General features: G+C 42.4%; 5 protein-coding genes and 2 pseudogenes across 13 annotated transcripts in view; 4 read left to right on the top strand and 3 right to left on the bottom strand.

Annotated features, from left to right (window-relative positions):
* LOC112248424 (zinc finger matrin-type protein 3-like) overlaps positions 1-4,316 on the bottom strand; it is a 14,063-nt gene extending 9,747 nt beyond the window's left edge. For 3 of the 4 annotated variants that reach the window (XM_024417435.2, XM_024417455.2, XM_024417464.2), the window contains exon 1: positions 1,185-4,277. In XM_024417435.2, the coding sequence (XP_024273203.1) occupies positions 1,185-1,697 (513 nt within the window). In that variant the 5' untranslated portion in view covers positions 1,698-4,277. Of the gene's footprint in view, positions 1-1,184 lie in introns of all 4 variants that reach the window. The other variant, XM_024417446.2, reaches the window with a different exon arrangement.
* An 8,358-nt stretch (positions 4,317-12,674) lies between these two features.
* LOC112260319 lies at positions 12,675-26,431 on the top strand (annotated as a pseudogene).
* Positions 26,432-28,244: 1,813 nt separating this feature from the next.
* LOC112248444 (kininogen-1) lies at positions 28,245-31,596 on the bottom strand. Its single transcript, XM_024417472.2, has 7 exons — positions 31,224-31,596; positions 30,953-31,069; positions 30,780-30,855; positions 30,381-30,553; positions 29,649-29,756; positions 29,366-29,464; positions 28,245-29,214 (listed from the first exon to the last, which is right to left on the bottom strand). The coding sequence occupies exons 1-7, from the start codon at positions 31,434-31,436 to the stop codon at positions 28,882-28,884; spliced, it is 1,119 nt and encodes a 372-aa protein (XP_024273240.1). The 5' UTR covers positions 31,437-31,596; the 3' UTR covers positions 28,245-28,881.
* A 5,057-nt stretch (positions 31,597-36,653) lies between these two features.
* On the top strand, positions 36,654-38,919 carry LOC112248481 (lysosome-associated membrane glycoprotein 3-like). The gene is made up of 6 exons (XM_024417547.2): positions 36,654-36,786; positions 37,420-37,604; positions 37,836-37,961; positions 38,225-38,279; positions 38,398-38,571; positions 38,777-38,919. Exons 1-6 carry the CDS (start codon positions 36,741-36,743, stop codon positions 38,917-38,919), a joined length of 729 nt encoding a protein of 242 aa, XP_024273315.1. The 5' UTR covers positions 36,654-36,740.
* A 1,074-nt stretch (positions 38,920-39,993) lies between these two features.
* On the top strand, positions 39,994-59,661 carry LOC112248469 (methylcrotonoyl-CoA carboxylase subunit alpha, mitochondrial). Of its 2 annotated transcripts, none has more exons than XM_024417523.2 (19): positions 39,994-40,128; positions 40,786-40,829; positions 42,562-42,701; positions 42,787-42,882; positions 43,017-43,138; positions 43,256-43,403; positions 43,526-43,647; positions 43,740-43,851; positions 46,756-46,837; positions 47,010-47,137; positions 48,684-48,867; positions 48,974-49,083; positions 49,171-49,387; positions 55,492-55,602; positions 57,506-57,555; positions 57,652-57,789; positions 58,036-58,140; positions 58,470-58,541; positions 58,675-59,661. In XM_024417523.2, the coding sequence occupies exons 1-19, from the start codon at positions 40,076-40,078 to the stop codon at positions 58,789-58,791; spliced, it is 2,151 nt and encodes a 716-aa protein (XP_024273291.1). In that variant the 5' UTR covers positions 39,994-40,075; the 3' UTR covers positions 58,792-59,661. The 2 variants fall into 2 exon arrangements, with proteins under 2 accessions (XP_024273291.1, XP_024273301.1); XM_024417533.2 differs by having other exon boundaries at positions 55,492-55,578.
* A 104-nt stretch (positions 59,662-59,765) lies between these two features.
* LOC112248451 (phospholipid-transporting ATPase IF) lies at positions 59,766-120,087 on the bottom strand. 5 transcript variants are annotated; one of them, XM_024417485.2, is made up of 31 exons: positions 119,818-120,087; positions 100,186-100,302; positions 99,969-100,058; positions 99,505-99,585; positions 99,043-99,150; positions 97,093-97,221; positions 95,661-95,764; positions 89,974-90,021; positions 89,795-89,859; positions 89,583-89,664; positions 89,304-89,454; positions 84,920-85,117; positions 84,660-84,818; positions 84,245-84,423; positions 83,879-83,947; positions 83,699-83,772; positions 83,395-83,498; positions 82,813-82,994; positions 75,286-75,489; positions 73,941-74,094; positions 72,713-72,815; positions 71,997-72,142; positions 71,830-71,889; positions 71,362-71,489; positions 71,081-71,219; positions 70,167-70,232; positions 69,885-69,988; positions 69,423-69,588; positions 67,091-67,221; positions 64,721-64,854; positions 59,766-61,150 (listed from the first exon to the last, which is right to left on the bottom strand). In XM_024417485.2, exons 1-30 carry the CDS (start codon positions 119,845-119,847, stop codon positions 64,752-64,754), a joined length of 3,474 nt encoding a protein of 1,157 aa, XP_024273253.1. In that variant the 5' UTR covers positions 119,848-120,087; the 3' UTR covers positions 59,766-61,150; positions 64,721-64,751. The 5 variants fall into 5 exon arrangements, with proteins under 5 accessions (XP_024273253.1, XP_024273272.1, XP_024273262.1 ...); XM_024417504.2 differs by lacking the exon at positions 67,091-67,221 and adding an exon at positions 68,094-68,179; XM_024417512.2 differs by lacking the exon at positions 59,766-61,150 and adding an exon at positions 68,094-68,179 and having other exon boundaries at positions 64,751-64,854.
* A 6,642-nt stretch (positions 120,088-126,729) lies between these two features.
* The window catches only part of LOC112260327, a 21,883-nt pseudogene continuing 4,433 nt past the window's right edge, over positions 126,730-144,179 (top strand).

The following is a 144,179-nucleotide window of genomic DNA, read 5'->3' on the forward strand; positions in this document are numbered from 1 at the left end:
TGGGTAGTATATTTGGTGACAAAACGGATGGCACTGTGATTGACTGCATCCAATTTGCTGAGTAGGGTGTTGGAGGCTATTTTGGAAATGACATCGCCGAAGTCGAGGATCGGTAGGATGGTCAGTTTTACGAGGGTATGTTTGGCAGCATGAGTGAAGGATACTTTGTTGCGAAATAGGAAGCCAATTCTAGATTTAACTTTCGATTGGAGATGCTTAATGTGAGTCTGGAAGGAGAGTGTACAGTCTAACCAGACACCTAGGTATTTGTAGTTGTCCACATATTCTAAGTCAGAACCGTGCAGAGTAGTGATGCTGGACGGGCGGGCAGGCAGCGATCGGTTGAAGAGTATGCATTTAGTTTTACTTGTATTTAAGAGCAGTTGGAGGCCACGGAAGGAGAGTTGTATGACATTGAAGCTCGTCTGGAGGGTTGTTAACACAGTGTCCAAAGAAGGGCTAGAAGTATACAGAATGGTGTCGTCTACGTGGAGGTGGATCAGAGACTCATCAGCAGCAATACACTAAGTGTACAAAACATTAGGAACACCTTCCTAATATTGAGTTGCACCCCCCTTTGCCCTCAGAACAGACTCAATTTGTCAGGGCATGGACTCTACAGGGTGTTGAAAGCGTTCCACAGGAATGCTGGCCCATGTTGACTCCAATGCTTTCTACAGTTGTGTCAAGTTGGCTGGATGTCTTTTAGGTGGTAGACCATTCTTGAAACACACGGGAAACTGTTGAGCGTGAAAAACCCAGCATTTTTGCAGTTCTTGACACACTCAAACCAGTGCGCCTGGCACCTACTACCATACACCGTTCAAAGGCACTTAAATCTTTTATCTTGCCCATTCACACTTTGAATGGCACACATAGACAATCCATGTCTCAATGGTCTCATCTACACTGATTGAAGTCGATTTGAGTGACATCAATAATGGATCATAACTTTCACCTGGATTCACCTGGTCACTCAATGTCATGGAAAGAGCAGGTGTTCCTAATGCTTTGTACACACAGTGTAGTTGACATCATTGAGAAACATTTTCTGCCATAAAAATATATGTGTTGGGGTAGGCCTACAAGTAAGCTTGTCCCCAGGCCCAATTGCTACCACATGTACCCTAATCTCTGGTGGACGAGATTAGGGTACAAGCTACATGTACAGTAAATCAGCTCACCTGGTAGTGGGCCTGTGCCTGCTGGGCAGAGTTGAGGGTTACGTTGCACAGTTTGCAGTACAGAGGCTTACACAGCTCATCCAAGGTAGCGTCCTGGTCTGTGGCCCCAATCTGAGCCTCTTCCTCCTGGGGCTTGGTGCTGAGGGCCACCTGGGCAGTTGGAGGTGGGACAGGGCAGGGGGGGCCCTGCATCAGCTGGAGGTGAGCGGGTGGTTTGGCAGACAGAGGGCTGTAGAGGGGGAAAAGGAGGGGGTCCGGGGCCACTACCACTGGTGTAGACGGCCTGAGGGTCTGTGGAGGGGGTCCAAGGGTATGTGTAGAAGGCATTGGCTGGAACAACGGCTGTTGCTGGCCAAAAAGGCTCATTGAAGGCGTCAGCATAGACTCTGGTCCTGAGGGCCAATGCAATGATGGCAAAGTATGTATTAGACTAGATTCTACACTTATTATAGCCATGTAATGGCTGTATAACATTGGGAGGAAGCAAGAACTACAGTCATCAACTGTGTTCATTTCTCCCTAGTGAAACTGACACTAACAAATAGAACAATGGTGGGTTTCACAGTCCAGCAGTCATTGTGAAAATTACACTTCCCCTGCAGTCAAGCATGGGCTCTGCTCCTTGCGAAAATAAGTTCCTCAATCATCTCTTGATCCGGTGCTGATTCAAACAGACTATTGCCTGCTTGACTGGATACATTTCAGGCAATCATGTGTGGCCACATCTTTTCTGCATACGGGTTGATGTGGGGGATGGGTCAGTGGCTGTGCTCATGTCTGATGTTTCTGCTGCATCAACTCAGATTGGAGACCCAATAACAGTGTGGGATGTTTTTGATTCCAGCAGCCATGCAGTGACACCAAGTGAATGGCATGCTTGAAATGGAACTATCCGATAACAAACAAAATTATTTTCCCGGCAATACTAGGCCCACTGTGTACATCAATGTTATTCTGATAAATAACATAATGTAATCCAAACACCTGAAAATTCTCAAATATGAGTGTGACATTTTTTTTCTCCAAGAAAATAGCTAACTTTATATACATGTTTTCTGGGTTTTTCAATGAAGTAGAAACCAAACTGCTAATCTGCTTAGCCTTGCGGTCCAGTATACTGTAAACTGCTTTCCTCATGCAGAGTAACAAGGAGACAAACCTGAATCACATGCTCATTGGAGAATATAGCCTAATCCCCAAAATAGTCAGGAACCTACATTGTCATAGCCCAAGGTCAAAGTAAAAGTAATATTTTTGAATCTTGGGTATAAAACACTCCTCCTGCGACGTAACACTGGGATCTCAAGTAAAATGCAAGTCCTGGGATATTAATGAGCATAGTAGTCATTGGCCATGTATCATGAAGGATGGCCTTGGGTCTCTGTGTTGGAGCGATTTACTTAATAAGAAAAGTATTTGTGGGTTTTAAAGGAGAGGGTTCTAATTCTATCATTTGGTATCTGTACAGAAAAAAATAATAACCAAGAACCTTCAAAAGTTGAATAGCCCTTCACAGTGAGAGGTGTTTGTCACATACTTATAGTTATTTCATGCCTTTTATACTGTCACCTCTGCCACATCAATTATGGAGTGAAAAGTGTATGCCTCATGCAGTGGAATCAAGTGCATGACTAGTCTTTGAATGGAGAAAGGTTGAAGGGAACTCATAAGAACTTCATATTTTAATTAGAGAATTACAGTCCTCTTATTCTGACAAGCACTTTGCTACACTCGCATTAATATCTGCTAACCATGTGTATGTCACCAATAAAATTTGATTTGATTTGCGAAATGTTCAATGCCTTGCAAAGTCTCAAGATAGACATGGTTTTAGCATGGAGATGTGTTGAAAGACCCTGAGACCTATGGTATTTTGTTAACACTCAGTCATGCATATAACAGATTAATTGCGGCTTAAACGTACCCATTAGTTAGCCTAGTTAGAGATGGCAACACAGCAGTTAGGCTATTGAGTTAGCAGTCTGAAAGGACTCATTATTGCCAGTTCAAGTGAGCGATAGTTGACACGAAGACTATAGGCTAAGATTGGGGGCCAGTTTGGAGGCTGTCATAAAACAAGACTGAATGATCAAATCTGTCAATACTAATGTTTACCAATAAAGCTATATGAAATCAGGGTATAGTACAAAATGAAGTTGCTTATCAAGCATTTATAACATCTCCAGGGATGTGACCTGCCAGACTCAGCTCTTTCAACCTATTTTAGTGGACAATGCCATTTCATCTGATTACAGCAGACTGAGTAGACCAACTCAATACAATTAGGTCTTGAAAGATGATGTTGCAAAATATGCTATATAAACAGGTTTAATCACTTAAGAGAATATAGAACAAGGTAAACTCAAGTCCAGACCCAAGCTGTTATTCATAATAATCCTTATCAACACCATTATCATCATGTGAATAATGTACACTACACCATGGTGTCTCAATGAGCTTGTGCCATGACAAGAGTAGGCAGATTTCAAGAGTTGGGAACCGAGACTGTCAAAAACATGGTCCTCCCCCTAAACAAGGGGACCATCATGTCATTCTACACCCACCGGTCTGACCATTATTACTTTAGCTGATTTTACATGAAACACCAATCCACCACATCACACCTGCACTGAAAGAGAATGAGGAACAGTGATGGTGCTGTGGATACAGCAAATAAACACATTTTTGTTGACATATATTTTGGGTTGAATTGATCAGCAACCTCTGATTACAGATTTAATTTCAACATGACTGTTGGTCTAATCTCTTCAAATTAATGGGAAGGCTCAACCTCGACAAAAATGTTTTATAGCTGTACACTAAGCTAGTTCAACATACAGTATAATACCAACATGTTTACACCCTCTTAAATCAGCAAATTGCACTGGTTACATTGTAGCTGAGGCTGCATGCATCCATCCATTCGCAGTGTCACGGCTACTGACAGCAATGAATGCGACCCTTTTCCTACCTGGTAACCGGGCGAAATAATGTCTGTTATTCCGATAGTTTAAAGGCACCGAATTTCCGTAATAATCGGCACTTTGATAATAAGAAGCATCTCTATTCTTGACATGTAACGCCATCATTGCATCCTGGCCAACTTCGAACCAGTTTAGACGTGAGAACCGAGCAAGCTACTTTCACCGGGGAAGAGGAGGGGTGTGTTTTCAGAGTTATACACTATTCTTTTTACATTGGCTACGTTTTAGTAAAGCCTTTCATAATAAACCCCAAACATGGTAACCACACATTTAAAACATTTGGTAAAGGCGAGTCTTTGAAAAATATGCTTTATGCGTGTGTTGTTCTCTTGTTGGTACAGTCCATTTACTGCATTCAAGCTATCCGACACTTGGAAATTCATGGTCACCCCAGCGCTAACACACTACATTTACCGATATGATATCACACCGAACACAGTTGATCAGAACTGGAGGATTTTAATGACATTTTGGTGTAAATAAAATACCTTACTGATAACTCTTTATACTCAGTATTAGGGTAGTATAGGACTTGGTCTTGAAAAATCCAGTGGTAACTCTTTATACTCAGTATTAGGGTGGTGTGTGATTTGATCTTGACTAAACCAGGGAAATTATGAACTCGACTTAGTTTAGGGACAGTTCGAGGTGTCATGAAAAATAGGCATCCCCCAACGTGAAAAATATTTTCACATGACCCTCCCCTTGTACTGTAAAATAAATTTGCACCCCTCCTCATAGAATTAACTGAAAATAATGTTTACGACCACAAATATCAATAACAGTAGCGACCCTGTGTTTATAAACGTGGATATTGATTTTGCTACTTAAACATGTTTTTGTGTTTTTGTCGATGCCACGCAGGGCTATGGGCTGGATGGTTATAGAAAAAATTGACAGATACTTCACCGGATGTATAAATGTGAAACATCCGCTTGGCATTTCGACTCACTACAAAATTATGTAGTGAGAGGAAGCCCAGTGGCCAGCAGTTGGAAAGGATGAAAGCAGATGGATTTTGGCAGGCATTCTGCTAATTTTCTCATTGATAAAACATTTGATCTCAATACCGTTTGCTGTTCCCAAAGCTAGAATCTGTTTTGAATAGAGTTGACTAAGTTTTATAGACTTTGCCCTTTACTAAAGTTTTTACAAATCATGTTGTTCAGAAGTGCAAAGGTGAATTGAGTTATTACACACGCGCACTTCACAGTGCAGGCGTTCCCTAACGGAAATATGCAGATGTATTCTAGAACAGGCTAATAGGATCTCGCTAGCTCGCGCTTGGCTCTGCCCACCTCCTTGCTTGTTCTGCCCACTGTGATTTATTTGTTCCCATTGAAAACGACAGGCTATGGACTATCTTTTAGTTATAAAAATCTTTGGTTGAGGGTACTCTCCCTGCCTGTTTCTTTACACTATGCTCACAGCCGGCTGCAGACAATGCTAATCAGATGTTCTACATTTTGATGCCATATTTCTTATTATATAAAATATATGCAACGAATTAATTTTTCCACCAACATGTTTCTGTGCCAATGCACAACGCAACCAATAAACAAAGCATACCTACTTCGGGCACTTCAGTATCATCGTTTGCGTTTTCAACAACACAATAAACTATTGCTCACACTGCTATGCTTTATCTTGGCCAGGTCGCAGTTGCAAATGAGAACTTGTTCTCAACTAGCCTACCTGGTTAAATAAAGGTGAAATAAAAAAAATAAAATGTCAATCTCGACACTCGAGATAATGCAGACCACCCAATGTAGGTTTACCCAATTCGAAGACTTGGTTTGACAATCTCTGAATGTCATTCAACTGTTTGGTGTTTTGTAACAGATGTCTCTTTATATTCATCAAATGGCCAGCTGAACAGTTTGGATTCATTTATTTTATTTGTCAAGTTTAAAAAAAAATACATATATACACACACAGTACATTTTTAAGTGACCGGGATTGCAAAATAAATCAAGGATTTATTTCCATTGTGGTCCCTATTTTTTTACATGAATACATTTACATACTGTAGATACAGACGCATTATAGATTTAAAAAAATGCTCGACCTCCAGATGAGTATGAGGGCAGAATTTAAGTGCAGTACTTACAAGCTTGTTTTGGTTGGTCTGTAGTTTATTCTTTAGATGTTTGGGCTGCTGGTGAACCATGATGTGCAGGCATCATCAAAGTGACACTAGATTAGCAATTTGCCGGTCTTTAGGCTATCTATAGCTAGATTTCCATCCAATTGGCGACAGATTTTCATGTGAATAGTCTAGAATCTGCAACAAAAAAAAAAGTGCATTTTCCCATTATAGTTGTGTTTCTATCAAATTGACTTGTTGCGGATAAAAGTCTAAGCATAAATATGTAGTGCACATGAAAACAACGTGTGCGGCTAAATTCCCATACCAAATAAAAAATACTACTTAATCGATTTCCATCATATTTTCAATTCCAGGCCTACAGATGGTTTTGACACCAAAAAATGTTGATTAGGTATGTGGCACATGCGCTCTAGCCAACAGTTTGCAGATAGAGTGGGGGAATTTGGGGTATTTTGGATACCTAATGAGAGTATTATGGACAAAAGCGCAAGATTATTTTTAGTTGTCAAACTGCAGCCAAACATCGATCATCATGTCACCAGAATAAGAACATCGATATTTATTGAAAGGAGCATCAAGCTCATCACCATGCACTTTCACCACCCTGTGAAGTTCATATCTTATTTCATCTGTAGCCTAAAAAACTGCATGCTTTCCTGTGATGTCATGACATTTTTTATCTGACGTACTTTACTCGCATAAAAAGGTTGGATGGAAACATGGTTAATGTCAAGTCATTTTGAGGATGCTAGAATTATAGGCTATTTTGGACCAACATGCACCCCCCACAGCAACTCGCCCAAGCCTTCCCCTTTTCTCCTTCTCCCAAATCCAGTGAGCTGATGTTCTGAAAGAGCTGCAAAATCTGGACCCCTACAAATCAGCCGGGCTAGACAATCTGGACCCTTTCTTTCCAAAAGGATCTGCCGAAATTGTTGCCACCCCTATTACTAGTCTGTTCAACCTCTCTTTCGTGTCGTCTGAGATTCTCAAAGATTGGAAAGCAGCTGCAGTCATCCCCCTCTTCAAAGGGGGGGACACTCTTGACCCAAACTGCTACAGACCTATATCTATCCTACCCTGCCTTTCTAAGGTCTTCGAAAGCCAAGTCAACAAACAGATTACCGACCATTTTGAATCTCACCATACCTTCTCTGCTATGCAATCTGGTTTCAGAGCTGGTCATGGGTGCACCTCAGCCACGCTCAAGGTCCTAAACGATATCTTAACTGCCATCGATAAGAAACATTACTGTGCAGCCGTATTCATTGATCTGGCCAAGGCTTTCGACTCTGTCAATCACCACATCCTCATCGGCAGACTCGACAGCCTTGGTTTCTCAAATGATTGCCTCGCCTGGTTCACCAACTACTTCTCTGATAGAGTTCAGTGTGTCAAATCGGAGGGTCTGTTGTCCGGACCTCTGGCAGTCTCTATGGGGGTGCCACAGGGTTCAATTCTTGGACCGACTCTCTTCTCTGTATACATCAATGATGTCGCTCTTGCTGCTGGTGAGTCTCTGATCCACCTCTACTCAGACGACACCATTCTGTATACTTCTGGCCCTTCTTTGGACACTGTGTTAACAACCCGCCAGGCAAGCTTCAATGCCATACAACTCTCCTTCCGTGGCCTCCAATTGCTCTTAAATACAAGTAAAACTAAATGCATGCTCTTCAACCGATCGCTGCCTGCACCTGCCCGCCTGTACAACATCACTACTCTGGACGGCTCTGACTTAGAATACGTGGACAACTACAAATACCTAGGTATCTGGTTAGACTGTAAACTCTCCTTCCAGACCCACATCAAACATCTCCAATCCAAAGTTAAATCTAGAATTGGCTTCCTATTTCGCAACAAAGCATCGTTCACTCATTCTGCCAAACATACCCTTGTAATACTGACCATCCTACCAATCCTCAACTTCGGAGATGTCATTTACAAAATAGCCTCCAATACCCTACTCAACAAATTGGATGCAGTCTATCACAGTGCAATCCGTTTTGTCACCAAAGCCCCATATACTACCCACCACTGTGACCTGTACACTCCCGTTGGCTGGCCCTCGCTTCATACTCGTCGCCAAACCCACTGGCTACATGTCATCTACAAGACCCTGGTAGGTAAAGTCCCCCCTTATCTCAGCTTGCTGGTCACCATAGCATCTCCCACCTGTAGCACACGCTCCAGCAGGCATATCTCTCTGGTCACCCCCAAAACCAATTCTTTCTTTGGCCGCCTCTCCTTCCAGTTCTCGCTGCCAATGACTGGAACGAACTACAAAAAACTCTGAAACTGGAAACACTTATCTCCCTCACTAGCGTTAAGCACCAACTGTCAGAGCAGCACACAGATTACTGCACCTGTACATAGCCCACCTATAATTTAGCCCAAACAACTACCTCTTTCCCTACTGTATTTATTTTATTTATTTTGCTCCTTTGCACTCCATTATTTTTATTTCTACTTTGCACATTCTTCCACTGCAAAACTACCATTCCAGTGTTTTACTTGCTATATTGTATTTACTTTGCCACCAAGGCCTTTCTTTGCCTTTACCTCCCTTATCTCACCTCATTTGCTCACATCGTATATAGACTTGTTTATACTGTATTATTGACTGTATGTTTGTTTTACTCCATGTGTAACTCTGTGTCTTTGTATGTGTCGAACTGCTTTGCTTTATCTTGGCCAGGTCGCAATTGTAAATGAGAACTTGTTCTCAATTTGCCTACCTGGTTAAATAAAGGTGAAAAAAAACACAATTAAAAGCATCCCTACAGGATTTTTTTGAAGTAGCCTCATCAGATTAAAACATTGTGACTTGTTGTGTTTATGCCACATATAGGAAGTCCAGGATCCAGTTGCAGAGGGAGGTGTTTAGTCCCAGGGTCCTTAGCTTATTGATGAGCTTTGAGGACCCTATGATGTTGACCGTTGAGCTATAGTCAATGAATAGCATTCTCACGTAGACATCCAATAAGACATAATAAGAAATAGACAGCCAAAAAGTCATAATTATGACTAAACCTCACCCATTTCTAAACTTTCTCTTCCTAAAATTAGATTTGAAACCTAACCGTATGCATAATCCTAACCATAAATTAAGACCAAAAAGCACATTTCTGTAGCCAATTTAGACCTTGTGGCAGAGGAATCTGACTTTGTGGCTGTGCTATGTAGTGGAAACCGCTGAACACCCACTGGAACCCAGCAAGAGAAGGTGGTGAAGCTAGGTAGCGCAAGCTGTTAGCAGATGAGGTCTAATCGCAGTGCCAGTAACAGGCAGCATGCCTTGGTAAATGGTAACATTTAACGCTAATAGCTGGTTAGCAAAATCTTATTAAAATAACTAGCTAGATAGATATCTTTAGATTTCAATGATAAATCACACTATAAACCAGAACAGGAGCCTTAGCTAACTAACACGTAAAGTTGTTGGCTACCGTTAGCAGCCGTTAGTTAATATCAAAACAGATAATGAGTAGAAAAGGTCAGCTTGCAAATATCTTGTGAATGCCAACTATAGTACTTAACGGGATTTTGTTTTCTTAACTTCTGTCAATTATATGATCTAGCTAACTATAGTTAAGTCACAGCTATATTTACTAGATAACTTGACAGTTGTGATAATATTGTATGGCTATTGCAATCCATCTAAAGTTAGCTAGCTATCCAACTAACTAACATTATTAAACACAGCTGTAACCTTATGCTATAACTTGGTGTTATTAGAATAACAGTCGGCTATTTTATCATGAAACTACCAGCAGAGTCGTTAGTGAAATTTGCTACATGATTATGATAGGACTGTTATTTTTCTCCCTCTTGCCTTGGTAAGCCAGCTACACACACCCACTCCTTGCTGCATGATTTTCTTGCTCGAGCTAGCTACCTACATTTGTTGAGGGGTTGTATCACAGAGTTTGATGTGGGCTATTTATTGTGATGATAACGATTCTGCTTCCACCCTCTGTCTTCACACAGTCTGGTATCACAGACTAGACGTAACATAGTGGATCTGGAATCACTGGCCACTTTAATAATGGAACACTAGTCACTTTAATAATGTTTACATAGTGCTTTACTCATCTCATATGTATATACTGTATTCTATTCTACTGTAGTTCGTCAGTGCCACCCCGACGTTGATCGTCCTAATATTTATATATTTCTTATTTCTATAATTTTTCTTTTAGATTTGTGTATTGTTGTGAATTGTTAGATACTACTGCACTGTTGAAGCTAGGAACACAAGCATTTCACTACATCCACAATAATATCAGCTAAATATGTGTATGTGACCAATACATTTGGTTTGATTTGACAAGGACAGCTGGAGCGCACCTGACTGGTAGGACTAGGCATGAATAGTAATTGAGAATGGTTAAAAACATCTATTACATTCCCATTAAAGTGAGATGACAAGATTATTGTTAATATAGCTATTATGTGATCCATTTTAGTCAAAATAGGCAAAAAAATAGTTGCTGCGCCACATTGCAATGTTGACTAATTTTTATAAATTTCGAAGCTATAGCATTAATTATTAAATTGATACGAACATTAAATTATGGCTAATAATACATTTGTTGAAAGTAATGAGCATTACAAACCAGAAACATGAAGATAAGAAAGATTTTGTGCCCTTCTCGCCAGCTGTTATTTCTGTCTCAAGGCTGTGTCACTCCCGCCCCGCCGGGAGGTACAAAAGTAACTTTGCGGTAGTTCTGTTCTTGGTCTATTTAATTTAAACTCATTTACCCTAGAAATGAAATTACAGTTGCTTATGCTAGAGGACAAATATACGTTGTTTGTCATAAAATATGGTGTCTCTATCGATGTCACGTTCGTCATAAGGAGTAGACCAAGATGCAGTGTGGTATGTTTCCATCCTTTTTTTAGGAATAGAAAACTTCAAAGAACAAAAACAACAACACGAACAAACGCAACGTGAAGCTAATATAATGCTCTCAGGCAACTATACATAGACAAGATCCCACAAAGCACAATGGGAAAATGGCTACCTAAATATGATCCCCAATCAGAGACAACGATAAACAGCTGCCTCTGATTGGGAATCATATCAGGCCACCATAGAAATACAATTCCCCTAGATAACCCACCCTAAATCACACCCCGACCCAATCAACATAGAGAATAAACAGCTGTCTATGGTCAGTGCGTGACAATCGATCTCAATGTAATTAGGGGAAAAAACAAAAGTGTTACTTTCGTTCTGGTTCTCCCCAAAATGCTACAGCCCACACTTATTTGTAAAAGAGGAATTGTTGTTCAATATTTTGTTTATCAATAGGTGATTGTGTTTCTGTCTTCTGTCTTGGAATAGGCTCTGAGATGAAATAGTAGGCTATATTATGATGTGCTCTTATCTCACAGCAATACTACAGCCTAGGCTTACCCATACTGTCCAGGCTACAGGTCTATTTACTTTCGAGCATGCTTGGCTATTAAATGAGCGATAGATAAATGGTAGCCTAATATTTGTTGTGTAGCCGGAATAAACCAGTATGTCAGAAAATATGATTGATTTTTAGCTCCATACAATAAGTCAATCAAACATATTAGGCTACATGTTGCTAAGCAATCTTCTTACCAATGGTAAATGTATCCATTTTATCATTAGGCTATTTTTTATTGTTTTTAAAAACATAATTTTTATTATTGTGTGTCAAACACCTCCATTTCCCCCAAAATAACAATATTTGCTTGTAATACAATTCTTAATTCATTTTAAGTTCTGCGTACTCATGGTCTAAGATTTGAGTGGAGATAGGCACACTTTCCTTTCAAGTTCAAATTTGATAAATACCAACAGTTTGTGGGAAAAATGGCAAACGCAAGTTCTAGAGTCTTTTTCGTGTGTGTGCACCTTTAATAATTGAGGCCCCAGTTTTTTTTTTAAGGTAAGAAGCCAAATCTGTTTGATTTGTCAATTACCAAAGTCTTAATCTTTTTTGTTGTTGTCTATATCCTCAGCAATACATGTTTCTGTATTCAAATAAACTAGGATTAGTGTTTCCTTTCTCCACATCCTGTGTTTGAGGAAGCTCCCTCATTTGGCTTGCACCCTGATGACAAGACTGACCTTTCACATTGACCAGACCATAACTGTTTTCCTTGCCGTACAGTAGTTGTCATTGTTAGCTGCATGTTTACTGCCATTAATGGTTTTAGACAGTGATAGCAAAACAAGTTAAAGGTCTTGTAGAGCTTACCTTGTATAGCATAGGGCTACTTGTTGTTGCACTCTCAGGGAAAGGGAAGACTCTGGTATTTGGTGACAAATGTTGTAGGCTCTCGCTGTATGTGGAGGAGTAATAACTTCACTTCTGGAGACAGGTTTCATTTCTGTTTGTCATGTGACTCACAGACTGAGTAGGCTAGATCATCATGGACATTGATGGAAATAAACATGATTCGGCATAGCTGTTATCAAAACATAGGTTAGTTTGTCATTAGGTGTAGTGTTTTCATGCATTAGGGTCTGGTGAGTCGTGGCTAGTTATTCTGCTGCCCAGGAGGGGTGTGGAACTCTACACAGTCACACTACAGCAAGAGGCGGGGCTGGATATAAGCTACTGTATGATGTTTGTTTTTATAATTTGAATGTGCTCTTTTTTTCTTCTTCAGGAGATAAGGAACTATTCTCTATGAACTTTGTCTGAGTGTGGACTGTAGAAATGCCTCCTGGGCCATCTTTTGTCAAATTATATTTGATGCCCCCCCAGGATCTTTGTGGACTGCTTGTTACCAAACGGGATGATCCTGACCCTCGAGTGCCTTCGTGAGCCCACGCTCATCGCCATCAAACACTAACTGTTCAAGGAGGCCAGGAAGTACCCCTTGCATGTCCTACTACATGCCTCTTACATATTTGTCAGTGTTACACAGGATGCAGAGCGAGAGGAATTCTACGATGAAACTAGGAGACTGTGATCTCAGGCTCTTTCAGCCTTTTCTGAAGGTCATGGAACCCATTGGCAACCTAGAGGAGAAAATTCTTAACAGAGAAATTGGTAAGACTTAGGCTACTTACTACCCTGCCTCCTCTTTGTAGAGAGTAAAAATAACTTTTAAACAGGCTTTCGTTTATATTAGATATCTTCTAAAACATCATATCAGTAAGTGAGTTTCTTTTGTTTCCGGATTCGCAATATGTTTACCCTCCCAATGTGGAATCGACACAAGAACTTCCAAAGCACATCCATGGCAAACTGAACAAAGGTAGGCATTGTTGTATCAATTAAAATCAAGCAATATGATTGTAATGTCATGATGCTGCAAGATGCCTAAGGCAGATCTAGTGGGTGTCAAACAACAACCTGTTTTTACTTTGTCAACACATATGCATTAATAAGCAACATTAATAAGCAACAAACAAAATGATCCTTATTCCTTTTCATGATAATCTCTTTCAAGGTTGTTCTTAGCCTGTGTGTGGTAATGATTATTCTCTTTTCTGTTCCTTATTTTATAGGTCAAATCATTGTAGTGATTTGGGTGATCGTCTCTCCCAACAACAACAAGCAGAAATACACCTTGAAGATCAAACATGATTGTGTGCCAGAACAGGTGATAGCCGAGGCCATTCGGAAGAAGGCCAGGAGCATGCTGTTGTCCCCCGAACAACTCAAGATGTGTGTACAGGAGTACCAGGGCAAGTACATGCTCAAAGTGTGCGGCTGTGATGAGTACCTCCTGGATAAATGCTCCAAGAGGTTTGTTTGTTGGGCCCTAATGAGCACTGCATGTAACCAATGCATATACATTGAAGCCTAACATTAGTTCTGACTCAGGTCTATATCTTAAAGGTCCAATGCAGCCATTTTTTAAAATCTCAATATCAAATCATTTTTGAGTAGCAATTAAGTACCTTACTGTGACTGTCTTCAATTAAAATGGTAAAAAAACAACAATTAAAAACAGTTTCTTAGCACAGAGCAATTTCTTAAGTTCTTATTGGTCTATTAACTAATTTACCACCTGGTGATGTCACCAGGCATGCCAAAGCTCCATCCCACCACAACAGGCTGAAACTTCACAATTTCACAGTATTATTCTAACCTCAAAGTGTGGAGAAGAAAAGATAAATATATACACTACCGTTCGAAAGTTTGAGGTCACTTAGAAATGTCCTTATTATTGAAAGAAAAGTACATTTGTTGTCCATTAAAATAACATAAAATTGATCAGAAATAGACATTGTTGTAAATGACTATTGTAGTTGGAAATGGCAGATTTTTAAAGGAATACCTACATAGGCGTACAGAGGCCCATTATCAGCAACCAATGGCACGTAATTAGCTAATCCAAGTTTATCATTTTAAAAGGCTAAATGATCATTATAAAACACTTTTGCAATTATGTTAGCACAGCTGAAAACTGTTGTTTCTGATTAAAGAAGCAATAAAACTGGCCTTCTTTAGACTAGTTGAGTATCTGGGGTATCAGCATTTGTGGGTTCGATTACAGGCTCAAAATGGCCAGAAACAAAGAACTTTCTTCTGAAACTCGTCAGTCTCGATCAACGCTGTGTACTACTCCCTTCACAGGACAGCGCAAACTGGCTTTAACCAGAATAGAAAGAGGAGTAGGAGGCCCTGGTGCACAACTGAGCAAGAGGACAAGTACATTAGCGTCTAGTTTGAGAAACAGACGCCTCAAAAGTCCTCAACTGGCAGCTTCATTAAATAGTACCATCAAAACACCAGTCTCAACGTCAACAGTGAAGAGGCGACTCTAGGATGCTGGCCTTCTAGGCATAGTTCCTCTGTCCAGTGTCTGTGTTCTTTTGCCCATCTTAATCTTTTATTTTTATTGGCCAGTCTGGCTGAGATATGGATTTTTCTTTGCAACTCTGCCTAGAATGGCCAGCATCCCGGAGTCGCCTCTTCATTGTTGACGTGAAGAGGCAAGTCCCTATTTTTTTTGTTGTCTATTCTTCCTGTTGTCCATGAAGATTTATGTGCGAATCGGCGTCTACCATGGAGGGGAGCAGATTTGTGACAACGTGAACACGCAGCGTGTGCCTTGCTCTAATTCCAAGTTTTACACACACACAAAACACGTGGTGTCACAGACAGTGACTCACTCATCAAGATATATATTGTTGCTATTTATCCGATGGTAATGTGTTGATCTGTGATTTTTACACTTATAATTGGTTCAGGGTGATTTACCGTGGCTGTGCTTGTCTCCTAGGTGGAACGAGTGGCTGACATACGACATGTACATTCCAGACATCCCCCGGCTCCCGCCTCTGTCTCTCCATCTGCTCTGTGAAAGGCAGGAAGGGGAAGAAGGAGGCAAGCACTCAGTTTAATCAGACACCCCAGACCTTTAAGAGTATAAATGATACCCACTGGCTAGAACAGTGTTGAATGGTCTTACTTGAATGACCCGAGGTGTCCTCTATGTGCATGTTGAATTACTTATCGACTTGTGGCGTGGAGCGATCATGGCTGTGTAACCTAGGCATGAAGACTGTAACCAACACCTGGGCTGAGTGATATCACCTGAACGTCGGAGAGATGGGTTTTCGTGCCTATGATGAATTAGAGATAAATGTCTCTAAAGGCCATCCTTTGCGAGCAACCTACTTTACACCTCGAAGCCAATTAACTTGAACTAAAACAGTCTGTTTGTTTGCCTCCTATTCTTTTCAATTAAATTCAGTACGACTTTTATTCCACAAGGGGGCAATTAGGATGTTTGTGTTGTTAGTTACAAGTACCCCATATCACATTAACATAAGCCTGTAGGACTGCATTCACTATTCTTTGTGGAAGGATGGCCATTCACAATATGTGTGTTAGTAACCGAAGCCACCCTTTGACCATGATCCTCCCCTCAGGAGCATTGTCCACTGGCATGGGGGAACGTCAACGTCTATGACTGCACTCACACCCTGGTGTCTGGGAAGATGGCTCTGAACATGTGGCCTGTACCCCGCGGCCTGGTGGACCTACCTCAACCCCATCGAAGTCACAGGCTTCAACCCCAACAAGGTAAACATGTTAGTTAGCATGTTAATATGACCACTCTATATTTCTGTGATCTTCAGTTCCTATTACAGTATAATGCCTATATTTCGCACACACAGGAAACACCCTGTCTAGAGCTGGAGTTTGACTACTTCAACTATCCTGTCAAGTTCCCAGACATGACCACTGTGGAGGAGCATGCTAACTGGACAATATCCAGGGAGCTGGGCTTCAACTACTACCAGTCAGGCCAGGTAATAGCATACATGGATATACACTGAGTGTATAAAACATGAGGAACACCTGCTCTTTCCGTGACATAGACTGACCAGGTGAAAGCTATGATCCCTTATTGATGTCACTTGTTAAATCCATTTCAATCAGTGTAGATGAAGGATAGGAGACAGGTTAAATAATGATTTTTAAGCCTTGAGACAATTGATACATGGATTGTGTGTGTGTGCCATTCAGAGGGTGAATGGGCAAGACAATATATTTAAGTGCCTTTGAACGGGGTACGGTAGTAGGTGCCAGGCGCACTGGTTTTAGGGGATCAAGAACTGCAAAGCTGCTGGGTTTTTCACGCTGTAACGGTTTTCTAGTGGTGATGAAGGGTCGGACCAAACTGCAGCGTGTCGATTGCGATCCATGTTTATTTAAACAAACGTAAACACGACTAAACACGAACACTACAAACAATAAACGAAACGAAAACCGAAAAAACAGCCTATACTTGTGTCAACTAACATCAAACAAGGACATCAAGACACTAAGGACAATCACCCACGACAAACTCAAAGAATATGGCTGCCTAAATATGGTTCCCAATCAGAGACAACGATAAGCACCTGCCTCTGATTGAGAACCACTCCAGACAGCCATAGACCTTGCTAGACAACCCACTAAGCTACAATCCCAATACCACCACCAAAACCCCAAGACAAACACACCACAATTACAAAAAAACCCATGCCACACCCTGGCCTGACCAAATACATAAAGATAAACACAAAATACTTTGACCAGGGTGTGACAGAACCCCCCCCCTAAGGTGCGGACTCCCGAACGCACCTCAAAACAATAGGGAGGGTCCGGGTGGGCGTCTGTCCATGGTGGCGGCTCCGGCGCGGGACGTGGACCCCACTCCTTTAATGTCTTAGTCCCCTCTCCCTTCGTCCCTGGATAGTCCACCCTCGCCGCCGACCATGGCCTAGTAGTCCTCACCCAGAACCCCACTGGACTGAGGAGCAGATCGGGACTGAAGGACAGCTCGGGACCGAGGCAGCTCGGGAGTGAGAGAAAGCTCAGGAGTGAGAGAAAGCTCAGGAGTGAGAGGAAGCTCAGGAGTGAGAGGAAGCTCAGGAGTGAGAGGAAGCTCAGGAGTGAGAGGAAGCTCAGGAGTGAGAGGAAGCTCAGGAGTGAGAGGAAGCTCAGGAGTGAGAGGAAGCTCAGGCAGGTAGATAGATCTACCAGCTCCTGGCTGGCTGGTGGTTTCAGCAGATCCTGGCTGACTGGCAGATCCTGGCTGACTGGCAGATCCTGGCTGACTGGCAGATCTGGAAGAGTCTGGTTGACTGGCAGATCTGGAAGAGTCTGGTTGACTGGCAGATCTGGAAGAGTCTGGTTGACTGGCAGATCTGGAAGAGTCTGGTTGACTGGCAGATCTGGAAGAGTCTGGCTGACTGGCAGATCTGGAAGAGTCTGGCTGACTGGCAGATCTGGAAGAGTCTGGCTGACTGGCAGATCTGGCGGCGCTGGGCAGACTGGCGGCGCTGGGCAGACTGGCGGGGCAGACTGGCGCGCTGACAGACTGGCGGCGCTGGGCAGACTGGCGGCGCTGGGCAGACTGGCGGCGCTGGGCAGACTGGCGGCGCTGGGCAGACTGGCGGCGCTGGGCAGACTGGCGGCGCTGGGCAGACTGGCGGCGCTGGGCAGACTGGCGGCGCTGGGCAGACTGGCGGCGCTGGGCAGACTGGCGGCGCTGGGCAGACTGGCGGCGCTGGGCAGACTGGCGGTGCTGGGCAGACTGGCGACGCTGGGCAGACTGATGACGCTGGGCAGACTGACGACGCTGGGCAGATTGGCGGTGCTGGGCAGACTGGCGACGCTGGGCAGACTGACGACGCTGGGCAGACTGACGACGCTGGGCAGATTGGCGGTGCTGGGCAGACTGGCGATGCTGGGCAGACTGGCAATGCTGGGCAGACTGACGGCGCTGGGCAGACTGGCGACGCTGGGCAGACTGGGGGCACTGGCGGCGCTGGGCAGACTGGCGGCACTAGCTGCTCCATATAGGCTGACAGCTCTGGCGGCTTCTTACAGACTGACCGCTCTGGCGGCTCCGTGCTGACTGGCAGCTCCTTGCAGACTGGCAGCTCCTTACAGACTGACAACTCCGTGCAGACTGACAGCTCCGTGCAGACTGACAGCTCCTTGCAGACTGGCAGCTCCATGCAGACCGGCTGCTCTATGCAGACTGACAGCTCTGGCTGCTTCATGCAGACTGACATCTCTGGCTGCTCCATGTAGACTGGCTGCTTCATGCAGACTGACAGCTCGGGCTGCTTCATGTAGACTGACAGCTCTGGCTGCTCCATGCAGACTGACAGCTCTGACTGTTCCATGCAGACTGACAGCTCTGGCTGCTTCATGCAGACTGGCAGCTCTGGCTGCTCCATGTAGACTGGCTGCTTCATGCAGACTGACAGCTCGGGCTGCTTCATGTAGACTGACAGCTCTGGCTGCTCCATGCGGACTGACAGCTCTGGCTGCTCCATGTAGACTGGCTGCTTCATGCAGACTGGCAGCTCGGGCTGCTTCATGTAGACTGACAGCTCTGGCTGCTCCATGCAGACTGACAGCTCTGACTGCTCCATGCAGACTGACAGCTCTGGCTGCTTCATGCAGACTGGCAGCTCTGGCTGCGCTGAACAGGCGGGAGACTCCTGCAGCGCTGTGTCGGAGGAAGGCTCTGGCTGCGCTAAACAGGCGGGAGACTCCGGCAGCGCTGGAGATGAGGAAAGCTCTAACAGCGCTAGATAGGCGGGAGACTCCGGCAGCGCTGTAGAGGAGGAAGACTCTGGCTGCGCTGAACAGCCGGGAGGCTCCGGCAGCGCTGTAGAGGAGAAAGGCTCTGGCTGCGCTAAACAGGCGGGAGACTCCAGCAGCGCAGGAGAGGAGAAAAGCGCTGGCTGCGCTGAACATGCGAGGCACACTGAAGGCCTGGTGCGTGGTGCTGGAACTGGTGGTACTGGATCGAGGACACGCACAGGAAGCCTGGTGCGGGGAGCTGCTACCGGAGGGCTGGGGTGTGGAGGTGGTACTGGATAGACCGGACCGTGCAGGCGCACTGGGGCTCTTGAGCACCGAGCCTGCCCAACCTTACCTGGTTGAATGCTCCCGGTTGCCCTGCCAGTGCGGCGAGGTGGAATAGCCTGCACTGGGCTATGCAGGCGAACCGGAGACACCGAGCGCAAGGCTGGTGCCATGTAAGCCGGCCCAAGGAGACGCACTGGGGACCAGATGCGTAGAGCCGGCTTCATGGCATTTGGCTCGACGCTCAATCTAGCCCGGCCGATACGCAGAGCTGGAATATACCGAACCGGGCTGTGCACCCGCACTGGAGACACCGTGCGCTCCACAGCATAACACGGTGCCTGCCCGGTCTCTCCAGCCCCCGGTAAGCCAGGGAGTTTGCGCAGGTCTCCTACCTGGCATAGCCATACTCCCTGTAAGCCCCCAAGAAATTTTTGGGGCTGACTCTCGGGCTTCCATCCGCTCTGCCGTGCTAGCTCCTCATAATGCCGCCTCTCTGCTTTTGCTGCCTCCAGCTCGGCTTTGGGGGACAATAATCTCCAGGCTGATTCCAGGGTCCTTTACCGTCCAGTACGTCCTCCCATGTCCATTTCTCCAGGTAGTGCAGCCTCTCCCACTGCAGCTGCTGCTCCTGCTGTTGCTGCCTCTGTTGCCTCTGTTGCCTCTGTTCCTGCTGCTCCTTTGGGCGGCTACACTCCCCTGGTTTAGCCCAGGGTCCTCTCCCGTCGAAGATCTCCTCCCATGACCAGAAATCCTTGTTGAGCATCTCCTTTTTCGGCTGCTCCTGCCTGTTGACACGCCGCTTGGTCCGTTGGTGGTGGGTGATTCTGTAACGGTTTTCTAGTGGTGATGAAGGGTCGGACCAAACTGCAGCGTGTCGATTGCGATCCATGTTTATTTAAACAAACGTAAACACGACTAAACACGAACACTACAAACAATAAACGAAACGAAAACCGAAAAAACAGCCTATACTTGTGTCAACTAACATCAAACAAGGACATCAAGACACTAAGGACAATCACCCACGACAAACTCAAAGAATATGGCTGCCTAAATATGGTTCCCAATCAGAGACAACGATAAGCACCTGCCTCTGATTGAGAACCACTCCAGACAGCCATAGACCTTGCTAGACAACCCACTAAGCTACAATCCCAATACCACCACCAAAACCCCAAGACAAACACACCACAATTACAAAAAAACCCATGCCACACCCTGGCCTGACCAAATACATAAAGATAAACACAAAATACTTTGACCAGGGTGTGACACACGCTCAACAGTTTCCCGTGTTTATCAAGAATGCTACCTCACCCAAAGCACATCCAGCCAACTTGACACAACTTTGGGAACCAATGGGGTGAACATGGGCCAGCACCCTGTGGAACGCTTTTGACACCTTGTAGATTCCATTCACCTGAGGAATTGAGGCTGTTCTGAGGGCAGGAAGGAGTGCAACTCAATATTAGGAAGGTGTTCCTAATGTTTTGTACACTCAATGTGCATGGTAGCTGGTCTGATGTGATGTCTGATCCTTTGCAGAGTAAAAGAGTGGCGCGAGACCACACCTTAACAGACAGTGATAGCGAGCAGCTGAGACAGGTTCGCAACCGAGACCCCCTGTTTGAGATCACCGAGCAGGAGCAGGACTTCCTCTGGAAGCACAGCTCCTGTCAGAAGCAGTACTGTCACCACCACAGAACTAGAATCAGTAGTCACCACCACACTTTACCTGGACAGAACCACCTAGTGAGGCCTTGACTAGCATGTCTACTGTCGCTTACTCACCAGGCAATAGTGTATAATTATACCTTTCCCAAGATCCTACTGGCTGTCAAGTGGAACTCAAGAGTTGAAGTAGCACAGGTGACATGTTTGTTTTTAACATTATGGAGCCAACATTTTTTAAAGACACTTCTCTCAAAAATGGAGAATGAAAGAAAATGTATTCTGAAAGTCTTCAGTCACCTTTCTGTGAACTCTTGTGGGAATTGAATCCTCTTCTACTGCAGCACTTATACCAATGTAATAGTGGTGAAGTTACTGTTGTTTTTCTTGCTCATAGATGTATTGCCTTCTGTAGGATTGGCCAGCAATAAACCAGAGCAAGCCATGGAGCTGCTGGATTGTAACTATTCAGACCCAATGACCCGTGACTTTGCAGTTCGGTGCCTTGAGAAGTACTTGACCGATGACAAACTCTCTCAGTACCTCATTCAGTTGGTCCAGGTAGGATTTATTTGGCTTTGGCTTCCAGAGTGACTTTCCTCTCACGTTTCTTTGATTGTTTGGACGGTTGTCAAATATAAAATGTCATAATGACTATAATCTCCATACTCTCTTGTCAGGTTCTTAATATGAGCAGTACCTTGATAACCCACTGGTACGATTTCTGCTGAAAAAGGCCTTCACTAACCAAACGATAGGACTTATTTTTCTGGCACTTAAAGTGAGTTACTAATAGTTACTTTACTGAGTCAATTCCATTACTTTCACAGAGGTGACCAACTGCTAATCGCCCTATAACTCATCCACATTCACTGTCCATTATGTGCCCCAGGTCTGAGATGCACAATAAGACGGTGAGCCAGCGGTTCGGCCTGCTCTTAGAGTCCTGCTTCCACGCCTGTGGCATGTACTTCAAGCACCTATGCAGACAGGTGGAGGCCACGGAGAAACTCATCAACCTCACTAACATCCTCAAACAGGAGAAGGACGAGACTCAGAAAGTAACCCAGCACTCCCTCTCTTTCTAATACACTCAGGCTTATTGTGCAACATGATGATCTGTTAGAGAATCTCTGTGGCTTCAGCTTACTGTTCCGCGTTTCTGTTTCACTTCCGAAACTGACATCAGTGGCTCTGTTTACCTAATGTTGTGAAAACTAGGCTTCACATTTCAAATAGGACATCTATCTTCACAGCTTGCTCTGTGTGGTCCTTGCAGGTGCAGATGAAGTTCCTGGTGGAGCAGATGAGGACGCCAGACTACATGAATGCCTTGCAGAACTTCACCTTTCCCCTCAACCCTGCACACCGGCTGGGAAACATACGGCGGGCATGCCACACTGGCACTCCTGTGCCTTACCCACATTCTGTATATAGACACTATTGAAACTGTAGATGGGGCATTCTGTTTCAATGGCTAAAATGGTCAGCAATCTCTCTTAAATGGCCCTAGTGGGAATATTACATTAATTTGATCTAAGAGAGAGAAGGGAACCTTTCTAGTTCCCCCTCATAACGTTATGCTCATGCATGAAAATGTGAAATGTCATCGGTAAACCGATTGTCAACCGAAGTGCTCAGCCGCTGGGCCCCTCAGTGCAGACGACTTGCACTCTAACACTGTTCATCCAATTGATCAATGAAATTAATGCAGCTGCATGTGTTGCTTGCGCATTGTAAAATGCTCTGACACCCCCAAGCTTGAGAAGTGCAGAATCATGTAATCTGCCAAAAGGCCACTGTGGCTCAACTGGGAAAACCCTGACATCATGTCCGAGATCCTCTTCCAGAACAATGAGATCATATTAAAAAATGGAGATGTTGAGTCCGAGTCAGGTTTCATATTCATTCTGCGTTCTAAAGAAGAGCTTTACCTTGTAATGTTGTACTGGATCAGTTTGGTTAAATGGATGGAATATATTTAAATTCTGACATGGCACACTGAATATGACTTTGTTTGTTTCAGACCTGCGACAGAACATGCTAACACTTCAGATCATCAGAATCATGGAGAACATTTGACAGAACCAGGGTCTAGACCTGAGGATGTTGCCGTACAACTGCATGTCTCTAGGTGACCGTGTGGGGCTGATCAACGTGGTGCGGAGCTCTCACAACATCATTCAGATTGTGTAAATGTGGCCTGAAGGGGGCACTACAGTACAACAGCTCAGAACTACACAAGTGGCTCAAAGACAAGAACAAGGGAGAGATATGAAGAAACTATATGTCGTATGGGCACTTTCCTTCACAATTGTGTTGGTTTGAAAATCATGGCTCAGATTTGACATTGTAACTCTGTATGTAGGTATGACCTGGCCATTGGCTTGTTTACACGATCCTGTGCTGGGTATTGTGTGACCACCTTCATCCTAGGCATCGGTGACAGACACAACAGTAACATAATGGTGAAGGACGATGGGCAGGTAGGACCTGAGTTCTCAAGCTATTGTCATGATTTTTTACAGACTCTCTTGCATACTGTCTGCTTTAACAAATGGACTGATATCAGTATATACTGCTAAATCAACGATTTTCAACATAGACTATATATTTCAATGGCCAAATGTATGCTTGGGCCGGATTTTTTGAGGCTAGAGAATTCAGAGGCAACAAGGGGAATGGTATATACTGATTCTTCTGCATATTCCCTCCTATTCTGTTTCTCAGGTTCTAGGAGATGTGCTATAAGGCCTACTTGGCCATCAGGCAACATGCCAACCTGTTTTCCATGATGTTGGGCTCCGGGATGCCTGAGCTGCAGTTGCCTACATCTGTAAGACCATGGCACTGGACAAGACTGAACAGGAGGCCCTGGACTACATCATGAAGCAGATGAACGACGCCCACCACGGCGGCTGGACCCCCAAGATGGACTGGATCTTCCACACCATCTGCCAGCACGCACTCAACTGAGCCCAGGCAGGGATTCCTTCACCCTGCCGGACACACCTGCCAACTGTGAGTGGCACATCCATACCTCATGAACTGATGGGTGATGCCCGACTGTCTAACCGAGCACTTAACAATCCAGAGCGATATTTTTGTATTTTTTTAACTGTATTTGTTTCCTGCAGCAGCTTAACTAACTCGCCTTCTCTAAAACCGTTGTTTTTTTTACTATTTCTTTAACTAGGCAAGTGAGTTAAGAAGTCATTCTTATTTACAATGGCGGCCTACCCCGGCCAATGCTGGGCCAATTGTGCGGCGCCCTATGTTACTCTCAATCACATCCGGTTGTGATACAGCCTGGAATCGAACCAGGGTCTGTAGTGACGCCTCTAGCACTGAGATGCAGTGCCTTAGACCACTGCGTCACTAGTGTTTTGTCCATACATTTTCTTTGAACCTTTTGTGTACACTTTTCTCTTCTAAGAGACACCTTCCCTCTGTGTTTATTTGTCTTGTTCCTTTCATTTTTGTAAAAGAGAAGAATTTGCCTGTCACCTTTACAGGGTCACGGGGTATAGGTGTCTTCCTGTAACGTAAATGTCTGTTGAATATGCACGGTACATAGGAACTCCCCCCCCCAAAAACAAGGTATGAATTCAGTCACCTCTGGATGTAAAAGTGTTCCATTGAGGCCCAATGGCTCTATTTGGTGGGTATTTCTAGCGCCACAGTTTTTGTATCCATTGTCATACTCCTCTTGCCATCATATTTAGCAGATTGTGCAGATGTTTTTTTTGGGGACACACACACACGCTGTGTGTGTTACTACAGCAGTGCTGGAAGTAATGAATGTGCTGTCAAGAAATCTTGCAGTGTAGAAAGGAAACCTTAATGTAGTTGACGTACAATGAGCAAGGGCTGGATTTCTCCCTCTTGTGTCTTTGAGGTCAATGGTAACACACCTCTGTTGCACAGCGAGACGCCTTCAGTTGAGCTTGGTCATAATGAATGTTGAGAAGTGCATTAAGCTAGACAGTCATAGTCACATCTTGTAACTGATGTTTTGATCATGTCAATGGTGCAGTTGGATTGTGAACTATATGAATGTCACAGTGCTATAGGTTAGAATGGGGCAGTACATTGTGAACATAATACTTTATTTGTAAATGTTGGGAGGTGGATGAAGTCTGATCAGTGAATGTGAGATATTTAATGGCTGTTCTGAGGCAGCTAGTCAGCACTGTTTGTGTGTGTGTGTGGACTAGACTCTTCCGCCCCCTGTTTGCTATTGTGTTCTTAGTGTAAACCTTTCCATAATAGTTTGACTTAGGCGACTCTGAATAGAAGCTGTGGGATACGGTTTTCATTCCATAATGGCACCTCTTTCATATGAAGGACATTCATTTTCAGGTGTAAACTCTGAATTCTCCATAATTCTCCATAATGTTAGCATAACTCTGATATATGCTGGTGAGAAATAAGGTACCATCTGAAGAAGTGGCTGTTTATGGAAGATTTTTCCCCAACTACAACAAATTTCTCAGAAAGTGATCAAGAAAAAAAACACACTTTGCCTTTTGTAACAGTTTTTGTTGATTCTATGAAAGTTTTGTGTCTATTTTTATGTTATGTGAATCGCTCAATGGTTGTATCTGCATTACCATAGAAAGCCTAACACATACGTTTGTTATATTGTGTATGTGGACACCCCTTCAAATGAGTGGATTCTGCTATTTCAGCCACACCCATTGCTGAGGGGTTTATAAAATCGAACACACAGCCATGCAATCTCCCTAGACAAACATTGGCAGTAGAATGGTGACTTTCAGTGACTTTCAAGGTGGCACTGTCATAGGATGCCCTCTTTCCAACAAGTCAGTCAGTTTGTCAAGTTTCTGCCATACTAGAACTGCCCCGGTCAACTGTAAGTGCTATTATTGTGAAGTGGAAATGTCTAGGAGCAACAACGGCTCAGCCACGAAGTGGTAGGCCACAAAAGCTCACAGAACAGGACCGCTGAAGTGCGTCTGTTCTCAGTTGCAACACTCACTACCGAGTTCCAAAATGCTTCTGGAAGAAACGTCAGCACAATAGCTGTTCGTCGGGAGCTTCATGAAATGGGTTTCCATGGCCAAACAGCTGCACAGAAGCCTAAGATCACCATGCTCAATGCCAAGTGTCAGCTGGAGGGGTGTAACGCTTGCTGCCATTGGACTCTGGAGCAGTGGAAATGCTTTCTCTGGAGTGATGAATCACACTTCACCATCTGGCAGTCCGACGGACTAATCTGGGTTTGGCAGAAGAACGCTAGCTGCTCGAATGCATAGTGCCAACTGTAAAGTTTGGTGTAGGAGGAATAGTGGTCTGGGGCTGTTTTTCATGGTTCGGGCTAGGCCCCTTAGTTCTAGTGAAGTTCCAGTGAAGGGTATCTGTACTTTACTTTACTATTTATATTTTGGACAACTTTTACTTTTACTTCACTTACATTCCTAAAGAAAATAATGTACTTTTTACTTCATATATTTTCCCTGACACCCAAAAGTACTCGTTACATTTTGAATGCTTAGCAAGACAGGAAAATGGTCCAATCCACGCTCTTATCAAGAGAACATCCCTGGTCATCCCTACTGCCTCTGATCTGGCAGACTCACTAAACACACATGCTTCATTTGTAAATGATGTCTGAGCATTGGAATGTGCTGCTGGCTTTCTGTAATTAAATATAAAAAAAACAAGAAAATGGCACCATCTGGTTTGCTTAATATAACGAATTAGAAATGTTTTGTACTTTTACTTTTGATACTTAAGTATATTTTAACAATTACATTTACTTTTGATACTTGAGTATATTTAAAACCAAATACTTTTAGACATTTACTCTAGTAGTGTTTTACTAGGTGACTTTTACTTGAGCCATTTTTTATAAAGGTATCTTTACTTTTACTCAAGTATGACATGTGGGTACTTTTTCAACAGACTGTCTTCTAAGCAATTGTATCCCTTTCCATCTACATTTTGTCAGATGCATCCATTTCAAGCTTATAGCAGACCTGCCAACCTGTATCCGTATTGAGTATCGTGTGCACACATTTCGAGGTCAAAGAACATTGGTACGATACCAAGCTTATACTATACCATTTTTGTTGTTGTTTTGAAATAAGCCTGCTGCACTGCTTTTCACTCGTAAAATAGCTGCACCATACACTCGTTCAGGAACAGAAACTGTGTAGCATATTTAGCGGGCGGAACATGGTCTTATCTCTGCAATGGTGTTAGGCGCAAGCACATTGACTAGCAGAGATGTGCTTTTGTGGACGGAAAGAGACTCATGGCAGAGAGAGCTGTTCCGGAAAGAAAGCCGTTTACATTTTCACTGGATTGTCCACGTAAAAACACTTATTAGAATATTCATTACCCCTTAATATAACCTAGAATAATGTGTGGGCACTGAGGGGTCATTGAGACCACGTCAAAATTAATTCAGGATCCAACACTGTTAATTTGACTACTGTTTGCTACATTGATTTATATAATTTAAGACTCGAGGTTTCAGGAAATTGCAGTTACAGGGTTTTCAAAAATGCAAAATGCTCCAACTTCCAGAGGGCTTCACAGATCTCCCCTTCCCTTAGTCCTATGTCTGCACCACCTTGTCAGAAATGTAAATATAATACAGTGAGTATGGTAAACGGTTTGTAAATATTTCCCACTTGCTGAACAGCACCAGGGGAGGCATTGTGATGCTGTTCTTGAAACATCATTTGTAAGAAATAAAAACCACGTTTGTATGTTGAAAACAAAGTTGTCAGGGCCATTTGTATATAGCACGGAGTGTTAGCACAGGGAAATCCATACCGATTGTGAATGTTAAAATAGTTTGGTCATCAAACAAGTCTCTTTACAGAAGGAAATTCAAAGATATGTGTCAACTTATTGAGCTATACATTGGTGTAAAAGGAAATAATCATTTGATGTGTAAATGGTGTAATTGTTATTTAAGAGCAAGGTTCAAGGGTCATCTTTGTTACTCCTCTTTATTTAATACAGTACTTTTATTCTGACAGGTTTATAGACATATTGAATTATATTTTTAATATACTGTATTTTGTCATTAATATCAACAATGCTACTATGATTGTATTTATTACGCAGTCATCTTGCATGAGAGTTGGTTAAAATAATATTATTTTAGTCATTCTGATAAACAGCTGTAAAGAAAGTTTGACGCTATAGGAACAACTAATAATACTTCTAACCAGTGACATCTGCATTATTAAATACAGTATACTTTGTGTTTCAGTTTTTGTTCCTCGGTTAAATACTTGCATTGTATCCAGACTGACTATAATTATTTGAGTGTTATGTGACAGTGTACAAATAAACTTCTCAGTTAAGTACTTGCATTTGTGGATTGTGTGTTGCTTTACAGAACAACAGCACCCAGCACAATTTAATTATTTTAGTTATTTGTTTTTTGTATCAAATGGCTAAACAGTCTAGATGCACTTTGACAAATTTGAAGGAATACTAAAGCAAGATTGAACTGCATTGTCAGAAAGAGTTATTAAAAGCTTGGTAATTTTTCATTTCAAATCAGCAGGTGTGCTTATGATACAAATGCACTATACAGCATGCACTTATTTTTTTCACAGCTAGATTAAATCACCTAAGCCCTCCTCTACCACTGGCAAAGGTGTTGTGCTTTTGTCCTGTGCAGGCCTCTGGGTTGTTGGGGGGACAAACTGCTTCCAGGGCTTGGAGGGGCAGTGGAAGGGGCTCTCAGCAGCAGTGGTGGGGGCCACAGAGGGCAGGGCTGGCTCTGGGTCTGTGTTAGCCATGGTCACAGCAGTCGGGCTGCGCTCCTGAGACTCCTCTGATGACTCCTCTTTGGCTGAAGCAGTAGAAGCTTGGGTTGTTTTAACTTCAGCAAAATTGTTGAAGTTCCTCAAGGGAGACCATCCAGGAGGTCTTCTTCTAAAGACTTCCTGTGAATGGAAAGATTTTTCTTCTCAAAATCCTCCATCATTTAGCACAAATCCCCAAAATGTACAGCTACACATCACTACCCTATTCATTTATCAGATTTTCTGAGCATCATTAATATGCTATGGTAGTACTGTTTGCACAATGTCTCACAAAATTGTCAAGGGGACCCGGTGCACATTCCACATTTGCTTCTGCAGTCTCATGCCTCCAAGGTGCCACATCTACAGTGGAATTGCAGTGAGCGAGTTCCTAGTGAGATAGCATACAAGATGATAGCGATGCCAGGGACAAGCATTCATGATACAACACATGACATTGAATTATTATGAAATGTATTTCATTTACGTACAGAAGTATTACAACACCAGAATCATATATTAGATCAAATACAGTAGGTTATTTAAAAAATACTATGAGCTCTAATGGAGTTTACCACATCAGCATCTGGATGACATTCGTCGTTCAGCTCTTTGTGGTCCGCTTTGGAGCAATTGCTTTTCCTCATATCGAACATCAGTCTATACCGGAATCCAGCAACCACCTGAGAAGAGCGTGTGAATGAAAGTAGATGTTATTGAAATACAATAGTTTGAGCGCCCCCCCCACTCAATGAACTCTGGAATGACACTCCTAATGCAAACAAGTGCATTGCAGTCCAACGGTCACAACCATAAAGATACATTTCGCCACACGCACCACACCTCCCAATGCCAGAACCAAGGTGATGATTTGGTGTGTTTCCATTGGAAGGGATGAGCAAAGATACTTATCTTCTTACAAAATATGATATTTTTTTCTAAATCTCTGTTTCTTTGTGTTGTTTGTCATTGTTGTAAGGCCCAATACCCCCGATCCCAACTGGTTACGCTGTTACCTGATTCACACTATAGGGTGCGAACCGTACAATGCTGGCTCTGATAGTTGCTTTTCACAAGTTCCTTTCCAGCATGGGTTCAGAAGCTATGGTGGATGCGTAACCAGGCCAGCCCTGGCCTAGTTCAGCTCAGCATGATTTGACTTGGTTGGGCCCTATTGTGTGAATCAGGCTTGAATTGAATTAGGTGTTTAGAGTCATGGTGCTTAACTTTCCACCAGGGGGTGTAGTTGGCTAGTCTTTGTAATGTTCAATAACTCCCAGTTAGATTTGCAACTGATTTACATGTACCTGTCTAGTAGCGAAACCAACACTGTTCAGGATGAAGTGGTGGCTGGAGTCAGAATCAGCATTGAACCTGGTGATGGAGTATGTCAAGGGATCCTTCAGGTCCTCACTGTCCACATCAATCTCCCTAGGACACCCCAGACATGTGGACCGTTCAGCAACAACAGGGCCCTCCACTGGAAGTCAGAGAGGGTTGTCAGTATCACAGTTTGTCTCAGCTGCTCAATAGAAAATTATTTTAGCCACATTTTTTCCCAGAATGTTTGGGTGATTCTAGTCACTGTAAATACATATTCTGCAGCATGAGTCATTCTATGGTCATTATATATTGGGCTGTCTAGAAATAGACTTGTCGGTGTTGTATGGCTTGGTCTACTTGGTGTGAAGTGAAAAACTAACCACCTGGGTCACAGAAAACTGCCAGGACCTTTTTATCTGTCTCTGACATGTGGACTGTTGCCTTACAAGGCCTTGGCACCTAATAAACAAAGATAAAGTGGAAAAAAACTTTAATTGCCAAGAGATGTAATCTAATAACAATGCATTCTTCACCTAGCGAAATTATTAAAATGTACCTTGTTCCCGGTGGGGAGGTAGTCACAGTCTCTCCAGACTTTGTCTCCCCCTGCTGGACAGTCAGTGACCCTGCTATTGAATTCCACAAAGTACTGAGTGCATGAGTCATTCTGAGCCTACAAGAGAGGAACGCAATACTGGACTGTGACTCGGTGTAGGAATGTTCGTATTCCATCTTCAACAACAGAATGAACTCAAGATGTATGCAAATAGGACAGGATAAATGACTAAATATACCATTACAATATTCTCAATCACTAAGCCACCTACCTTTGAGGACTCCAGAATCTGGTAGAGTGCTAGTTGATTTCCATAAGGAAGCTTCTCATTATACTTGACTAGGGCCAAGTCCACAGCTGCCTCCACATCTTTGTCATCACAGAACGCCAGGACCTGCTCTGGCTCCAGCTCCTGCCCCTGTCCTGGAGCCCAAAGCTGGAGAGAGAACACCACCAGCACACACAGTCTCACTCCAAGCTTCATAATGAATGTCCCAGGTCCAGAGAGAATCAAATGTAAGACCAGATTTCGTTCCCTACTGGACTCCTACCTCTGAAATGATTGACTGTAGTCTATTCGCCAACACAAACCTATTCAAATAAAATGAGACTGTTCACACACAAAAAAGAAAGCCATCCAGGCAGTTCCAGTGACAGAGGAGTAAATGTTTACTTATCAGCTGTCACCACCATGCCTGCACTCTTTAAAAATCAATACCCTTTTCTGAGTTGTAGAGAGTTTATGGCATGCAAGAAAAATAATGGACATGTTTAACGGGATATTATCTTCCTACAGTCACTTGTTGTGGCACCAGTTTGTTTGACACATCTAAAAAGATCCATACATGACTGATAACGAACTATGTAAGAGTCAAGTGTATGAGTCAACTAGGTTAGATTCACGTGCCTGAGGAGGGTTTATTTTCCTGTCTCCTCTATAATGTAAGGAATTAAACCTATCTTACTGTGCTGTGAATGTGCTGGTCAAATGACACATTATCCCAAGGGAATAACCTGTAGTAGCCACTTCATATTATGCCTATAATGACTATATCAAAACATTTTGGTCTAATGAAAACTAATTGTCTATCCCTAAAGTAAACATAAATATTAGTTTAGTTTTAAGTGGGTGTCATACGGTAATACAATAATAAAGGTCTCTGCTATTTAGATGTAAATGGGGAGGGAATAAGACAACCTCTCTACCACAATAAAGACTTTGGATGGATAAATATCACGCCTAACCAGACACTTTCCAAAAATGATTGTCAGTTTGTCAATGCAGAGTTAAGCCTGACCTGCATTGACACTGCTGCAGTACTGTGTATTTTAGGAGATACTTTGTCCCTCTCTACCTTTGACCCCGATTGCCTCCAATGCCTGCCTACGCACAGTTTGATTTCCCGAGCTCAGCCATTCCCAGAAACCAACTACAACTCTGGTGCAATAATAATACGAATAATAATACAAATGCAATCTTTGATTAACCAATTTAAAACATATTTTCAATTTAGAGGCTAACATCTTTAACTCCTGGCTAATGCAAACAAGTAATTATCATAAAAAAATGTGAATTCAACAGACCAGATGGGCTGGTTCCTTTTTGACCTAGTGGGCCTGTCTATTTTGGGGGGGTTGCACAAAATGATCATTATCTGGCTAATAATGTGGGCCTCAAGGAAAGAAATTCACCGGGTTTTTCTTCAGAAATACCAGAGACGATTTCTGGTACCAGTCCGCTCTGATTCAACATATGACCTTTAAATGAACCAACCTACTTTTAGGCTATGTTTTTAGGTTAAAAAAAAGAAGATTATTTCACCTTTATGTAACCAGGTAGGCTAGTTGAGAACGAGTTCTCATTTACAACTGCGACCTGGCCAAGATAAAGCACAGCCGTTCGACACATACAACAACACAGAGTTACACATGGAATAAACAAACATACAGTGAATAATACAGTAGAAAAAGAAAAATCTATATACAGTGAGTGCAAATGAGGTAAGACAAGGGAGGTAAGGCAATAAATAGGCCATGGAAGGAGAGTTGTATGGCATTGAAGCTCGTCTGGAGGTTAGTTAACAGTGTCCAAAGAAGAGCCAGAAGTATACAGAATGGTGTCGTCTGCGTAGAGGTGGATCAGAGAATCACCAGCAGCGAGAGCGACATCATTGATGTATACAGAGAAGAGAGTCGGCCCGAGAATTGAACCCTGTGGCACACCCATAGAGACTGTAAGAGGTCTGGACAACAGGCCCTCTGATTTAACACACTGAACTCTATCAGAGAAGTAGTTGGTGAACCAGGCGAGGCAATCATTTGAGAAACCAAGGCTGTTGTCACGTTCTGACCTTAGTTCTTTTGTTATGTCTTTGTTTTAGTATGGTCAGGGCGTGAGTTGGGTGGGTTGTCTATGTTTGTTTTTCTATGAGTTGGTATTTCTGTGTTTGGCCTGGTATGGTTCTCAATCGTTGTCCCTGATTGAGAACCATACTTAGGCAGCCTGTTTTCACCCTTGATTTGTGGGTGATTATTTTCTGTGTCTTCCACACGGAACTGTTTCAGTTTTTGTTATTTCATATTGCTGTTTTGTATTTTTCTGTGTTCTATTAAAAGTATCATGAACACTTACCACACTGCACATTGGTCCTCCGATCCTTCCTACTACTCCTCGTCAGAGGAGGAAGAAGACCGTTACAGAATCACCCACCAACCAAGGACCAAGCATCGTGGTAACGGGCAGTGGCAGAAATCTCAAGACTCCTGGACATGGGAGGAGATTCTGGATGGCAAGGGACCCTGGGCACAGGCTGGGGAATATCGCCAGCCTGATAAAGAAGAACTTGGAGGCAGCCAAAGCAGAGCGGCGGCATTTTGAGGAGTTGGCACGGCAGCGCAACATGACCTGAGCCAACTCCCCGTGCTTACCGTGGAAAGAGGTGGACCGGGCAGACCATAGCCCGGTGTGTTACATTGCAGCATCTCGTATCGGCCGGGCTAGAGTGGGCATCGAGCCAGGTCCTCGGGCCGGGGTACGCATGGTGTCCCCGGTTCGCCAGCACAGCCCAGTGCAGTCTATTCCACCTCGCTGCACTGGCCTGGCTACGGGGAGTATCCAGCAAGGTAGGGTTGTGCAGGCTCGGTGCTTGAGACCTCCAGTCCGGTCTATTGCAATTTTTTTTGAAAGGGGCAAGCTTATTTAAGATGGCGAGGAAGGCACTTTTAAAAAATGACCAGGCATCTTCTACTGACAGGTTGAGGTCAATATCCTTCCAGGATACCCGGGCCAGGTCGATTAGGAAGGCCTGCTCGCGGAAGTGTTTTAGGGAGCATTTGAATGTGATGAGGGGTGGTCGTTTGACCGCAGACCCGTTATGGATGCAGGCAATTAGGCAGTGGTCGCTGAGATCTTGGTTGAAAACAGCAGAGGTGTATTTGGAGGGCAGGTTGGTGAGGATGATATATCTATGAGGGTGCCCGTGTTTACAGATTTGGGGTTGTACCTGATGTGTTCATTGATAATTTGTGAGAGAGGGCATCAAGCTTAGATTGTAGGATGGCTGGGGTGTTAAGCATGTCCCAGTTTAGGTCACCTAGCAGCACTAGCTCTGAAGAAATATGGGGGGCAATCAGTTCACATATGGTGTCCAGGGCACAGCTGGGACAGAGGGTGGTCTATAGCAAGCGGCAACGGTGAGAGACTTGTTTCTAGAAAGGCGGAATTTAAAAGTAGAAGCTCGAATTGTTTGGGTACAGATCTGGATGGTAGGCTATCTCTGCAGTAGATTGCAACACTGCCCCCCTTGGCAGTTCTATCTTGTCGGAAAATGTTATAGTTAGGGATGGAAATTTCAGGGTTTCTGGTGGTCTTCCTGAGCCAGGATTCAGACACGGCTAGGACCTCCGGGCTGGCAGAGTGTGCTTGGGCAGTGAATAAAACAAACTTAGGGAGGAGGCTTCTAATGTTAACATACATGAAACCAAGGCTTTTACGGTTACAGAAGTAAGCAAATGATAGCGCCTGGGGAATGGGAGTGGAGCTAGGCACTGCAGGGCCTGGATTAACCTCCACATCACCAGAGGAATAGAGGAGGAGTAGGATAAGGGTACGGCTAAAGGCTAAAAGTACTGGTCGTCTAGTACGTTCAAAACAGAGAGTAAAAGGAGCAGATTTCTGGGCACGGTAGATTTTTTCCAATTTTATTTGTCACATACACATGGTTAGCAGATGTTAATGCGAGTGTAGCGAAATGCTTGTGCTTCTAGTTCCGACAATGCAGTAATAACCAACGAGTAATCTAACCTAACAATTTCACAACAACTACCTTATACACACAAGTGTAAAGGGATGAAGAATATGTACATAAAGATATGAATGAGTGATGGTACAGAACAGCATAGGCAAGATGCAGTAGATGGTATCGAGTGCAGTATATACATATGAGATGAGTAATGTAGGGTATGTAAACATTATATTAAGTGGCATTGTTTAAAGTGATAAATTTTTCACATACATTTTTCCATTATTAAAGTGGCTGGAGTTGAGTCAGTATGTTGGCAGCAGCCACTCAATTTTAGTGGTGGCTGTTTAACAGTCTGATGGCCTTGAGATATAAGCTTTTTTTCGGTCTCTCGGTCCCTGCTTTGATGCACCTGTATTGACCTCGCCTTCTGGATGATATGACGGTGTGAACATGCAGTGGCTCGGGTGGTTGTTGTCCTTGATGATCTTTATGGCCTTCCTGTGACATCGGGTGGTGTAGGTGTCCTGGAGGGCAGGTAGTTTGCCCCCGGTGATGCGTTGTACAGACAAAGGTATGGTAGGATGTGGATACAGTGAGGGTAAACCTGTGCATAGAGTGATGATGAAAGAGATATTCTCCCTAGAAATATCATTTAAACCAGGTGATGTCACCGCATGTGTGGTAGGTGGAACTAAAGTGTTAAATAAGGTGTATTGAGCAGGGCTAGAGGCTCTACAGTGAAATAAGGCAATAAATACTAACCAAAACAGCAATGGACAAGGCATATTGACATTAGCGAGAGGCATGCGTAGCCGAGTAATCATAGGAGTCCAGTGAGTGGCTTCAGGTGGCTTGCGGGCCGGGGCTAGGAATCTAACAGAAGGGCCTTGGAGGGACGTCGCGACGGAATAAAGTATTTTGTGGCCCCCTCGTGCTATTGCATTGGCAGACGGATCAGCAGGGCTCCATGTGGTAAACCAGGCCAATTGGCAGAATAGGTATAGTGGCCAAATTATTTGCCCGGTGGGCCTCTTAAGCAAACAGTCCGATGTGCTCTGGACAGCTCGCAGGCCGCGGCTAGCATGCTAGCGGATGGGATTTCAGGGGACGATGCGACGGCGGAGCCAGTTGATAAAAACCCCATTGGGCGAGTCATGTCGGTGGTCCAGTCGTGATGAGTCGGGAAAGCCAGTTGGCAAAAAGAGGTATTGTAGCCCAAGTAGTGGCTGATGGACCTCTTTGGATAGCTGGGAGATGGGCCTAGTAAAGCTAGCTTCAGGCTAAAGAGTTGAGTAGACACAAAACAGAACATATCTGACCTGCAACAGCACAAGGTGCAGTTAGTTACATCATATACTGTCCATCAGCCATTTAAATAATTTAAAAATTAAACACTCTTTGCCCCTCCCCTTGAATGTGCTCATCACTTGAGCAAAACGTTTTGGTCTTCTGGAGTGGAATTCACCACATCACATCTCACAACCCACATTTGGTGACAAACACCTAACTGAACGCACAAGAAGACAGACAAACTCAGCAACAACATGCATCGTGAAACAATACTTTTTCTACTGGTTGTGATCATAATGGGTGAGTTACATGCACCTTTATCTAATCATGTCTAATAATGTTTCATCTATTCAGTGTTAGTGGTAGTCTGATATAAATTGAAACTAGGCAATGCTGCAATGCAGTTAACCATCTGCAAACAGAATAATATAGGGCATTTGAATCTGATTTTGATTCTGAGATGATAACAGTGGTACTCTATAACAGTGCTCTGTTGAGTGCACTCTTAGAAAAAAAGGTGCTATATAGAACCTAAAAGGGTTATTCAGCTGTCCTTATAGGTTCCAGGTGGAACCCTTTCGGTTTCCATGTAAAAACCCTTTCCATAGAGGGTTCTACATGGAACCCAGAAGGGTTCTACCTGGAAACAAAAAGGGTTCTCCTATTGGGACAGCCGAATAACCTTTTTGGAACCCTTTTTTCTAAGAGTGTAAAACATTGCTCGTAAACTTCACGATATTTTAAAAACATAATCATGACCACTTCAACACATGTAGTAATACCAAACAAGTTGTTAGAATAGCTTATTTAGGTTTATTGTTAAAAAAAAAGTTTAAAAAAAGAAGCATCTGAAACCAAAGGGTGCTTATGAATGGTGTCTTGTGGTTTCTGTAAACTGTTTCACTTTACACTTCACTGCATACCCCTTTACAGGAAACAGCCTCATGACTGCTGCATTGGATCCTAAGCCCACTGAACAGGCCAACCTACCACAGAGGCCTGTCCTTCAGCCCAAAGAGACTGTTCCTGTCACCGGAAACTATGTGCTGAAAGACCCTACAGGCACGTCGTGCATCAAAATCTCCATGGGAGTTGAGTACGTAGTTATTGAGAAGAAGGTAGGGGCAGTCACTTTCTCAGCACTTTTTGTTTAGTACATTTCAGCACTTCTTTGTCAGGGGTGAGATCTCATGTGGGTTGCTACCAAACTGTGAAAAATAGACAACAGTCACAAAAAAATGCTACAGATTAATATTATATAAGTAGCTGTAAATCCTACAACATCACTCGTTTGCTATTGTTTTTGTCCTTTTCCAATCCAATGCTACGTTGATTCTTTTTTTTCCCAGAAACCTTCCTATTTCAACTTAGACCCTACCACCACCAAGACTACTGGTAGATGTGCTGACAAAGAGTCAGTTCTCTCTCTGGCTTTTCTAGGAAAGGGAGGCGATCTGAATCTCACCTTTGAAAAGGTACAAATTCAGAAATGTCCATTTTCTCATGTCTGACACGTATGACCACATTTTATAACTGGAAAACCTTTTTAGCCCCATACCTTTCTGACTCGTACTGAGATAATGGCTGTGAATTCACAGGTTGACTTTTCCATAATGAGCAGAAGCAGAGTCATAGATTATACATGGCTCTGAGTAGAAGCATACTCATTCAAATACATTTGCATGATGATTTGCATGTTTGGCTTTGAATAAACACTTAAGTATTTGTCTACCCACAGGAAGGGAACCTGACCTATGTGTCAAAGATCACAGGTCATTTGGCACCAGGCAAAGGTAAGTAAACCATTATCATCTCACAAAATAGACACATGATGTGAAACAAATGCATATATCTTTTTCTACAGATGTCATTGCCAGAAAAACAAGGCTGATCTTATTCTTCCACAATTAGGAATTGAGAACTATTCTGGGGTAATAGAACATGAGAAGCTGTTCCCAACTGCCGCTGGCCGCAGCCTCAAGTGCTACTCTCAGACCGAGTTTCATCTGTCTGAGAACCTTCGAGTGAAGATTGTGTCTCTTCAGTTCCAAGCTTTCAAACTCACCAATGGGAATTTTGGAGAGGGTAGGTCACTTTATCTGGGGCCTTTCTGTTCACGATTTACAGTAAAATCATAAATAAAATGGTTTTGTAAGGTTATATATGGTTTAATGCTTTGAAATGTAACATTGTAAACGTAATGTTTTGTCCTTTCAGCCCATCAAAAACAATTATTCAAAGTGCTAAGATCCAGATGTTGTTTTCTAATGTCCCCCTTATGGCATTTCAGAGGTTGAGTGCAGGGCTGATTTCATCAAGAAGATCATTCCCATTATTTTTGGTGCCACGGTTGTGGGGCTCTTGCTGATTGCTGTCCTGTCCTTCCTGATAATCCGGGACCACCACAGACAAGCTGGCTATGACAGGATCTGAGAATGCTTCATGCAAAAAACATGAACACTTTTTATAGCCATGTTTTGTATTTCCTAAATGTCCAGCCTCTCTGTCCAGCCTCTCTGTCCAGCCTCTCTGTCCAGCCTCTGTCCAGTTTTTTTATCCATTCCAAGTATACACTATTGTTGTTTTTAAATATGAAATATTTCTGCAAAGAAAATATAAATAACATTATTACTGTAAAAAATATGTGAATGTTGTTAACACTTATAGGAAAGCTCTGTGTACATTTTCAATCACAATCAGCAAATATGGTCTGAATAAAGTGGCTTTATTTTAGCAATTAGAATTTTGATGTTTGGAGATTATATTCTGGTTTGAAGAGTGCATACATTCCCGTGTGGCTTTATCCAGCTGGATTGAAATACATTATCATCAAATGCATGTATAAGCCTTTTTATAAAAACACACTGCCCAAAAACATATAATTCTGTAAGACATTGTTAATTCGGTCTTGAAACTCTCTGTGACCTCTCCTGAGGCTTAGCGCTATTCGTGATCCTTAGTATTTCCCGACCTTAAACACTAACCATAACCATAACCATTTTACATTTCAACTTCAATAGTGTAGGGACACTCAAGGATCCCGCAAAGCACGGCCAGTCCAGAGACCCGGTTGACACTAGATAAAACACGCCACAAACCTCGTCTATTTCTACAATTTATCTTCTTGATTTTTAACCTAACCCTAACCACACTGCTAACATTATGCCTAACCCTTACCTTAAATTAAGACCAAAAAGTAATTGTTGGTTTTCGTACATTTTTACCAAATAGACCGATTTTACTTTGTGGCTGTGGTAACTAACGGAAACGCAGAGACCCCACCTCCGTCTCGACTTTTTCTATTGGTTGATCATCTTACGGGTACCCAAGAGAGACAGTCTTAGCAAATGGAACTTCATTTTTGACATCACTCTGTATTTGTTGTTATTTTCACCAAACTAGAGCATATTTTAGTTTTATAATTTCAAAGAATAGCAGTTCCAACGATAATAATAATAATAATACTTATTATAAAATGCAGTATCGTAACTAGCTAAGGCTTAATTGGTAAATCAAAATAATCGATTTCATAAAGACAAACGCGTATAATTTCCTCATTCGACTGCTACTAGACAGTTAGACAGCAGACATGTTTGCTGTCCTGAAAGTTCAAACCATACAGGGTCTAAGAATATTTCAACAGTAAGTCGATAATCCTTGTCATATGTTATGTTTACTATTACTGCAAGTTATCTATTCAAAATAAATGAACTGCTAAGAAGAAAAGAAAAATGTTTATAGCTTTTTGTCTAGGCAGTTGGCCAGCTGGCTAACTAGCTAGCGAACGTGCATCAGAATATTGTAGTTATCATCTTAGTGTTAAACAAGTAACGTTAATATTATATAGCCAAAACGACTAAGTCACTATCTTGTGTCGTGTATTTCAACATAACTAACGTAGTTAACCTAATTATTTTTTAATATGCACCGATTTTGTGCAAGGTTAAATAAAGGTAACTAACTTAGCATAACAGCTAACAAACCAGCTAGCTAAACAATTTGAATGGTGAAATGTTTTTTTTTCCAAAGCAATGGGCAGTTAAGTTGATGCATATATATCAGCTAGCTAGCTAGTTAGATAATAGTCATTATCTTTGAGCAATGGTCATTATGCATTCGAGTGTTAGCCAGCTGTGAAGGCAGCCACCTGCACTGTGGTACATGGTATACAATTAGCATGTATGCCCTTGAAAGCCATTCATTTATGTAAATGGCTGAAACTACTGTAGGTGCTCTCTTGACATGACCTGTCCAACCAAGGTCTGTGTCCTGCAATGACCTGTGATTGTCTCATCTTAGGAAATGTATATGGACCAAAGGATCAGTACGGTTTGCCTCAGTTGGTAAGTAACATGGGACAATAATATTCACCAAAGTGCTGATTTTAATATGGTCTCTTTTTCAAGTTATTATTCTCCATCGAGATTGAACTGCAGAGGAAGCATTGTAAACTTAGCAAAAAAAAGAAAACGTCCTCTCACTGTCAACTGTTAATTTTCAGCAAACCTAACGTGTAAATATTTGGATGGACATAACAAGATTCAACAACTGACACATAAACTGAACAAGTTCCACAGACATGCGACTAACAGAAATGGAATAAGGGGGGTCAAAAGTAGCAGTCAGTATCTGGTGTGGCCACCAGCTGCATTAAGTACTGCAGTGCATCTCATGGACTGCACCAGATTTGCCAGTCTTTGCTGTGAGATGTTACCCCACTCTTCCAACAAGGCACCTGCAAGTTTCCGGACATTTCTGGGGGGAATGTCCCTAGCCCTCACCCTATGATCCAACAAGTCCCAGACGTGGTCAATGGGATTGAGATCCTGGCTCTTCACTGGCCATGGCAGAACACTGACATTCCTGTCTTGCAGGAAATCACGCACAGAACAAGCAGTATGGCTGGTGGCATTGTCATGCTGCAGGGTCATGTCAGGATGAGCCTGAAGGAAGGGTACCACATGAGGGAGGAGGATGTCTTCCCTGTAACGCACAGCGTTGAGATTACCTGCTATGACAACAAGCTCAGTCCGATGATGCTGTGACACACCACCCCAGACCATGATGGACCATCCACCTCCAAATCGATCCCTCTCCAGAGTACAGGCCTCTGTGTAATGCTCATTCCTTCGACGATAAACGCAAATCCGAGCATCACCCCTGGTGAGACAAAACCGTGACCCGTCAGTGAAAAGCACTTTTTGCCAGTCCTGTCTGGTCCAGCGACTGAGTTTGTGCCCATAGGCGATGTTGTTGCCGGTGATGTCTGGTGAGGACCTCCCTTACAACAGGCCTACGAGCTCTGTCCAGCCTCTCTGTCCAGCCTCTCTGTCCAGCCGCTCTGTCCAGCCGCTCTGTCCAGCCTCTCTGTCCAGCCTCTCTGTCCAGCCTCTCTGTCCAGCCTCTCTGTCCAGCCTCTCTGTCCAGCCTCTCTGTCCAGCCTCTCTGTCCAGCCTCTCTTTGTCTATTGCAGACAGTCTGAGAACTGATGGAGGGATTGTGTGTTCCTGGTGTAACTCGGGCAGTTGTTGTTGCCATCCTGTAACTGTCCCGCAGGTGTGGCATTCGGATGTACCGATCCTGTGCAGGTGTTGTTACACATGGTCTGCCACTGCGAGGACGATCAGTAGTTCGTCCTGTCTCGGGCGTCTCACAGTATGGACATTGCCATTTATTGCCCTGGCCATATCTGTAGTCCTCATGCCTCCTTGCAGCATGCCTAAGGCACGTTGGCGCAGATGGGTAGGGACCCTGGGCATCCTTTGTTTTAGGTGTTTTGTCATTAGAAAGGCCTCTTTAGTGTCCTAAGTTTTCATAACTGTGACCTTAATTGCCTACCGTCTGTAAGCTGTTAGTGTCTTAATGACTGTTCACAGGTGCATGTCCATTAATTGTTTATGGTTCATTGAACAAGCATGGGAAACAGTGTTTAAACCCTTTACAATGAAGATCTGTGAAGTTAATTCGTAAAAATCCAAATATCTTTGAAAGACAGGGTTTCTTTTTTTTGCTGAGTTTAATTTACTAAATTGGTATGTGTTACATCACTCATAGATCAGGTCTCTTTTCCTTTAGGGCAAGGCAGGATAGAGAAAGTACTCATTGCCAACAGAGGAGAGATTGCCTGCCGTGTGATGCGAACAGCAAAGAAGATGGGTGTGCGCTCTGTGGCAGTATACAGTGATGCAGACCGTCATTCCATGCATGTGGCCATGGTATGTCAAGGCTGTCAACTTTGACCCCTCAGTGTTATGTTTGTAGATGCAACTGTATTGATGAGGTTTCTCTCATATTCCTTAGGCAGATGAGGCCTATAACATTGGGCCAGCTGCATCCCAGCAGAGTTACTTGTCAATGGAGAAAGTCTTGGAGGTTGCCAAGAGATCTGGATCACATGTATGTCAAGTGCAGTATTGTATTTGTAGTATTTTTTTTAATTCTAATTTATGACAATCCACTGTTTCTCAAAGTCACCATACCAGCTATCACTGAAGAATAAGTTGATGTTTGTAATTGTGTTTTTGTTATAGGCTGTCCATCCGGGATATGGCTTCCTGTCAGAGAACACAGAGTTTGCTGAGGCGTGCAAACAGGAAGGTATCATTTTCATTGGTCCTCCATCATCTGCCATCAGAGACATGGGTATCAAAAGGTACAGTTAAATGACTCCTCTCTTTTCAAGTCACTTTTCAGTTTTGTTTGTTGTAAGTCTGATTTGAATAAGGGTTATTAAAAAGTTAAATCTTAAATCTACTCTTCTTTTTCCTAGTACATCAAAATACATTATGTCCGCTGCGGGTGTTCCTATCATCGAGGGTTACCACGGAGATGACCAATCAGATGAGAAGCTCCAAGCTGAGGCTGTCAGGATCGGCTACCCAGTGATGATAAAGGCTGTGCGTGGCGGGGGTGGTAAAGTAAGTAAGATATTGTAAATTCGGTTTTGAACCTCTCAATGTCCAAACCAAAATGATTGTTTCATGGAATGATAGTGTGGTTGGTATTTCAAGGCTCCTATGGTTCTGATTGGTTTATCTAGGGAATGCGCATTTCACACACCGCTGAAGATTTCCATGAGCAGCTTGAGTCTGCGAGACGAGAGGCTCGCAAGTCCTTCAACGATGACGTCATGCTAGTGGAGAAATTTGTAGAGGACCCCAGGTATGTAGAAGACGCTGTATATCTATTTGTTTTGGAGATTCAGACAGTACCCTTGTTTAGATGTTGTGTGACCAGATTCCTTCCCTGACCAGACATGTGGAGGTCCAGGTCTTTGGGGACCAGCATGGAAATGCTGTCTACCTGTTTGAGAGGGACTGCAGCGTGCAGAGAAGGCACCAGAAGATCATTGAGGAAGCACCAGGGGTAAGTGCAGGGTACAGGACTCCGCCCAGTACCCTGCCCTGAACTTTAGTCACTGTTACTAGCCGGCTACCACCCGGTACTCTGCCTTGCACCTTAGACTGCTTCGACACTGGTATTTTTTTATAATGTTACATACTGTTTTACCCATTTCATACTGTATTATAGTCTAAGTTAATCCTATATAACTACTGCAGTACACACCTTTTCTATTAATATACTGTCCACAATGTCTATACACACCATCATATATACATATACACTGAGTGTACAAAACATTAGGAACACCTTGCTAATATTACCCTCGGAACAGCCCCAATTTGTCGGGGCATGGATGCTACAAGGTGTTGAAAGCGTTCCACAGTGATTCTGGCCCATGTTGACTCCAATGCTTCCCACAGTTGTGTCAAGTTGGCTGGATGTTCTTTGGGTGGTGGACCATTCTTGATACACACGGGAAACTGATGATCATGAAAACCACACTCAAACTGTCAAACTGGTGCGCCTAGCACCTACAGTACTACCATACCCTTTTCAAAGGCACTTAAATATTTTGTCTTGCCCATTCACACTCTGAACGCACGTATACACAATCCATGTCTCAATTGTCTCAAAAATCCATCTTTAACCTGACACCTCCCCTTCATCTACACTGATTGAAGTGGATTTAACAGGTGAGGGATCATAGCTTTCACCTGGATTCACCTGGCCAGTCTGCCATGGAGAGAGCACTCAGTGTATATTTATATTCCGGACACTGACACTGCTCATTCTAGAGGTCGACCGATTATTTTTCAACGCCGATGCCGATTATTGGAGGACAAAAAAAAGAACTGCTACCGATTTAATCGGCAGATTTTAAACATGTATTTGTAATAACAACAATTACAACAATACTGAATGAACACTTATTTTAACTTAATATAATACATCAATAAAATCAATTTAGCCCCAAATAAATAATGAAACATGTTAAATTTGGTTTAAATAATGCAAAAACAAAGTGTTGGAGAAGAAAGTAAAAGTGCAATGTAAGAAAGCTAACGTTTAAGTTCCTTGCTCAGAACATATGAGAGCTGGTGGTTCCTTTTAACATGAGTCTTCAATATTCCCAGGTAAGAAGTTTTAGGTTGTAGTTATTATTAGGACTATTTCTCTCTATACCATTTGTATTTCATATACCTTTGACTATTGGATGTTCTTATGGGCACTTTAGTATTGCCAGTGTAACAGTATAGTTTCCGTACCTCTCCTCGCTCCTACCTGGGCTCGAATCAGGAACACAACGACAACAGCCACCCTCGAAACAGCATTACCCATGCAGAGCAAGGGGAACAACCACTCCAAGTCTCAGAGCGAGTGACGTTTGAAACGCTATCAGCGCGCACCTCGCTAACTAGCTAGCCATTTCACATCACATCGTTACACTCGTCTATTCTCTGGAGTTGATAGGCTTGAAGTCATAAAACACCAGAGCTGTTGGCCAAACCCACGAAAGTGCTGTTTGAATGAATGCTTATGAGCCTCCTGGTGCCTACCATTGCTCAGTCAGACTGCTCTATCAAATCATAGACTTAATTATAACATAACACACAGAAATGCGAGCCGTAGGTCATTAATATGGTCGAATCCAGAAACTATCATCTCGAAAACAAGATGTTTATTCTTTCAGTGAAATACGGAACCGTTCCGTATTTTATCTAACGGGTGGCATCCCTAAGTCTAAATATTCCTGTTACATTGCACAACCTTCAATGTTATGTCATGATTACGTAACATTCTGGCAAATTAGTTCGCAATGAGCCAGGTGGCCCAAACTGTTGCATATACCTTGACTCTGCGTGCAATGAACACAAGAGAAGGGACACAATTTCACCTGGTTAATATTGCCTGCTAACCTGGATTTCTTTTAGCTAAATATGCAGGTTTAAAAATATATACTTCTGTGTATTGATGTTAAGAAAGGCATTGGTGTTTATGGTTAGGTACACGTTGGAGCAACGACAGTCCTTTTTCACAAATGCGCACTGCATCGATTATATGCAACGCAGGACAAGCTAGATAAACTAGTAATATCATCAACCATGTGTAGTTATAACTAGTGATTAGGATTGATTAAGTTTAATGCTAGCAAGCAACTTACCTTTGCTTCTTACTGCATTCGTGTAACAGGCGGGCTCCTCATGAGGCAGGTGGTTAGAGCGGTGGACTAGTTAACCGTAAGGTTGCAAGATTGAATCCCTGAGCTGACAAGGTAAAAATCTGTCGTTCTGCCCCTGAACAAGGCAGTTAACCCACCGTTCCTAGGCCGTCATTGAAAATAAGAATGTGTTCTTAACTGACATGCCTAGTTAAATAAAGATTAAGTAAAGGTGTAAAAAAACAAAAAATTACCAATTTCTGATTTATGAAAATTAGGGCCAATTTCAAGTTAATCGGCCATTCCGATTAATCGGTCGACCTCTAGCTCATTCTCATATTTATTAATTCCTTTTTGGGATTTGTGTATTGTTAGGTATTACTGCACTGTTGGAGCCAGAATCATAAGCATTTTATTTATTTAACTAGGTTAGTTTGTTTAGAACAAATTCTTCTTTACAATGATGGCCTGCCAAGGAACAGTGGGTTAAATGCCTTGTTACCGTGTCAGCTCGGGATGCGATCTAGCAACCTTTCGGTTACTGGCCCAATGCTCTAACCACTAGGCTAGCTGCATTTCACTAGACCAGCGATAAATATGTATATGCAACCAATAACATTCGATTTTTGCTCCTAGCTCTAAAGTAACATGTCTTGGTTTCCTGTGTAAATGCTGAATAGGAGACTTGACTGCACTGTGGTTTGCACAACCTAGGCCATGCGAGTGTGTAATTATTTTTTGTTTGTGTTTGCACCTGTGCTTTGTAGCCTGGTATAAGCGAGGAGGTGAGGTGGAAACTGGGAGAGGCAGCGGTGAGAGCAGCCAAAGCCGTCAACTATGTGGGAGCAGGTGGGCAGAGAATGGACCTCAAACATTGTTGCTTTGAACACTCACTCACTAGCGGGTTATGAAAACATTATTTGTTGTTGTAATATTTTAAATAGATGCTTTCCCATCCTTTGGACTACCCTGTGCACCGGTGTGACAACCACATTTACAGTATGTCCCTGATTCTATGCAGGCACTGTGGAGTTCATCATGGATGCACAGCACAACTTCTACTTCATGGAGATGAACACACGTCTGCAGGTGGAGCACCCTGTGTCTGAGATGATCACTGGAACTGACCTGGTGGAGTGGCAGCTCAGGGTAAGATGGAAAGAGGGATGCCTTCAGAAAGAGGAGGTTGGGGACATCGATGTGTTTTAATACACTGGGTGTACAAAACATGAATAACACCTGCTCTTTCCATGACACAGACTGACCAGGTGAAAGCCATGATCCCTTATTGATGTCACTTGTTAAATCCACTTCAATCAGTGTTGATGAAGGGGAGGAGACAGGTTAAAGAAGGATTTTTAAGCCTTGAGACAGTTAAAACCCATATCTTGTGTGCCATTCAGAGGGTGAATGGGCAAAACAAAAGACTGAAGTGCCTTTGAATGGGGTATGGTAGTAGGTGACAGGCGCACCGGTGTGAGTTTGTCAAGAACTGCAAAACTGGTTGTTTTTTCACACTCAAAAGTTTCCCATGTGTATCAAGAATGGTCCACCACCCAAAGGACATCCAGCCAACTTGACACAACTGTGGGCAGCATTGGAGTCAACATGGGCCAGCATCCCTGTGGAACGCTTTCAACACCTTGTAGAGCCCATGTCCTGATGAATTGAAGCTGTTCCGAGGGCAAAAGGGGGTGCAACTCAATATTAGGAACACCTTCCTAATTTTTCGTAGACTCAGTGTGTTGAGTGTATTTACGAGCTCCTCTAGAAGACCTCATAATCCCAGAGATTATGGATTTTAATCTGCATAAAGATTAAATGAACAATTTGTTAAAGCTCCACCCTGATGTAGGGCTCCACGATAGACAAATCTTATAGCAATCTTTTTTATTTTCGATTTGTGATCTAGATCAAAACACTTGGGTGAATTGTTGGAATCATAGTAATATAATTATTTACACTGAATGTACAAAACATTAACAACACATGATGTCGCCTGGCCACCACTGTAAGTATTCAGAGGTACAGTAGATAATTAATAACATGGGCTTTCTCTCTGAGGTTACGCAGCACAGCGGTAGTGATAGATAGCCACAAGATTACCACATTAGATTACAGAGCAGTAATGCTATCACACAGCAGTCCTAAAGATAAGCTAACCATCAATGAGATAATTCACCCCAGGCATTACCAAATGTTCATACAATGCAAACTAATATTTTGTCCTCAGAACAGCCTCAATTTGCCGGGGCATGGACTCTACAATGTGTCAAAAGCATTCCACAGGGATACTGGCATAAGTCTTCAAAAATCCTTCTTTAACCTGTCTCCTCCCTTGAAGTGGATTTAACGAGTGACATCAATAAGGGATCATTGCTTTCACCTGGTCAGTCTGTCATGGAAAGAGCAAGTGTTCTAAATGTTTTGCACACAGTGTATATTAAAAATCAAAGTGGAAAGCAGCATCGTTCCTCTTTTGGATCAATCTGTTGACTGCATTTGACCTAACAGAACAGCATGCAAATGTATAGTGAATCTAACCGCGAGGAGGAGGAACTGTGTTGCTTGAGTGACAGGGTGAGGCTTTGTGTGTGTGTGTGTGTGTGTGTGTGTGTGTGGGGGGGTGGGGGGGAACAGCCACAACAGGAGAGAGACGATAAACCGAGTCAATTATAAACTATTTGGCTCTCAGGTGGCTGCAGGCGAGAGGCTGCCCCTCCTGCAGGACGAGATCGAACTGATGGGCCATTCATTTGAGGCCAGGATATACGCTGAGGACCCCAACAATGACTTCCTCCCTGGGGCAGGACCCCTCCTTCATCTGTCTACACCCCCGGCAGACGAATACACACGCATCGAGACGGGCGTCAGGGAAGGTACAGTACACCCAGCTTACCTGTAACTACTTACACCTATTTTACACTAGACTGTCAAACAGAACTCTTAACCACATAGTGATGATGTACCTGTCTGTGTTCTCAGGAGATGAAGTGTCAGCCCACTATGACCCCATGATCGCTAAACTGGTGGTGTGGGGAGAAGACCGATCTGCTGCTCTGAAGAAGCTTAGATACTGTCTACGCCAGTACAACGTAAGAGCATTATACACACACTGGACACATCCCATTTCTGTTTCTGTCAGAGACTTTTGATTGACCTTTGACCACTGATCCCGGCAGATTGTAGGACTCAACACCAACATTGACTTCTTGCTGAGTCTGTCTGGGCATCCAGAGTTTGAGGCGGGGAATGTGACCACCAGCTTCATCCCCCAGCACTATGAGCAGCTGTTCCCTAAACCCATCCCTCCCTCCAGGGCCACACTGTGTCAGGCTGCCCTGGGTCTGCTCCTCAGAGAGAGGGCCAGCACTCAGACCTTCAGAGACAAGTCCAACGGTGAGGAACAACAACAGGCCTGTCTCTACAGGTCACTGAGAACTACACTACATGACCAAAAGTATGTGGACACCTGCTCGTCGAACATCTCATTCCAAAATCATGGCCATTAATATGGAGTTGATCTCCCCCTTTGCTGCTATAACAGCATCCACTCTTCTGTGGATGGCTTCACATTAGATGTTGGAACATTGCTGCGGGGAACTTGCTGCTTTTCTGTCACAAGCATTTGTGAGGTCGGGCACTGATGTTGGGCGAATAGGCCTGGCTCAGAGTCGGCGTTCCAATTCATCACAAAGGTTTTTGATGGGGTTGAGGTCAGGGCTCTCTGCAGGCCAGTCAAGTTCTTCCACACCGATCTTGATAAACCATTTCTGTATGGTCTTCACTTTGTGCACAGGGTCATTGTCATGCTGAAACAGGAAACAGTTGGAAGCACAAAATCGTCTAGAATGTCATTGTATACTGTAGCATTAAGATTTCCCTTCATTGGAACTAAGGTGCCTAGCCCGAGCCATGAAAAACAGCCCCAGACCATTATTCCTCCTCCAAACTTTACAGTTGGCACTATATTGGGGCAGGGTAGCCTAGTGGTTAGAGTTGGACTAGTAACCGGAAGGTTGCAAGTTCAAATCCCCGAGCTGACAAGGTACAAATCTGTCGTTCTGCCCCTGAACAGGCAGTTAACCCACTGTTCCTAGGCCGTCATTGAAAATAAGAATTTGTTCTTACTTGCCTAGTTAAATAAAGGTTTAAAAAAATAAAACATGTTTTTTTAAAAGCTGGCATCCGCCAAACCCAGATTTGTCCGTCAGAATGCCAGATGGTGAAGCGTGATTCAAAACACATGTTTCCACTGCTCTGGAGTCCAATAGCGGCAAGCTTTACACCACTCCAGCCGACGCTTGGCATTGCGTATGGTGATCTTAGGCTTGTGTGCAGCTGCTCGGCCATGGAAACCCATTTCATGAAGCTCCCGACAAACAGTTATTGTGCTGACGTTGCTCCCAGAGTCAGTTTGGAACTCGATAGTGAGTGTTGCAACCGAGGACAGACAATTTTTACGTGCTTCAGCACTTGGCGGTCCCATTAAGTGAGCTTGTGTGGCCTAACACTTTGTGGCTGTGCCGTTGTTGCTCCTAGACGTTTACACTTCACAATAACAGCACTTACAGTTGACCGGGGTTGTACAGTTTGACAAACAGACTTGTTGGAAAGGTTGCATCCTATGACAGTGAATGACAGTTGAATGACAGTTGAATGTCACCGAGCTCTTCAGTAGGCCATTCTACTGCAAATGTTTGTCTATGGAGATGTTATACACCTGTCAGCAACAGGTGTGGCTGAAATAGCTGAATCCACTAATTTGAAGGGTTGTCCACATACTTTTGCATAGTGTGTGCTTGTATACATATATCCATACAGTTGAAGTCAGACATTTACATACACCTTAGCCAAATACATTTAAACTCAGTTTCACAATTCCTGACATTTAATCCTAGTAAAAAATGCCTTGTCTTAGGTCAGTTAAGATCACCACTTCATTTTAAGAATGTGATATCTCAGAACAATAGTAGAGTGATTAATTTCAGCTTTTATTTCTTTCATCACATTCCCAGTGGGTCAGAAGTTTAAATACATCCAATTAGTATTTAGTAGCATTGCCTTTAAATTGTTTAACTTGGGTCCAATGTTTCGTGTAGCCTTCCACAAGCTTCCCACAATAAGTTGGGTGAATTTTGGCCCATTCCTCCTGATAGAGCTGGTGTAACTGAGTCAGGTTCGTAGGCCTCCTTGCTCGCACATGCTTTTTCAGTTATGCCCACACATTTTCAATAGGAATGAGGTCAGGGCTTTGTGATGGCCACTCCAATACCTTGACTTTGTTGTCCTTAAGCCATTTTGCCACAACTTTGGAAGTCTGCTTGGAGTCATTGTCCATTTGGAAGTCCCATTTGCGACTAAGCTTTAACTTCCTGACTGTCTTGAGATGTTGCTTATATCCACATAATTTCCTTTCCTCACGATACCATCTATTTTTCTGAAGTACACCCGTCCCGCCTGCAGCTTAGCACCCCCACAAAATGATGCTGCCAACCCTGTGCTTCACGGTTGGGATGGTGTTCTTTGACTTGCCAGCCTCCCCCTTTTTCCTCTAAACATAGCGATGGTCATTATGGCCAAACAGTTCTATTTTTGTTTCATCAGACCAGAGGACATTTCTCCAAAAGTACGATCTTGGTCCCAATGTGCAGTTGCAAATCGTAGTCTGGCTTTTTTAATGGCAGTTTTGGAGCAGTGGCTTCTACCTTGCTGAGCGACCTTTCAGGTTATGTCGATATAGGACTCGTCTTACTGTGGATATAGATACTTTTGTACCTGTTTCCTCCAGCATCTTCACAAGGTCCTTTGCTATTGTTCTGGGATTGATTGGCACTTTTCACACCAAAGTACGTTCATCTTTAGGAAACAGAATGCGTCTCCTTCCTGAGCGGTATGACTGCTGCGTGGTCCCATGGTGTTTATACTTGCGTACTATTGTTTGTACAGATGAACATGGTACCTTCAGGCATTTGGAAATTGCTCCCAAGGATGAACCAGACTTGTGGAGGTCTACAATTTATTTTCTGAGGTCTTGGCTGATGTCTTATGATTTTCCCATGATGTCAAGCAAAGAGGCACTGAGTTGGAAGGTAGTCCTTGAAATACATCCACAGGTACACCTCCTATAGGCTAATTGACATTTTATTCAATCAGCTTCTAAAGCCATGACATACTTTTCTGGAATTTCCCAAGCTGTTTAAAGGCACAGTCAACTTAGTGTATGTAAACTTCTGACCCACTGGAATTGTGATACACTGAAATAATCTGTCTTAACAATTGTTGGAAAAATGACTTGTCATGCACAAACAATTGTTGGAAAAATGACTTGTCATGCACAAAGTAGATGTCCTAACCGACTTGCCAAAACTATAGTTTGTTAACAAGAAATTTGTGGAGTGGTTGAAAAACAAGTTTTAATGACTCCAACCTAAGTGTATATAAACTTCCAACTGTACGTCATACAGTACCAGTCAAAAGTTTAGACACATCTACTCATTTTCTTTATTTTTTAAAACTATTTTCTACATTGAAGGATAGTGAAGATATCAAAGCTATTAAATGACACACATGGAATCATGTAGTAACCAATAGTGTTAAACAAATCAAAATATATTTGAGATTCTTCAAAGTAGCCACCCTTTGCCTTGATGACAGCTTGGCACAATCTTGGCATTCTCTCAACCAGCTTCATGAGGTAGTCACCTGGATTGCATTTCAATGAACAGGTGTGCCTTATTGAATTTCTTTCCTTAATGTGCTTGAGGCAATCAGTTGTCTTGTGACAAAGTTTGAGTGGTATATAGAAGATGGCCCTATTTGGTAAAACACCAAGTCCATATTATGGCAAGAACAGCTCAAATAAGCAAAGAGAAATGACAGTCCATCATTACTTTAAGACATGAACGTCAGTCAATCAAGAAAATTTCAAGAACGTTTAACGTTTCTTCAAGTGCAGTTGCAAAAACCATACCATTAAGCGCTATGATGAAACTGGCTCTCATGAGGACCGCCAATGGAAAGGAAGACCCATCGTTACCTCTGCTGCAGAGGATACTTTCATTAGTTACCAGCCTCAGAAATATCAGCCCAAATAAATGTTTCAGAGTTCAAGTAACAGACACATCATCAACTGTTCAGAGGAGATTGTGTCAATCAGGCTTTCTTGGTCAAATTGCTGCAAAGAAACCACTTCTAAAGGACACAAATAATAATAAGAGGAGACCTTCTTTGGCCAAGAAACATGAGCAATGGACATTAGACTGGTAGAAATCTGTCCAACTTTGAGATTTTTGGTTCCAACCTCCGTGTCTTTGTGAGACACAGAGTAGGTGAACGGATGATCTCCGCATGTTCATGAGGGGATGGCTGCCGTCCTATCGGCTCTTAACCAACCATGCTATTTTTTTAAATATTTCTTTTGCATTGTTTAACTTGTTTTGTACATAATGTTGCTGCTACTGTCTCATCACTAAAAATAGCTTCTGGACATCAGAATTGTGATTATTCCCCTCAGATTAGACTGAGTTTTTCTTCTATGAGTCAGATGGGAGGGATATACTACAGACACCTGACCAGCCCAGATCGCCTTCATTCGTTGAAGGAAACTGAGATTTTGTGTAAAAAGATCAGGGTGCCTTGTGAGGATCAGGTGGCTAATTTGCCATTGCCTTCCATCCTGCTAGTTAACATTTTGCATGACGCACCAGCAATTTGCATACCACACCAACAGATCCACAGATGATGCAATCTCTATTGCACTCCACACTGCACTTTCACACCTGGATAAAAGGAACATCTATGTGCGAATGCTATTCATTGACTATAACTCGGCGTTCAACACCATAGTGCCCTCAAAGCTCATCACTAAGCTAAGGACCCTGGGACTAAACACCTCCCTCTGCAACTGGATCCTGGACTTCCTGATGGGGCCGTCCCCAGGTGGTAAGGGTAGGTATCAACACATCCGCCACGCTGATCCTCAACACGGGGGCCCCTCAGGGTTGCGTGCTCAGTTCCCTCCTGTACTCCCAGTTTACTCATGACTGCACAACTCCAGCACCATTAAGTTTGCTGATGACCCAACAGTGCTAGGCCTGATCACCAACAACGATGAAACGGTCAATAGGGAGGAGGTCCGAGACCTGACCGTGTAGTACCAGGACAACAATCTCTCCCTTAACATGATCAAGACAAAGGAGATGACTGAACGACAGAGAAAGGAGGAATGAGAACGCCCCCATTCTCATTGACGGGGCTGCAGTGGAACAGGTTGAGAGCTTCAAGTTCTTTGGCGTTCACATCATCGACAAACTAACATGGTCCAAGACAGTCATGAAGAGTGCACGACAAAACCTATTCCCCCTCAGGAGACTGAAAAGATTTGGCATGGGTCCTCAGATCCTCAAAAGATTTTACAGCTGCACCATCTAGAGCATCCTGACGGGTTGCATCACTGCCTGTTATGGCAAATGCTCGGCCTCCAACTGCAAGGCACTAAAGAGGGTAGTGTGTACGTCCCAGTACATCACTGGGGCCAAGCTTCCTGCCATCCAGGACCTCTATACCAGGACCTCTATAAAATTGTCAGACTCAAGCCACCCTTGTCATAGAACAGTCTATCTGCTACCGCACGGCAAGCGGTACCGGAGTGCCAAGTCTATGTCCAAGAGGCTTCTAAACAGCTTCCACACCCAAGCCATAAGACTCCTGAACAGTTAATCAAATGGCTACCCAGACTATTTGCATTGCCCCCACCCTCTTCTACGCTGATGCTACTCTGTTATTATCTGTACATAGTCACTTTAATAACTCTACCTACATGTTACCTCAACTAACTGGTGCCCCTGCACATTGACTCTGTACCCATAGCCCCGGTATTGTTATTTACTACTGCTCTTTAATTATTCTCTTTTTTTGTGGTTTATTCTTAACTGCATTGTTGGTTAAGGACTTGTAAGTAAGCATTTCACTAAGGTCTACACCTGTTGTATTCGGCGCATGTGACAAATAAAATTTGATGCTTGGTTCCCACCATGAAGCAGATGGTGTGATTGTGTGGGGGTGCTTTGCTGGTGACACTGTCTGACATTTTATTTAGAATTCAACCAGCATGGCTACCACAGCCTTCTGCAGCGATCCGCCATTCCATCTGGTTTGTGCTTAGTGGGACTATCATTTGTTTTTCAACAGGACATTGATCCAACATACCTCCAGGCTGTGTAACGGCTACATTTTGACCTAGAAGGAGAGTGATGGAGTGCTGCATCAGATGACCTGGCCTCCATATATATATATATATATATATAATATACACACACCTATTTTACTTGGTATTATTGTTTCACTCACATCTCTGACCTGTATTGTTGGAGCTTAAGAATTGCACTGAACCCTGCAATTACAGTAAATCTGCGACCATGTGCATGTGACTAATAAACTCTGATTAGATTTATGCAACTGTTGGAAGAGATCCTAAATTCTGTTCTTTTCTCCCATCGCAGATCCCTTCTCTCCTTTTGCCTGCAGTAACGGCCGGAGGGTGAACATCCTATACAGTAGGAATATGACCCTCCAGCTGGGTGAAACTAGTGAGTCCGAACCTCCTTCACCAGGTCATAGACTGATTTTTTTGTTTTGTTTGTTCATGACATAATGTTGCATAGGCTTACGCTTTTTATCATCAACAACTACTGTAGATTCAGCCGCAGGACATTTTTAAAAATAAATTCTTGAGCGGATGGTCGGGGGGCTGGATCAGAATTACAAATAAATTGTAGACTGCAAATTGAACGCAAGACGCCCAAACAACTATATTTGACTAAAACATGATCATTTCTCAAACCTTGCTTACATTTGTATACGATCATGTGTCTCTTTTATTATGTGTGACTACATGGGAACCTATTTACAAAATTAATATCACTTAGAGCTGATTTCCTGGCGTTTTTAGTCTCATGCAAAATAAATAAATACATACTCAAAACTTGGAGAGACAAATAAAACCACTCGCGGGCCAAATTTGGGGAACCCTGCAGTAGGCTATAGGCCCAATACATTCTCACCACATATTGGCTGTGCTTGAATTGCCCTGCCAGTGCATTGTTGTTCAGACCATTTAAAAATATATATATTTCAAAATTTGATGTAGACAGTATGATCACACCGGTAATAGATCAGTTGTTGTATTACTTGTTAGGCACAGCTGAGTGAGCATACATTTTATTTTACTGGGCTGATGGTGCCATCAGTCTCAGTGAAGGGAAAGCACAGCAGACTGAGGGTCCGCCTCTCAATGTCCCTCCGCTCTCCCTTTTCTCTGCTGACACTGACCAAAAAGGGACACTGTCTTCCAGCTGATGGTGAAACTCGAGTTCGCACTATTACACAAAATCATGTTGTTACTCCTATGAACACAGAAAGTTCCTCTATTAAAAAAGACCCAAGCCACTAATAATAAAACAAACCTATCGATACATGTTCCTACTCATTCATTACAGCTGCAGTGCTGGTTGTAGCGTGAGTGGTAGTAGGAAGAACGCGTATTTGATTCCTTATAAAAGTGTTGAATAAAAAGTGTTGCCAGTGCCGAGTAAACTTAAACCATGCAGTCACTCAAAACCAGCAGCTCTTTGCTGTATTCGTTGACAGTCTCTCTCTAGTCATGGTTTTAAACATTTTTAAATCTCGCAGTAGGCTTTCTTTTACGCCTGCTACGTTACTGCCGACACGGTATTCTGAGCCATCCAACCAATTGGCCAGCGGAAGGCATATAGTGCACTTGATTTGCTCTCTGGGACCACCAGAAGGCAGAGTTGGTACCTTCAGACATGAAAATGGTTATAAATGGGAATCCTTTGCCTACCCGGTGCACAGGGCAGCTGAATCAGGTGAACTTACTGCCAACAATGCGAGTCAAAAAAATTATAGTAACGCAAGGCTTTATCGTTGGGTTTTTTACAGAAATGTTTGCAGATCGACTAGGAATGCCTAGGTCGATCACGATCGACTAGTTGGTGACCACTGTCATAGAGAAAGCAGCCAGTAGAACCTGGTTTGATTGAAATGCTAAGTCAATCTTCATGTTGATGAGGAGCCCAAGTCTGTCCTCCTAGACCTTATTCTAATGACTGTTTTTAAATAATTAATGTGGTAATGACTGATTTTAATTAGTGTGTCTGATTCCTCCGTCTATAAGCAAGCCCATCTCCTCACTATAGTTGAACTTTCAGCAGTCCATATGACATCATTAGTCACTCTCATGTTTCACTTTTGCTGAGAATATTTATTTTAATACAGAGAAAAGTACTTTAAGAGCTTTAAATCTGCTTTTTGTTTACTTGTGACATGAAATGTATAAGTTGTTTCCACTGAGGATAAGTTATTCATATTTTATGTCATACAAATAAATCTTAGAATAGGACACATCATAGATTTGCCTTTTATAGAAAATGCATGAGTCCATTTATTAAGTGGCAGAGGAAAGACTTCACACAACTTTTTTTTTTCTCTCTGCAGAAGTGGAAGTAACGGTTACATACAATTCAGATGGGACTTATTCTATGGAGGTACATGTTCTGTGTGTGTTGTAAAAATTGCCATACATGTCTAAAGTTCTCTGTGGCACATGATTTACGACTGATGGGTCTTGTCCCCTTCATCAGATTGGAGGGGAAGTGTTCCAGGTGTCAGGGGAGGTGGAGACAGAGGGACAGACATCATTCCTGCACTGCTCTGTCAACGGGGTGAAGTCCCGGCCCAAACTGGTCATCCTTGATAACACAGTACACCTCTTCTCTATGGTGAGTCTCGCTCCACTACAGCAGGGTTTCTCAAACTCGGTCCTGGGGCCCCCTGGAAGCATGTTTTGGTTTTTGCCCAAGCACTACACAGCTGATTCAAATAATCAAAACTTGGTTATTTGAATCGGCTGTGTAGTGCTAGGGCAAAAACCAAAACGTGCACCCAGATTGGGCCCCAGGACCCTGCTCTAGAACACTGTCACTTTCCTTCTCAGGTCTTCTAACCCACCCTCTTCTCCCCATCAGGAGGGCAGCGCAGAGGTGAGCGTTCCAGTGCCCAAGTTTCTGGCTGGTGTGAGCACAGGAGCACAGAGAGGAGCTGTGGCACCCATGACTGGGACCATTGAGAAGGTAATACATTATGGATCATCTCTTTTTTTTTTCACCACCATTATTTCTGTCTATAAAAGCTGACCCAGCCACTGACAGATGATCTTGAATATGATTTCCTGCCAGATGGTCAGTAAGCACTCAGGCATTCTGATTCATGGGATATTAGCTCACTCCGCAGATTATTTAATCTGTACCTCCTATTGATGACATGGGGTGCATCGTTCAGACATGCCAATTGATAAATGTCAGTTGTGGAAAAACAGACATTGAGACTCCTGTCCTAACATTAACAGGGCAATTTTATAATCTATAGGTAAGGTTCTTAATTTAATCTCCTCTTCCTCTAGGTGCTGGTGAAGGCAGGTGACACTGTGCAAATGGGAGATGCCTTGATGGTGATGAATGCCATGAAAATGGAGGTGAGCTTGTCATTTCCTACACTGAAGAGTCCACTCCCAACCCACACACACTCGCTCACTTTGACTTTTCGAACCCTGTAGCCACTTACATTGAACTGTGGGTCCTCAGACTGTGTTCTCTCGCTCTCTGCAGCACACCATCCGAGCACCTAAAGCTGGAGTTATCAAGAAGGTGTTTTTCAAAGAGGGCTCCCAGGCCAACAGACACGCAGCCCTGGTTGAGTTTGAGGAAGCCGCTGAAGAGGAATAATCTCGTGTGAATATCCATGTGTGAACCTTCAGAGTTACTGTAGAAGTCATAGGAAAGAGGCATTTACTATAGGAGTTGCAAACTGCTGTACCATCACTACAGGTCCATGTGGATCACATTGAACACAGTATGAGATGACAGAAAATTCCCTTTAACAATACTGGTATATTTGCTTTGGGTTATTTTATCAGATGGCTGTATGAAAGTAGACATCTGGCTTTTGTACTGTACTCTGCAAAGTGCTCTTGTAGTCTGTTTCTCTATGTAGCTTGGTTCATGGTACTACTGTAACCACTAAACCACTAGCTTTTTGGTGGGTGTTCTTGTTCTTCCTCTCCTTCAAACTTCTGTTTTTTTTCTTCTAGCTTCACTATAGCCAGGTCCCATATGCTCTTGTCAAACCTAAGGAGTTTGAATGATGGCACAAATGGGTCTAGCACTCAGGCTACATCTCATGATTCACTCCAGGCTGTGAAATTTAAATAAGGGCTATTTGCTAACAGCCTCACCTCATAGGCCTACCACGTTGTTTAATGACCAGAATCTGGTTACTTTACAGTCCAATAGGTAATACCAGGGTAAAGATGGCCTGGCATCTGAATTCATATAACATGGTCATCTCTCATATCATGTGACATACAAAATAGATAGACCATCAAATAACCAAGAAGAGAGAAGGGCCAGAGCACGGTTTTTATAGATGTTGTAATATGTCAGAGTTAGTGTTGAATCCCCGCAAGCACACACTCCTGTGGTGAGTTATGTCTACTAAACTGTGCGGTCATCCATTATTCACGTTGATTTGTAATTAGCTGAGGGTTGTCAAATTGTTTTTCTAAAAGATCATTTCAGATAAATTCTCTAAATGTCTCATTTTGTGGTTTTATAGAGGTATACTACCATGCTGGGCACAGTAGTGTGTGTGTGTATATATTAGTTGCATACACGGTCTGCTGGAAAGGACAAAGGTTACATGCTTTTTAAAAACATTTATTCCGTAAACATCAGCAATGAAACCGTTTCACTGACAGGTGAGTAACAAAACTCTTTAAATTAACATGATCAAGAGCTAGGAACATGAACACCTGACTTCATTGTTCCTAGTGCAGATGCATCCTTATTGCCAATGAAAATGGAGACTTCCAAAATAGATTTCAATATTCAAACACCTCTTGTTGACTGACCTATTTGAGTGGCATGATTAGAAGCTCTTGGTGAATACTGGCTTGAGGCCAAATTTCACAATCTGAACTAATAGCTGCATATATAAAACTGACAAATGACAACTCTAGCATACTAGTACAATAAGTATACTTCGCCAGAGTGACCAATGCTGACCATGATAAATCGTGCCAGATGTGCTTACAAATATTCGTAACGTGCAAAGAAAAAAAGCTCCACTGACTACTTGGACATTTCAGCGTCTCCCACTTCAAGCTGATGAGGTAACCGCTACAAATAGCAACCAAATAATTCCCACAATTTTATATGAACTTGGCCATATTCGAATAAATCTGTGTGCAGATGGTGTGCATAAGTCACGGTCATAGATAGCAAGTTTAAAACGGTTGTCTCAATGACCCTCTCGACTCTGGCATTTCCGTTATTGTGGGCCAAAGGCCCCAAAAGATAGGATGCAGTTGAGTTCAGTCAGGTGATGGAAATAAATACGCAAACAAACATGAAGTGGTTAATAGCATAGGGGGGAAAGACACACACAAAACAAAAACATGATTTCAATGGTAATTAGCAATGAAAGGAAAACAAGAACTGTAATATGTGCAAGCCATATTATACGTTGACCGCTATTTAATATCTCGGAGCTATTATATGGACATTCTCTTGACATTTCTGAACAAACGTACTACTAACAATCTGTGCAGAAAAGGCATATTTTAGGGACAGTTTCGAGACCTGATCATCCAACTGCTTTCGCATTTTCATACCTTGAAAAATCAGGTCGTAAAATGGAGGATATGGCTATAACGAGGCCCACCTAATTTCCTCAGGAAAGATGGCAGACCTTCCACAGTCAGGTGAAGCAGCAGCAACACTAACCTACAGGCGTAAAGAAGTAGACCATGTTCTTTTTCACTCAAGTCTGACAAATTATTTCATCTTTGGTACCATCTTATTCCCTTTTATTATTTACAGGGAGAGAACAGAGGCCCATGTAGCATCTCTTGCAAAGCCTCATGTCATTGCTGGTCAGCCCTGGGCTGTGTGGTGAGTAGTTCCTCTCCGTGTGGCAAGGTGGCACTACTGCTCTCTGCTACCTTAGCAATGAGCGGCCTCCATGGGTGCGAGTGTCAAGATGCTCCGATCGTTGGAATAGAAGGGGTCCGAGTCGCTCCATGATCTAAAAGCATCAACGACAGAGGAGTGAGGGGTGTGGGAGGAGGACTAAGCTGAAAACCTGCCTCGAGTGCTTCAACCCATCTCGGACCTGCCTAAAATACCCTTTTATTTACTGTTGGATGTGACATCCATCATGGTACAGTAGGGTGATGGTACAGGAGTAGTTGAAGACCTTATCTGTATTGATATGAGGAGGCCCTGCCTTGGAACTGAAACCCTGTCATTCTGCTCATCTTCTACTGGCTTCCTGCCCTGTCACTAGACTCAGTTCCTGCCCTACACTTCAACCTATAGGGGTAGCAGCACAAGCAAACAGAGTTAAACTCAAAAGGAGGAGAGAGAATAGGGTGAGTACAGTGAGGGTTAGTACAGGATGACAAACAGTCAACTTCCTTCTCTCAGTCACTATATGCATAACCAGGTATACTAAATACTTTCTTTGAATGATATGAAGCTCAGGCCTTGGCTATACAATTATATATGAACAATTTACACTACCTACTGTAATAGGAAAATATCATATAATCAATATATCGAAGACATCTTAAATATGTGCATATTTATAGTAAAATACATATCTAGTATCAAAGAGCCATTGAAAAGAGGGCTCTCAACTCCTTCAGGAAAGGCAAAAAGCACCTCCCTATTTCACAGGCTAACATTGCCACCAGGGGGCATAGTAGGGACTTGCCACATCTCAACCATATTCAGACTCCTGTAGAATATAATATACATCATCTTGTTCATCACTATACCCATTTTATCATCTTTGTATCACAAGTATCAATACCCTATATGGATTATAAGACAAAGACAACCGTTTTAAGAACTTGTATGCACATGGTGCTGTATGACTTCAAAAATAGGTATTTCTTGATAAATGTGTATGTTGGTGTTAATTGTCTAGTCTTGTGGTACTCCCACTTGATATCAAGCTATTAGTCCGTTGTCTATGGCGATCTATCAGAACAGAAAACCAGGCAAGCAGCAGAATATTAGATTGAATAGTGACGTCAAGGTGATATAACAGCTGCATATGAATAACGTAGATGGGGGAAGTTGAATATTATCTCGATTTTAGACAGAGCGGCAACGACGAGAGAGGTTCAGACAAAGTGCAGCAAAGCAGGAGTAACGTTATAGAAAAGATCAGGACACACGTGAACACACAATGTCTGGTTACTCAGCATACATAATACCAAAAGGCAGCCCCATGCAACAAGACAGTTCTCTTCTCAAAAGCACCTAAGGCTTCAAATACTTCACTTTATCAAATAAATAGCAAAGAGACTCCTATTCTCATTTTGAGACTACGGTTTTCCAGTACATCTCTGTCAGGGAGTGTGGTCCCCGTGTTTCAGCTGAGGCACACTGACACCAAACACTGCAGCATGTCAAACCACAAGCATCATTCAGTAACAGTACAGGGTACGGTAAAGTAGGGCTGATATACTGCCATGCTGCCAGTCAGCGAGTGTGGCCGATGGTGGGGTCTCTCGCCCTGTGCACTGGCAGTATCCTAGCATTAAGGCCGGAACAAGTCTCAGTATAACTTTGACTATTTTCTTTGAGTGCTTATCTCACCTCAGTGTTGAGAGAGTGAGGGTGTGAAGTAGATATGTGGGCAGACAAGGAAGGGGCTGAGAAAGCATTACACTGGCATCATGCGGTCATTGTCCATAGATACACACATACAGTATAACAAACTTTGGCAAGTCAGAGACCAAGAGTACAGTCGTGGACAAAAGTTTTGAGAATGACACAAATATACATTTTCAAAGTCTGCTGCCTCAGTTTGTATGATGGCAATTTGCAAATACTCCAGAATGTTATGAAGAGTGATCAGATGAATTGCAAAGTCCCTCTTTGCCATGCAAATGAACTGAATCCCCCAAATATTTCCACTGCATTTCAGCCCTACCACAAAAGGACCAGCTGACATCATGTCAGTGATTCTCTCGTTAACACAGGTGTGAGCGACCGGGAGGCCCATGGGGCGACGCACAATTGGCCCAGGGTCGTCCGGGTTAGGGAGGGTTTGGTCGGCAGGGATATCCTGGTCTCATCGCGCACTAGCGACTCCTGTGGCGGGCCGGGCGCAGTGCACGCTGACCAGGTCGCCAGGTGTACGGAAACACATTGGTGCGGCTGGCTTCCAGGTTGGATGTGCATTGTGTCAAGAAGGGCAGCAAAGAAGCCACTTCTCTCCAGGAAAAACATCAGGGACAGACTGATATTCTGCAAAAGGTACAGGGATTGGACTGCTGAGGACTGGGGTAAAGTCATTTTCTCTGATGAATCCCCTTTCCGATTGTTTGGGGCATCTGGAAAAAAAGCTTTCTTCTCAGCCAAGGGACTGGGCTCACTCACAATTTTGCCTAAGAACACAGCCATGAATAAAGAATGGTACCAACACCTCCACCGAGAGCAACTTCTCCCAAACACCCAGGAACATTTTGGTGATGAACAATGCCTCATCCAGCATGATGGAGCACCTTGCCATAAAGCAAAAGTGATAACTAAGTGGCTCGGGGAACAAAACATCAATATTTTGTGTCCATGGCCAGGAAACTCCCCAGACCTTATTCCCATTGAGAACTTGTGGTTAATCCTCAAAAGGCAGGTGGACAAACAAAACCCCACAAATTCTGACAAACTCCAAGCATTGATTATGCAAGAATGGGCTGCCATCATTCAACATGTGGCCCAGAAGTTAATTGACAGCATGCCAGGGCGGATTGCAGAGGTCTTGAAAAAGAAGGGTCAACACTGCAAATATTGACCCTTTGCATCAACTTCATGTAATTGTCAATAAAAGCCTTTGACACTTATGAAATGCTTGTAATTATACTTCAGTATTCCATAGTAACATCTGACAAAAATAACTAAAGACACTGAAGCAGCAAACTTTGTGGAAATTAATGTGTCATTCTCAACTTTTGGCCACGACTGTACAAGTAAAAAGCAGAACGAGAATGCTACATCTTTAACAATGATCAAATAAATATAGCGTTACCTCAGTTAGCATTCTCTTGAATAGATTTTGCAGCATAAACACATTGTCATAGATCAATAGAGACTTAGACTCAACCTGGGCTTTGCCTACACTGTGAAGGAAAAACACACGGACTCGGCAGGCTTTGGAAAAGTTAAAAGCACAAAACTTCAGACAGGTGACAGAAAGCCCCCGAGTGAAAGAAGATTTGCATACGAGTACACACTTGGAAGGAGAGATTACATAGACACGTGGCTACATTGGTGAACATGTTGTCCCACTGAATATAGAAGACAAATAGACTAGAAGGACTCCATGAAGTCGATCATAGCATACGAGATAAATATGTCTCTATTAAAGAACATTTAAGATCCAGGATCCAGATACTAGTCTCCCTCCCTACAAACCTTTCTCTGTCACTGGGGTGCCTGTCCTACCAGTAAGACCTTAGTCTAGTCTACCTCTCTCTCTTCTAGGCTAGGCCTTCACTACTCCTGGGGAGCAGTGGGCTCATCCTGCTCCAGCTTGTAGGAGATGCGCCTGCAGCAACAGAGGCTACAGAGGGTGGGGTCACACCTGTTGGCGTAGGCAGGGTTGTAGCGGCCCATCACTTGCGCCACCATCCGGCCCAGCCGGGCGCACCCGTTCTCCCCCTCTGAGTAGCAACACATGGAGTCCACGCAGCCGATGCCCTGGTAGTTAGTCTCAAACTGCAGAGAGAGAGAGCGAGAGCACAAGAGAGAGAGACACAGAGGAATGGTGAGGAAGGGGAGACAGAGGGGTGGCAGAGCACAACAGAATATTAGAATCAGAACACACAGGTCACGCCAATATCCACAAAACAGCCCAATGACTGTCCAGGGAGCCGGGAGGGGATTTGGAGCGCGTCAAAACAATAAGAGGTGGGTGATGCACAAGGTGTCAGACACAAATGTACATGGCCAAGCTGGAGAGGTGAGAATCAATCAAATTTTAAAAAACTCAAATCTATAAACGATGCAGTATTTTCCAAGGCAAGGCTGTCCTTGTCCCTGGCAAGCCTTGAAGGCACTAAACAAATCACACAGGAGTTACAGGCAGTTGCCATGCCAGTCTGACATGTGCTTAAAATCCTATTCTCACATTAATCTCAGTCAGCTCAGCTCCACATAACCATGATAAATAACGGTGATTCACTCCCAATCAAAGACAATCTACGGCTACAAATGAATGGCGAAGGCAGAGAATTTTGTGAATATAAAATGCATAGCATTAAGTGGAGGAATGTCGATTCCAAGGCGACTCTGATCTCTTACAGCCAACTCTTGATTTTCCCGAGTAAGCACCTGCGCAGTGAGTGCTCGAGCACTGCTAAAGAAGCAGTCCTGAACACATCGAGACTATCAACACTGGTTTGTGGTTACAACGCTCAATTCCCTCCTCTCCCTACCACTCAGAAACTACTGCATATTTGCAACAGCAGCAGAAACAGTGGTTAGAAGAGTGAGAACAAAATAGGTATTAGGCTACACTGCCATGGATGTATCATTCTACTGTATCTTACATTAAACACTGTCCTCCAAATGCTACTGTATGAAAAACTGATGTGCAAAGGCAATCCAGTTCAGGAGATATGTATATTCTTCTCAACAGGACTGATTACACAAACATCCTTCATGTTGCTTCCACCTTGACCTGTAGTTAGGGGACCACTAACATGGTTGGAGGAGGTGATGATGATGATTGACAGTTAAAGTAACTGTCCAGTGTTTCCAGATTTGTAGAAAAACATTGTTTGATATGATTTTTGCTGGTTTAAAGGCATACACAGACAGACAGGTGAAAAATGACGAGTCATGATTAAGTAAGGTTGGGTTTTGTTTTCAAAAACTAAAAGCATTGTATTTGGGACAAATCATTCACTAAACCTCAACTAAATATTATAATGAATACTGTGGAAATAGAGCAAGTTGAGGAGACTAAGCAGCTAAGATGGGTAGAAGTCTGTCCATAATAAAGTGTTGCTCTGCTTTCTTAACAAGGCAGGTCCTCTAGGCCCTAGTTTTGTCGTACCTGGACTACTGTCCAGTCGTGTGGTCAGGAGCCACAAAGAGGGACTTAGGAAAATTACAGTGGCCCAGAACAGGGCATCACGGTGTCCCTTTTAATGTGAACGGAGAGCTAACATTAATAATATGCATGTCAATATCTCCTGGCTCAAAGTAGAGGAGAGATTGACTTCATCACTACTTATATGTGTAAGAGGTGTGTTGAATGCAGCAAGCTGTCTGTTTAAACTACTTGGGGGGTTCAGTATTACATAGAGCCATGACTACATGGAAATCTATTCCACATCAAGTAACTTATGCAAGCAGTAAAATGTCAGATATAAAAACAGAGCAATGGGCCTCCCGAGTGGCGCAGCGGTCTAAGATACTGCATTACCACAGACCCGGGTTCGATCCCGGACTGTATCACAATCGACCGTGAACGGGAGTCCCATAGGGCGGAACACAATTGGCCCAGCGTCGTCCAGGTTACGTAAGGGTTTGGCCAGGGCCAGACTTTACTTGTCTCATCACGCTCTAGCGACTCTGTGACAGGCCGGGCACCTGCAGGCTGACCTCTGTCATATGTTGAACGGTGTTTCCGACGACACATTGGTGCGGCTGGCTTCAGGGTTAAGTGGGCGGGTGTTAAGAAGTGCGGTTTGGCGGGTCATGATTCGGCGGACGCATGACTCAACCTTTGCCTCCCGAGTCTGTTAGGGAGTTGCAGCGATGAGACAAGATCGAAATTGGAAAGAAAAAGGGGGTAAAATACACACACAAAAAATCAAACAGAGCAATATGGGGATGGTGGACAGGGGAGGATCCACACACACAGAGGCCTGGCTGGGCCAGGGAAGCAGTAGGGTTACTACCTTGGCAGCAGCTAATGGGGATCCATAATAAATACAAATACTACCTAGGGGACCATAGGGCTGGGCCTTGGGCGGGGGGAGGAGAAGCAGCTAGCAGTTGCCAATTGTCCTCCCCTCGGCTCCTGCCTTCAGCAGAGTCATATTCTGAGCTGACTGAACTCTTATCCTCTTCCATCTGGAAGCACAAAACAACCCATTAAGTCTCATGCATGGAAGAAAACAAGACAAATGAGCACAAAAACCACTCCCACATCCATAGGAGGTAGAGAATAGCCGCACCAATCAATTCATGTCCAAAACAATTAGTGTACACTAACATTTTAACTAGGAGACTGGGCACAAAGACGTTCCAAAGAATCAATGAGCCAGTTTAGTAATTTCAGTGTACTCTCAATTATGTAAATGTATCCATTTTAACTGGATGATTGAGGAATTCATTTAGAATTTGGCTTAGCAATTATTCTGTCAACATATCAATCCAATTAGGAAATTGATCACTTGCTTTTGGATGGAGTGGTTGTCATTTTCTCTCCTCATTGTGCATATCTTAAGAAAATAATGCCATTGTTTAAAAGCATGCTGTCCAGAATATGATCTGGAGATACAGTGAACAAACTACTATGAAAATAGCATTCACCAGCTAGCAGCTTTTGCTCACTATAATTTTGGGCCTCAGAATTACTGTATTAGCAGCATACATTAAACCGTCTCAAGCTGTGCTCCACATGCCGTCATGGTTGGAACTTTATATCAGGGCTGCTGCAGTGAGAGGCTGCTCTGCCCAGTGCAGAGTGCACTAGGCTAAACTAAAGCGGCACGCAGTTGATAGACGATTTCCTAGAGTCAACATGCAGGGGTGCATAACAAAATGCCTTATCTTTCCCTTTTTTTTTCTAGAAAGCTGGTTAATTAGTTTGTCGTCTGCATGGGTAGGCCGCCATTGTAAATAAGAATTTGTTCGTACCTGACTTGCCTAGTTAAATAAAAGGTTCAATAAAAAAAACACATTCTTATATTAAAGATGTAGCAGGGTCCCTCCTACTCTACCTAATTTTGCCCAGCTGATTCTTGGCTCTGGAAAGAGGCTGCAGTGCGATGAAGTCATCACCTATGACGACTCGATTGGAGTACATCTACAGAGCAGAGGGAAGGAGGCAAGGGCGCAACACAGAGAAGGTCAGTTAGGAGGGAAGACGACATACACAGTAGACACAGAGGTTGATCATAACACACTCGTACAGACACACATGGACACACACCAGCCGGAGAAAGGAAGAAAATCATCTATCACAGAGACAGGAAATGAGACTCAACCCTGGGAAAGAGAGCTTTTCTCTTCTAAGACCCACTGAGCAGCACTTTAACACTTAACTTTCTTCATCACAGATGCTAGAATTGCTGACTCGCCAACTATTTGATGCAAAAAAAGGCTGAATACGTGTTAAGTAAACAAACAAAAAGAGGCTGAATACGTGTAAGTAAACAAACAAAAAGAGGCTGAATACGTGTAAGTAAACAAACAAAAAGAGGCTGAATACGTGTAAGTAAACAAACAAAAAGAGGCTGAATACGTGTAAGTAAACAAACAAAAAGAGGCTGAATACGTGTAAGTAAACAAACAAAAAGAGGCTGAATACGTGTAAGTAAACAAACAAAGAGGCTGAATACGTGTAAGTAAACAAACAAAAAGAGGCTGAATACGTGTAAGTAAACAAACAAAGAGGCTGAATACGTGTAAGTAAACAAACAAAAAATACAAACAAAGAGGCTGAATACATGTAAGTAAACAAACAAAGAGGCTGAATACGTGTAAGTAAACAAACAAAAAGAGGCTGAATACGTGTAAGTAAACAAACAAAGAGGCTGAATACGTGTAAGTAAACAAACAAAGAGGCTGAATACGTGTAAGTAAACAAACAAAGAGGCTGAATACGTGTAAGTAAACAAACAAAAAGAGGCTGAATACGTGTAAGTAAACAAACAAAAAGAGGCTGAATACGTGTAAGTAAACAAACAAAGAGGGCGTGTTAATATCAACCTTTTAAGCAAAGAGGAAGTTGTGACCACAAGAATGGAACCGTTCAAGAGGCTGTTTTCAAAAAAACTGTTTGTTCAGCAATATGCTCCTACCATATGGCCATATCCACTGTCTAGCTCTCCCACCTATCAGACACGCTACAATAGATTAAGATTTGGAACAGAGATGCACCCTCTTTGTTTGGAGCATGCCTTTGTCAGTTGCACAGTGAATTGTTGTTCTTGTGTTGTCTGAGGTGAGAAGCCATGCTTTGGTGTCATGCGTTTCCTGTCAGTGCAAAGTTTATTACCGCAACCCACCCCTTCCCCCCTCCTCTCCCCTGTCCCTGGGTGTCCTACCTGAGACTTCTGGGTGCTGGTTGGCTGGAGGTGCCTATAGATCACCTTCTTGATGATGTCGGGGAAAAGGCAGGCGATGAGGATGATGATGATGGCGAACCAGGCAGAGCCGCTGGAGAGCAGCTGGACAAAGACAAAGTACATGTCCTGGGTGTGGAGGAAAGGCCTGAAGGGGGGGGTGGGGCAAAGGTCAGAGAATCACACTGTTAGCCAGCCGACATCTGTTCAGGCTTAACTAACCCTGTGAGTAGAATAGAACACCCTTTGAGTTGAGCCTGGAATAGAACTTCAAGGTTTTCGACTGTATGGGATAGACAGTCACCGAGGTGAAATTCTAAGTAGACTGTATGCCACATGCAGTACAATCACACTTGTTGATCTTATCACATACTATATAATGAAATGTCATGTGTATTAGAGATACACAGGTTGTGTGGGAAAGAGATGGCAAGCTCAGCTCACCAGATGATTCCCCCATAAAACAGGGAGAAGATGAAGTAGAAAGCGATGGAGCCCCAGGTAACAAAGTGATTCATCCACGTCCAGAAGTGGGTCTCCAAGGCCAGCTGTCGACAGAGTGAAAGAAAACAACAGTTTGGTTAGAAAAGCATGTGAAAGGTTATAGGAGAGTAGACGAGTGAGGTGACTGACAACACTATCAAAAAGTGACAGATTTCATGTGGGATTGCTTTAAGAATTATTTATGAATTGAAGAATTGCAAAAACTCTACGGACATTATTTACCTTCAATGTAACAGTGATAACCATTACTGTGAATACCAAAGTGCCAAAGGTCCAGTTTCCAAACATCTACAAGAAAAATAAAATAAAACATTTAAGAATTTTCAAAGAGACAATACAATGGCTTAACATCCATCATAGGAATACTATTTTAATAGTGATGTCGATCGAGTCACGCGTTATAAGTCACATATTTCCAGAAGACTAGGCCTAAGCCTTCTAAGCTAAATTGCTGACAAACTTGTGACACTGGAAGTTACTGACTCGTCATCGCTCACCCCTTGAGAAACATGGCACATCAAAATCATAACCAAGCAGGGTGTTCATACAGAATGGACCAATGACAGCAACAGATGTTAGGGGGGTAACTATGACAGGGCTATGCATTAACTGTGATTCAGTCAACTCTTACCAGTTGTCTGTTAGCTCTCAAACTCTGATGACATGCAGAGCATGAAAAGAGGGAGGAGGTGAAGAAGAGAAATGAACAAGAGAAATTAACAAAAGAAAACGAAAAAGAGCAACATGGTGAGTGCTTTTTCAACAACACCAATCTAGTAGAAAGACTGACACAGACAAACAGAATAGAGACAGGAGAGAGAGAGGGGGGGGCTGCAGGCCAAATAGAAAAATCAAAAACAGCACAGCCTCCTAGAACAGTCTGGAATTTACTGCCATCACACTGCTTAACTTAAACTGAAAAGGAAATATTTCATATTACTGTGCACCTTGATAAAAGACCCAATCAATATTCCCAGAGATCCGCACCGAACATTCAAAGTCAGGTTCAAAGTCAAGTTCCCCTTGGAGCCAAGCCAGGTGGGGGGGTGTGGAACTCCTTACCCTTTCCTCCCCCGGCAGAACCACTACCAGAGGTAGAACAGACAGTACAGTACACGCAGCCCAGCCCACCTCACCTGTCCATTCCCCATGAGAGATGTGTCCTCCCCCATCAGGATGTAGGAACCAAAGAAGAAGACAAAGGCGTGGCAGAAGCCCAGCAGTGTCCAGTACAAAAAAGTCTTGAAGGAGAGGAGGGAGTTCTTGCTGATGTCTCTGTTGGTGTGAAAGGATACAAAGCAACATGGTTCTGTCCGTAGCAAATGCTTGTTGTGTTTTCATGTAAATGCAGCCAAAGGAGGTAAAGCTACATTCTGTATGGGAAAAAAATTATGTCAAATAGAACACCATGTCCTACCTGTAGAGCACTGGCTTACTCTGCAGCATGTGTGGATGGACCTGTTGCTCAAACAGGCTGTACACCAGTATGGGCAGGGAGGTGAAACAGATGTTGTAGAGTGTCAGGTAAACACTGTCATACAGAGTCTGGAGAAACAGGGAGGCAACAACGAGGTAGGACAAGATTGGCACTTCACCCTGGGCCATGTACAACACAGCACACATTCACACCTGCCAAGAGCCCACCCCCCCACCGTCAACAAGGGCCTACACTTGGCTAACTCCTTCTGTATGTGGATGATTCAGAGATGGACAGTTCGAGCTGATGATCCCTCAGGGGGAGATATAGCTCCACGTGGTACATTCAGAACAACAGGCATGTATATCACACAGAACAAGGTACACAAACAACACTCACAAAGCAACAGTAATAAGGGACCACAAAAAATGAACAAATAGAACTAATGAGACACTGAAAGACACTTACTTGTTGTGAAAACAGACAGAAGAACTGGTATAAAAACTGGGGCGTAATAAAGCACACATTCTAAAAGAAGACAAAAAGGGATTTAGACCCGAGACAAGCACATCTAGCTCCTGTATTGACTATCATTGTGTAAGACACCGCAAAGCATCCTTAAACATAGAACTCACCTTGTAGAAAAAGTACTGTACAAGGGTTGCAACTCTAATGTAGTAGAAGTGGCCATGGACGAGCAGTAACTTGGAAAGGAATCTAAACCTTGCTATTGCATAGTCACTGTTTCGTACTGCTTGTCTTCCCTCCTTGCCCATGATACCTGAAATGTTTTTAAAGTCTGTTATTAGCCATTTTGTTCTGAACCTACAAGCAAAATGCACTATTGAGTAATGGGTTATTGTAATTTGATTAGGGTGGAGGACTTGAAATTAAGGAGAGCCGCACACTCTTAAGAGCTCAGATGCAAAAATGTAATGTCCAACGTTTCGACAGGCAAACTGTCTCCATAAGGGTATAATCACAAACACTGCAGGATGACTCGTTTATATATATAGCCTTATGTAGTCTAAATCGTATGCTATCCATTTGTTTTTTTGTATGTTCTTTATGTCATTTTAATATTTGAGAATTAACCAATGATATTAGGCCATATTTGGCCATGATTGCCGACACCTGTGTGTCTTTTGACACTATATAAACAAGTCACCCTGCAGTGTTTGTGATTATACCCTGATGCAGACAGTTTGCCTGTTGAAACGTTGGACATAAAATTTTTGCATCTGAGCTCTTAATGTGCAGCTCTCCTTTATTTTCAAGTTTTCCACTCCGCTAGCCAGCACCTCGCCTAAATAGGTGTGCGTTTCTTTTTCCTCTAGGGTGGAGGACTTACCTATGCCAACATGGGCCTCTTGAATCATGCTGACATCATTGGCTCCATCCCCAATGGCTAAAGTGATGGGTTTCTCTGGAGACGTTTTCAGCAATCTCACCACCTGCCAAGCACAGAATTCTCATGAAGCAGCCCAAATGAGACCAGGAGCATGGCAATTAGCCTTTACTGTAACACCAGCTACTGCAGATAAAACCACAGCACTGGCCAGATACTCTACTCTCCACAGCCATGACCACGAATTTAAAAGTCTGAGAAACCAAAAGACAAAACTGAAATAGCTAGCCATCTAAGGAAGTTTTTCTGAACAATTTCAGTAAGTGTCACGTAAGTGCACTGTTGTAAGTGAGTTGTAAAGGAGTCTACAGACCTTGTGCAAACTACGGAAACACAGCGCAACAGTGTACTTGAATGTCGTTTTGCGTCACAAAATGGGTGGTTCCTTGAAGAACATAGTTCTGCCTATGTTGCTGCGTCGACAAATCACGTTTTGGAACTTTAAACAATGAACCAAATATTAGTATCCCCCCAAAAAATGTATTTGTTGAGAAGTGAAACAGTAAAACAACTGGTAGCCATACCTTTTCTCCGTAATATATGATGACATCTATTTTTAGCTGATGGGAGAGAATACATTGAACCAGCATATCAAATTCCAATAATGTTGTAAGTTACACTGGCAAGTACAACAATATTTGCCAGGGCACATTATTTAATTATAAATCTCATGACTTCATATTGAATCTAAAAAGGGTCGTTGTTTTGCTGTGTTTTTAGCTAGGCTAATTCCCACTAGCTACTACTAGCAAGGGAAGACCACTCTTAGTTTTATTCACCACAAATGAGTAGACAAAAAAAAAAACTATATCGCCCCCTTGTGGATGGGGGAGTCTGGGAAAGACGGACCGACATCGTGTCATCAAAAGGTGTGCGCTGCTCCAAAAAATCTGATTCACCCAGGCGCACACATACGGTAAATGATCACTGTTGTAATTATAAATCATCTACTTCAATCACGTTAATTCTACTAGCAGGTGTTATGTATTACTACAAAATGATTTATACTAATGTATTATTATTGACAATTTATTTAGGCAAATATCTTTACATTAACAATACATTTGTTTTAAATACTTGAGGGCATGAGAAATATGAGATTGGCGCTGTTGACTGATTATTTCATAAAGGAAAGCCCTAAAAGGCTGGTAGTGACAGGGAGGGGACTTGCCTTGGCCTTCTGCAGGGGCGCCATGCGGCAGCACAGCACGGCAGAGCAGTTCTTGCACACCTCCATGAAGAGCTTCTCGTGCCCCCGCAGTGCTAGAGACAGGCTGGCCCCGTCCACCACCAGGCCATGCTGGATCACATGGTCCTCTCTGATCCTACACACACACACAGGCAGACAGACAAAGGGACACATAAAAGAGCCGGTATAACTATACAGCACTAACGTGGAGGTCCTCCACACACACACACTTGTTTTACTATCCTTGTGGGGACAAAATTAAATTGATTGATTCTCATTCAAAATCCTATTTTCCCTGACCCTAAAAAAGTTCCCGAAATGTCCCCAATTGTCTGAATTTTCCTTGTTTTATTATCCTTCTGGTCACCCTCGGGATAGTAAAACCACACACACACACAAGTCTACAGTGCATCTCACACTAGAATGATTATGCATCATCACCCAACATAAATCCACTCATTTTAAATGGAGTATAATAAAAACCTTAAATTGTCTTGATTTCTCATAACCATTTCGAAACTTTGTCACACGACGAATATAGGATGTGTCGTGACTACAAAAAAATGTAATGACATTTTTTTTTAAAGGTTCCGTACTCTTCCCTGGTTTCCAGACTGAGTCATCTGCAATGCATCGTGCCTAATGACGCCATCCCCCCAGGGGACCATAAACAAGACTCCTTCACCATTAATAAGCCAAGGACCATTGGAAAAAGGACTGCATCCGTGGGCAAGAAGACATCTCTATATATCAGTGGTGATAAACAACAGAAGGTTCCCAGAGCTGCTCTGGCAACATCCTGACATGTTTAGGCTACACATAGCCCAGAATTCTCAACTCCACGATCCCCGATGGAGTGGAGTGCCGAGGCTATGACGTTTATAAATAAACTATGGATTGCAGCACCCAAAGAAAATAATGCAACTAAACAGGACAAACGTAGGTACAAGTTACGCATGAAAGAATTACATTTCTTTAAAGTATCGACTGATACCGACTCGATGTAGTCGGACGTAGACTACACTCCTCGCCACTCAACTCCATCGGGGAGGTTAGAATTCTTGGCTAGGCTACACAGTGATTCTCTTAATTGGAGCACTGTCCTTAACACTCATAACTGATTACGATAAATATGAAGTTAAACTCTGCCTTCTATAGTTCTTTATTGCACCCAGACCTGTATATTACCCTGAATACATTAACATGCTGATGAGGGCTTGTAGACTAGTTAACCCAGAGAAACACAACATGGACAACAGACATGGTGAGTGTCTGATGTTAATGGCATGGGGAGACATGGTGGTAGATGTTAGTGACAGTGTCCTACCTCCTGGCCAGTTGTCTGAGCTGCTCGGCACACTCGTTGTCAGACTTCTGCTGCACCAGCTCCAGGATGTTCATGGTGCGGTGAAAGTGGCCGCAGGACAGGCTGACACTGACCGCCGTCTCGTGCTTGTCCCCGGTCAGCACCCACACTTTGATCCCAGCCAGACGAAGCGACTCGATGGTCTCCTGGACCTTTTCCTGCAGCCTGGGGACACAGACACACACAGCACGTTAGCCTCCATGCCATATGAAGAACTAAAAGGTAGACCCAGAGGTGGGTTCATTTCCAGTAAACAGAATCACCCCGGTAAGACTAGGGGGAGGCTCTGTACAAGTGCACTGCACAATGATTGCAGAAAAAGGAATAATGTTAGCTATGTGTGTGTCTTTCTTTCAGCTTCAAATGTTTTATCCCGCTACCAAACAAATGATTGATTTCACCTTTAACCTATCTGATTAGCTTTAAAAAAGGTCCAATCCACAGTCGAAACAATAACAAAGCAGGCTCCCCGCCTCTGTTTTGATAAACATCTGAGGGATGAGGCTGGAGAAATGTAACCACTCAAATGCCTCGTCAGTCCTAGCATCCATAGCTCTGTCCAATATGTAACAATTATAGTTAAGCCTGTTGAGGCTATACAGTTAATTTACATATGTTGATAAACATTGCAGAAAAACAAGCTTATATTTTGGGTTCGACAGTTGAACTAAGTTCATGAGGCATTTATGAGTTGAGCGATTAACCAACATTTTTTTTTTTTTGTGAGCCCAATGTGCCGCTTCTCTGGAGCGAAATCAAACTATTCACGAGAGAAATCAAGTCAAGTACTATGTGGGCTGATGGGGTGAAGGGACTTGTAGTTTTCATTAAGCAAATATTCAAATATTCTTAGTTCAGTGCAGAAACATGGCAATTAATGACAATGACCATCATCCATTGTGCCTGCTCTTTCCGCCTCAGAGATGGATACACTTACGCCTCCTATGTTAGGTTAGATACACATACTGCATGAGAGAAGAATGTACACAGTAATGAGAGAGGGATAGAGACCGTTTGTGAAAGTATGACTTATCTACTTTGAAGAACTAGTAAAAGGATTTCATCAGACAGCTCTGCAGCATACTTTAGGCAGGTTAGCCTAGCTGAATAGGCTAGGCTAAAGACGGTACAATATTGGGAGCACAGAAATAACGTCTGGCTGGCTGCTACTGCCTGAGCAGAGATGAGATGATGACTTTAAGGAATAAAAAATAATAGTCATCAAATAAAAAACAAGGTATATACACACACACACACAACCAAAATAGTTTATTATTTCGTCATCAAAAAGAAAGGAGGACCAAGGCACTCTTCATATAATTGATTAAAATGCCTTTATTAGTATGGCATGTTCAATAGAAACAAAGTTTTTGTTTGTTTTTGTACTCCCTGACGAAGGCCATGCAGCTGAAACGCGTTGGGTTTTAAAAACTTTGTTTCTATTGAACATGCCATACTAAAGGCATTTTAATGAGTTGTATGAAGAGTGCCTTGGTCCTCCTTTCTTTTTGATGACCAATATACCCCTTTTACCAAAGAGCACCTTCTATGCATTTAATGTAGACTTTAAAAAAAATCTAAAACCGAAATCTGTGATTCTTTTTTAAATTTTTTATAATCGAACCGAAACTGAAACCGACCTCAAAAAGCACTAATCGCTCAGCACTACAATGGGTATACCGTAGAACTTCAATTAATAGCCTGGGCATTTATTTGCTTCAATCACTTAGAGGCTTCTATTGAGCCATTTCCTTCATCCACACAGCTTTTGCTACCAAACTTAAATTGTGACCAGTATAAACATTATAATAAAAAAATCCATCGCTCTTCTTTTGCACCATCTAGATGAAGTTCACTCCTAACCAATAAATTTAGACCAGACGTTTATATGAAACAGGTGGTTATTTGCTGAAATGTATGCCGATGCCCAGATGTTAAAAAAGGGACAGGCGACTATTTGATACTTGCCATTTTTATTTAAGTTTGACATTATTTTAGTAATGCCTGCCTGCCTGCCTGCCTGCCTGCCTGCCTGCCTGCCTGCCTGCCTGCCTGCCTGCCTGCCTGCCTGCCTGCCTGCCTGCCTGCCTGCCTGCCTGCCTGCCTGCCTGCCTGCCTGCCTGCCTGCCTGCCTGCCTGCCTGCCTGCCTGCCTGCCTGCCTGCCTGCCTGCCTGCCTGCCTGCCTGCCTGCCTGCCTGCCTGCCTGCCTGCCTGCCTGCCTGCCTGCCTGCCTGCCTGCCTGCCTGCCTGCCTGCCTGCCTGCCTGCCTGCCTGCCTGCCTGCCTGCCTGCCTGCCTGCCTGCCTGCCTGCCTGCCTGCCTGCCTGCCTGCCTGCCTGCCTGCCTGCCTGCCTGCCTGCCTGCCTGCCTGCCTGCCTGCCTGCCTGCCTGCCTGCCTGCCTGCCTGCCTGCCTGCCTGCCTGCCTGCCTGCCTGCCTGCCTGCCTGCCTGCCTGCCTGCCTGCCTGCCTGCCTGCCTGCCTGCCTGCCTGCCTGCCTGCCTGCCTGCCTGCCTGCCTGCCTGCCTGCCTGCCTGCCTGCCTGCCTGCCTGCCTGCCTGCCTGCCTGCCTGCCTGCCTGCCTGCCTGCCTGCCTGCCTGCCTGCCTGCCTGCCTGCCTGCCTGCCTGCCTGCCTGCCTGCCTGCCTGCCTGCCTGCCTGCCTGCCTGCCTGCCTGCCTGCCTGCCTGCCTGCCTGCCTGCCTGCCTGCCTGCCTGCCTGCCTGCCTGCCTGCCTGCCTGCCTGCCTGCCTGCCTGCCTGCCTGCCTGCCTGCCTGCCTGCCTGCCTGCCTGCCTGCCTGCCTGCCTGCCTGCCTGCCTGCCTGCCTGCCTGCCTGCCTGCCTGCCTGCCTGCCTGCCTGCCTGCCTGCCTGCCTGCCTGCCTGCCTGCCTGCCTGCCTGCCTGCCTGCCTGCCTGCCTGCCTGCCTGCCTGCCTGCCTGCCTGCCTGCCTGCCTGCCTGCCTGCCTGCCTGCCTGCCCTGCCTGTCTGTCTGTCTGTCTGTTCTGTTCTGTCTGTCTGTCTGTCTGTCTGTCTGTCTGTCTGATATCAGCTGATGTACAAAGGGCTATATAAATACATTTGATTTAAAGAGTGGGTGCTTAAGATTAATCATATAGAGGCTTGTTCCTTTGAAGACTTTTGGGGGTGAACAGAGCAGCATCCTCTAAGTACCATTACTACTGGAGGAGGGAGGGAGAGAGAATATGATGGTGTGGGCTGTCTGCATCTCACTGCAGAGCAAGCGTACACACACAAATGCCAACAGAAAGTCTCTCCCGGACTGCCACTCACTGACCAATGATCAAATCCAGACTGCCTCTGCTTTAGTATCTCCACTGCCACTCTGTTCAGTATGTGTGAATGACATGGAGCTACACCAGACAAGTCTGAGTTATTCTATATAATACATGTAGCAATCAGCGTAGATGTGGATCGTCATTTTAAGATGCATGCAAATCTAACCCAGAGGCAGCTAAAGGCAAGTGAGCCCTTGTTACATAATTGTTCTAATGGAGCATGGATACGTCCCATTACATTTCATTGCGACGGCCCCCTCAACACAATCGCAAAAACGAGCTACAATGTTGGATCCTGAGCCTTTGTAAAGGCTTGCCTTGAAGCCCCTCTAACATCATTTTAAAGAGCCAATATCCCTAAATATTGACACCCTCTCCCTTCCAGCAGTATGCTTGCAATGCCTTTGTGCTCAGCAGCAGCACACTAGGCAGGGCTGCATGTAGAAAGGCATGAGTCATGTTTTAAGTGGCTAAGTGCATTAGACCCAGGAGGGCTGAGCCCTCGACCCCCTACACAGGGAGGCTGCTGCACGGTGCTAGTGAGTCACAACGTGCTGTTGACAAGGAACAGAGGAGGAAGCGATCTGCCACTAGTGCCATCTTAACAATGGCTGAGCCTCAAGACCCTTTTCACATTGACGATAGCAAAGGGACATTTTAGAGAGATCAATTCTTGAGAGACAATACTGCTGTGTAAAGCTGCTAAATTAGCACGTCGCGCATCACACTCACCTGACAGTTGCCCCCCTCCGAGCAGAGCAGTGCAAACAGAAAGAGCCAGACCAATGTTTTTTGGGGTCCGATACAGATCCTTGGGGGCACAAAATGTACCGAAACCGATACACAGTGAGCTCCAAAAGTATTGAGACGGTGAATTTTGTTTTAGCCTCTGTAATCCAGCACTTTGGATTTTAAATTCTACAATGACTATGGAGGTTAAAGTGCAGAATGTCAGCTTTAATTGTAAGGTATTGTCATCCATATCAGGTGAACAGTTTAGAAATTACAGCATTTTTTGTACATAGTGTGTGTGTGTGTGTCCGTCAAGGGATCAAAAGTATTGGGACAAATTCACTTGTGTATTAAAGTAGTAAAAAGTTGAGTATTTGGTCCCATATTCATTGCACGCAATGACTACATCAATCTTGTACACATTAGTTGGATGTATTTGCTGTTTGTGTCACTGATCCAATACCTTTGGATCTCACTGTATCTAATAGTCCAAGAAATATGCTTCAAATGTTGATTTCTTACATTGTGAAATTAATGATATCATGAGAAGTGTTCATTCAGATAAGCATGAGATTGCTTTTTTTCCTCCATACTATTTATTGAATATCGGTGGAATTATTGGCCGATACCGTTATAGCAGTAAATAGCCACTATCAGCAGATAATGTTGGTGAACTGATATATCGTTCAGGCTCCAAACAGAATTGTCTCATTGAGCTCAACACTCCTACAGTATAAATGGTAATACCAGAGCAATGTTTTTGAAACAGCTAAAATTGCAGTAACAGCCTGTTAAATACTAAAATTGTAACAGTCGCTGCCGCCTGCTGGTTGCATTGAGCCACATAAAACTATGGAAGCCCATTCCCACCAGCATTTTTTTGGGTGTCGATAGGCCTACCACATAGGTAGGCAATCCTGGTCCTGGAGTGCTACAGGTACATTACATGACCAAAAGTATGTGGACACCTGCTCCTCAAACATCTCATTCCCAAATTATGGGCATTAACATGGAGTTGGTCCCAACTTTAAAACACATTTCATGAAGCTGCGGAGTGTTGCAACCGAGGACATGCGATTTTTATGCGCTATGCACTTCAGCGGTCTCGTTCTGTGAGCTTGTGTGGCCTACCACTTCGCAGCTGAGCAGTTGTTGTTCCTAGACGTTTCAACTTCACAATAACAGCACTTAGTTGACCCGGTCAGCTCTAGCATGGCAGAAATTTGACGAACTGACTTGTTCGAAAGGTCTCATCCTATTACGGTGCCACATTGAAAGTCACTGAGCTCTTCAGTAAGGCCATTCTACAGCAAATGTTTGTCTATGGCTGTGTGCTCGAAGTGTCAGCAACAGGTGTGTCTTCACACAATACCTCAATGACAAAGCGAAAACTGTTTTTTTTATGTTTGCAAATCTATTAAATACAAAAACAGATATCTTATTTTTATAAATATTCAGACCCTTTGCTATTATACTCGAAATTGAGCTCATGTGCATCCTGTTTCCATTGATCATCCTTGAGATGTTTCTACAACTTGATTGGAGTCTACCTGTGGTAAATTCAATTGATTGGACATTATTTGGAAAGGCACACACCTGTCTAATAGAAGGTCCCACAGTTGACAGTGTATGTCAGAGCAAAAACCAAGCCAGGTCGAGGTAATTGTCCGTAGAGCTCCTAGACAGGATTGTGTTGAGGCACAGATCTAGGGATGGGTACCAAAACATTTCTGCAGCATTGAAGGTCCCCAAGAACACAGTGGCCCCCATCATTCTTAAATGGAAGAATTTTGGAACCACCAAGACTCTTTCTAGAGCTGGCCACCCAGCCAAACTGAGTAATTGGGGGAGAAGAGCCTTGGTCAGGGAGGTGACCAAGAACCCGATGATCACCCTGACAGAGCTCCAGAGCTCAAGAAGGACAACCATCTCTGCAGCACTCCATCAAATCGGGCCTTTAGGGTAGAGTTGCCAGACAAAAGTCACTCCTCAGTAAAAGGCACATGACAGCCCACTTGAAGTTTTCCAAAAGGCACCTAAAGACTCTCAGACCATTAGAAGCAAGATTCTGATGAAACCAAGATTGAACTCTTTGGCCTGAATGCCAAGTGTCACGTCCGGAGGAAACCTGGCAGCATCCCTACAGTGAAGCATGGTGGTGGCAGCATCATGTTGTAGGGATGTTTTTCAGCAGCAGAGACTGGGAGAGTAGTCAGGATCGAGGAAAAGATCAACGGAGCAAAGTGCAGAGAGTTCCTTGATGAAAACCTGCTCCAGAGCGCTCAGGACCACAGACTGCGGCGATGGTTCACCTTCCAACAGGACAACGACCCTAAGCACACAGCCAAGACAATGCAGGAGTGGCTTTGGGACAAGTTTCTGAATGTCCTTGAGGGGCCCAGCTACTCAAGGACATCCATCAAGGAATGTATTGATGTCTTCAGTATTATTCTACAATATAGTAAAAATAAAATAAAAACACTTGAATGAGTAGGTGTTCAAACTTTTGACTGATACTGTACGTACATACATACAGTATATTTGTAATTCATGGATTCTATTTTAACTGCTCATAAAAGTGGGGTAAATGTGTACATTTTCCTGTTTCAAAAATACATTGTTCAAAACAAGCTGTTTAGTTACTTACTACTCTGCCCCTCAATGACTACCAGCAGAAGCAGCTCCTCCTCCGTGGGCACACAGGCCATGTGAACAATGCTTGAATTGTTTTTCCAGCTATTCGCCATGGGATGGAACTGCCCCAATGAATTTGTGGATGTGCTCTAGTCTCCATCACAATGAGTCTCTTGCTTACTTGCCAGACAGCTTACTTCCACACGTGACACTAGATCTGCTCTATCAGGTACAGATGGGGCTAAACCAAAAAGCTAATTGCAATTGACTTGTAAATAAATAATCATAACCGTCACGGGAGCCTGGGATCTGATAAACCGGAGGGATACACTAGCTAGAACCTTATCGTGGATCTGGTAGGACAAAAGGTTCTACTGTAGGTGACAAGGCGACGTTGTCTGGACTAAAACAGCATAAAATCAGGTGTGTCGTAAAGCATGATCAAATTCATTTGCGAGCTACAGTAATGTTGATAAACATTGAGAAATGGTTTGGTAAAAAAAAAAAACATTTGGAGAGGGGGTCAAATGAACCAGTTATGGACTTTTGAAAAGCAGCTAGCTGTTAGCTTGCCAGCTAGTTAACGCCCAGGCCAATTTCAAGTCTTTCTAAACTAATATCTAACTAGCTCGGAAACATGAAGTTACTTCAGAAAAAAAGTTGAAATTGATTGGTCTTCCAGGTTGGTTAAATCAAAAACATGAAGTACAGTGTATATATACAGTGCCTTCAGAAAGTATTCAGAGACCTTTCTGATATCATTGCTTGGTGCTCATAATGAGCTAACCTTTGACCAGACAGACACCAAACAGTGTTGTTGACATACTTGTCTTCCACCCCGGTCGCTCCCAACAGCTCCAGGTCCTTTTCTATGAAGCTGAAGACCTCGGCCAGCCTCTCCTCTCTCTGCTGCAGGGCCGCGCGGGCCTCGTGAAGCTGCCGGTCCACCTCCTCATACTCCTCCACATTGAAGTGTCTGCAGGCCACCACCAACGTCCGCAAGCCCTTCTGAAGAAGGGGAAGAAAGAGAAACGAGTAGCTGACAGGGACTGGCTTTATATCAAATGAACACTCACCAGCCAATCACAAATCAAAAACAAATCTCTGTAGATCCTGATGTCTGGATAAATTATATGTTAAGTTGCAGGATTTATTGATTTTCTGGGGGGAAAAGGACCACAAGTAATATTTACACTGCTGTAAATAAATAAAAATAAAAAACATGTTTTATTTTAAGAGTCAACAATCAGCCACGAAAGCCCTCGCATGGAAAAAAAGACAGGAGGCGACCCAGCTGCACTGGTGCTCTTCAGCACAGACAATAAAAGATGGCATTCATCATAGCAGAAATCTGCTGTACATAAGGGCTGGAAATAGTGCCTTGTCTAATGTGATGTGGTATACTCACCAAGGCAAATTCATCTACATGTACTCTTGTTTTGTCAATTTCTCCACTTTTAGTAAAGGGAAGAACGGCGGACTCAGCTCCCTTTGTAAATAGTACTTTCCCCCCTACAGCAATAGATAAAATATATTGCATTGTCATAGTGAGTGTGGGCCAGATATGAAATACAGGGTAGCAGTAACAGTTAGGGAAATGAACTGAACAATGTAGCAGGACCAAATCAAAGGTGGGTTACATAATGTAATTCAATCCTAATACAATGTTTATGAATGAGCCATTTGTTTAATATGGAGAGAAATCAGTGTACCTGAGGGTGTCTGTAATATGACACTCATTCTCCTTCGGGTTGCATCAAACTCTAGTACATGGAGTAGTTTATACCTGTGGGACAAGGGAATAATAGGATTTACATCACTTTCTATGCACAGTACAGGTTTATCATGGACATTAAATGTCCGTCTTTTTAACCATAGAAAATTATACTTACTTTTCTGACTTTCCAAATGTTTTTATTTCCATAACTTCTCCATGGCTACCAATAAAGGTTACCCCCATCCTGCAATTCAATTGTTTCATGTGACATTGCTGACCATAAATACTGTAACATGCAGACTGGTCGCCCATACATAACCCATGACCATAACTGTAATACGCAGACTGTGGTCTGGAATGTGGTGAACCTCAAACTATTTGTCTCAATAAATGTTCATTTGTCTGAGTGCTTGTATGTCCATAAAGACCTGTGTGACCAGCATTGGTCATATAGCTATATATATATTTATATGAATTTGATTTACCAACAACAGTACAAATGGGTTGAACAGCGAAACATGACAGCTATCCTCCTGGGTACCTTTTAGTGGCTTCCACCAGTGCTTTCTCATCTGGCGAGGAGGCATAGTACTCCATCTGGGAGGAGAAGCCATTAGCGTTGGGGAAGGGGTTCCCCGGGCCGTCACCTGGCTGTTCGTAGCTGATCTGCACTGTGTGGCACAGCGATACTGCCTTCAGGAACAGCAACTCCTCCCGACTCTGAGAGGTGGCAGACAGACGGAGAGCGAAAGAGAGACAGACATGAGAAAAGTACTTAGAGTCATCAAACCAGTGCGAGGGTCCAAATCCATGAGGACAGTCAATTAATAATTGTTTAACATATGATTGGAAATGCAGACCTAAGCATGTATATTTAATGAATGCACAGACAACACATGGATAAATAACGTATTGCAAGTCAATTGGGCGATATGAAAGGTTTTAATGGTGTTTACTAGAGGAGGCACAGATCCGTCAGGCGAGTCATCCGTCATCCCCTCGTGTACAAGCTTTCCATTGATTTCCTGGTATTTGATACCATTGATTGAACATTCACGGAACAGCATCTCATTCTCCGTCAGGGTGCCGGTTTTATCCGTAAACACGTATTCCACCTAGAACACACACACACAGTGGCTGATCATAACACACAAACTCTGCGATGACGTTGAGCATGGGGCGCCATAAACAGTAGTGAAGTGCTTTATGTCCAGACCTGTCCCAGCTCCTCGTTGAGGTCAGACGTGTTGACCTGAGCCATCTGGTCGCTCTCCTCATGATAGAGGTCCAAGTCCCAGCCAATGAAAAACGAGCCCAGGAATTTCTGCATCTCCACAGTGACGTAGAGTGAGATGGGGATGATAAAGTTGTACAGGACCAGAAACGCCAGGAAATCAGAGATGAACTTCAGGATCTGTCAACAAGGAAGTGGGTGGAAAATAATACAACGAGGAAATAATAGTATACTGTATTGAAGTTAAGACTGATGTAAAATCATTTCTATTCTATTTTTTATTTATAAACATAAAAGACAATTCATAAAATAAAATAAATCCCCAAATACAAGGAACTGGAAAACAAAAGTACTCAAAGCCCGAAATGAGGCAGGAATCAACAAGGCAGAAATAAAAACAATTCAAAGAGAGGACATAGAAGGCACAGTATGTGGGTATGTACGGGTGTATATGTGGGGGCAGTGCGGGAGTGTTTGAAGATGGGGTGCCTGTGTGTTTTGTGTGATTAGGAAAGTTTGATGAGAAAAGTGAGTGAATAAGGAAAATTATTGCAAATACCAGAGCCCATGTGTGTCTGCAAGCAGAAGTTGTAACAGGGAGAGTTTTTGCGCTAATATGGGATATACTTTTTTTTTTAAACAGAGCAGCACAAACTGGCCCTAACCAGAATAGAAAGAATGGGAGCCCCCGGTGCACAACTGAGCAAGAAGGCCAGCATCCCGGAGTCGCCTCTTCACTATTGACGTTGAGACTGGTGTTTTTGCGGGTACTATTTCATGAAGCTGCCAGATGAGGACTTGTGAGGCGTCTGTTTCTCACACTAGACATTAATGTACTTGTCCTCCTGCTCAGTTGTGCACCAGGGCATCCCACTCCTCTTTCTATTCTGGTTAGAGCCAGTTTGCGCTGTTCTTTGAAGTGAGAAGTACACAGCATTGTACGAGATCTTCAGTTTCTTGGAAATTTCTCGCATGGAATTGCCTTCATTTCTCAGAACAAGAATAGACTGACGAGTTTCAGAAGAAACTCTTTGTTTCTAACCATTTTGAGCCTATAATCAAACCCACAAATGCTGATGATCCAGATACTCAACTAGTCTAAAGAAGGCTAGTTTTATTGTTTCTTTAAATCAGAACAGTTTACAGCTATGCTAACATAATTGCAAAAGTGCTTTCTAATGATCAATTAGCCTTTTAAATTTATAAACTTGGATTAGATAACACAACGTGTCATTGGAACACAGGAGTGATGGTTGCTGATAATGGGACTCTGTACACCTATGTAGGTATTCCATTCAAAAAAGAAATCTGTCATTTCCAGCTACAATAGTAATTTACAAAATTAACAAAGTCTACACTGTATGTCTGATCAATTTGATGTTATTTTAATAGCCAGAAAATGTGCTTTTCTTTCAAAAACAAGGACATTTCTAAGTGACCCCAATCTTTGGAATGGTAGTGCACACACACACACACACACACACACACACACACACACTTACATACACTTAGGTTGGAGTCATTAAAACTAGTTTTTCAACCACTCCACAAATTTCTTGTTAACAAATTATAGTTTCGGCAAGTCGGTTAGGACATCTACTTTGTGCATGACACAAGTCATTTTTCCAACAATTGTTTACAGACAGATTATTTCACTGTATCACAATTCCAGTGGGTCAGAACTTTACATACACTGAGTTGACTCTGCCTTTAAACAGCTTGGAAAATTCCAGAAAATTAGGCTAATTGACATCATTTGAGTCAATTGGAGGTGTACCTGTGGATGTATTTCAAGGTCTACCTTCAAACTCAGTGCCTCTTTGCTTGACATCATGAGGAAATCAAGAAAGCAAAAAATTGTAGACCTCCACAAGTCTGGTTCATCCTTGAGAGCAATTTCCAAACACCTGAAGGTACCACGTTCATCTGTACAAACAATAGTACGCAAGTATAAACACCATGCGACCACGCAGCCGTCATACCGCTCAGGAAGGAGACGCATTCTGTCTCCTAGATATGAACGTACTTTGGTGCAAAAAGTGCAAATCAATCCCAGAACAACAGCAAAGGACCTTGTGAAGATGCTGGAGGAAACAGGTACAAAAGTATCTATATCCACAGTAAAAACTAGTCCTATATAGACATAACCTGAAAGGCCGCTCAGCAAGGAAGAAGCCACTGCTCCAAAACTGCCAAAAAAAGCCAGACTACGGTTTACAACTGCACATGGTGACAAAGATCGTACTTTTCAGAGAAATGTCCTCTGGTCTGATGAAACAAAAATAGAACTGTTTGGCCATAATGACCATCTTTATGTTTGGAGGAGAAGGGGGAGGCTTGCAAGCCGAAGAACACCATCCCAACCATGAAGCACGGGGGTGGCAGCATCATGTTGTGGAGTGCTTTGCTGCAGGAGGGACTGGTGCACTTCACAATACAGATGGCATCATGAGGAAAAGAAAATTGTGTGGATATATTGAAGCAAAATCTCAAGACATCAGTCAGGAAGTTAAAGCTTGGCCGCAGATGGGTCTTCCAAATGGACAATGACTCCAAGAATACTTCCAAAGTTGTGGCAAAATGGCTTAAGGACAACAAAGTCAAGGTATTGGAGTAGCCATCACAAAGCCCTGATCTCAATCTTATCGAACATTTGTGGGCAGAACTGAAAAAGCATGTGCGAACAAGGAGGCCTACAAACCTGACTCAGTTACACCAGCTCTATCAGGAGGAATGGGCCAAAATTCACCCAACTTATTGTGGGAAGCTTGTGGGAAGCTTGTGGAAGGCTACCTGAAACGTTTGACCCAAGTTAAACAATGTAAAGGCAATGCTACCAAATACTAATTGAGTGTATTGTAAACTTCTGACCCAAAGGGAATGTGAAGAAGGAAATAAAAGCTGAAAGAAATCATTCTCTCTACTAATATTCTGACATTCCTTATTCTGATCCTAACTGACCTAAAACAGGGAATTTCTGCTAGGATTAAATGTCAGGAATTGTGAAAACTGAGTTTAAATTTATTTGGCTACGGTGTATGTAAACTTCCGACTTCAACTGTACACACACACACACACTGGGGAGAACACGTATGACACACTGCCGATTTTGCAGGTTTTCCTACTTACAAAGCATGTAGAGGTCTGTCATTTTTATCATAGGTGGGGATGCTTTTCTGCAAAGGGGACAGGACGACTGCACCGTATTGAAGGGAGGATGGATGGGGCCAAGTATCGCGAGATCTTGGCAGACAACCTCCTTCCCTCAGTAAGAGTATTGAAGATGGGTCGTGGCTGGGTCTTCCAGCATGACAACGACCCGAAACACATAGCCAGGGCAACTAAGGAGTGGCTCCTTAAGAAGCATCTAAAGGTCCTGGAGTGGCCTAGCCAGTCCCAGACCTGAACCCAATAGAAAATCTTTGGAGGGAGCTGAAAGTCCGTATTGCCCAGCGACAGCCCCGAAACCTGAAGGATCTGGAAGGTCTGTATGGAGGAAATCCCTGTTGCAGTGTGTGCAAACCTGGTCAAGAACTACAGGAAACATATGATCTCTAAAATTGCAAACAAAGGTTTCTGTACCAAATATTAAGTTCTGCTTTTCTGATGTATCAAATACTTATGTCATGCAATAAATTGCTAATTAATTACTTAAAAATCATACAATGTGATTTTCTAGATTTTTGTTTTAGATTCCGTCTCTCACAGTTGAAGTGTACCTATGATAAAAATTACAGACCTCTACATACTTTGTAAGTAGAAAAACCTGCAAAATCGGCAGTGTATCAAATACTTGTACCAAACACACACACACACACACCTAGTGTTCAGGGAAACTAACTCATTTTCTGGTGCACTGCTCAAATCTCCCCTTTCGCCCTCAGAACAGCTTCATTTTATCAAGGTATGGATATGTAACCTGATACAGCAGTCCTCCGATTTAGCCTAACAGAAGTTGATTTATAAGCAAATGACCTCTACCTGCATTGCTCCGCGCAATGGCCGCCATTATGCCATCAATGACTTGAATGGGGACACCCGTTCTATTCATTTTATTTCTACAGCAGCACATGCAGTCAGGAGCGGAGGAAAAAATGGGTCTTAAATGATTATGTTAGCTATTCAAATGGTTATGACAGTGACCATAGTCATTTGGCTGGTCAATTACCATCATACAAAGATCCATGACAGTGACCGCCCTAGTGGAAACATCTTCCCACCTTCACTCATTCACTGCATTATCCACAAAAACAACAAACTATTTGTAAATAAAGAATACATATCCAAGAATCCTATGAAATCAAAGATCATCAGTTAAAGAGAGTGATTTACCAGTGTGAATAAAGTGTCTCAGACAGTGACTGACCTGGCTGCTGTTCCTCTCCTGCTCTGTCTTCTGGTTGTAGAAGGGCTCGTCCCACTTCTTCTCAGCCTGCCAGGCGTACTTCAGGATGGTGCTGAGGATGGCCTCAAACAGCAGGATGCCCAGGTAGATGAGCAGAAAGGTGTTCATGGACCTGAGAGACAAACACCAAAAGACACACACTCTCTGATATACTTACTGTAAAGCTGAACCTGAAATCTGAGAAGAAAAAACTCAAGTGTTCAGTGTTGCTGTAGAGGTGCAGAATATCCTAATGCTCACTTCTCCACTGCAGAGCGCTTCTGGGATTTGCACTTGTAGTTCAGGGCCATCTTGGACTCCATCCCAGTGTAAACTGCTACACCTGCAAATCAAGAGTGGAACTTTAGTGAACCATGCATAGACAACAACCAACTGGGCAACTAGGGACAAAAGAGGATAACTGAGGACAGAAAGCAATATGACGACAACAGTGAGAGCAAGAAGCCACTTACCAAAAATTTCTTTGGTATTTTTCAATCTTGCTCCTCGAAGCAGCAGGTTTTCAGGTCCAATGGGTCTAATGAAGCAGGTACAACATAATAACTTTTCTTTCACCAGCAAATGGAAACAATGTGCTATTCAATCCATGTAACCCAGATAAAAATCCAATCAACTAGAATTGCAATCTCACCTTACAATCTCTTCTTCTTGTTGGGTTACTGTTATTCGCCCAACAAACCTGAAAGTAGAGGCATTTCTTCTGAGTGGGAAGAGTTACAGAGTAGCAGAGAAACTGCAACACACACAATCTCTAAAAAATACCTCCATTCCGGCCAGTAGAAATGTGAAAAATAATAAGTCGTCCTTTTCAGTTATGGCAGTGGGCCACTTTGTGCGGCCCGCTTGCGGTGATTTTCCTTTGTTCCATTCAGAATACATAACAATGATACATACAATTTCAATTCAATGTATTTAATGCAGTCCTGAATCACTTAACTGAATATATCTATTGTTCCCTGGATGGCAGATAGATGGCAGTATAGCGCAGCTGTTGAACAGAAAGGCTGAAATATAACGTTTGCCGAAATAGAACGCAACTGCTCAGCTACAGCGACCAACACATATCAGTTTGCTACTAGCTAATTTTGCAGTCTGGCGACATGGATCGATTTATTGTAAAAAATAAATGTAAATCTATTGACAATGAAAATGAGGGGGACGAGCTGGAGAACAACGTGACAGCAATGAACGAACAACCACCGGAGAACCAGGAAAATCAGGAAGATGGCGGCTGGGTAATGCAGCTAGCTAACGTAGCTCCGGTGCCTAAGAAAAGGATACGGTCGATTCAAGAACACAGAAAGTTCCAAGAGAAATGGACAGACAAGTATTTTTTTGTACTGCATGCTGGGACTAATTTTGTCTTATTTGCCAGAAGGCAGTCAATTGTTTTAAACGAGCAAATATAGAGCAACATTTCCAGTCACACCATGCCCACTTTGACAAAACATATCTGCCACAAAGCAACCTGAGAAATGACAAAATAGCGCAACTTTAAGGAAAACAAAAACGATGGACAGATCTAGCACTGTTGCAGAGAGAACGGCAGAGGCAACATGTGAGATTGCTTAGATACTTGCAAGAAACAAGAAGGCCATCACAGACGCGGAGATTCTCAAATATGTTTTTTGGCATTAGACAAAATATTGTATGCTGATTTCACAAACAAGGGAGCTATTTTAAAGCAAATTAAGGGACTGCAACTCTCAGACTCGACCATAACAAGACGCATAGAAGACATCGGCGAGGACAGAGGAAAGCAACTGATTACTGACATATTCGTGGCGCAGTGTTTTAGTATTGCGCTTGACGAAATCACTGTTGAAGTGACATTGCCCAACTATGTGTTTGGGTCCACTTCCCTTAAAAACAAGTCGTTCAGAAAGGAACTTTTGTGTTTCCTTCCCCTTCAGGGACAAACACGAGGAGAGGGTATTCTGAAAGCCCTTGTTATATTTTTTGCCAATAACAATATTGACTGGTCAAATCTTATCTGTGTGCACTGACCGCGCCCCAAACATGCGAGGGAAGGAGAAGGGACTCATAGGCCTGATGAAAGAGAGGATATTCCCGAATTTGTTATGTTTCATTGTATCATTCATCAGGAAGCACTAAACTCAAAGACTGACTTACAGAATGTGATGCAGCAAGTCGTGCGCGTGGTGAACATTATTATTGCGAGGGCACGGAATCACCTGCAATTCCGTGAGTTGCTGGAGGAAACCCAGACAGAATACGGCGACTTGATATTTCACAATGAGGTAAGATGGCTGTCTCGTGGCAGAGTTTTGGAAACATCCCTCCTCCCTCAAATCTGTGAATTTGTTGCAAGCAAGGGGAGAGAGAAGCCAGAGCTGGATGATCCACAGTGGATATTAAAGCTGCCTTTTTTGACTGACATCACCTGAATACAGTGAATCTCCAGCTCCAAGGTAAAGCTAAAATTCCGGGCAAAATGCTGCGTGTGGTCACAACGTTTCAAAATAAAATCCCCACACTCTTCATACTTGACAGTTTGTTAATTTCCCAAAACTCAGAGCAGTCACCACATCCAACCCAGACAAACTGCAACATTTTAGCTATGATGCATTTGTGCGTGTGTTGGAAGAGTTGAAGTTGGAGTTTAAGTCAAGATTCAAGGATATCATGGAGTTTTTCAACTTCATTGAGAACCCATTTCATGTGCCAGTGTCATCTCTGGCCCCAGTCATAACAGTCCTCTGTCCTGACCATGCAGGAATAGAGAGTGAGAGAGTGGAGCTGCAGGCAAATGACACATTGCAAGGTGAACTAAGATCAGGTGTTACCCTGGAGCCTTGTATCAGAAACAGCGTACCCACTTCTGAAGCAGTGTGTGCAAAGAGTGACATTTTTTGTCAGCACTTATTCATGTGAAGCAACATTTCAACAATGAACATGTTGAAACAAAAACAGAGAAACAGACTGACCAATGCACTCCTGGATCGCCTCACACGGATAGCAACAAACTACAGTGGGGCAAAAAAAAAATCCAGAAAAATCACATTGTAGGATTTTTAATGAATTTATTTGCAAATTATGGTGGAAAATAAGTATTTGGTCACCTACAAACAAGCAAGATTTCTGGCTCTCACAGACCTGTAACAACTTCTTTAAGAGGCTCCTCTGTCCTCCACTCGTTACCTGTATTAATGGCACCTTTGAACTTGTTATCAGTATAAAAGACACCTGTCCACAACCTCAAACAGTCACACTCCAAACTCCACTATGGCCAAGACCAAAGAGCTGTCAAAGGACACCAGAAACAAAATTGTAGACCTGCACCAGGCTGGGAAGACTGAATCTGCAATAGGTAAGCAGCTTGGTTTGAATAAATCAACTGTGGGAGAAATTGTTAGGAAATGGAAGACATACAAGACCACTGATAATCTCCCTCGATCTGGGGCTCAACGCAAGATCTCACCCCGTGGGGTCAAAATGATCACAAGAACGGTGAGCAAAAATCCCAGAACCACACCGGGGAACCTAGTGAATGACCTGCAGAGAGCTGGGACCAAAGTAACAAAGCCTACCATCAGCAAGGGCATTGAAGATGAAATGTGGCTGGGTCTTTCAGCATGACAATGATTCCAAACACACCGCCCGGGCAACGAAGGAGTGGCTTCATAAGAAGTATTTCAAGGTCCTGGAGTGGCCTAGCCAGTCTCCAGATCTCAACCCCATAGAAAATCTTTGGAGGGAGTTGAAAGTCTGTGTTGCCCAGCAACAGCCCCAAAACATCACTGCTCTAGAGGAGATCTGCATGGAGGAATGGGCCAAAATACCAGCAACAGTGTGTGAAAACCTTGTGAAGACTTACAGAAAACGTTTGACCTCTGTCATTGCCAATAAAGGGTATATAACAAAGTATTGAGATAAACTTTTGTTATTGACCAAATACTTATTTTCCACCATAATTTGCAAATAAATTCATTAAAAATCCTACAATGTGATTTTCTGGATTTTTCTTTCTCCATTTTGTCTGTCATAGTTGAAGTGTACCTATGATGAAAATTACAGGCCTCATCTTTTTAAGTGGGAGAACTTGCACAATTGGTGGCTGACTAAATACTTTTTTGCCCCACTGTATATATTTAGGATGAATTCATTGAAGGAGCATAAGGGACATTTTCACTCATCCAACTACTGAGGTTACCCTTGATGTTAACTTTCACTGCTATGCAGATGACACACAGCTGTACATTTCAATGAAACATGGTGAAGCCCCAAAATTGCCCTTGCTAGAAGCATGTGTTTCAGACATAAGGAAGTGGATGGCTGCAAACTTTCTACTTTTAAACTCGGACAAAACAGAGATGCTTGTTCTAGGTCCCAAGAAACAAAGAGATCTTCTGTTGAATTAATCTTAATGGTTGTACAGTCATCTCAAATAAAACTGTGACCTCGGCGTTACTCTGGACCCTGATCTCTCTTTTGAAGAACATATCAAGACCATTTCAAGGACAGCTTTTTTCCATCTACGTAACATTGCAAAAATCAGAAACTTTCTGTCCAAAAATGATGCAGAAAAATTAATCCATGCTTTAGTCACTTCTAGGTTAGACTACTGCAATGCTCTACTTTCCGGCTACCCGGATAAAGCACTAAATAAACTTCAGTTGGTGCTAAATACGGCTGCTAGAATCCTGACTAGAACCAAAAAATTTTATCATATTACTCCAGTGCTAGCCTCTCTACACTGGCTTCCTGTCAAAGCAAGGGCTGATTTCAAGGTTTTACTGCTAACCTACAAAGCATTACATGGGCTTGCTCCTACCTATCTCTCTGATTTGGTCCTGCCGTACATACCTACACGTACGCTACCGGTCACAAGACGCATGCCTCCTAATTGTCCCTAGAATTTCTAATTAAACAGCTGGAGGCAGGGCTTTCTCCTATAGAGCTCCATTTTTATGGAACGGTCTGCCTACCCATGTCAGAGACGCAAACTCGGTCTCAACCTTTAAGTCTTTACTGAAGACTCATCTCTTCAGTTGGTCATATGATTGAGTGTAGTCTGGCCCAGGAGTGGGAAGGTGAACGGAAAGGCTCTGGAGCAACGAACCGCCCTTGCTGTCTCTGCCTGGCCGGTTCCCCTCTTTCCACTGGGATTCTCTGCCTCTAACCCTATTACAGGGGCTGAGTCACTGGCTTACTGGGGCTCTCTCATGCCGTCCCTGGAAGGGGTGCGTCACCTGAGTGGGTTGATTCACTGATGTGGTCATCCTGTCTGGGTTGGCGCCCCCCCTTGGGTTGTGCCATGGCGGAGATCTTTGTGGGCTATACTCAGCCTTGTCTCAGGATGGTAAGTTGGTGGTTGAAGATATCCCTCTAGTGGTGTGGGGGCTGTGCTTTGGCAAAGTGGGTGGGGTTATAGCCTTCCTGTTTGGCCCTGTCCGGGGGTGTCCTCGGATGGGGCCACAGTGTCTCCTGACCCCTCCTGTCTCAGCCTCCAGTATTTATGCTGCAGTAGTTTATGTGTCAGGGGGCTAGGGTCAGTTTGTTATATCTGGAATACTTCTCCTGTCCTATTCGGTGTCCTGTGTGAATCTAAGTGTGCGTTCTCTAATTCTCTCTTTCTCTCTTTCTCTCGGAGGACAGCCCTAGGACCATGCCCCAGGACTACCTGACATGATGACTCCTTGCTGTCCCCAGTCCACCTGGCCGTGCTGCTGCTCCAGTTTCAACTGTTCTGCCTTCTTATTATTCGACCATGCTGGTCATTTATGAACATTTGAACATCTTGGCCATGTTCTGTTATAATCTCCACCCGGCACAGCCAGAAGAGGACTGGCCACCGAGCATAGCCTGGTTCCTCTCTAGGTTTCTTCCTAGGTTTTGGCCTTTCTAGGGAGTTTTTCCTAGCCACCGTGCTTCTACACCTGCATTGCTTGCTGTTTGGGGTTTTAGGCTGGGTTTCTGTACAGCACTTTGAGATATCAGCTGATGTACGAAGGGCTATATAAATACATTTGATTTGATTTGGATTTGATATGGGTCATATACATGTGATGTAGCCCATTTGATGTGTGTATGTATACATTTGTGATGCGCTGGCATCAAATCAATTGCATGTGCCCTATTGCTCTGAATTTTCTCTCAATTTATAATTGATAATATTGGAAGAAAAAGTACCCCAAATTAAAGATCTGTGCAGCCCTCTGAATGATTGTCTCAACTCAAAGTGGCCCCCTTACAAAAAATAGTGAGTAACACTGAGTTATGAGGACAGTGAAAGGAGAGCTCAGCGTTCTGACTGGCCAGTAAGAACAAGGTCTTGTGTTCTGGACTGTACCGTACCTATAAAGATCTGCATCTGGCTGCTGACACTCCACCACAGCATGTAGGGCCTCTAGCCTGGACACCGACTGAGACACCAATGTCTCTGGCACAGAGTAATGAGTCTACAAGACCAAAGAGAGAGTAGGGATATCTTTATGGAAAGAGACAAAGATAGCACTTTTATAGAATATAAATAAAAACATTTACAATGAGACAGTGAGCCTAAACGACAAAGAAATAGCCTAGTACATTGTAATGATTTACCAATGAATGTAGCTCAATAGTGCCGTACAAATTGCAACCGTTCCACAGCTCCAGCCTCTGTCAACTGTTTGACAGGTTGAAGGCCACAAGGCTTGTTAGGTTTCCATTTATAATTGAACTGAACCACTCCATGACTGCTTGAGGGGCAAAATCCAATCTGGTGGCTAAAGGAGTCTGTCCGCATGCTTTCCAGCTGAAACAGTCTGTGCATATATTATGATGACATTTTGTGACATTTTCGGGTGTTGGTGCACACAAACATTTTAATGGAGGTAAGCCGAAGTCGGTAGCCGAGGTCTATGGCCCTTCGTCGGTGATTGGTCAACAGTAGGGATTCTTCAATGAAGTGTTTTATTGAATCATTCTCATGCAAATCTTTGCACTTGAGAAATACTGCACCAAAACATATTGTGTTAGATGTAAAATTGCGTGACTATGATGTAATCTGCAAAAATATCAACATCAATGACACCTTTCTTGAGTTATCTAAGATTAATATAGACTATTTTGTGGCAGGGACTGGCTACGGTGTCTCAAGATGGACAAACAGTATTATTTAAGCCTTTTTTGTTTTTAAGGGAGCATGCGAGCACACTCGTTCACTTAGCAGAGTTTGACTAGGCGCCAGGCCAACAGAAGCATGCTGACGCCTTTACCCATGTGCAACCTTTTGTTGCTCTAACCCACTCAGTGAGAAAGCTAGTCCATCCCCCATTGGATTCTAATGTCATTACTGCAACACAAACAGCCATAAAAGACAAGTAGCTGGCACAGAAAGATGACAGAGGCTGCGCCCCTGAGATTGCACAAGAAATAATACATTGCAGTTGTCAAAAAAAATCTTCTGTTTGTGGCAATATACTCTCCAAACGTCAAATTTCCAGAGTGGGCTCCCTTTTAATGATATGACCAATTTATTAAAATAAGAAAAATTGATAAAGAAGTTATATGGCAGAAGCATTTTGATTAGAAGCAGATAATTAGATATTGCCTCTGGCAAAAACACGATATCGCGATAGAATGCATAAGTACTAGTTCAGGGAAATGAAAGGATGGAGACAGGCCATGAAAAGAGCAGTTTGTCCTCCCCTTATGAGAGGGGAAAGCTAATCCTTTTAGGGGATCATCCTTTTAGGGCTCAGAGAGAACAAAAGCGAGAGCGGGAAAAGAAGATTAAAAGCCCAACCTTCAGATTAGTCTCTCCGTCCAGGCTGGTTGTGGTGATGTGACACGTCCCCTCGGCTCGGTCCGATGATAAGAGGACCAAGTCCACTGGGAATGTCTCATCTTTGGCCACCCGGACTATATCCCCCACCTGAGTAGACAGCACAGAAAGACAGGTCACAACAGATGAATGAGAAGCAAAACTCCCCCATGTAATCCATGACCTCAGAATCCAATATTTTCTGAAGGACAGTGTAGTTCAATAGTAAATGCCACCATGCACTGTTTAAAAAAAAAAGGTACAGTTTTGCCCATGTGAAAACTGATACATTCCAGCTGCAGAACTGTTAAAACAATAAACTAAAACAGCCCTTGAATACACTTCTGAAATCTTCTGGCAGTTTAATGTACGATTTATTTTACCTTCAAAATGAATTATCCAAATGAACAAAAGATTAGTGCTAATCTTTCCCTTTCAAGATGATTCGATATGTATCTAGATACATGGGCTCCGATACGATACAGGAACAATACATTTTAGTTTGAAACAATTCAGTGCGATTCGGTTTGATTAGAGAACGAATCGATGTGATACACTAACATTTGTTGCAAAACATTCATTTTCCATTCTAAATTCAAATCTGCTGCTGATGGAACTCATGAGCTGGATCTGTCTGAGCCGACTTCTCTAAGTGTGTGTGTGTGTGTGTGTGTGTGTGTAAATGATGTATGTCTATGGTGCATGCACTATGTAGGCACCGGAGCTGAAGGGAGACTAGGCATCTACCACCCCACTACCACTATCAGATTACAGGGGGCAATGTAGCCTTTGTACCCACAGTTTGGTTCTGCAATCCCTGTCACCCACTAATTAACTTGTCATTTTTGCACATTAAGTGTTTTAGCTATTAATGTATCAATATTTATTGTTTAAAAAATAGCTATGCAACTGCCAATGAATATATAGCATAATATTGGATTACAACCTCTCTTAAAATCGAATGGTCTTGAAGTTTGGAAGTTTTTAATGGAGTGATCTTCTCCTCTCGCTTCGGCCATGCAGTGTGCCTCGCAAAAGAGATTGGTGTCCTCGTTATGAAATGATCAACTTCACCCTGTATATCTAAAAATGACCATAATCATTGATTGTTTAAAGCAAAACTACCAAAACTATTTGCTGATGGTGAACCTGAACAATCAAAATAAAATCTATTTTAAGCCCCGTTCAGCAGGTACAGTATAGCCAGATGAGTTATGTCTCCGGTAGCTTACTTTTATTCCGGTAAAACACATAACAATAACCTAGACAATTAGAAAGGTTGTCACTCAATTAATAAAGCCTAATATCAGGTGTACCTTGCGTTGGTAAGCGCGCAAAGCTGGGCACAGTGAGCAGTTTGACTAGGCTGCTGATATTGCCTGGGGTTGTTCGTCATGCAAAATGACTTGTAGATCAATTACTGTCAACACAGTTACATGCAATTCGACAATGAAGAGGAGAGGACGCATCAGTTGTCACAAAAGATGAGGTAGAAAATTTAATGAGAAGAAAAAAAGTGTGACCCGGCAAATTCGTAAAGTTTGAATCTATTTTCTGACTGATTTTGGATCCGCAGACCGATGCACTTGCATCTTAAACATTTGAAATCGGGGAACGATGCGTATAGCTAACATTTGTTAATTGGGAACAAATGCTCTTATTCAATAACTACCTGGTGAGTAGATAACCAACATTTAGGCAAATAATGTAGCAACTGAGACTTGTCTGTGGGGGGGTACCTTGTTTTCACATTCCTGGCCAATTGGTTTACTGACAAATCTTTAACACAGTGGTACAAAGCACCAGCCAAAAGTGGGAGTTATATGAAATATAACCATTTGTGTGACATCCGTGTGTGGGTGTAAGGTTTGCTAAGTGTTAGGATGGTGTGCTGTACAAGGAAGGACTCATTATGACAGTGAGGTGACTCACTCGTATGTTTTTTGAGCGAGTCTGCACAAGGCTGCCACTACGAACCACAAACACAGGCGCCCCGTTCACCTCGTTGTCCGCCTTGTGCCTCAGCCAATCCTCATAGCCCTGAGTGGTGGGGGGAGGGAAGGAAAGAAGGGATGAGATTAGACTAGGGCTGCCCAACCCTCTTCCTGGAGATCTACCGTGCTGTGGGTTCAGTCCAACCCTAATTTAACACACCTGATTCTACATATATTAGCTGCTCAACAAGACCTTAACTAGCTGAATCTGATAGGCTAAATTAGGGTTGGGCTGAAAACCTACAGGACAGTAGATCGCCGGGAAGAGGGTTGGGCAGCCCCGCTCTAGACATTCTGACATCTAGACAAAGTATATATGATAAGCAGCCATATTTAATTTGCTGAATATACGGTTGATGTTTTAGAAAAAAAGAGGAATTATACATGTTAATACTCTCACCTGTTTGATGGCAGTTACTGTGATGACAAAGAACAGAGGAAGTCCGCTGGTGACAGGGGAAGTGGGGGTATCTATCATTAGCTGGAAAATAAAGAGATTATGTCAAAGGAAACAACAGCTGGCAATAATGTGGTTTCCTCATATAACCTGAAAACACTCTGGCCAATTCATAAGCTGATGCCATCTATCACAGAAAATGCATAATGAATAAGTATAATGAATTAACAAATGTAGAATTGGACACAGTAGTGGCCATAGAAAGCTTCAGAATATCTGAAGAAACCGTGTGGTCTCTGTGTAGCCTGATACATACTGAAGGTTAGCTGCTTGGGACCTCCAGGCGCAGTATGCTCAAGAGCACACAGCAATTGTTGGTTACTGCCCACTAAATAGAACTGAGTCACGTCACACAGGCCAGCAACAATTAGAAACATGGTCGACTGGGTGCTGAGGAAAGCCCTTACCTGGACCAGGAATATGATGAGAAAATAAAAATTGGCTATTCTTCTGAACTGTTCAAACAGATTCTTGGGAACAAAATTCCAAACGGTGTACTAAAGAGAGGGGAGGGGAGAACAAACGTCAGTGTGAGTTGTCTGACACTGAAATTAAGTGGTTGAGTAACTTGAACATTTGTTGACACTTGACACAAAAGCTAGGGATTCAACATCTCGGCCTTACCTTGGATGATATGATTCTGTTGTCTGCAAACCGCTGAGGGACATAATGGCCATGTTGAGGGAAGCGGTTTGCAATGTAAACCGTTCTGGTATCACTTTGATGGGGAGGGTCAAAGCCCTGGAGGAGAGAGAGAAGAGAGGGTAAGCAACAGGTCAAACTTATACAACTTACTCAGAACCAATATGGACAACTTTTACATAGAGACTGCATGGTCAGAAAAATTACAGCCCAATTTTGAAGAGCACTATGTCTGTAAGTCTATATTTAAGACATGTTGAATGCAAACACTACTTTGCACTCTGATTATCTGTCAGATTACATCCTGATTATAGTCTGTAGCCAGTGATCAAGCATTGTACTGAACAAAATATCTTTGACCGAATTAGCATAATTCTACAGCTGCACCATTGAGAGCGTCTTGACTGGCTGCATCAACTGCAAGGCGCTACAGAGGGTGGTGAGTACAGACCAGTACATCGCTCGGGCCGAGCTGCCATCCAAGACCTCTACACCAGGCGGTGTCAGAGGAAGGCCCAAAAATTGTCAAAGACTCCAGCCACCCAAACCATGCTACTGCTCTGCTACCGCACAGCAAGCGGTACCTGTGCACCAAGTCGGGAACCAACAGGACCCTGAACAGCTTCTAAGACAACTAAAGAAGACTAGCTATTTAGCAATCAAATGACTACCTGGACTACCTGCACTAACTCTCTTGCACACACATTGGACTCTACCCATGCACCATGCACTTACATCCCAACACACACACAACTTACAACCACACACACACACAGGCATACTGACACACACGCATACTGTTGGAAAAGGATTTTGCTGTTAGTCTACACCTGTTGCTTACGAAGCATGTAACAAATACAATTTGAATTGATTTGAAATTAGCCTATTCAAGTCAATGACACTTCTCTCGTGGGCTGGTCAATAACTTCCTTATTACAGGGAACTGAAAAAAAAATCCTAGAATTCTAATCCTAGAATGCTATAGGCTAGCCGTATCTTAAAATTACATTTCTGTACACAATTTTCAAAAGAGTAAATTAATCTTGGTCACATGATGGGGAATAATAATGAAGACAGAGTGTGTGTGTACATTGCTCATGAGTATTGAGAATGAGTGAGCCACGTCACCAATGCCAGACATCAACACATGCATTCAATTACTGTCCCAGCCCGCCCTCAATGGGCTTGTGTGTTTGCACAACACTCTCACACACTGCACTCCCCATCTTGGCCATGTTCACTGCACCCAGGCAAAATCTCTCATCTAATGATCTGCCTGTGCTGCTAAGCCCCAAGCACATTTAAAAGCAGTCTTAGTCCTCCTTGGTGATCAAACATCATCATCATCTGTGGTCACTAGTTTGAATCATAGGCTATGTGTACAGAATGTGCTGCAGTGGGGAATGTCAGAGGGGAGGAGCCGATAATATTACAAAGAGTACAGTTATATTTTCACCAGGCAGGCATGTTGACAGAGTTTCTGGAAATTCTTCTGTAACTAGTATCAGTGTCAATATGGCTGTCTGGGCCAGGGAATGAGTGACTTTTGTCACCTGGTCTGTTGTGCCAAATAAGTGTCAAGTTATTTCATGCTCTAACAAAGCCTACAACTCCCATGATATATTGAGGGAAACCCCAGAGCCTAGCTACATAGAGGGGATAATGAATGAGGAGCTGCAATAAATCAAACAGGGTAAATCCATTTGAATTCAATCACTTTTTGACAACACCCCTTTCGATTTGAATGAAACCTACCATACATATTTGCCCATTTTACATCTAAGGTTTTTGGGTTATGCCCGCCATCGGTTGAGACACAACATGCTCTTGAATACAGGGTGGGTGTCATGTTTTGGCTAATAAATGTACTAAAATTGAAGCAAAATACAAAAATCGTATTTCAAAAATGGTAACAAAAAGATGGAGGTCTACACGGAGAATGTTGACGAATGGGAATACCTGTTGTTTTTAAAATATACTGTCAATCCTCCATAGGAAACCTAGTGAAATCATATAAATAATAGAATAGGCATGACCATATAAATTTAACATTCAACGTGGGTTGACCGGCAGCCATCTTTGTTGTAGTAATTAAAGGTGAACATTTAATTTATAAATGTTTTATACGTTTCATTTTTTTATACCCCAGATAAACATACACACAAGAACATCAATTTACAGATGAACACAAACAGTGACTACACCTCATCTGCCCAGACCTGCATGCTCACACCCCCATCCCTAGTGCCTGCAATATATTTTACCACATGGCCTTAAATTGTACTCATTTGTTTTTCTTTGGTTGCCCATGCTATTTCAATATGTGCATAATAAATCCTTAGATTTTTCCATTGTGTAAAAATGGCAGATTTCCACATTCTTACCTATGATATGAAAAGCATTTTCGGACTTAAATAACACTCCCTTAAGGATGCTTGTGATATGTATCTTAAGTTGCATGTATTTGTATATGTATTTTATATCTACATTTGTCAATCCAAAATTGCTTTTTAATTGTGTAATGGAAATACATTTATTTCCTGTTACCAAGTAATTTACGGTTTCTATGTCTTTAGTTTTCCATATGGACCAATTTAGCTGTGAATTCCGAAAAGATATCCAAGGATTGTTCCATATGGTTGTGTTTTTAGGGAGTGATATTGATTCTTGTAGAATAGATTTAATTTTCTTGCATATTGTTAGCATTTAACTATGAAGTTGTTAATGTTCTTAGCTTTATCCTTTGAAAATAGACAGAAATATTCTGGGGATGAGCATGCATTCTTCAATATGTACCCATTTTTCCTCTTTAAGTGCATTTAACTATATGTCCCATGTAAATGCCTTGGGTAGCAAGTTGATACAATTCCAAGTCTGGAAGGTTAAAACCACCCTCAGACTACGTAGATTTGAAACTTTATTTTTTATTCTATGAATTTTCTATGCCCATACAATCTGTTATGACCAATCATACCTTTTTTAAAGAATGTCTTCACTGGTATTTTTGTGCTCCATTTTTTGCTTAGCTTCCTGTCTTTAAGTTTGGTGTGGGTTTTTTCTTTTGTTTGCCTGTTCTTGGGAAAAGTTTGTGCGCGCTCATGGTGTCTTAAGTCCCACTTGTTGCTCGTCAATGTTCAGTGGACACCCCCCATGAGTGTCTTTCAGAACCCCTCCTAAAACCCCACCTGTTTCGTTTTGGTTGTTGTCAGTGACTTTGTTAGTTCCCCCTTCCTTTCTTACTGGGGAACGTTTCACCACTAAGGATTGCTGTAGATTGTGATTTTTTCCCCCTATTGCCAGTAGTCACCCCCCTCCCCATATATATATTTTTGTATATTTTTGTTTTTGTGAAGGGGGGGCAGGTAGCCTAGTGGTTAGAGTGTTGGGCCAGTAACCAAAGGTTGGCTAAATTGAATCCCTGAGCTGACAAGGTAAAAATCTGTTGTTCTGCCCCTGAACAAGGCAGTTAACCCACCTTTCCTAGACCGTCATTGTAAATAAGAATTTGTTCTTAAATGACTTGCCTAGTTAAATAAAAAGGTTAAATATATTTTTTTTAATGATTTTAGAGTATTCAGAAAATATTTTTAGCAAAGGGAGCATATTGGTCAGGTATAAATCAGGAGATCTGCAAATAAGTTTTAGTTTATATTCATGTTTACCAATACTGATACCTGTTACGTTTGGGTCCTGTCTAATTCTTTCTGCAACCGGTTCAATGGCCAGTGCAAACAGGAAGGGGGAGAGGGCACACCCCTGTCGTGTGCCCCTTTCTAAAGCGAAAGCATTTCCTCAGGCAGAATTTCATCAGAATACATTATTTGTGTATGTTTTTGCTTTAGGACATTTATAATCATTTGTATAAAATGTATTATTTCCACTGGAAAGTTGAAAGCTTTCAAAGTTTTTAATAAAACAAAAGGTAATTCAATAAATGTGGCATCGGACATTGATCTATATCCAGTTTCTTTGCATATTGTATTAAACTGAAACATGTTCTTGTATTTGTAAGTGTCTAGTTTTAATAAACCCTGTTTGATATGTATCAAGTCTGGTAAGACTTTAGCCATTTTATTGCTTAAGCTTTTGTATTATTTTGTCACAATGTATTAAAATGTTGGTCTATAATCAGCAGGGGACTGGTTTTAATATAACTGAAATAAACTGCTTGATGTTGTTGTGTAAATAGGGGCACAACGTTGTTCCAAAATCTGGAATAGAATTGTAATCGGAAAGCCATCCATTCCGGGTGCTTTTCTCCGTGTGAATGTTTTAACAGTATATAATTTTTTTTTTTTTTGGGGGGGGTGATCTTGGTTTTTAGTGATTCTTTGTCTACTGATAATTGCTAAAGGGTTGTTGAGTCTAAGAAGGCTATAGGATCTGTCCTCCTGTTTAATTCTGATTTACATACATTTTTTCATAAAGATTTCACAATTGTTATTAATTGCATTGGTTCTAATTACCGCATTTGTATCTTTTAAAATTATAACTGGCTTAGTGTGTATTTGTTTTGTGAGAGCGGCTAGATATTCACCAGGGGTCAGCTTTTCTCGGTTCTGTACCTTCTCCAAATTCTGTCATTATGCGTATTTTCTACTGCTGTAATTAAGAATGATACCGTAATAAAGCATGCATTTTTAATCAATTTTTTTTTTTACATCCATTTTAGGAAAAAAAAATGTAGTTAATTATTGAATAGCTTTTCTTACTTTGAGAAAAAAATAATAGTATTTTGTAGTTGGGAATAGTAATCCAGGTGTCCTGTAAATTATTTGTAGAGATGACATTTTTCAGCCTCTTTGGACACTCTCTAAATGTGCCTATTTTAATACTAAGTCTGTCAATCTTATTGAGGCTATGATTTAGGTCAACTGCTAAAATAATAGTTCCTGTCTGGATTTGATATAATTTACTGTATATTAAGTGCATTTGGAAAGTATGCAGACCCCTTGACTTTTCCACATTTTGTTCGTTACAGCCTCATTCTATAATGGATTATATTGTCCCCCCTCCCTCAATCTACACACAATACCCCATAATGTTTGCAAATGTATAAGGAAAAAAACGGAAATATCACATTTACATAAGTACTCAAACCCTTTACTCAGTACTTTGTTAATGCACCTTTGGCAGCGATTACAGGCTTGTGTCTTATTGGGTATGATACAAGCTTAGCACACCTGTATTTGGAGAGTTTCTCCCCTTCTTCTCTGCAGATCCTCCCAGGCTCTGTCAGGTTGGATGGGGAGCATTGCTGCACAGCTATTTTCAGGTCTCGCCAGAGATGTTAGATCGGGTTCAAGTCCGAGCTCTGGCTAGGCCATTCAAGGACATTGAGACTTGTCCTGAAGCCACTCCTGCATTGTCTTGGCTGTGCGCTTAGGGTTTTTGTCCTGTTGGAAGGTGAACCTTCGCCCCAGTCTGAGGTCCTGAGCGCTCTGGAGCAGGTTTTCATCAAGGTTCTGTCTGTACTTTGCTTCATTCATCTTTCCTTTGACCCAGACTAGCCTCCCAGTCACAGCAGCTGAAAAACATCCCCACAGCACAATGCACCAACATGCTTCACCGTAGGAATGGTGCCAAGTTTCCTCCCAGACGTGACGCTTGGCATTCAGGCCATAGAGTTCAATCTTGGTTTCATCAGACCAGAAAATCTTGTTTCTCATGGTCTGAGAGTCCTTTAAGTGCCTTTTGGCAAACTCCAAGCGAGCTTTCATCTGCCTTCTGAGGAACGGCTTTCGTCTGGCCACTACCAAAAAGTCCTGATTGGTGGAGTGCTGCAGAGATTGTTATCCTTCTGGAAGGTTCTACCATCTCCACAGAGGAACTCTGGAGCTCTGTCAGAGTGACCATCGGGTCCCTGGCCAAGGCCCTTCTCCCCCAATTGCTCAATTTGGCCAGGCAGCCAGCTCTAGGAAGTCTTAGTGGTTCCAAACGTATTCCTTTTAAGAATGATGGAGGCCACTGTGTTCTTGGGGACCTTCAATGCTGCAGAAATGTTTTGGTACCCTTCCCGGATCTGTGCCGACACAATCCTGTCTCGGCACTCTACGGACAATTCCTTGGACCTCATAGCTTGGCTTTTGCTCTGACTTGCATTGTCAACTGTGGGACCTTATATAGACAGGTTTGCGCCTTTCCAAATTATGTCCAATCAATTGAATTTACCACAAGTGGACTCCGAATCAAGATGTAGAAACATCAAAGATGATTAATGAAAACATCAATTGAGTCTCATAGCAAAGGGTATGAATACTGTAAATAAGGTATTTCTGTGAATTGTTTAGATATATATGCAAAAAATAATCTAAAAACCTGTTTTCACAGAGTCATTATGGGGTATTGTGTGTAGATTGAGGATTTGATATTGTATTTAATCCATTTTAGAATAAGGCTGTAACGTAACAAAATGTGGAAAAAGGGAAGGGGTCTGAATACTTTCCGAATGCACTGTATACAAAAGTATGTGGACACCCCTTAAAATGAGTGGATTTGGCTATTTCAGACACACCTGTTGCTTAAATTCAAGCACACAGTCATGCAATTTCCATAGACAAACGGCAGTAGAATGGCTTTACAGAAGAGCTCAGTGTCTTCGTCATAAGATGCCACCTTTCCAACAAGTCAGTTCGTCACATGTATGCCTTGCTATAGTTGCTCCGGTCAACTGTAAGTGCTGTTATTGTGAAGTGGAAACGTAGAGGAGCAACAATGGCTCTGCCGCGAAGTAGTAGGCCACACAAGCGTCTGCCCTCGATTGCAACACTAACTTCCGAATTCCAACTCGTCGTGTTTGGAGGACAAAGAATGCTGAGTTGCATCCAAAGAACACCATACCTACTGTGAAGCATGGGGGTGGAAACATCATGCTTTGGGGCTGTTTTTCTGCAAAGGGACCAGGATGACTGATCCGTGTAAAGGAAAGAATGAATGGGGCCATGTATCGTGAGTTTTTGAGTGAAAACCTCCTTCCATCAGCAAGGGCATTGAAGATGAAACGTGGTTGGGTCTTTCAGCATGACAATGATCCCAAACACACCGCCCGGGCAACGAAGGAGTGGCTTCGTAAGAAGCATTTCAAGGTCCTGGAGTGGCCTTGCCAGTCTCAACCTCATAGAAAATCTTTGGAGGGAGTTGAAAGTCTGTGTTGCCCAGCAACAGCCCCAAAACATCACTGCTCTAGAGGAGATCTGCATGGAGGAATGGGCCAAAATACCAGCAACAGTGTGTGAAAATCTTGTGAAGACTTACAGAAAACGTTTGACCTCTGTCATTGCCAACAAAGGGTATATAACAAAGTATTGAGATAAACTTTTGTTATTGACCAAATACTTATTTTCCACCATCATTTGCAAATAAATTCATTAAAAATCCTACAATGTGATTTTCTGGATTTTTTTTTCTCATGTTGTCTGTCATAGTTGAAGTGTACCTATGATGAAAATTACAGGCCTCTCTCATCTTTTTAAGTGGGAGAACTTGCACAATTGGTGGCTGACTAAATACTTTTTTGCCCCACTGTATATGGTAAACAGAGAGTAGCAGTAGCGTAAAAGAGGGGTTAGCGGGTAGCGGAACACAATGCAGATAGCCTGGTTGTTCTGGTCAACTGAGGCAGCATGTACATGAATGTATAGTTAAAGTGACTATAAGCATATATGATAAACAGAGAGTAGCAGCAGCGTAAAAGAGGGGTTGGGGGGTGGGCACACAATGCAAATAGTCCGGGTAACCATTTGATTACCTGTTAAGGAGTCTTATGGCTTGGGGGTAAAAACTGTTGAGAAGCCTTTTTGTCCTAGACTTGGCCCTCCGGTACCGCTTGCCATGCGGTAGTAGAGAGAACAGTCTATTACTGGGGTGTTTCGGGTCTTTGACAATTTTTAGGGCCTTCCTCTGACACTGCCTGGTATAGAAGTCCTCGATGGCAGGTAGCTTAGCCCCAGTGATGTACTGGGTCGTACGCACTACCCCCTGTAGTGCCTTGCAGTCGAATGCTCTTGATGTTGCAACTGTAGAACCTTTTGAGGATCTGAGGACCCATGCCAAATCTTTTTAGTTTCCTGAGGGGGAATAGGCTTTGTCGTGCCCTCTTCACAACTGTCTTGGTGTGTTTGAACCACTGTTGTGTCGTCTGCAAACGTAATGATGGTGTTGGAGTCATGCTTGGCCATGCAGTCGTGGGTGAACAGGGAGTACAGAGGGGACTGAGCACGCACCCCTGAGGGGCTCCAGTGTTGAGGATCAACGTGGCAGATGTGTTGCTAAAATAATAATAGGTGAATATTGCACAATCCAGGTGTGCAAAGTTATTATAGACTTACAGCTGTAATCGATGCCATGAGGTGTGTCTAACATGTATTGATGCAGACAGCTGAATACTTATGTAATGACTATATTTTAGTTATTTAATTGTGATCTAAAAATCCATTTTAATGCCACTTTGTAATAAAATGTGAAGAAATACCTGGAAGTTGCATACTACGTCACATCTGTGCAGATATGTGCACCACATTATTGCTCTCTCTCGCTCTGTTGGGGGTGCATGATGTGCGAGGGGCGCTCAAGATGGCGGCATGAGAGGGTGTAACATTTCTAGCCGAGGTACAATTTTAGGGTTCTCTCAGTTTATAGTTTTAGACTACAGTTGCAATTAGTTTTTTTCACAAAAAAATGATATCTAACCATACAATGTAGCTAATTTGAATAATTTTGTAATTAATCAAACCATTGAAATGTATTTTTCACGATTTCCAATGAACAAGCTAGCTATCGAAAAGTTTCGGCGTGTGTAGTTAAGTTAGCCTGCTAACGTCTTCATAGCTAGTAGCATGGAATCAGGACATGACCAAACTGTTGCTGAGATAATGGATGTTGAAACTTCCAAGGAGAAAAGAGGCATTGTTGAAACTCACTCATATGCTTGCAGTGTAATAAAGGGGGATGAATGTGATTCATACCCAAATACCCCGACCAAGGAGCAACTTCCAAAGAAGCTGAGAAGTGAACCATCAATGAGCCAGCTACAGGACAACACCGTCCGCATCCTCATGGCTAAAATCAAAGAGAGTGCAGATGACATCATGGATTTGGTGAAAAAGAACACTATCAGTATCGTTAACCTGAAGAAATCGATTGATTTCAATGCTGAGTAAGTAACAACTCTGAAGCAGCAGAACGCAACATTGAAAATTCAGGTTGCAAAGCAGGAGAAGAAACTCACTGAAATGGAGTCATAGGTAAACAAGACTGACCGGTATGGTCAGAGATGGAATATTCAAATTTATGGAATAACAGAAAAATCTGACGAGAACATCTAAGCAAGAGTGAAGGACATTTGCAGGGCAATGGTCCCGGAGGAAGAGCGAAATGTTGTTGCAGGTTCTCTGGATGTAGTGCACCGCCTGGGTAGGCTGAGAGATGGGGAAAACAACCAGCCACCACGACCAGTGATCATGAGATTCATCTCCAGAACAGCGAGGGATTTGACATGGAAAAGTGCAAAGAAAAATGACTATTTAAAGAACAACCTGAGGTTCAAGGAGCATCTGACAGCATTTGACAAAGAAGCTCTGAATCGTCTGTGGACGATGATTGAGAGAGCAAGGAAGGAAGGGAAAAGTGCATACTTTGCAGGAGCCAAGGCTTTTGTTAATGGAAGGGAAATTCCCGCTGACGACTAGCTTGTTGACTGCTGGATTTATCAAGCGAGTTGTGCAGGACTGAGTTTTATTTGCATCTGATAAAACTTTATATTTCTTGAGGAAAGAGCATTGTTTATGTGAGTGAAACTATATATTTTCTTTATGGGCAGGGAAATTTGCACGGGCACTTAATGTTAGCTTGATGGCTATTTGTTTTACCAATCTATGGTACAATGTTATTTGCAATTGTATAAATATTATATATAATATTTGCATGGTGCAAAGGACTGTTTTTATTTGCAACTAGTAAGAACTTTTCTTTTTGTGAGAACCTGATTCATGTTTTTCATATAGTCAATGTGATAGTAAATGTCCATTTCTGTTTTTTCTATTAATGCCAGGGGAATCCGTAATATTTTGAAAAGGAAATCTTTATTTCTGTATTGTAAGGGTAAGAGTACCGACTTTTATTTCATTCAAGAAACAAACTCATGCCTGTTCCACAGATACTGCATTTTGGAAGTTTCAATGGGGGAATGATGTTTGGTACTAATCGGTCAGCAGGTGTCGCTATTTTAAAAGGCAACTTTAAGGGTCATACATTGAGTCATGAAGCAGATAATACAGGGAGATGGATTATACTATTGGTAGATGTCAACCACATTCAATTCATTGTTGTAAATACTTATGCTTTCAATAACAAGTCAAGTAACTGCATTTTATTTATAGACATTGAGAGGAAAATAAAGTAAAATGATGTCTAAATTTCCACTGGGGTGGAGATTTTAATACAGTATTACGTGATAAATTAGATAGATGGCCTCCTAAGGATAGCAGTTCTGTTTGTGAGATAAGGAATATATGTTTACGGTTAGGTGTTCTAGATATTTGGAGACATAAGAACCCAGATAAGATTATGTTTACATGGAGTACCAAAGATGTATCTATACAATCTCGTATTGATTTCTGGCTGATATCTGAAGATATGGCTGACAAGGTTCATACGGTCTCGATTGAACCATCGATTTTAACAGACCACAAAGGGATCTCAATGAAGATAAATATGCATGGTTTGTCAACAAAAAAAGTTAGTAAAGGTTACTGGAAAATGAGCAAGACTTTACTAGAGAATGAAGTATTTAAGAAGGAAGTAGCAGGAATTAATGATAAATACTGGAATTGTGCCTCTGTTATGAATACATTTGGAAGTTACTGGGAGCTAATGAACTTTTATATAAGGCTTTTGGCTATTTCAATGGGGAAAGGAATTGCTCGTGCCAAGAAAGAGAAAGAATATGACATCATAAAAGGGAATAATGGATTATACTAAAAAACTGAACTAACTAATCAGGAATTACTGGAGCTATCATCATTGCAAATGCAGTTAGACTGTATCTACGAGGAAAAGGCCCGGGGAGCGTTTGTAAGATCAAGACAAAAATGGATGGAAGAGGGAGAGAAAAATTAAATATTTCTTTAATTTAGAAAAAAAGGGCAGGTGAAAAGACATCCATATGTAAATGAATGATTAATAATACTCCCAATGAAAATCCAAAAGAAATCTCTCAGCATGTTGCCCAGTTTCATCAGAATCTGTATATATCAACCCAGTCAACTTCCAATGTGGATATTTTATTAGATAATGTAGCAAACATTGCTAAGAAGATAGATAATGATTTCAGGGATTTTTTGATGAGAAGTTACCTGAAATTGAGATAAAAGACTGTATTAAAAGCCTTAAGGACAATATGTCCCCTTCGAAATGATGGTTTCTAAGCGAGTTTTATAAAGCATTCAATGATAAATTGATTCCTTCCATTCTTGCTATGTTTCAAGAATCAATAGAAAATGGGAGTTACCGGCTTCCTTAATTAAAGCAAGGTGTAATTACTTTGATTCCCAAACCTAATAAGGATACTCTTTATATAGACAACTGGAGACCCATTAGCCTGTTGAATAATGATGGGAAATTCTTTGCTCTTGTATTTGCTAAGAGGTTGAAACAAGGCTTGCATCATACAATTGATGAAGAACAATCTGGTTTTATGCATGGTCGACACATTAGTAATAACATCAGGTTGATCTTAGATATGATTGACTATAATGACCTCATCCTTGATGATAGTTTTCTTATGTTTGTTGATTTTTATAAAGCTTTTGACACTGTAGAACATGAGTTTATGTTCAAAGCAATACTTTTTTTGCGTTTGGTGACTTTTTTTTAAAGCAGTCCAAACTTTATATAGTGGTTGTACTAGCTCTGTAAATGAGCTCATGGGACATCCCAAAGATTTGATATTGGCCGTGGAATTAGGCAGGGCTGCCCAATCATTTTTATTGGTTACCCAAATTATGGCTCTTCATATCAAGAAAGGGAATTTGCAAGGCGTTTCAGCACTTGGCAATGAATTTAAACGATGTCAACTGACTGATGATACCACCATATTCTTAAGAAACAGGAATGAGGTTTCTAAAGCAGTTTCCTGTATTGAAGACTTCTCCTTAGTTTCGGGTTTGAAAATGTATATCAATAAGTCAATCTTATTTCCACTCAAGGATTGTGTTTTACAGGAAGTATATGGTATCCCAATTTAAGGTTACTTATCTTGGAATTGTTATATGCAAGGATGAAAAACAAAGGAGTGAATTAAACTTTAACCCACTATTGAGAAAACAAAGACGAAATTGAACCCCTGGTTGCTGAGAGATATTTCGTTATACGATCGGGTTTTATTGTCCAAAGCTGAAGGGTTATCCAGATTAGTTTATGTCTCATTATCACTTGAATTATCCCCTCAAATTGTAAAGTACTTAGATAAGATTCTTAATCATTTTATTTGGAGGAACTAGCCTCAATATCTATGAAAAGATATTCTCACTAATACCAAAGAACAAGGAGGTCTTGAGGTTTTAGATTTCAATACTCTAAATAATACTTTAAAAATAAATTTGATTCTGAAGTATGTTAAGAACCAGCACAGTATTTGGAATGTCTTCCCTAAGTATTTATTTGACTCTGTTAGTGGTTTAGAATTTTTGCTTTGATATAATTTTGATAAAATGGCCAAATTCCATAAGCAGGCAATTTTAGCTTGGATGTTAGTGTATAAACACAATTTTCTACTCACAGATACTTTATATGGAACAACAAAGATATACGATTTAAAAACAATTATCTTTTTTTGTAACTGGTTTGAGAATTGTAATTTAAAATGTTACATACGATAAATTCTGTGAAACATGTTTTGGAAAGATTCAAGATGAATATTGACGATAAATATGATTTCTGTGGAATGGAGAAAGAGACCATTTTGCATTTGGTTTTTGCCTGTATTTATAGTAGAATTTTTTTGGACTGACATACAGACTTTTGTTACAAAAAAATAGGACCGGTTGTACTATTTAATGGTTTTGATATAATGCTTTATTTCAGAAATGTTTACATAAAAATGTAGTATATTTAATTCAACTGCTAATAATACTAGGTAAATTTCAAATTCACAAAGCAAATGGTCTATAAATTAATTTAAAAATGAATTTATAAATGAATAAAGAATATTACATTACTTTAACTAAAATGAAAAACAAAAAGGCAATTATTAATGAATATGATTTGTTTATTTAGGATTCCTGGCAATGTAAATAGTTTGTATGTATGCTTGTTTGCATGTGACTATTCCTCTTTTGTTTGTTGATATTTTTGTTTGTTTTTTAAGAAAAAAAAGGGTGCATGTGTGCCTCTTGCTAGCTGTCACTCAAATAGCAAGGAGCTGAAGCTCAATAGTTGAACTTGAATTGGTGGGGGGCTGACCCACGTGGGGGACATTTAAAAAAAAGTGGTGCTGTACAGCTTCCAGAAAATCGCTAATTGGGGTAAAACAGTAATTCTGCTAATAGATTGTGCATCTATAAACTACACATTGACACATCCAGCCCAAAGCGGGAGATTAATTTTTTTTTTTAAAGACTTAGTCGTCGCCAAAGTTCCATATCATGTATTTAATAACTACCAGCTAGCTATCTTTAAGTGGAATTGACAGCATTTTAATTACTTTGAAGATATTTAACAATCATAATATCAGTCAAAAATATCAAATTCCCAGTTTAGGCTACAAACTTTGAGTTTTTTTTTTTTTTTAAAGGTAATATTTGACAAAATTCCATGATGTACAGTAAGGCATTTTTTGCAGAATAAATGGATGCAGTTCAATGTATGATTAATATAACTCACCAATACATTTCTTGGTAGTCCAAAAAAATTGCTATCAGGTTGTAAATTACAGCTGGCCTGGTACATTGTTTGCTGCCTCCACCCATTCGGGATGCACCGTTTCAATTACTCAATATTTTTACAAAAACAGACAAATGTAACTAAGGCTGGGAATGTCAATACAATCAAACTAGTGAGGGGCAAAGATCATAAGTCAGTCATAACGTGGCTAATAGGCTAGCATATATATTTATGTATACAAGCTAAAAACTCGGAGCCTAACGTCAGCCAGCTAGCCATCTGCTGGGAGGATGTCATGTCATTGGAGGAGTGGGTGACTGACCCAACTTTTTCCCCTCATATCGTTTTTTAGGGGCTACTGCTAGAGATGCAGGTGTTATTTGGTTAGCTAGCAAGAAATGTGAATCGCTGAACTTGAATGACTGCTATCCAGTTAGCACATCTCTTGCACTAGTAAAGTCACTGGCTATCTACTCAGATTTCTGAGCACTCTCGTCTGATTGTGCATGAGCGAATAACTGATGAATTTACGAAAATACGCTGAACATTACCGGTGTCAGTAAACTTCAGCAAAACAGTTATACCAAATGTTGTTGCCTGCAGCACAGTTAGTCACTAAAGCTCTACATAACATGTAAACTGGCTCTGCTAGGGCGAATAAAATGGTCAGTGAGGTTCTCTCTCATTTGAGTCTGGAAGTAGCTAGCAATCTAGCCAGTTAGCTTGGTCCTTGAATTCTGTTTTAGGAACAATTGACGCAACCATACTCCTCAACGAGAGCGTCCAGTGTCAATAGTGCAGTGTACGCTCTGAATTTATGAACAGACAATGTGACAACGCTCTGAATTTACGAATGCAGGGCACACTAACACATAGGAGGCAATTTACAAATGGATCCTTAGTTGTCAATCAAATGTACATGTCATCGATTAGCAGGCAAGTTCCCATTCAGTCGTCAAAACGTGGGTTGGGACAAGCATGCATTGGCAGGCAAGCTGCAGAAGGACGAGCAGGCTACTATTCTCCATAGTTTATAAGTGCAATTTTGACAGCCAACTAGCTGAAAAAGTTTGAGAGGGTTTATCCCTTGTTAGATTTTAGCACATCTCGCACTGGCTAGCATTAGTTGTTGGTGTGCATAACTGAGAGAGAGAGAGCCTACATTTTCAAGGTTGTTTGATCAATAGGACTGTAAAGTTCACAATGTAACATATTTGAAGAAATCCATTCAGATGTATTTTGTGTTTGCGAGCGGTGTGGTCAGCATGTCAAGGTCACAAGCAGCTTATCGGCAAGAGTTGGCAAGATGAGAGGGAAAGTTCAGCTAACAAGGGCAACTACAAGGAGCTTGCAGATGTAATTGCACATTATGATGCATATGGAAGCCCCTACAGTCTTCTCTAGGTTGTCGAAATCAATTCAGAAAGATTTGATCACTTCCATTAAAAGTGATATTAAAAAGAGGTTGACGCAGAGCAAAAGAATTGCGCAAGTAGGCTTACCACTTTCCTCCGGTATTTATTTAGCAAAGGTGATAACACAATCACTCCTGACAGACACACTCAAACACTTTACATAAATGTTGCAGCAGCCTAGGCTACACCTAAACATTAGAGATCTGACATGCTGTATGGGATGAAATCAAGATGATTTTTCAGTCAACTCTAGGCTACTAATAATAACAGCTGCATACAGCCTATGCGCCATGTCCATCTGGCAAGGGTAAACAAATTGGTAACGTTTATGTATTTATAGTCCATTTGTTGTCAGGAGGAAATGTGAATGTGATTTTGTTTTCTTTATATTTAAACATGGGCTGACTAGGCTGCCTATACCTTTTCAATCCAAAATTATTAACTGGAATTAATCAATCAACATAGTGATGACAAACTGAATTCATTTTTAATTAGACCTACAGTTGCATAGGCCTGTATGACACAAACATGCATAAAGCAAATTCAGCCCTGTGAGTTCTATTGTCTATCAGTTGTGGTCTGTGTGGAATAACCCCCGTTAGTCTAGTATAAAACAGAGGTGGGACCAAGTCATTGTTTTACAAGTCACGAGTAAGTCTCAAGTCTTAGCACTCAAGTCAAGTCCCAAGTCAAGACAGACAAGTCAAGTCCTAAACTTTGAGTTTTCGAGTCCTAAACAAGTCATAATGTGCTCTTCACCAAATCTAATACCATTTCATATTTTGAACAAGAGTAATAGTTAGCATTTTACATTTACGCAAATCATGAATGCTTTAAAAAAATATACTTATTACTTTCCAAATAAATGTCATATTTCCATGGAACCACATAGGTAGCCATGAGAAAGAGACACAGACACACACACACACACACAGTGATCGACTATCGAGGATTGCAATCGGGCGATGTAGGCTTGTACACAATCGCCCAACCTTACACACTCTCTCTCTGTGGTTACAGTAGGCTAACGTATGTCAATGGTTTAAGGAACAGCAATAATATCAGGCAGGATTTAGGCTACCAACTGCCTAGGCACGTTCCCGCACCAACTGACTGTGTGGAGGCTCACTGATTTAACGTTACATTAGCCTCCATGATACACTAGTAAAGTAATAAAATATATAGCTGTCGGCTATATTAGGCACGACTTAGTTTTTTGTGCAGCTTCAAATGTCGAACAAAGTTGTCAATTGTTGCGCCTCCGTCTGTAATTTTCTTCCCACTTTTTTTGCGATCTGTTTTTTGTTGATACAGCGCCGTCTTTATATCCGAAAATAATAATTTTGGGTATCATCTTTCCAAGGGCTCCATCTGAATTCACCCGCTGACGTTCCTCTGCACTGCCACGCACAACTTTTTCTCAGCTGGCACAATTTGATTGGCTGCAGTCCGATTCAAACTGTAATCCGTTAAATGAAGAGTTGATGCGCTGCACACTTTTTAATATTTGGGCTTGGGGAGGGTATCAAGTCATAAGTCTCAAGTCCAAGTCAAGTCACGAGTCATTGGTGTTAAAGTCATATAAAGCATATAAAACCTTTTTAGAACTGATTAATCATTGTCATACCCTATAGGGTCCGGCGTTTTCCTGGTTAGGTTACAAGATAAGGAAAAACTCCGGGCCCCAGGGGGGAAAACAATTGTCCCATCACTCTGGGACCTATGGTGCCACCAGTCTGCTCGCAGTTGTCAGTTATCGTCAGGTACAGCGCATTCGGAAAGTATTCAGACCCCTTGACTTTTACCACATTTTGTTAAGTTACAGCCTTATTCTAAAATGGATTAAATTAATTGTTTTCCTCATCAACCGACACGCAATACCTCATGATGACAAATTGAAAACAGGTTTTTAATGCTCAGACCCTTTGCTATGAGACTTGAAATTGAGTTCAGGTGAATGCTGTTTCCATTGATCATACTTGAGATGTTTCTACAACTTGATTGGAGTCCACCTGTGGTAAATTCAATTAATTGGACATGATTTGGAAAGGTACACACCAGTCTATATAAAGGTCCCACAGTTGACAGTGCATGTCTGAGCAAAAACCAAGCCATGAGGTTGAAGGAATTGTATGTTGTGCTCAGAGACAGGATTGTGTCGAGGTACAGATCTGGGGAAGGTTACCAAAACATTTCTGCAGCATTGAAGGTCCTCAAGAACACAGTGGCCTCCATTATTCTTAAATGGAAGACAATTAGAATCACCAAGACTCTTCCTAAAGCTGAGGATTCAGGAGAGATGGGCCTTGGTCAGGGATGTGAGCTCCAGAGTTCCTCTATAGAGATGGGTGAACCTTCTAGAAGGACAACCATCTCTGCAGCACTCCACCAATCAGGCCTTCACGGTAGAATGGCCAGATGGAAGCCACTCAAAAGGCACATGACAGCCCGCTTGGAGTTTGCCAAAAGGCACCTAAAGACTCTCAGACCATGAGAAACACGATTCTCTGGTCTGATGAAAATAAGATTGAACTCTTTTTGGCCTGAATGCCAAGCGTCACGTCTGGAAGAAACCTGGCACCATCCCTACGGTGAAGCGTGGTGGTGGCAGCATCGTGCTGTGGAGATGTTTATTAGCGGCAGAGACTGGGAGTCTGGTCAGGCTCAAGGGAATGATGAACGGAGCAGAGATCCTTGATCCAGAGCCCTCATGACCTCAGAGGGTCACCTTCCAACAGGACAATGACCCTAAGCACACAGCCAAGACAGCGCAGGAGTGGCTTCGGGGCAAGTATCAGTGTCTTTGAGGCCCAGCCAGAGCACGGACTTGAACCCGATCGAACATCTCTGGAGAGACCTGAAAAAAGCTGTGCAGCAACGCTTTTTGCTGTGCAGCAAGGGAAAAGGGTCTGAATACTTTCAGAATGCACTGTAGGTGGATGTTCAGGGCTTTACTCAGGAAGGTTTCTTGGGCTACTTTGTGTCAAGTGGGTAGCGATGTGCAGCCTGAAACTCAGACATCTCAGAATTCATTGTCTAACTTCATGGAGAAAGTTGTTGCCCAAACCTATCAAGGTGCTTCTGTAATGGAATGTGGCTGCTATTTGTATTTACAGCTAAATCCCCTCCTGTTCCCTTATTTTTAAGAGGTGATTACCCTTCCAATCCACTACCATTGTCATTTTGCTCCTCACATGTATTCTCTCATCCACTGGCACATTGACTTTCCTCTCCAAGCACTGAGTAGGCCTGTCAATTCGCATTACTATATGTAGAGTCAATCACATTACACAAATTATTTTACTCCTTGCTTGGACTAACTCATTATTAGCCCTGGTCTAAATGTGTGTTATTATTGTCTTCCCAGTCAAATCCGGTCCTGCCCTCAGTGGAAGAGTTGACCTCTTCTCCAACACCATCCATGATGAGCCTGTCCTGCACTGAAGCCTACAGTATATACACACCTCAACTAAAGTCAAGCCTCTGAACCCCTCAACTCATCCTCATACCCTCATTCAATCACTGCTGTAATCCCGTCCCAACACTAAGTAGCCCTCTCATTCCCAATAATATTGTAATATAAATGTGTTATTCTTTAGGTAACAAAAGTGAAACACGCTTTGTCTGTGTAGTCGGCACCTATACGTGGGTCTCCCATCCTCAATTTGTTCATATCCAACTAGCGTCTAATTGTCCAAATGAACGGCTGCGTTCACACTGTATTGCAATAGAATTTTCACAAATGCCTTTGTCGTTCCCAAACATTCTATGACTTTATCAATGACCATTTATCAATGGGTGTCAAATGTACAAAACGTGTCATTCTTCCTGGGCTGGGGGTGTATTATGAACAGATTTAATAACAGTTCCACTTTAAGATGAATACACTAATTGTAAGTAACGTTAACTAACTCTCGATAACGTCTGCTAAATTACTCAAAAGTAGCTAATTATAGTTAGCTAGTTTAGTATAACGTTAACTGGCCAAAAGCTTGGCTCATCGTGCATAACAGAACAGCCAACTTGCTAGATACATTTGAGTTGCGTTAGAATGTATAAGTGAGCCCTGGTTGGATTAATGCAGTAGCTAACAACTAGCCCTACTCATCTTTGGTAAATAAACAAGCCAGCTAGCTCAGCGGCGAATTTACACAGGCAGCCAGTTGGTCGGATTCTTAAACTCTTCAAAGCAACTAGGTAGCTAAATCATATTGTTTCATGTGCATCAACGTCTTTCTCAATAGCAAAGTGGACTTGCTAGCGGATATTTCTAGCTACTTAACGAGTATTTCTAGCTAGTTAACGAGGATACTTTACTTACCAGCTGTTGCCGTATCCACCGTAGTAGCATCCTTGCCAAATGTAATCCAAAGTAGCCAGCAAGGTGGCTAGCTAGCTATTCCCGTAAACCCTTCCCAAACCATAAATATTTCCTTTTACAGACAGATTTTGTTCGTTACACAAAACATCCAGGCAGTGTGATTATGTGATCAAACATGATCTCTAACATTATGTGGAAGTAATTATGTCCCTATTAATGTGACGGCTGCAAAGTCTGTCTCGTCCATAGAGAATGATAGAGGCCTCTAGTGGCCAAAAATCCGGTTTGGCATGGGCAGCGCCATTAAGGGCTTACACCATTTTTTTAATGTAGTCAACTGGGTGGGACTCCTGGTGACCCTGTTGGAGTCATATCCCACTCGTTCATCAGGTGTGATCAGCCAGTTGTGAAGAACATTTAGTACTTCAAAATGTGACCCACCACCTAGATTGGATCCCATATAGCAGCATTTGAAATTGTGTTTTTTACATTGGATAAAAGTAGACACAGAACTAGAAAATTGTATATTAATGGGAAAGTAAATTCTGCTTGGAAAGTTGCTAAAAGTTTGAGAAAATGGCCTGGTAATGTTTTGGTACACCTACTGGCGAGCTCTTTGTCTACACCATTCAGCATCGTTCACACCCTCTTAAGCCTTAGCCCCACAGTCTCTTTAAGAATTCACAGTAGTAAACAACCAAAGATTTCAAGACTAAGTGGTGATGGTAGTAAAAATACACTATCTAATCCAGACCTATATTCTAATCTGATTTTGGTGCAGGCTATGTTCTTCACATAAGTCTCTGGTAAGCACACACTATATCAAATAGAATCAAGGTTTACTTGTCACATGCACAGGATACAGAAAATGTAAACGGCATAGTTAAATTCTTACTTTCATAGGAGTCTTTTGTTTAGACATCTAGCTAGCTAGCCAAACAATGAACCATAATCCCAACTCTAACGCTGGGTTGAAAACAACTGGGAACTCAGGAAAAAAGGCCTCCGACTGGGGGGAAAAATGTACTTGAATGGTCATCCAACTCAGTATTCCAACTCGGGGAAACTTTCTAGAGCTCTGACTTTCTGATCTGAAGATCAATGACATCATGATTCGACTTTGCATTTTTCCAAGTTCCCAGTTGTTTTCAACGCTGCAATACCATGCATGAATCTGCAAGTAGCTAAAGCCTAACAACTAGGTTAACTTTTTGCTAGCAACACAAATGGCTTTGAGACTACACAAATCATACACATAATGTTAGCTTGCGAAACAGCTAGTCATTTGCGTTGCTAGCTATCTAATGTTGAACCTAGTTGTTTAGCTTTAGCTACCTGCATGGTAGTATTGCAGCGTTGGAAACAACTTGCTTTAACTTGCAATGAAAATGACTTTCTGACTAAATTAGAAACATATATCTAAAAATGAAAATGCAACTTTTTCAGTTCCTCATATCTTAAAAAAAGCAGTGGTAGAAAAGATTATCCACACATACTGAGCAGCTCATGTTAAAGACAGATATAAGGCAGACTAACCCAAACTCCTATCTTGATATGTCCAGCCCATCCATTTGTTAATCAAATCATGGCTAGCGGTAAGGGTCCTGTGTTTTTCCCTGGCTAAATCAACTAGCCTTGTACCTTAACAATTGTATTTGTATTAACGGGGGGATTCAAATGCCTCTCCTGTGAAGTAGTGATGTGCAACATACACCTAGCTTCTTGAAACAGGTCACACATGCTGTCAGACGCTAACACGGCACAGATGCAAAGATGAGCCCTCTGTCTATCTCTATGGTCTTGCGTCTCCTGTCCCACATCCTTTGTGGACCCCAGGAAGAGTAGCTGCTGCATGTGTGGAATGCCTTTTAGGTCTTTGCGTGTCAAAAATGATTTGTCAACGCTTATGACCAATCATGATCTGAATGACTGCACGTCACAATACTTTTTATTTTTTTTACATCGTTTTTACACATTGATTACACTAGCACGCATATTTCCTGTCAGTGATGCAATGATGCTGGTAAAGTTGTTGCACAACTGCCATTGCCGCACAAAGGAGATACACACTTCCTAGAAAAATGACCTCATCTGTTGCATTAGTGATAGTTATGCCCCACGTTCACATGCTAGTCAGAACTAGGAAACTCAGAAATGTACGACTTGCTAACTGGTTGTAGTTGTACATGTGCCGAGTTGAACGAATTAGCCAATCGAACGTTTCCTAGTTCCCGACTAGCATGTGAATGCAAATGCCGCGTTAAAAACAACGGATCTCAGAAATCTGACTTCAAACGACAATTTGTTCAATAGGAAAAATAGTTTAGAACTTTCTGACCTTAAGATCAATGATGTCATGATTTGACCTCGTTTATTTCCAGAGTTCCCAGTTGTCTTGAAAGCACCATAACTATCTAGCCAGGGTCATCTAAAGAACCCCTAATTTTATAAGACAGTTTTTGTATTTGATTGAAGATTGTCAGACCTGGTCTGGTCAAGCCATGCTTATAAGTTTATCTTGCGGCAACATGGCTAGGGAGCTGGGAAGCTTAGTGCTAAGAATATCAAATTATTACCCCAGAAATTGCTAAAACATCTGAATCAAAGCTATTTGTGAGTGACTTTGTTATTCTGCAAACTGAATTCAACATAGTAGGTAGACTGCTTACATTCAATTAACAAGCTGTTATCACTGTTGACAAAATGCTTGATTTATTCTGTATTTTGACCGGCCCGGGTTCCACAAGGGGGCTTAGCCCTCTCATTCACTTGTGCCCCACAGTATTAGTTTTGTCACTATATAAAATAAAAAAAGTAATGCTTGAGTGAAAGGTTGCCACAAAATGTGTATCTCCACTGCTCTGTCAGCACAATGGACAGAGCGTGCTACGGTATGTGTAAGGAGGCTAGGGAAAGCAACCCATACAGAAAAGTAATATATTGCAATATACAGTGCCTTTGGAAAGTATTCAGACCCTTGACGTTTTCCACATTTTGTTATGTTACAGCCTTGTTCTAAAATGGCTTAATTAAAAAATATATCTTTAGTGAAAAGTTTTTGGGACATTTTTGCAAATGCATTAAAATATAACTTATTTATATAGGTGTTGACCCTTTGCTATTAGACTCGAAATTGAGTCCAGGTGCATTCTGTTTCCATTGATCATCCTTGAGATGTTTCTATAACTTGATTGGAGTCCATCTGTGGCAAATTCAATTGATTGGACATGCTTTGGAAAAGCACACATAGGTAATTTAAGGTCCCGCGGTTGACCGTGCATGTCAGATCAAAAACAAAGCTACGAGGTTGACGGAATTGTCCGTAGAGCTCAGACAGTATTGTGTCGAGGCACAGATCTAGGGAAGGGTACCAAAGAATGTTGGCGGCATTGAAGGTCCCAAAGAATACAGTGGCCTCAGTTATTCATAAATGGAAGAAGTTTGGAACCAACATAGATGGACCATCCTAGAGATGGCCGCCCAGCCAAACTGAACAATTGGTGAAGGGCCTTGGTCAGGGAGGTGACCAAGAACCTAATGGTCACTCTGACAGAGCTCCAGAGTTCCTCTGTGGAGATGGGTGAACCTTCCAGAAGGACAACCATCTTTGCAGCATTCCACCAGTCAGGCCTTCACGGTGGAATGGCCCAGCGGAAGCCGCTCCTCAGTAAAAGGTACATGACAGCCTGCTTGGAGTTTGCCAAAAGGCACCTAAAGACTCAGACCATGAGAAAGAAGATTCTCTGGTCTGATGAAACTAAGATTGAACTCTTTGGCCTGAATGCCAAGCGTCACGTCTGGATGAAACCAGGCACTGCTCATCACCTGGCCAATACCATCCCTATGGTGAAGCGTGGTGGCAGCATCATGCAGTGGAGATGTTTTTAGCGGCAGGAACTGGGAGGATCAAGGCAAAGATGAACAGCGCAAAGTACAGAGATCCTCGATAACTTGCTCCAGTGCGCTCAGGACCTCAGACTGGAGTGAAGGTTCAACTTCTAACAGGACAACGACCCTAAGTACACAACCACGACAATGCAGGAGTGTCTTCGGACAAGTCTGAATATCCTTGAGTGGCCCAGCCAGAGCCCTGACTTGAACCTGATCAAACATCTCTGAAGAGACCTGAAAATGGCTGTGCAGCAACGCTCCCCATCCAACTTGACAGAGCTTGAGAGGATCTGCAGAGAAGAATGGGAGAACTCCGCAAACACAGGTGTGCCAAGCTTTTAGCGTCATACCAAGAAGACTCAATGCTGTTATCGCTGCCAAAGGTGCTGCAACAAAGTACTGAGTAAAGGGTCTGAGTACTTATGTAAATATCATATTTCAGTTGAATTTTAATACATTTGCAAAAATGTCTTAACACGTTTTTGCTTTGTCATTATCGGGAATTGTGTGTAGATTTGTGAGGGGGGGGACTATTTATTTAATACATTTTAGAATAAGGCTAACATAACAAAATGTGGATAGAGTCAAGGGGCCTGAATACTGAATACTTTCCGAATGCACTGTAGGTGTGCACCAACATGATCAAAAGTATTTTCACACCTGCTCATTAAACATCTCATTCCAAAATCATGGGCATTAATATGGATGTTCTCTTGATAAGTGTGTGAATTGGACCATTTTCCTGTCCTGCTAAGCATTCAAAATGTAACGAGTACTTTTGGGTGTCAGGTAAAAAGTACATAATTTTCTTTAGGAAAGTAGTGAAGTAAAAGTTGCCAAATTTTAAATAGTAAAGTGCCCCCCCCCCAAAAAAAAGTTCCCCCAGTACTTAAGTACTTTACACTGCGCCACAGTCTAATGGCGGCAAGCTTTACACTACTCCAGCCAATGCATAGTAATCGTAGCCTTGTGTGCGGCTGAAAAAGAAAGACAAACACCCAAGTCACTGCCTGTTCATACCGCTACCATCCAGCAGGCGAGCTCAGTACAGGTGCATCAAAGCTGGGACCGAGAAGCTGTTCAGTCTCTATCTCAAGGCCATCCGACTCTTAAACAGCAATCACTCAGAGGCTGCTGCCTACATGGTAACTCAATCACTGCCACTTTAACAAATGGATCACTAGTCACTTTAAAAGATGCCACTTAAAATAATGCCACTTTACTGTTTACATATCTTACATTACTCATATCATATGAATGTACTGTATTTTATGCCGTATATTGCACCTTGCCTATGCCGCTTGGCCATAGCTCATCCATATATTATGTACATATTCTCATTCACCCCTTTTTAGATTTGTGTGTATTAGGTAGTTGAGTGAGGAATTGTTAGATATTACTACACTGTCGGAACCAGAAGCGCAAGCCTTTCACTACACTCGCATTAACATCTGCTAATCATGTGTATATGACCAATAGAATTTGATTTGAGTGTTGCAACCGAGGACCGACGACTTTTACACGTTATGCGCCTCAGCACTCAATGGTCCCATTCTCTGAGCTTGTGTGGCCTACCACTTCGCGGCTGAGCCACTGTTGCTCCTAGACGTTTCCACTTCACAATAACAGCACTTACAGTTGACCGGGGCAGCTCTAAACAGGGCAGAAATTTGACAAACTGACCTTTTGGAAAGTTGTCTGTCACTCCTACTCCTGCTGCCACTCTCCAGTGCTTGACATTGCCAGTCTACTAACCACCGGTCCTGGTAATATTATGCACACCTGCTCCCCTTCATTACACACACCTGGACCTCGCGCCATTTATTTAGCCCTCAGTCATTAGGCAGTATTGGTTTTGGTCACGTTCAGTACGCTTCTGATTATCTGCCTTCTGTCATCATTAAACTGGGTGCAGTTATGTATGATATCCTCCGCGTTCTCCACCCCCTCGACGCCACCTGAAAGGTTTCACCTCCAACTAGCGGAGGGCCTACCATGAGGCTCCCCAGCTCCCCAGCCTACCCAGCAGTCCACTCAGGGAGGTGATGCATGACTGTCCCTCCCGACCAAGCATGATGGAACCCCATCCAAATGCTGTGGCTTCCTACTCCAGTGCTCCCTCTATTTCAGTCGGGATCCCCCACCGCCAAGAGGTCCAAGGTTGCCATGGCCATTTTCCTGCTGACCGGGCAGATGTTGGAGAGGGCTACAGCTGTCTGGGAGAGAGGAGAGGAAGCGCTAGGTTCATACAAGAGGTTCAGGGCGGTCTTTGACCATCCACCGGAGGGCAAAGGAGGTGAGCAAATATTCCAAATCTGGCAGGGTGCCCAGACCTCTGAGTAAGCTCTCACCTTCTGGACCGTGGCACCCTCCAGTGAACAGGCACTCTGCACCCTATTCCATAGAGGACTGTGAGGAGGTCTAGATGGAGACTTTTCCTTGGAGGCGCTCATCACGATGGCCATCTGTCTGGACAAACTTCTTCGGGAGGGCTGATACCTCCCTCACTGAGGCAGAGCCTGAACCCATGGTGGTAGGGGCCACACACCTCTCTGCGGCAGAGCAACATCGCCAGAAACCACTGGGGCTGTGTTCCTATTGCGGCCAGGAGGGCCACCAGCTTCAGATGAGTCCACTAGGGCAGAGGGATGCCCCTGTGATCATCTGTCTCCCAGAGTAGGCGTGAGTATTCCGTCATTGTTTTTCTGCCAAAGCCTTGCTGGTTTCCATTTCGCTGGCTTTCCCTCGGGTGTTGTCTCTAGTGGACTCTGGTGCCTCAGGAATTTTATCAACCAGGCCTTCGCCTCCTCCCTAAACATCACCTCGTACCTGCTCTCCTTTCCTTTTTCGGTCCAAGCCATTGGGATTCAGCACGATCACGCACATCACAGCACCCCTCACCGTGGGACCAGTGCACCAAGAAAGCCTTCCCTTCCTCATCACTGCGCCAGTACACAAAGTCATCCTCAGACTCCCCACCATATCCTGGTTGAGGATCAAAATCACTGCCTGGGCATGAGGATGTCGGGAGTTCCACAGATGGTTCCACAGGTGCCCATCATTCCATCCGCCAGGCTCTGGAGAGGGAACCCGCATCTACGTTCCCACGGGGTTAAGGGATCTGCTGTTGACCTGGGCGCACACATCCCTCGCCTCTGGACACAGGTATCACCCGCACAATTCCATCCCTCTCCGCTAAATACTGGTGGTCCACCTTGTCGCATGATGTTGCTTTCTATGTCAACTCCTGCTCTATGTGCCCAAACTATATATCCCTGGCACGCTCCAGCAGGGAAACTCCTTCCCATGCCTCAGCGGCCTTGGTCCCATCTCTCCATGGACTTCGTTACTGATCTCCCTCTGTCTGATTGTTTCACCACTATTATGGTTGTTGTGGACAAGTTCTCTAAATCCTGCCGTTTTATCCCTCTCTCTGGTCTCCCTACCGCTCTCCAGGTTGCCGAGGCACTGATCCAGCAGGTCTTCTGGCACTACGGCCTTCTGGAGGACATGGTCTCTGACATGGCCCCCAATTCAAGTTGCGGGTATGGAGAGCCTTCATGGAGAAGCTGGGGGCCACGGCCAACCGCCCATCCAGGTACCGGCCTCAGTCCAACGGGCAGGTGGAACATCCTTTCTCCCCTGCCTCTGGGATGGTTGCATGGCAGGGAGAATGTTGGACAAGCCTACCTAGCTATCATTTTTGATCCTGCTCTTATTTCGAGGACTCAGACGTTTTCCCATTGGTCGTACAAATAATGGTGTATTATGACCCGTGTGCTTGTTTGCAGTGTTATTTTTAAACATTTTGACAGCACTACTGACCCTAGTGGTAGCGCTTGGCTTGCTCTTGCAAATTCAGCACACACAATATCATTTTCTTATTTTACACGTCAAATTAAAACCTTATATTGCGTATAGCTAACTGAGATCTTAGTAAACTAAAATAAACTCTCCCCAGCTACATCCCTGTCGTGACTAGATTCAATACCGTTAAAGATGAGATTTACTATAGAAATACCACGATAGTTTGGACCAACATTTTTTATAACTATCTGTGTCTGGATGTTTTGAAGCCAGACAGCAACTTGCCGTTTTTCGTTGCTATGGCGATAGCTACCTCGAGGTAGGTTAGTTTAGTAGTAAACTAGCTAGCTAGAGTCCCTCCACGATGACAAAAAATATTATTTTTAACCATACAATTGGTTTCGTCATCTGTGATGACAGCTAGCTAGGATTTATATGGATGTGACGTGACAATTAGCCAACCTCACTACCCTCAGGATGCACAACGACAAGCTGGTGCGAATGACTAATGCACCGGTGTAGTCGGTACTTTCATCAAATAAATAATACACAATATTATTTTGTGTAAAACTATAACCACAGTCATAATTATGGCTTAACCCTGCCTATTTCTAAAACGTATCATTAAAATCTGATTTCAAACCTAACCTTAACCATATGCCTAACCTTAAATTACAACAAATCTATTTCGTCAATACAGGACTAAGATTGCATCGTACTATACTAGCTCCGACGCTCGTAGGATGTGGCAGGGCTTACAAAGTATTATAGACTACAAAGAGAAGCACAGCCACGAGCTGCCCAGTGACACAAGCCTACCAGACAAGCTAAATTACTTCTATGCTCGCTTCGAGGCAAGCAACACTGAAGCATGCATGAGAGCATCAATTGTTTTACATGACTGTGCGATCACGCTCTCCGTAGCCGATGTAAGACCTTTAAACAGGTCAACATTCACAAGGCTGCATCTAATCTCTTTTTTAAAAAATGTTTTACTTAACCATCAATGCAGTTAACACTTGTTTTTCTTAAGGGCTTGTAAGTAAGGTGTACACCTGTTGTATTCGGCGCATGTGACAAATAACATTTGATTTGATTTCTGGTGGTGGTATCTAGCTGAAACCGCAATCCGTGGCCACAGGGTTTCCCCTGTATAACACAGCCACACAGTCAAAATTGTCTACAAAAAGTTTGGGTGAGGCATAAGGTTAGCAGTGTAAATTTAAGCTTAGGGTTCAGGTTTAAAATCTGATTTTATGAAAAGAATGTGTAGAAATGGGCGGGTTTAGCCGTAAAACTTCTTTTTTTAATGTGCAAGACACTCAATAGAGGGTTTTGCTTTAGCCGGCCTATCAACTGGGATTACAGTCAGCACTGAGTGGGAACAATGTCGTACAGAATGACGGCCCGAGCTAGCTACAACCAGAGGACAAGAAGAATAAAGAGTTCCGGAGTGTAGGAAGGTGGCTGGACAAACTTGAATCTGGTCCGATGGGGGCAGGTATTGTAATGGCGGCAGCTGATGCAGTGTTTGACTTTGTTGACGTGAGTGAAGTTGGTAATTATGACTGGACAACGGTAATAAAGAAGAATGGAGCTAAAACTAAAGTTGAAATGAACAGCTGTTTCTGGTTGGAGTACACTCCATGAATAAGCATGTTTATTTGGGAGACCCGTTATGAAGATGGTGAAGGACGAATTGTGAAAAGTGGAGTCGGTCAGAGTGACCAAGAGAGGTATGATAGTAATTTCATGTGTATCGAAAGAGCAAAAAGAGAAAGCTCCATAAACATTCAACATATGAAGTGTAGAGTTATGATTTTCAGAGTAGGGCACCGAGGAAATGTGTCATCTCGCTGGATAGAGGCTTCTTGTTATAGGGACAACATGACGGGAATAGTTGGGACATGTCAATTAACCCATACTGTGAATGGAAAGGAGGAAAGACATTTCTGTACTATTGATGTTTGGTGAAAAGTCTCTCCCGACCCATGTAACGATATGTGGTCTGAGCGTATGTACAAAAACTGCTACACTGTCATAAATGTAAAACGTTGGCCACCTGTCAAGTATTTGCAGACGGAATATCAGTGTTGAAGAGTCTGAGGATGCTGCAACTGTGATGGGAATCATGTTCCAGAGTGCTGTTAGGTTGAAGGAGGTCAAAGTAGTGAGGATCAGGGCTGCCGAGCAGGTCTCCTATACGGAGGCAGTAAAAATTAGATGACGCTATGGCAGTGGATGAGTACCAGCCTGTTGATGTTGTTCATCAGACAAAATATCCTGAAATACTAATGGTGAAGGTTTTTTTATTTTTTTATTACGTTCATTGTGCTGGTGATTAATTGTACAGGAGAAACAAATAAATTAATAAACTGGATATCACCGTGAAAGCAGCAAAACGGTTATTGGACCTTTAGGACTTCATGGCTGAAATATTGCAGGGAATACGGTCAGAAGATTTTCCCCCTCTCAGGCTCCAGAGCCTGTGTAGGGATCTGAGTTTACATTTGAAACTGAATGAAAGAAGGGGGCGGGGGGGGATAATGAGATTGAGAATACTGAGTATGGTTTTCACCCTTTTTCTTTTTTCTTCCTGTGTTAGTTTCTCAGTTTTCACCCCACCCAGTAGGTGGCATCAATACACCTTTTAGAGTCTGCCAATAAAAATTCAAAGAAGTAGAAGAAGCGCTCAATAGCTGCCTAATGCAATATGGTATCCAATGGAAAACATGCAGGCAGCGAGGCTGACGAGGCCATAGGAAATTGATCAGCAAATGAAAGTCTCTTGTGCACGCACAATGCGAGCAGTACAACATGCACCCTAGAGTTGGACAATAAAGACCACTTGCCAGTTCTAAAGGCAGATCCTCAGGCATATATCACCCACTCCTAGCCAATACAGTCCATACAAAGCGGAGTGGACGAACCAAAATGCCATGAATCTGTTTCCAACCAATGCATCCACACGTTTTGCACTCTACAATCCTTAACGAATAAGTTTCCTCTTCTGTTTGTCTCTGACAATGACTTTGACATCTATCTCACTAAAACATGGCACAGAGAGGTTGGCTTTTACCATTTTAAAGAAGCAAATATACTGAACGCAACATGTAATGTGTTGGTCCATGCACAAAGTTTATTTCTCTACAATTGTGTGCACAAATTTGTTTACACCCCAGTTAGTGAGCATTTCTCCTTTTCCAAGATAATCCATCCAATTGATAGGTATGGCATATCAAGAAGCTGATTAAACCGCAATATTATTACCCAGATGCACCTTGTGCTGGGGACAATAAAATGCCACTCTAAAATGCCACAGATGTCTCAAGTTTTGAGGGAATGTGCATTTTGACATGCTGACTGCAGGAATGTCCACCAGAGCTGTTGCCAGAGAATTTAATGTTAATTTCTCTACCATAAGCCACCCCCAATGTCGTTTTAGAGAATTTGGCAGTACATCCAACCGGCCTCACAACAGCAGACCACGTGTAACCACGCCAGCCCAGGATCTCCACATCCGGCTTCGGGATCATCGGAGAACAGCCACCCAGACAGCTGATGAAACTGAATATTTCTGTCTGTAATAAATCCCTTTTTCTCAGGAGAAACTCATTCTGATTGGCTGGGCCTGGTCCCCAGTGGGTGACTCATACTTTTATATATTTGACTCAAATATCAAAAGTGAGTGAAAGCTTAAAGATGATCCCCAATCAGAGACAACGATAAACAGCTGCCTCTGATTGGGAACCAATTCAGGCCACCATAAACCTACATATGCCTAGACTTACAAACACCCCTAGACATACAAAAACCCTAGACAATACAAAACAAGCATACCCACCCTCATCACTAGGCACTTTCCTCCATATACAGTTGTGGCCAAAAGTTTTGAGAATGACACAGATATTAATTTTCACAAAGTCTGCTGCCTCAGTTTGTATGATGGCAATTTGCATATACTCCAGAATGTTATGAAGAGTGATCAGATGAATTGCAATTAATTGCAAAGTCCCTATTTGCCATGCAAATGAACTGAAACATTTCCACTGCATTTCAGCCCTGCCACAAAAGGACCAGCTGACATCATGTCAGTGATTCTCTCATTATCACAGGTGTGAGTGTTGACGGGGACAAGGCTGGAGATCACTCTGTCATGCTGATTGAGTTCAAATAACAGACTGGAAGCTTCAAAAGGAGGGTGGTGCTTGGAATCATTGTTCTTCCTCTGTCAACCATGGTTACCTGCAAGGAAATACATGCCGTCATCATTGCTTTGCACAAAAAGGGCTTCACAGGCAAGGATGTTGCTGCCAGTAAGACTGCACCTAAATCAACAATTTATCGGATCATCAAGAACTTCAAGGAGAGCGGTTCAATTGTTGTAAAGAAGGCTTCAGGGCGCCCAAGAAAGTCCAGCAAGCGACAGGACCGTCTTCTTAAGTTGATTCAGCTGCGGGATTGGGGCACCACCAGTACAGAGCTTGCTCAGGAATGACAGCAGGCAGGTGTGAGTGCATCTGCACGCACAGTGAGACGAAGACTTTTGGAGGATGGCCTGGTGTCAAGAAGGGCAGCAAAGAAGCCACTTCTAACCAGGAAAAACATCAGGGACAGACTGATATCCTGCAAAAGGTACAGGGATTGGACTGCTGAGGACTGGGGTAAAGTCATTTTCTCTGATGAATCCCCTTTCCGATTGTTTGGGACATCCGGAAAAAAACTTGTCTGGAGAAGACAAGGTGAGCGCTACCATCAGTCCTGTGTCCTGCCAACAGTAAAGCATGTGTGGGGTTGCTTCTCAGCCAAGGCAGTGGGCTCACTCACAATTTTGCCTAAGAACACAGCCATGAATAAAGAATGGTACCAATGCAACTTCTCCCAACCATCCAGGAACAGTTTGGTGATGAACAATGCCTTTTCCAGCATGATGGAGCACCTTGCCATAAGGCAAAAGTGATAACTAAGTGGCTCGGGGAACAAAACACCGATATTTTGGGTCCATGGCCAGGAAACTCCCCAGACCTTAATCCCATTGAGAACTTGTGGTCAATCCTCGAGGCGGGTGGACAAACAAAAACCCACAAATTCTGTCTAACTCCAAGCATTGATTATGCAAGAATGGGCTGCCATCAGACAGGATGTGGCCCAGAAGTTAATTGACAGCATGCCAGGGCAGATTGCAGAGGTCTTGAAAAAGAAGGGTCAACACTGCAAATATTGACTCTTTGCATTAACTTCATGTAATTGTCAATAAAAGCCTTTGACACGTATGAAATGCTTCAGTATTCCATAGTAACACCTGACAATATCTAAAGACACTGAAGCAGCAAACTTTGTGGAAAATAGTATTTGTGTCATTCTCAACTTTTGGCCACGACTGTATGGTGACAAATGGTGTGTTATTGATGAAGCAGCAGTAATATTTTGTATAAAAATAATTGATGTAGACCACCCAAAACTGAAAGCATATTTACAGGTAATTGTTTCACTAAAGTGTTTTTTCAGAGTAGAGTATGACAATAATTACTCAAGTACCATTTCCATAATTATATCATTCTCCCACATGATTACAAGAATGCAGCACCTGTCTAACAGATCAAGTAAGTCTATGTTGGTTTTACTTACACTACCTCAGATAAACATGCATAAAATAAAACATGCTTGTTATTAAGACCAACATCTGAATCATTTCATTCTGCGTTCTCTCCTCCTGTAGTGAAGCATGGTTGTGAGGTCCTGATAAAATGGCCCTGTTCAACAGTCTTGAGGAGCTCTACATACATGTGTAAGTTGATTTAATTATCACTCGCTACATGAAGCACAGACAATTGTTTTTTTGTTTTTTTACCATTTGTGCACTAACACTCGCACTTTCCTCCTGGAGAAATCCCAAAGCACAGACGCAGGTGAGAATCACACACTACGTCTGATTGATGTGATACTTTATTTTCTCACTAGATGACAGTATTTGCTTAGAAATGAATCCTTCCCAATTTAGGAAATCTGATGACAAAATTGTGCACCCATTGCCTTCCTCATACAGGTAGATATCAATGCATGTTCATGAACTCAGACAGAAAATCTATTGAGTAGGTCTGATTTCAATCTCTTTCCTTTCATGGAAATGACAGTCAGATTTATTGGGGTCTTTCATTCAGTTCTTTGAGGTCCAACGCATCATCATGATAAGATGGACACAAGACTTGGTGGGTGGTATGAAAAGCCCTCCTTCCTGTTTCTGTAATTTTTAACTGAATGAAGATCAGTATCTGTGCTGTGAGCCTGTGGCGAAACCTTTGTCAAAGATGATAATAAGAGACACGGAGGAAAGAGAAGTACATTGGTCATTTTAGTTTCATTGAAAATGGTTTTCTATGTATGGTGAATCTTAATGCCATTTATTCACCTTTTTGAACACGAAGAAAGACAGGATCTTATATTTCTAAAACTCTATTCACTGTTTCTAAAGCCTTTAAGCTTTTGTAAGCTAATTTAGCATAGTTCTTTCATGGAGTACTATTTTAAATGAATGACTATTGAATCCATCAATATGGATGTAGTCCTATCATTGTAATTATGTGCTTTCTCTGTATACAGTTGTAATGATCAACTGAAATGGGTTAAAAGCCGAGAATGTGAATGCTGTGAAAATGAGACGCTGGGTGTAGGTCATAGAGCATCCATTCTTTAAAGGAAATCAGTCTGTTTGGGACACATTCATTAAAGTATAAACGCAAGTCGAAAATGGAAATGTGTGTTTAAATTGCAGCTTGTGTCCTCTTCCATAATGAGAATTAGTTTTGGGAAATGGTTGGTGATAATGCCCTCTGATCCTCCAATTTGGATTAATTCTCAGTGCAAAGTTTTCCCTTTTTTAATTAATTCCTAATATTCTAAATACAATTATTATGTAGATTAAAAGCTCTCAGAAGTAATTTGGGATTATTTGGTGAAAAGGTCTAATATATATATATATATATTGTTGATGTCCATTTAGACTCCATAATCATTTATAGTACCATAAAGTGCAACAACAGAATTTTGCTATGCATTAATATGCTTTTCAGTATAGTACACATGTACCTTTCAGTATAATTTTTATAAAATGTTTAGGTATATTAACATTCAAAGTAACCCTTGTCAGAGGAAGGCCCTAAAAATTGTCAGACTCCAGCCACCCTAGTCATAGACTCTCCTTCCTCTCTGTTACCACATGCACGGCAAGCGGTATCGAAGTCGAGGTCCGAAAGGCTTCTCAACAGCTTCTACCCCAAAGCCATAGGACTCCTGAACAGCTAATCAAATGGCTACCCAGACTATTTGCATTGCACCCCCCCCCCCACCACACACACACGTTTACGCTGCTGCTATTCTGTTTATTATCTTTGCATATCACTTTAACTCTACCTACATGTACATATTACCTCAATTACCTTGACTAACCGGTGCCACCCCCCTGTACATTGACTCTGTACCAGTCCCCCCAGTATATAGCCTCGCTATTGTTATTTTACTGCTGCTCTTTTATTTTTTACTTGGCAAGTATTTTTCTTAACTGCATTGTTGGTTAAGGGCTTGTAAGTAAGCATTTCACTGTTCTACACCTGTTGTATTCGGCGTATGTAACAAATACAATTTGATTCCACTCTTCTTATCTGGCTTTATCTGGCTTGTTTTAACGTGTGTTAATTTTAAGGTCATGCAATGGTAATAAGTTGATGATGGGACCTGCGCAGTAGGTGTCCTTGTAAATGGGGCCTGTCATGCCAAATACTCTCTGCATGCCAATTTGTGTTCCCCCATGCGTCACATTATGATTCGATAAGCTGTTAACGTCTGTTGCTATGTCAACGGTGTGGTGAGCCAATGCATAACATTTTGGAAAACATTGCAGTCAAATCGACATTTTCAGCAGAAGAGTCAAAATAGGCCTTCAAGGACATTCAAACTCATACAACTGGCAAAGTCTCAACAGAGAGAAACAAAGGCACACAAATGCACAGCTTGAATTCATTTCACAGCCTGTCCATCTTTCTACTTTTCTAACAGTGGACCACCCAAAGGTGAGAAATATGACGACAGAAATGGAGGATGATGAAGAAATAATGTTACCAGATAACTGGGTTCTAAAGCTGAACACAGAGAGTTTACACCTTTTTGAGAATCACTCAATTGGTATGGCACTAACTGCTGTATTCTTGAATAGAGAGAATGAGAAAAACAAGTGGAATTTCTAATACTCATATCTGAATGAAGTAACAGTTTCAATGTTGTGTATAAACTGAGTTGTGCTTACTGCCCATATGTTAATCCAGTGACAATTGGCTCTTACTTGTGCCTCTTGTTTGTGTTTATAAATCTTTTGTAGATGAGGAACTACCTCCTATTAAACAGGGGGGAATAATCACAGACAGACGCAGCACCTTCCAGCCACAACTACCCACTGTGGTAACACCTAGACAGCTGCTGTGCAGTGCAGGCCCTCGCCTGTCTCGCCCCTCTTGCTGACTATAACATATTCCTATTCTGTCACATCTCACAGTTAGGCTTGTGATCTACTTTCCTGCGAATATTCAAAAGACCATGCTAGACAATGCAACCTTAGTGGGAGACCGAAGTAGCTGTCAGTGAAGCTCATGTGGGGAGGATGTAGTTTCAATGCTAATGTAACTCTGATATGGAAAACTAACACCCTCAGGCATTACTTTGCTGCTCAATGCTCTCAGGTTGAAAACAGAAAGAGCTGCTTCACCTTCCATCATAAGCAATTTAGACAGTGATAATTATGTAATTTCCTGGAGAGTACATGAACTGTGTCAATGTGATTACAGTACACATTGTACCATAAGTTAACTATTAAAACACTGTATGCTTCTCTTTCTACATGCTGTACATTTTCAGTATTACAATAATCACTCAATAGGCTATTCTTGTACAAAAACTGTTTTTATAAACTTTTGAAATAAAGTTATTTAACATATTGTCATGAGTGTAAGTCAACAGCACCTGTCAGTCTTTCAGAGACACCTATCTTAGTCTTTCTGTTAGATACGCCATCCGTTTGAAGAGTAATCAAGCAGATGTGTTGAAAATGATTACCCTCATCCACACAAGTGTTCTAAGATGAGAGTGGGGAACTTTTCTGAGTTTACTTTTCTGAGAACCTGTACTCTGTTAAAAACAAGCTGCCTCCACAGGATAGATAATAACAGGTTATAATATTCACAGTTGCTGTAAATCAACCTAATCACACGGTTGATCACTTGTTATTTGATGATAATATAATCTGTCGCGGACAGATTCTGCGTGTAAAACAGGAAGTGACAAACGTTCACAATAATTTTACTTCAGGGTAATTGAGATTAAGGCTAATATAAAAAGAAAGACAGGCGTGTAATTTCTATCAACAGAGTTCATTACAGCTCTTAGAGGTCAAGTACAAACAGGGCTGAAAATAACAGCCTTTCATAGAAGAAAATTAGGGGTATGACAGGTGTGTGTGTGTGTGTCCTTGTGTGCTTGCATGCGTGCTAACAGGTGTTTGTGGACGTGCGTGCATTTGTGTGTGTGTGCGTGTGTGTGCTGTAAGTAGGCAGAACGGGGCTATGCTAGGTTTAATTAATTAGATCAAGAGCCTTTATGATATGCTTTATAGGTAGCCATTAACCTGGCAGGATATGGTGAGATTTAGAGCATTCAAATGTTTCCTTCAAGGAGACATGCCGTTTACAATACTGACATTCTGAAACTAAAAGTCAACCATCTACAACCTGTCTCCCATGTTATTGTCTCTATTGTAGGACATACTGTGAGGACAAGCAGAGTTTCCTGCAAGACCGTGAGGATGATGGAGATACGGCAGCAGGAGGACAATTGCTTCACTTACTACAGGTGCTTTTCTCTGTGTCCACTTTGCTCTATTCAGTATTCACATGGTTGCCTCATGATATCCCGCCTGCTCAGGGACCCATTTTAAGTTTTCAACCCAACCCTCTGTGGTCTTGGGGTTCACTGACCCTCATTATATATATATACTTGAATATTATGTCAAGTCCAAGGTAATATACATTATCTCCTATTTAATATTTCACTTGGATACTGCATTCTTAATGTGTCCTTGTTATCTCCAAGCACGCTTTTTCCCAGGGTGCAGTGATGATGAGATGCCCTTTAAACTGACTGGGATATAGAAGGGGGCTGCTGTCTGTTCCTTAGCAACCCTTCCACCAGAAACAAATTAAAACCTGCAAGGTGACTTTATGTAAACTTTCACACCAAAATAATGGCTTGAGACGAGGAACAAACACGTTTAGTTTTGCAGCAAAGGAGCATAAAAACATAATTGAACATAAAATCCACATGGATGACAATGACACACAGTTCTAGTGAATAAACTGAGCTAGGACATTAAGTCAAGACAGTTATCAATACTAATATATACAGTAGGCCTACTAGTGATCAACATTAGCAGCAGCACAAAAGTATAGCAAGCCAAAGTTGCCTAATAGGTAAAGTGCTCTTCGCGTTCTTAGATCATCTGGTCAACAACATATCAACAATGTGCTGACAAAAACAAAAATGATAATCAACATCACCTTCATCATCAACAACATATTACCATCGTCATCCTCAAAATCAGCATCATCCTTAGCCTACCTCCTTCTATTCTCTGTATTCAAATGGGCAATGGCCAATGACAGTCAAAAGTGTACATTCTCTCCACAAACTAGGACCAAACAAACATTGAAAGGCAAACAGGTTAAATCAAATCCAACACAAAAGTGTGAAATGGTTTTAAGAATCCAAGGTCCAGGAAAACCCTTGAGACATTCATCCTATACAAACCAGAAATATGTTATTATAAACATGCTTCAAGCAAAAGAGCCTTCGGAATAGACAGAACTCACACAGTGGTTTGTGTGTTGGCACCATAACACACACACACACATACAAACATACACGCTCACCTATACATGTCTACTAACTTTACCCTGTCACTGTTTGAAGGCCAATCTGTGCTGTAATTGGTGTCAATGGAAACAAAATAAGATGCTGTAATCCAAACTAAATGTTGCATGCAAGCAAGCATTCAATCCTGTCCCAGTCAATACCAGTTGGTACAGACTGAGGCTCCAACAATTAAATCATTTCGAAATTGTTTTCATTCCCTCTGTTTCATGCATTCGTATTCACACACATCATCAGCTGGCATTAATGACAAATGTCAGACTATGACAGTGGGAGTGCACCACTGTGAAATGCCTCATTGCATTTCTCTGCTGGAGTCCAGAGCCTTGTTTACACATTTCTCAGATAAATCTGCCTTTGATTGTAGCTCTTTGCCAGAAACAAAAGCAATGGACCATGCCTGATTGGGAGAAGTTGTACTGAGCTGAACCCCACAGGACTTTGCTTTATCTATGCTCTGGACAATCTGATAGGTCGCAGTGAGTCTGTTCAATGGAGGCCTACTTAGTGAGGTGTGTTGCTAACTAAATATGCAATATTGAATATCAAATTGGCTTCCCTCCTACAAGGGATATGATGTGTGTGTCAATGAGGGATGGTCAAGAGATGGTCATATGTCATCATCCTCTCATTGCCACTGAATCTGACCCAACGACTGAAGAGAAGAACCTTCCGTCTAATGCTCCCCCTCATACTCAAGTGCCTGTGGGTAATATTCTGATTAATGTTCTACTCACGCTTCTCAACACTGACAGGCAATTTACTTCGAGGGCTCATTCTTAATCTGTTCTTTTCTAATCTCTTTTCCTCTCAGTCCCCTTCTCCATTTCCTCATTTAGAATTGAGCGTTTATTCAACTCTGGGGTACGGATGTGAAGTGTGTAGCGGAGAATAAAGGGACACGTTTTTTAATACAGTAAATAGGCAGATGGCATTGGCGCTGTCTCCCATGCTGCATGGAGGGCTCTTGATTGACAGCAGAGGGGTTGAGGCAGATATTCTCCCGGATAAAGGCTTATTCTTTGCGATGCAACTTGTGTCAGCTGCAAAGCTGAAACCAGACATCCAGGGGGTGTTCACTAGTCATCCCCTGTCACATGTGGCCTGTCAATCATCTTGCTAATTATCACATCGTCTTTCGTATGACAGATGAGGAGGTGCTTGGGTACATGAACCAGTGACTACAATGTTGCTCATCTAAATCGCCAAGCACACTGTTGTTGGACTACTTAGAGAGTTGACATAAACCATTTGTCGAGGGAAGATAATGTCAGTTATTAAGTCTATCTATATTTTGCCATGGGAACAATCCTACTACGACCACAAGTGGTTTTGCAAAACGATTCTCTCTTTATGCTGATATCTTTGTCGTGGAAGAGGAAAACATGTCTGTAATTCTTCTGTTTATTGCTTAACATCGGTTTTCGAATCTTTCTCCAAACAGCCATTATATGTAATTAATATCTGTCATTATGATGTGATTTTTTTTCTCCCAGCCCTCGTTGTGTCTATGTCAAACCTATGTTGTCCTAACAACAGAGCACAAGCACACACAATCATCAACATCCACACATATACAGTGCATTCTTTTTCCACATTTTGTTACGTCACAGCCTTATTCCAAAATGGATTAAATTAAACATTTTCCTCATCAATCTACACACAATACCCCATAATGACAAAACGAAAACAGTTTTTTAGACATGTTTGCAAAAAAAAACTGTTTTTACTTTGTCATTACGGTGTTTTGTGTGTAGATTGATGAGGGGGGAAAAAATATTAAATCAATTTTAAAATAAGGCTGTAACGTAACAAAATGTGGAAAAAGTCAAGGGTTCTGAATACTTTCGGAATGCACTGTAAATCATGTGACACTGCTATTCCCACTGTGCCAACACCACTCTGTTGTCTACCCTCAGATCCTGGATGTGCAGAAGGTGGTTGTTTCGCTGGTATGGAGGGATTCTGCTGGGTCCAGACCATTTCAAACACATCAACAACTCTGCCAGAAACATCCTGGTCCAGGAGGGATACACATCCTCTGCAGTGAGACCCTCTCTCCCTATTAGTAATGTGTCCAAGTTTGGCACAAGTCCACACTAAAGTATATAAGTTCAGTGACTTCAGTCTGAATGTTGAACAATGCCTTGAAAGCTGTTTGAGTTTCATGGGAAAATGTTAGTTTAAATGTTTGTTTCTAATATCAAGCTTGATGGGGAATTGTTTTTGTGTTACTAGTTGTTGGAAGCTTTTGAGAAAAGCAGCATTAAAGAGGCATATACAAAGACACTAATCTGAAAGTTGAATGAAAACTTTCCCCTCTCCGTATCTGAAACCAATGCTATTTATGGAAAATTGGGATGAGACCAGATCAGAGTGTATTAGATATTCTACTCTGAGATAAACTAGTTGTTGTTCTGTTTCCCCTAATTTATGTGCAAATGAGGACTTTGAAACAGGTGTCAGGATTGTCATCATTGATTACGCTCAGGTTTGAAGATGCTGGCACTCTATTGTTCCTCTGGTCTGTAGTCTGTACTTCAAAGGTGCATCAGAAAGAGCTGGGGAAAATACTCTCATTGTTTGGTTTTGATTGAATTATCTACTTAAACAAAAAACAGTTCATTCAGAACATGTATTATTTTTTTATAAGTCAATAACAGTTGGGCAAATAACCAATTGAAGATGGTGTCCAACTCTACACATTGTAGTCATTATTGCTGTTATTAATATGTAAAACCCTTAGCCACGACAAGGACTTGTGTGTCTCTGAAGGAAATTATGCATAACTCCTTCAGATCCTCCAGATCACAGTGTGTTTATCCGCCTTTATGACTGCTTCTCTGTTATTGTTTTAGAGTGCAGAACGATAAGAACCATTCAATCGCAAACTAGAGGTCATGTACAGTATTATGGAGTAGTGGCAGAGTGCCACTTAATATCTTACGTATAAGTAGGGGAGTGGAAGCATTTACCATTTACTACACACTAGACCCAAATCCCAACCCAAACAATACTGCCATGAGATGAAACAGCATCCAATGTCGTCTCTTATAGGCTAGCGCGAGGACTGGCTCTTTGAAGGGATGGTGTTGTGTAACGGCCCTGGTTTTACAAACGTGGATCTCGACTCTGCCACAGGAGCATACTTTTGTGGCACAGTTGCTGGCGCTCTGGGCTTCGTGCCAGAACGTGCACACAAATGGTGTGCAGTGCTTACAGCTAGGGCTGTTACTGTGACCGTCTTACTGCCACACCGGTGGTCACGAGTTATGACCGCAGTCAAATTCCATGTGAACGTTTAGTCACATAACTAGGCTTCTCCAAACTCTGAGGCTGCTGATGGTCATTAGTAGCCTACCAAACTTGCTAACTGCCTGGTACTCAGCACTTTATTGTCCCTCTAATCACTCTGACATCAATGCAAATGTTCTCAAAAATCAAATCAAATACTTAATGAGATCCCATGAGCTCATGTTGCTCAACATTTCTATAGGTTATGCAATTGCATTAGAAAACAAGAGTTTTGATGGCCTCTATTAAAAAGAGGAGGATCCCATCAGCTTTCTATAGGCTAGGCCTACTATATTTATTTCTCAACTTTCTTAATATGAAGCACATTGCTTCGCTTTACAACAGGAGTATAGCCTACCTGGCTGGCATGAAAATGAATCATGGGAAAAGCGTACTCTATCCACTATTTAAGTGCATAGATGGCATGTATTGTTCTGAGACAGGTGCATGAAAATTGTCCAATATATATCTAAACTAATTTTAAACATACATTATATTATTTAGCATTTGTAAAGACATTATTACATCAAGAATAGTCTGAAGGGTGACAATATTATCCTATCACTTGTTAAGTGTGGGGTCCAGCTTGTGCAGTAAGACAAGAAACAGTGCATGGCTTTTTTTGCATCTTTTTAAAATCATAGTCGCACACCTTATGTAGCCTAGCCGATAAGCCTATATGTTTTGATAAGATTCGTATCACAACTAAAGTGGCCAAATAACTTCTTAAAATGAAGCACATTAATCCGCTTTACAACTGATGTAGAGCCTAACTGGTATACATAGGCGGCACGTGAGTTTCATGTTTGGGGAAGACAATTTTCACCATAAAAAATTCACCTTTATAATAAAGCATTACATGTATAGTAGCATTTGCTGTCACTTTTCAGAACAGTGTTCTCCCGCTAATTGATTGCATTTTGGAACATTTGCGCTTAAAGCCTACTGCCATGTGCGCTTTGCCACACTTATAATGTGAAGAAATAGCCAAATATTTTATCAACATTTTAAGCTAAATGTTCTGATGTGTTGCATAAGCCTCATTGCTTTAAAAAAAATGTTTCGATGCTAGTGGTAGTATTAATTTGGGATCTATCGCATCCCACAACTGTCCAGAGTATGTTTGGAATATTTCTTTCTCGCACAGAATGAAAAGTTGACCAATAGAATAGGTCAACTTTTGTACTATGGGGGATAGTAGATTGACGTAGGCTAGTGCTTTTGATGTTTTTTAGGCCTAATCATGTTGTTGCACAAGAAACAAAGCAGAGCTCATGCCCTTTGTCGTGACTTTACTTTCATTAATCTGAAGACTGTTATTTATCTAATCAACTAACTATGTTTAATTGTTACTCGATTAAATTAATCATGTAACAATTAACTCATTGGGATTTGGAGCACCACGAGAGTGGTTCTTTAAAGAGTTACCATCTCCCAAATTCTTTACCTATCACATCCATAAACAGTCAACTTATTAATCATAACCTCATATCATATCATAACCCTGCATCTGCAAAAACCCAAGCCTTACTTAAGATTCAGTACTGCACAAATTGGTTCAATTATTTATTTACTAGCTAACTAAATGGTAACACAAGATGAACATACAAACTTAGTACATTAGAAACAGGTCCCTAGCCGACTGACAACAATATGGCTGCTTGTTACAAAAGACATGGAGAGAGAGAGGGAGACATAACGGTGGTATATTTAGAAACTACTCTCACTTATTCTTTGCACATGAACCGCCGCCCGCTTGGAGTAAGAAATCATGAATGTATTTATGTGAAAATGCCTTGGATTGCTGTGTATCTCTCCTAACTTGGCCGCCTTGGAAAGTGGGTTGGGCCTTTTCGTGGCACCTTTGTAAGGCTCTGATTGTCCAACAGGGGTTTCTCTGTTGTTCTCCTCTGGCATCGTCCAGTATCCGATGACTTGTCGTATAGTCCTTAACAGAACTACAAGTTATTTCTCCTTCCATTCAGTCTGGAAGATGCTTCTTTTAAGATAGGCAAGCCAGTCGTGTCGATGTTTCCCAGTGGGGTGATGAGGGTAGCGTACTATGGTGGTTTAAAAAGAGTAGTAGAATGTTTCCAATTCAATTCGCTTTTCTAGATACTTTACCCATCATTTCATACAGTTTGTTCTGACACGCTCTCTGACCGCACTCAAGGAGGCAGTGACTACTTACTTGTACAAAGTTATAGAAACAATTTCCTCTTATAGTTTCTAAAATCACATCCCTCTCTTAACAAAAAAAACTTTCAGAATTGTTCATATAGCATGCACAACGTAGAGGATGGAAACATTGTACATTTAGTATGTATAGTTTTCAAATTACAGTATTTCCTTTTACAATATTTTTAATGACATCACAAAATAACACACAATATGACATT

The sequence above is a fragment of the Oncorhynchus tshawytscha genome, linkage group LG01, assembly GCF_018296145.1.
Source record: "Oncorhynchus tshawytscha isolate Ot180627B linkage group LG01, Otsh_v2.0, whole genome shotgun sequence".
Classification (NCBI taxonomy): Eukaryota; Metazoa; Chordata; class Actinopteri; order Salmoniformes; family Salmonidae; genus Oncorhynchus; species Oncorhynchus tshawytscha.

Excerpts from the sequence above, each read along its gene's own strand:
- LOC112248444 (XM_024417472.2), bottom strand. The coding sequence starts at position 31,436 with ATGAAGCTTGGAGTGAGACTGTGTGTGCTGGTGGTGTTCTCTCTCCAG. Across the intron at positions 30,856-30,952 it reads ACCTCCCCACCGGGAACAAG|GTGCCAAGGCCTTGTAAGGC; the intron begins GTACATTTTAAT and ends TTTGTTTATTAG. Across the intron at positions 30,554-30,779 it reads GGCAGTTTTCTGTGACCCAG|TGGAGGGCCCTGTTGTTGCT; the intron begins GTGGTTAGTTTT and ends TCTGACTTCCAG.
- LOC112248481 (XM_024417547.2), top strand. The coding sequence starts at position 36,741 with ATGCATCGTGAAACAATACTTTTTCTACTGGTTGTGATCATAATGG. Across the intron at positions 38,280-38,397 it reads TCATTTGGCACCAGGCAAAG|GAATTGAGAACTATTCTGGG; the intron begins GTAAGTAAACCA and ends TTCCACAATTAG. Across the intron at positions 38,572-38,776 it reads CAATGGGAATTTTGGAGAGG|AGGTTGAGTGCAGGGCTGAT; the intron begins GTAGGTCACTTT and ends ATGGCATTTCAG.
- LOC112248451 (XM_024417485.2), bottom strand. The coding sequence starts at position 119,847 with ATGCTACTACGGTGGATACGGCAACAGCTG. Across the intron at positions 97,222-99,042 it reads CTCGCTCAAAAAACATACGA|GTGGGGGATATAGTCCGGGT; the intron begins GTGAGTCACCTC and ends CTGTCTACTCAG. Across the intron at positions 83,499-83,698 it reads CATATTACAGACACCCTCAG|GGGGGAAAGTACTATTTACA; the intron begins GTACACTGATTT and ends CTATTGCTGTAG.
- LOC112248469 (XM_024417523.2), top strand. The coding sequence starts at position 40,076 with ATGTTTGCTGTCCTGAAAGTTCAAACCATACAGGGTCTAAGAATATTT. Across the intron at positions 46,838-47,009 it reads CGTCAACTATGTGGGAGCAG|GCACTGTGGAGTTCATCATG; the intron begins GTGGGCAGAGAA and ends GATTCTATGCAG. Across the intron at positions 58,542-58,674 it reads TGAATGCCATGAAAATGGAG|CACACCATCCGAGCACCTAA; the intron begins GTGAGCTTGTCA and ends CGCTCTCTGCAG.